Raw genomic sequence first — 121,896 nt, forward strand, 5'->3', positions numbered from 1 at the left:
CTATCACCACAACCAACTGTAGAACATCTTAATCACCCCAAAAGGAAACCCTGTGCCCATCAGTAGTCCCTTCTCATTTTCCCCCAAGTCCTCCAGCCCCTGGAAACCTTTAATCTACTGTTGTCTCTATATTTGCCTATTCTGGACATCATATAACTCATTTTAATCTTCACAACCACCTTATGAAGTGGGTACTGTGATTGTCCCCCTTTTAGGCATCAGGAAAGAGAGGCATGGCTCACACAGGCAGACAGTGGTAGAGCTGGGGTTTGAACCCAAACAGTTTCTCTCCGTGGCCCACAGGACATCGCCCAGGTCTCATCAGCGGCATCCGCCCTTTTGAGCTATGTTTGAGCAAACCACTCCCTGCATCCCAAGGAGCTTGATTGGAAGCATTTGGGGAAGAGAAGGGCTAGCAGCCAGAACACCAGGTAGCTGTGTGCAGGCTGGGCTGAGAAGTCTATGGGTGAGGCTACCTCTCAGGTTGAAGGGGAAGAACCACACTCTTACCTAAAAACAAAGCCTTAGTCACACAAGTCAATCATCCCTAGGACTGCAAACTACCTTGCCTTCAAATGTGCCCCTGGCCCGATCTCAAGACCCACGCCTGTATCCTAGGGAAGAGAATTATTCATCTGGTTGATTTATTTTTTTTTTAAATTTTATTTATTTATTCGAGAGAGAGAGAAAGCCAGAGACAGAACAAAAGCAGAGGGGAAGGGGAAGGGCAGAGGGGGAGGGAGAAGCAGACTCCCCGCTGAGCAGGGGTCCTGGGATCATGACCTGACCTGAAGGCAGACACTTAACCGACTGAGCCACCCAGGCGCCCCATCTGGTTGATTTAAGCAGGACTATGTGCAACAGTGTGCTACCAGCCTTGCTTGAGGCTCTCTCGGAAAGCAGGAAGAGAGAAAGTGAGCACTCACACCTCTACGTTGCCTCAGGCCAGGAGTATCTCTAGAATTCAGGTGCATTACTAGGACTCTGCAGGGAGCTGGTGAGAACAGTATTAGGACCCCTCCTTTTCCCAAGCACAGCTGTTAAGTGGAGGACTGGGGGACTGATGAATGGAAATGAGGTTGCCTGAGCCCAACTCCAGAGCCCACCAAGCAGATACCTTGCCGGGGGCAACGAGACTGCCTGCAATGTGTGTGCGCCTGCACACAGGGATGAGCTGCCCCTGGAAGCCCTTAGCAATGCTTAGCGCCAAGAACCAGTGGATTTGGGTTTATTACTGCCAATATGACCCCTTGGAACACAGTGTCCAGCCTCTGATTAGGTTTCAAGAAGCACAAAACTGATCCTAAACAGCCTTCCTACTTTCATTTCCTCTTCCTCTGGAAAATGTTTAGACTTCCCTTTACATTTTATTTGTTCAGCCAACATCTGTTAAAGCGCTTACCACATGCCTGGGGTTATGCCAGGCCTGAAGATGTGCAGGTGGATAAAAGTGGTCCTTATCCTGGGGGATCTTACAGTCTAGAGGGAGAAGCAGAAGCAAAATGGGCGGGACCAAGCTGGGAGGCGGGAGGGCACAGGGAGCACTGAGCGGGAGGCACCTCGCCTGGGGGGAGGAGGGAGGGGCCACATCCCCCAGCGTGTCTCCTCTTTTGACTTCGGAATGACAGTTTTCCCCCTAGAAACTCTTAAGAGCTCAAAAAACCCCCTCCATGGTCCAATTCTATTGCTACATTCTTACAGTCACCACCTGTAACCTTCTGCATTCTATTAGAATAAAAATGGAAAGACTATACATTATCTTCCTTAGGTTACTCATGAAAACCACATCTGACCACCTTTGCCCATTTCACCCACCTCCCAAAAGTTTGTACATTTTGAAGGTGAGTAAAAGGTACAAACTTCCAGGTATAAAGGTACGTAATGTACGGCCCGGTGACTATAGTTAACAATGCTGTATTGTATATTTGAAAGTTGCTAGAAGACTAGATCTTAAAAGTTTTCATCATAAGAAAAAAATATAAGTGTGTGGGTGATGGGTGTTCATTGAACTCATTGTGGTGATCATTTCACAATATATACATATGTCAAATCATTTTGTGTGCACCTGAAACAAACAGTGTCATTTGTCAGTTATATCTCAATTTTAAAAACTGAAAAAAGGGGAAAATACATTATTAGTATTTACTTCTCCATTAAACAAGATTGAGCATTGCTTACAAAACTTGGTAGTAGAGTCATGCGATGAGTATAAAGCAAACAAATATTTACCCTTTAGAATAAATCAGAGAAAAGGAGAGACATAGATAAGGACCAGTTTCCTACTAATAACAATGTTTATTCTATTAATAATGCCATATTAATAATTAACTTGTTAATTACCTACTATTAGTCATTACACTACTATCAATAACTATGTTGTTAGTTATCAACAATAAATAATAGATGGACCCTCCTAGAACCCAGATATTCATTAGCTGCTCGAAGACCAACCAACCTTCATTTCATGGGATCTTTAGGACTTGAGCAGTTCAAGAGAAGAAGACATTATTCTACACTCTTTTTCTAATTACTCTTTTTGAAAAGCATTTCTAGCTAGAACTAGTAGTCTAACAAATCGGTGACCCATGTTACCTCTTACAGGTGCTGTTTGGAGAATAGTCCAGGATTTGTCCTTAATTGCCTTTGGTTATCAAGATACCATTTGTTTTATGGCTTCTCGTAGTAGATTGATTTATTATTATTAATTTCTTGTTTTTCATAGATTTATTTAAACCTTCTTGTGTTTAGGTCAAGTATTGACTTAAAAAGCTCTGGAGGGCACCATCAAGGGTGAGAGAGAATCACTGAGAACTTACTCTACTCTCAGGAAAGTAAATCTTGAGTAATAGTGTAGTCATTTTCCAAGGTGGCAAGAATCACTTTCACCTTATCAATACCAAGTGCATATCTGCATGGTGAGCGACCCTGGCACAGTTGTAGCTTTTGAAAGTTTTTCTAGGGGTGCCTGGGTGGCTCAGTTGGTTAAGCATCTGCCTTTGGCTCAGGTTATGGTCCTAGGATCGAGTCCTGCATCGGGCTCTGCTCAGCAGGGAGTCTGCTTCTCCCTCTTCCTCTGCCTCTCCTCCCCGCTCATGCTCTCTCTCTCTCTCTCTCTCAAAATAAATAAATAAATAAAATCTTGGGGGGGGGAGAAATTTTTCTATGTCTCACACGTCCTTGGTCATTAATTTCTCTAAGAGCTGGCCAAGCTGCCGTCAAACAAAACATTCACCTTGTGGGGCTCAGGACTCTTGCTCTCTTCTCTCTGGTTTAATGACCTCGTCCTGTATTTTCTGGCCAAGGGAAGAACCGACAACAGTGCTTTTTATTTGTTTGTTTGTTTATTTTTGTTTGTTTTGCTTAACGCTATATAAATGTATTATCTTATAGTTCTGTAGGTCGAAAGTCCCACAGAGGTCTTTGGGGCTAAAAATTATTGTTTTGGCAGTGCTTTATTTATTCTGGAGACTCTAGGGGAGAATCTGTGTCCTTGCCTTTTCTGGAGGCCAGCCACATTTCTTGGCTGTGACCCCTCCTTCCATTTTCAAAGCACACCACTCTAACATCTGACTGCAACCTCATGTCTTTTCTCTGCCTCTGACCCTCCTGCCTCCCTCCTATGAGGACTGTTGTGATCACATTAGGCCCACCTGGTAAATCTAGGCTACTCTCCCCATTTCAAGATGCTTCAGGCTAATTTAATAACACCTGCAAAGTCTCTTTTACCATGTGCTAGAGGCTGAACATATGTGTCCCCCAAAACTCATATGTTGAAACCTAATTCCCAGGTGATGGTATTAGGAGGTGGGGGCCTTTGGGAGGTGATTAGGTCACGAGGGTAGAGCCACCATGAATGGGTTTCGTGCCTTTATAGAAGAGGTCCCTGAGAGCCCCCTCGATCCTTCCACCATAGGAGGACACAGCCAGAAGACAGTCGTCTGTGAACCAGGAAGCAAACTCTCACCAGACCCTGAATCTGCCAGCACCTTGATCTTGGACTTCCCAGCCTCCAGAACTGTGAGATACACATTTCTGTTGTTTATAGGCCCCCCAGTCTATGGAATTTGTTACAGCAGCCCAAACAGACTAAGATGCCATGGAAGAGAACACATTCACGGGTTCTGGAATTAGGATGGGCACGTATTTGGGGACCATTATTCAGCCTGCCACAGTGAGATTTTTAAGCTGTGAGCTGCCTATAATCCTGCTTTTACAAATGAACCGAAAATGGAATTTGGGGCGCCTGGGTGGCTCAGTCATTAAGCGTCTGCCTTTGGCTCAGGTCGTGATCCCAGGGTCCTGGTCCCGGGATCGAGTCCCGCATTGGGCTCCCTGCTCAGCGGGGACCCTGCTTCTCCCTCTGCCTGCCCCTCCTCCTGCTTGTGCTCTCTCTCTCTTTCTCTCTCTGACAAACAAATAAAATCTTAAAAAAAAAAAAAAAGATTGGAAATGTGTTGCTTAGCAGTAAAGGGAATAATACAGGTTACTTTAAATAATACCTTTACCTGAAAGCCCCAAGGTCCATTTCATCAAATCAGTGGATGCCATTATTTTATACGACTGAGTGAACAATGACATTAAAGATATTTCTGTGTTCAAGCACAATTTGTTGCACCATTTTATTTTTTCCCTGTGAGCTCATTCTTTTTCAATGATCTCTCACCCAGAGGTATGAGGAAATGGAAGAGCAGAAGGTAAGAAACTCAAGGGTACAGGGCACCCATCTGAGGTAACAAGAATACCCAAGAACAGAATCCAGGTCACGTCCTGCCTACTCCTGACCTACTAATCATGGGAAATGATTGAGCAATAGCCCTGGCTTTTCAACTGAAAACTTGTCATGAGAGACACTTGCTTCATTTCTCAGCGGCTATGTCTTTACCTGAAAAATATCAGTAAGAATGAGAAACAAGCAGGGGACAATCTTCACGTTTTATTTGGAGTTCTAAGTTCAACTGGTCTACAAAGAGCTGTGGAATGGGGTTGACGAGGTAGATGCAGAAACAGAGCACAAAGTACAGAATCCAGTGAGTTCCTAACAGGCAGAAGATTAGCTGCAGCCCAGGTTGGGGCTGGGGAAGGGTCGCCAGATTCCATCTATTTAGAAAGCAAAGACTGATACGGATGAAATGTCAAAGATGAGCAGAATGTCTGATGCCCTGGGTGGAGACATTGTGTAATTAACTCCAGTTCAAAGATGTGGGCTTGAGAGCCAGGTGGAAAAAAGCCTGAATGGGTGCTTGTGTGACCTGGTGGACCCAGCTCCCCAGTTCTGGCTGCCCTTCTTGGCCAGTTGCCCTGAACCAGTCTCAGGGGGCCCTAGCAAGCTTGAGAAGCTTCCAAAGCTCTCCGTAAGTGGACAAGTGAGTTTGCAATCCTAGAAAGGCATAAATAATAAACCCACACATGATGAGGAAATGAAGTTTTGATTTAAATTGTCCATCCTGGGGTGCCTGGGTGGCTCAGTTGTTAAGCGGCTGCCTTCGGCTCGGGTCATGATCCCAGGGTCCTGGGATCGAGCCCTGCATCAGGCTCCCTGCTCCGCGAGAAGCCTGCTTCTCCCTCTCCCACTCCCCCTGCTTGTGTTCCTGCTCTTGCTATGTCTCTCTCTGTCAAATAAATAAAATCTTTAAAATAAATAAATAAATAAATAGTCCATCCTTGTGTGAAAAGTTGTATACATTGTACTTCTTTTTATAGGCTTTATTCAGTTTTTAATGGTTTGAAACTTTTTTTTTAGATTCTATTTATTTATTTGAGAGAGAGAATGAGAGAGAGAGAGAGCACACAAGAGGGGGGAGCGGGAGAGGGAGAAGCAGACTCCCCACTGAGCAGGGAGCCCGATGTGGGGCTTGATCCCAGGACTCCAGGATCGTGACCTGAGCCGAAGGCAGTCACTTAACCGACTGAGCCACCCAGGCGTCCGGCTTGAAACATTTCAAACAATCTGATATACTAGAGAATTTAACATGTAACTTTAATTATAATCCCAAGGAAGATTTAATTACGTGTGCAGTCAACATTTAAAATGCTGACGAGTTTTCTAAATGTTTTCTAAACGTGTAAGTTTGATTTTTAAAATACAGAAGTGTTTTAAGATTTTTGTCTTGGGGCACCTGGGTGGCTCAGTCAGTTAAGCATCTGAGTCTCGAATTTGGCTCAGGTCACGATCTCAGGGTCCTGGGATCAAGCCCCATGTCGGGCCTCCTTGCTCAGTGGGGAGTCTGCTTGTCTCCCTTTCCCTCTGCCCCTCCCCCCTCAAATAAATAAATCTTTAAAAAATATTTTTATCTTACTAAATGTATTTTTTTATTTATTGGATAAAAGTTATCCAAATCCTTATCAAAACTGTATTATTAGATTTGTAAGGCTTTTTTCTTAGGTGCCTACAAAATTCAGATTTAAGGAAAGACCTTAACCTTCCTACATAAACCATACAGGAGAATAAGATTTTTTACAAAGAATACCAGCTAATGAATTCAGAAAGAATGACAGGCTTGGAAAGGTGTCTTTCTGCAAACTTTAATAAAGCAATGATTCTGGGCAATGACCATCACCTGCCAAAATCACCAGTGTAAAGCTGAGGAGTTATGTTAACAATAGATACATCTGGCAAAACCTGAATCCATGGATCCTTCTTCACATCACAAAAAGAGAAACAACCAGTTATTATGTATCTCCTGATGGAAGAACACAACACGGTATTGAATGCATTCTTGCCCAAAAAACCAAACCTGAATGTGATCAAATCTCTAGATTATGGTTGCCAAATTTAGCAAATAAAAATACAAGATGACCAAATATAGCATGGAGCATTCTTAAACTAAAAAAAAAAATTATTCACTGTTAAGTTGAAATTCAAATTTCACTGAGAGTCCTGTATTTTCTCCGGAAACCCTACTCTAAATCTACCTACCAGTTCGCAGGAAATACATAGGCATGCAATCAGCAAAATGTAGAATGTAGAAAATTCTACTAGACAAACGTCCTTCAACAAATAAATTGCAAAGAAACAACAGGGTTTTTTTGCTAATTGGAAGAGAAAAATGATTTGTTCCTTGACAGGTAAATTGCAAGAATGGAAAAGAGTGGAAACCTATAGATCCTTTAGATTCAAAGAGACTAAAAGGTATAGCAATGAATTTAATACATGGATTCTGGATACTGACTTGAATAAACATTTGTGGCACAACTTAGGGAACTTGAATGCTAACTGAATACTTAGGAATTATTGCTACAGGTTTTAAGTGTCACAGTGTCTGGCTGGCTCAGTCAGTAGAGCATGTGACTCTTGATCTCGGTGGGGGAGAGGGGGTAGTCGTGAGTTTGAGCCCCATGTTGGGCATAGTTGACTTAAAAAAAAAAGTTTTAAGTGTCATGGCTGCACTTCACAGAATATTGGCCTCCTGATGATACATACTGAAATGTCATGCATGAAATGATATGCTGTCCCAGATTTGCTTCAAAACAATCCTGAGACAACATGGGATGGGAAAGGGGCTGGGCTAGAGATGAAATGAGATGAGCAGGTGCTGACAGGTGTTGAAGCTGGGTGGGAAATGTGTGAGGGTTCTTTATACCGTATGGTCTTTGTATATATTTGCAATTTTTTAAAAACTTTTTTTTTAAAGGGGTGTTTAAGGAAAACTAAAGCTTAAACGTATAACTTAAGCAGAATATTAAGATGCAATCAAGTATAAATGTGCATGCCTTCATAATAATTGAAAGGAATGACACAGGGGCGCCTGGGTGGCCCAGTCGTTAAGCGTCTGCCTCTGGCTCAGGTCATGATCCCAGGGTCCTGGGATCGAGCCCTGCATCGGGCTCTCTGCTCAGTGAGAAGCCTGCTTCTCCCTCTCCCAACCCCCCTGCTTGTGTTCCCTCTCTCGCTGTCTCTCTCTCTGTCAGATAAATAAATAAAATCTTTAAAAATAAAAAAATAAAAAAATAAAAAAAAAGAAAAGAAATATGCTGTTTCCCCATCTGTTTACAGACTCCTTGAACCCACCCAGAGACTCCTCTGGAACCCTGAGGGTCCATCCGTCTCAGATTAGGAACTCTGAAGTTAGCATAACAAACAAACGGAAAACACCAAAAAAACAGTTTTGGAGGTTCCCAGGAGTGGAACTGAAATGTAGGCAGGGATGGTCGGCGTAAAGATGGGGGACTACATGGAAAAAACATTATGGAAACAGAAAAATGTACGCCTCCCATTCTTTAATTCCACAATGGCTCGAAAATATACCTGAAGGGAGAAACCTCAATATGCAATTACCACTTAGAAAACCTGAAAGTAGTTAGAGAACTGTTGGTGCAGTATCACACCTGGTTAGAACAATTTAGCAACTCTTCACCATTTCCCACAGTATTTAAGTTATGATACCGTAACTTCTGTACGATACCATAATGATACATGTCATTATACATTTGTCCAAACACATGGAGTGCAGGACGCAAGAGTGGCCCTAAGGTAAAGCACGGGCTTTGGGTGATGACAATGTCTCGGTGTAGGTCCATCAGTTGTAACCAATGAGCCACTGTGGTGGGGGAGGTTGATAATGGGGAGGCTGTGCATATGTAGGTGCAGGAAGTATGTGGGAACCCTCGGTACTTGCCATTCAACTCTGCTGTGAACCTAAAAACTAAAAATAAAGCCCCCCCCCACTTTTTTTAAAGTCTGGTATCGGGACGCCTGGGTGGCTCAGTCAGTGGAGCATCCAACCTGTGGGTTTTGGCTCAGGTCATGATGTCAGGGTCATGAGATCGAGCCCTACATCGGGCTCTTCGCTCTGCGTGGCATCTGCTTGGGATTCTCCCTCTCCCTCTGCCGCTCCCCCTGCTCTCACTCAAGCGCTTTCTCTCTCTCTCTCTGTCTCTCTCTCAAAAGAAAAAAAAAAAGTGAGGTATCACTGCCTATCTTGGTCTGCCTGCCATTCCGGGTACCCATACTGATCTATTTAACATGTGTATTTCCAGAATGTTTTAGGTTTTTTGGGGTTTTTTTAAGATTTATTCATTTGAGATAGCACAAGCAGGGGGAGGGACAGAGGGAGAAGGAGAAGCAGGCTCCCTGCTGAGCAGGGAGCCCGATGCGGGGCTCGATCCCAGGACTCCAGGATCACGACCTGAGCCGAAGGCAGTCGCTTAACCAAATGAGCCACCCAGGCGCCCCCAGAATGCTTTCTACATAGACACATACACGCCCCACAGAAAATGCACAACACCATATTGTGTTGTTCACTTGCGCTGAGCAACTTTCTTGCCGTCATCTGACAGTCATAGAACCCCTGATTAAGGTGAGGAAATCAAGATACTGACTGATAAACACTGTGAAAACTCTTGTATCATTTGTTAAAAACAAACATAACGACTCCTTGAGGCTAAGAAAAAAACCACCAAGAAGCTGAGGATTTGGGTTAGTAGGTAAGACAGTGGTATGAGCCTGAGGCAGGAAAGCAGCACCCCCGCCCTCCCGTCCCCCTCCCCATCCCCGGCTGGCCACCCTCTCAGCTAGGTTCTGCTGTCCTCCGGCTGAGCATCCACAGCAGACAGGGCCACTCTGGGACCAGGACGGAGCCAGACAGAACCCGGCCCGCTGGGGCCTCATGCCCGATAACAGGTCCAACCTGAGCACCATCAAGCCACGAAGCACCAACCACCCCACCCCAGCCAAGGAGAGTGGCCCCTGCTGCGGCTTTACCAATATCAGGGACAACCCCTGTCTGCTCTCCCCTTCCTGTAACCTTTATTTAACGTACCCAGTCATAGAACGAGCCTTGCTTCCCACGGGAACGTAACACCCAACTCAGAGCAAAGCTTCGCTTCCATGGCCCCACATGGAATCACCTCCGACAGGTGCAGATCATGGAATAAGGTCCCACCCTCTCATGGAGTGAGCCAGGGGGCCCTGGGGAGTGTCAGGCCTCTCTCCGTGGAGGAAGCCAGCCAGCTTGGTTACCGACAGGGGTGTTCCTGGTGATCCTAGCCTCGCAAGCTTTTTTTTTTCTTGAAAACTTTAAAAACAGTGGACCCTGCCCTCAAATACTCATAGATCACCCCTCATTAACCATCTCTTCCCACAGTGGCTTTAGTGATCTGATCCCCTTCCCGATATCCATCTCCCGTGTCTCTGGGTAACCACCACTACTTTCCTTCTTTTGGGAGACTGCCCCCACTCAGCCTACCTGTTCAACTCCTTGGCTTCCAAGGGCCCCAGAGACTCAGGTCCTCAAAGAGGCTGGTGTAGACCTCCTCTCCTGCGGGTCCCAGGGAGCCACCCGGACCACCCTGCAGGGCTCTCCCAGCTGACTGCCAAGCACCTTCCCCGGGGCTGGGCGGGCCCAGGGCCTCACCTAACCCAGCCCCAAGACCCACAGCTGCTCTGTGGTGGACGGACAGATGACCTGGGGTTGGAAGTGATTCTTATTCCATGTTTATTTTTTTCCCCTTAATCCACATTTAAGTGTGTCTGTGTGCAGGTTTTTGTTTGTTTGATAAAGCTGGAATTCTAACATAAATAAAAGTTCTTCGCCGTATCTTTTTTTCTTAATATATCATCCTTGGCTCCAAATTGCTCCCAATTTCTTGAATTCAAATGTCTTGGAACAGACATCAGCTTGTCTATTTGAGGTAAAATCTCTCTCTCTTTTTTAACTCTTTCTATTCAACTTTTGAGACTATTTTAGAAGAGTCCCTGGGGTGCTTAGGTGGCTCAGGCGGTTAAGCACTGGACTCTTGATCCTGGCTCAGGCCTTCATCTCAGGGTTGTGAGTTCAAGCCCTGCGTTGGGCTCTGTGCTGGGTGCGGAGCCTACTTATATTTGTTTTTTTTTTTTTTTTTTGCAAGAGAGAGAGTGAGCAGGAGCTGGCGGGGAGGTGCAGAGGGAGAAGCGGGCTTCCCGCAGAGCAGGGAGCCCAATGCAGGCTCGATCCCAGGACCCCGGGATCATGACCTGAGCCGAAAGCAGACGTTTAACTGACTGAGCCACCCAGGCCCCCCAGAGCCTACTTATAAATAAATAAAGAGGAGTCACATTTTCTTGGCGCCATTGTTATTCCGAGGACTATGTAATATACACAATGACAGCACTTTTTAGGGAAGGACTTTTAAAACATGCTTTTGTCACTACCTATTAATAACTAAGCTATTAACCTTAAGGTAATGATGACAGTCTGCTTCCTTGAGACCAGAGTGATACTGTGTTTGAAATGGGAAACACACCCGTAAACTTTATTTAGTGATAAATCTGTTCACTAGAACCCTTAAAGCACAAGCACGTATTCTTTGGCTGTGGGCTTTTTTGGCTCGTCTGTCCCATTTAAACCAAAACTGAGGGACTCAGGTGCTTCGCGCCTAGCTGTCTCCAGCGCACAAAATTCCTCTCAGTCAGGCACTGAGCAGCCAGCAAAAACTTCTCTTTTTCTATTTAAAAAAAAGTTGTTTGTTTGTTGGTTTTGGGCAAGGAAGACTTAATAATATTTAACTAGTTTTTTTTTTCTTTTTTACATTAAAGAATCAAAGCAACATAGTAAAAAAAAATCACAGTTCTAAAAATTAAAAATAAAACATAAACATCTTTTTTCACCCCAAGCCCTTCCAGACCTCTTCTCCAGAAAACATTCCTATGACTAGCGTATGCTTCCATTTATAGGTGTATACGTATATATTATTCTTTTAAAAAGCAGAAATAGGACCACACCTTATGCACAATTTGGGTATCCTTTGACTTAATATATACAGCAGCACATATAACCCATGTCCATGTTTTTCCCATGGTGCATAATATTCCATCGTATGGACATACCACAGTTTATTCAGGCCCCCATCGTATGGACATACCACAGTTTATTCAGGCCCCTCTTGATGAACATTTAGGTTGTTTCATTTTTTTCTGCTAGACTAAACAATGTGAAGGTCAACATTTTCATACTAACATATTTTTTAAAGATTTTATTTGACAGAGAGAGAGAGAGCACAAGCAGGGGGAGTGGGAGAGGGAGAAGCAGACTCCCCACTGAGAAGGGAGCCCAACATGGGGCTCGGTCCCAGGACCCCGAGATCATGACCTGAGCCAAAGGTAGACGCTTCACCGACTGAGCCACCCGGGTGCCCCCTAATCCATTTTATTTTAGAGGAGTTTTAGATTTATAGGAAGATTGCAAAGATGGTATACACAGTCCCCATATGTCCCACACTCAGTTTCCCTCTTCGTCAACACTTGACATTAGTTGTCCCTTCCTGTCATTTTTCTGTTCCAGGCTCCTATTCAGGATCCCACATTACATTTAGCTGGTAATGCCTCCTTTAGTTCTGCTTGGCCGTGATCATTCTTCAGACTTTCCTTGTTTTTGATGACCTTGACAGTTTTGAGTACTGGCCAGGTGTTTCGTAGAATGTCCCTCAGTTGGGATTTGTCTGATGTTTTTCTCATGATTAGGCTGGGCTTATGGATTAGAGGGGGGAAGACCCCAAAGGTAAAGTGCCCTGTTCATCACACCATATCAACTATTATATCATACTGTCAACATGACTAATCACTATTGCTTTTGACCTTGACCACCTGGCTGAGTGAAATACATTTATAAACTTCCTGTGTTGACATAAGCAAGGTTATGGTGATGAGTTCGGTCTTGAGGGTTTCCAAAGTAAATTGTGGTGGCAAGGCTGAGTATTAGGGGACAGGAGACCTCTAATTCTCTAGGAGACCCTGCCAGGGGAGTGGAGAGAACTCTATGCCAGAGTACAATGAACTTTGAGGCAGTACTGGAAATGTATAAATACATTGTTCAGAATAACCCCAGTGGGGTAATTCAGTAGTCTTCCCTTAGTGGCAGGGGATATGTTCTAAGACCCCCAGCAGATGCCTGAAACCACAGATAGAAACAAACCCTATATACTGTATTATGTCCCCATGCACACATACCTATGATAAAGTGTAATTTATAAATAAGACACAGTAACAGATTAACAACAATAACTAAAAAAGAACACTTATAACAATACACTATAATAAAAGTTACATGAATATGGTCTCTCTCAAAATACCTTCACTGTACCGAACTCCGCCCCCGGCCCCTGTGAGGATGTGAGATGATAAAGTGCCTACGTGATGACTTGAAGTGAGGTGATTGGAGTGGGTGTTGACCTTCAGGCTACTGTTGACCTTGTGACCATATGTCCGAGGGAGGATCATCTGCTCCTGGATCAGGGCTCACTGTGGGTAGTTTCACGGAAGTGAATTGCAGATAAGGGGGAGTAGTGTACTGTTACGTACACTTTGCAGAGGAGGAAACTGAGGCACCGTGCCAAGGACACCAGCGAGCTGAGATGCAGTCCACGAGGTCTAGGCACAGGATCCAGGCTCCTACCACTGTGTACACCGCCTCACCAATGGTATCATTAGTCTTAAGTTGCATTTCCCAGACTATTAGTGAGACCAGATATCTTGCCTTTGGTTTATTAGCTAAGGGAAGTCTTTTCAAGACCTCCGTGAGGTGCGTTCCTGGTGCCAGCAGCTGGGATCATCCCAGGGTATAATTTCGGCATGACCTTGGGCTAGGGTTGCCAGATTTAGCAAATAAAAATACAAGATACCCGCTTAAATATGAACTTCAGATGAACCACAAATAAGCATGTTCCAACTGAAATTCAAACTTGCCTGGGCATCCTATACCTTATCTGGAAGCCTACCCTCTGGCTACAAAGGCCCCCAGGCCTGATTTCTCTGAAGTTGAATGAGAAGTATCACTACTCTGAGAAACTTTTCAGCCATTCCCCCACCTCAGCAAATTTCTCACTCAGTGTGTCCCTCCCTGGGGTTAGACCTTCCGCCAGGTGTCTCTCTCCTCTGCACAGCTCCCCAGGGAGCATGCAATTCCTCTCACCTTATTAGACGGGAAAATTAAGCTTTATTTTTTTGTATCTTTTCTTTAATGGCGCCAGAGGCAGCCCACCTCTCATACCCAAAGAGGCTCATCAGTGTTATTTCCTTATACGCGAGTACTCTGATTAGTTATGTTATACCCCTAATATGTGAAAGCCATTACAACCAATTGTTTTCATTTGGTCCTGCTATATTTCTACGGAGTTGAATTCTATTTCCTTGTAACCTGTTTCCATTAATCCTCCTGTTGATTTCTGGAACTACAAGAAAAATCCGTCAGCCACTGGACGTCAGTGTCTCATGCCTTCTCTTCATCTTCTCTTTACAGGTCAAAATTTTCCAACTTTTATAACAATTCTTCATTTTATATAGTTTCCAAACTCTTCCCCGCCTTGCTTATTCTTTGAACTCTGTTCCTCTAAAAATGCCCAGGAATTGAACAGAATGATCCACAAGCGGGCATAAAGAGAACTGTTACCTCTCTCTGTCCATCCAAACAATAAAGGCTGAGATTTTTGTTGACTTTTGGCCTTAAATGCACGTTTGTTGGCACATACTGAACATGTAGTTAGCTAAAATCTCTAGGCCTTTTTTTTTTTAGATTTTATTTTTTTTATTTGAGAGAGAGAGAGATAACAAGTGGTGGGAGGGACAGAGGGAGAGAGAGAGAGGCAGAGAAGCAGACCCCTGCTGAGCAGGAAGCCAATGCGGGGCTTGATCCCAGGATCAAGAGATCATGGACCCAGAGATCATGACCTGAGCCAAAGGTAGACACTTAACCGACTGAGCCACCCAGGCGCCCCACTAGGCCTTTTTTGTAAGAACTCTCTCATCCTGTACTTCTACATCTAATTATTTCTAACTGCAGAGTTTGCATTTATCCTTCATAAAATGTATCCATAACCATAGTTTGATGATGTTTTTCTTTGAAATCTTGATTTTTTAGAAGTTTATTATTATTTTCATCATCATTATTATTTTAGTAATCTCTATACCCAGTGTGGTGCTTGAACTCACAACCCTGAGATCAAGAGTCCCAAGCTCTACCAACTGAGCCAGCCAGGCGCCCCTTAGATCTTGATCTGATGCAATTATCCAACATCTGAATTATGCATCTCAACTCTGTGTCATAGGCCAGTCTTAAACAAATACATTTCCCCATAAGCCATCCCTCAGGGATTGCTGCTCATTCTTCCTGTTAAAGCAGTGACACCTGACTTCAACTTTACATGATTATTTTATTTTCTCCTTACTTCAGCTTCTGCCTTTCTCACTCACTTCCAGAATTGATACTGGTAGAATCCTCCAAACCACCTCGCCCACCACCTGTATTTTAACTAGGTTTCTCATTTTAAAATGCGATTTAAAATCAGTCTTAAAAGATCAGATTTTAGGGACACCTGGGTGGCTCAGTCAGTTAAACATCTGCCTTCAGCTCAGGTCATGATCCCAGGGTCCTGGGATTGAGCCCCACTTCTGGCACCCTGCTCAGCAGGGAGCCTGCTTCTCCCTCTGCCCACTGCTCCCCCTGCTTGTGCTCTCTCTCTCTCTGACAAATAAATAAATAAAATCTTAAAAAAAAAAGCTCAGATTTTAGCAGTATGTGAGAAACGTTCATACTCAAGAAGGTGTGGGACAGGATTTCAAATGGCTTTTCTTTTCTGATGGTATACATTTGTTCAATCACTGGATCAATGAAACTAGGGTGAATTACAGGTGAGGCAGATCTTCCATTTTGCCAAGTAGAGAAACAGGTTCAGACAAGTCTGGATTAACCTTTATCCTCAACCTCATTTCAGACTGAGGAATTGATGAGGGATTCTCCAAACGAGGTCTCTGCTGCCACCTGGTGGTAATAATTTCTCAGCTTCAAAGATGTAAATGTTCCGGAAGTTCTGGGCTCTAAAAATTACACCTTGAGCTCCTTTCCGCCATCTCTACTTCAGATTTTCCAACTCTATCAGAGCCTTTTGTGGAGAAAACAAGAAACAGTATGTCTTCTATTTCTACTGCACAAACGTTTACACTCTGCTGTATCATATGTGTCTAAAATGTTCACAGAAGGAAAAAAAAAGTTTTGATTCCTTTAAGGTTACAGATTGACCCAAGCCTTTTAAAGCCAACAAAAACACTAGTTACTGGGATGCTTTCCAAATGGGAAAGAAAAATCACTTATGTTGGGTTTTCTTTCTTTCTATTTTAATGTCTTTTTTTCCATTTCTGATTTCCAGTAGGAAAAGAACATAGTATTGCCAGGTGCTCTAAATTAAGAAAGTAACAGGAGAAAGTAATGTCTGGCCTGGCCCCGGCCTTTAAGCCAGAGTCCCTCCCAGCTTGGGCCAGGGTGTGCATGCTAGCAAACTTTCAACCTTCTGAAAGCAGGGGTGGATGGGGCGCCTGGGTGGCTCAGTTGGTAAAGCGACTGCCTTCGGCTCAGGTCATGATCCTGGAGTCCCGGGATCCAGTCCCACATCGGACTCCCTGCTCAAGAGGGAGTCTGCTTCTCCCTCTGACCCTCCCCCTCTCATGCTCTCTCTCTCTCTATCTCATTCTCTCAAATAAATAAATAAAATTTTTAAAAAAAAAAAAAAGAAAGGGGGGGGGGGGGGGGGGGGGGGGGGGGCAGGGGGGGTACGGGGGCGGGGAGAGGGTGAGAGAGAATGCCTTCCTGAATGGCAATCCAGAGCCCTGAAAGCCAAGAGCTGAGTTCAATGACAAAACAAAGGTCATTTTTAACCTAATCATTTTCTCTTCCTTTTTATGACATCTGGACTTAACGTAGCAAAATAAAGGTAGGAAGGTAAGATTGTTTTCAGATCTAGGCTACTGTACGAAGTATTTTTTATGATAGAAGAAATGTACTTTTCTCACTGTTTTTCTGTTAGTCCAATCTGAAAGAGTTTATCCCTGGGCCTTACCCATACACGGACAGGTAGTCTTCCTGGTGGCGGCGCTGGGGATTTCTGAAGTCTGGTTTGGGAGGGAATAACCAGTCTCCCAGGATGAGTTGTATATTTTCAAAGTGATGGCAGATGCTACATGTGTCATCTACTTCTGGGAGGTTTGTTTTTTTTTTTTTAAAGATTTTATTTATTTATCTGACATTTAGAGAGGGAGCACAAGTAGGCAGAGTGGCAGGCAGAGGGAGAGGGAGAAGCAGGCTCTCCACTGAGCAGGGAGCCCAATGCGGGGCTCGATCCCAGGACCCTGGGATCATGACCTGAGCTGAAGGCAGCCGCTTAATGGACTGAGCCACCCAGGCGCCCCTACATCTGGGAGTTTTAACTACCTTTCGGACCACAGGTGTGGCTGGAAAATAATTATAACCACCATAAAGGAACAGAGTTGAAGGACTAAAATTGGAATGAGACACTAGAACCTAAGATGGGGGAAGGAATTGATTTTTCCTCCCCTACGTCAGGGAGGACAGAACAAGTCCACAAGCCCCTGTGCGATTGGTTACAAGATCCACTGATCGTGGAGCACCTGGGTGGCTCAGTCGTTAAGCGTCTGCCTTGGGCTCAGGTCATGATTCCAGCGTCCTGGGATCGAGCCTCGCTTCAGGCTCCCTGCTCGGCGGGAGACCTGCTTCTCCCTTTCCCACTCCCCCTGCCTGTATTCCCTCTCCCGCTGTCTTTCTCTGTCAAATAAATAAATAAAATCTAAAAAAAAAAAATCCACTGATCATTACTCAAGAGTCTCAGTTAGGTCCAGAGCAGGTCTAGCATGTCCCAGTTGATGCCCAAAATTCATACTTGTTTCTCAGAACCAATTGTGGTGAATCACAGTGTTTTGCTTTCTTTCTTTTTTTTAACAAACTTTGAGATTATAGATTCACATGCAGTTTTAAGAAATAATACAAAGACACTCTGTACCTTTTGTCCAGTTTCCTCCAAAGGCAACATCCTGCAAGACTGCAGTAGAGTATCATACCCAGGATGTTTTCCCCCCTTTTTTATAGCTTTACTGAGCTGTAATTAATATTTTAAAAATTGCACACATTTAATGTATACAGTATTTGATGAGTTTGGACATATGTATAAACTTGTGATACCATCACCCAATCAAGGTAATAAACACATCCACATCTCCAAAAGTCTTGTCACACCCAGGATATTGATTATTCACATTTCTCCAGTTTCACCTACACTTATTTGTGTGTAACTCTGTGCAGTTTTATCACACGTGTAGGGGTGTATGTGTCACAATCAAGATGCACAACTGTTCCATCATCACAAGGATCTCTTGTGCTGCCCCTGGACAACCATACTCCCACCTGCCCCTCCCCCATCACCTGACAACCAGTAATCTTTTCTCCAGCCTGATAATGTTGTCATTTCAAGAGTGGTATGTAATGAGAATCATACTACTTTGACCTTTTGGGATTGGCTTTTTTTACTCAGCATAATTCCCATGAGAGTCATCCAGGTGGTTATGTGTATCTCTGGCTCATTCCTTGTTAGTGCTAAGTAGTATTCATGGTACAGATGGGCTATCATTAACCACTCACTTGCGGCGGGACATCTGGGCTATCTCCATTTGGGGGCTGTCACAAATCCTAGCCATTTTAGTATGATTTTCTCTGGGTTTTTGTTTTTTAAGATTTTATTTTTAGGTAAGCTCTACCACCCAAATGGGGCTTGAACTCACAACCGCGAGATCAAGAGTCACATGCTCCACCGACTGAGCCAGCCAGGCGCCCCAGTTTCCTGTTTCTCATGTCTCGCCTTCCTGTGTTTACTTGAACATTTTTAGAAGCTCATCTTGATTTATGTATATATTTTTTCTCCCTTCAAATTTTTCCATTGTGACCAAATACACAAAATATAAAATTTATTATTTTAGCCATTTTTAAGTGTTAGAGTTCAGTGGCATTAAGTATATTTACACTGTTGAGCAGCCATCACCCCCGTCCATCTCTATAAATTTTTTCATCTTAGAAATTGGAAACTCTATATTCATTAAGTAATAATTCCCAATACCCTCCTGCCCCTAGCCGCAGGCAACCACCATTCCACTCTCTGTCGATGATTTTGACCACTCTAAATACCTTATGTAAGTGGAATCATACGGTCTTACGACTGGCTCATTTCACTCAGCATAACGTCTTTCAGGTTCATGCATTTCGTAGCACGTTGCAGAATTCCTTCCTTTTTTAAGGCTAAATAATATTCCATTGTATAAATATACCACATTTCACTTACCCATCCACCTGATGATGAACACTTGGGTTCTTGCTTCTAGCTATTTTGACTAACGCTGCTATAAACGTGGGTGTACAAACACTTCTTTGGGACTCTGCTTTCAATCCTCTTAGGTACATACCCAGAAGTGGAATTGCCATTAGTTCCATATAGAACTGTGTGGTAATTCTATTTTTAACTTCTTGAGGAACCGCCATATGTTTTCCACAGCGACTGTACCATTTTACATCTACAGTGTTTTTGAGTGTATCGCACTATGTAGTTTTCTTAGTGGTGGTTCTGGGTATTACAACATACATGGGACATCACAGCCTACTGGTATCAACATTTTACCCCTTTGGGGGAAGTGTGGAAACCTTCCTTCCATTTAGGTACCTTTACTTCCCCACTTTTAAATATCACTGTCTTGAGTACCAAATGATGTTATAATTTTTGTTGTGATCGTCAAACATGATTTATATAACTCATGAGGATAATTATTGCATGGACCCATATTTCTGCTCTTGCCACGGTTCCTTCCTCCTTTCTGATGCTCCAACATCCCTTCTTCTAACATTCATTTCTGGTTGAAAACTTCCTTTGGCTATTCTTTTAAAGTATGCCTGCAATCGCAAATTCTTTTCATTTCCCCTTCATCCTGCAGGATAATTTTTTTTCTTTTCTTTTTTAAAAATTTTTATTAACATATAATGTATTATTTGTTTCAGGGGTACAGGTCTGTGATTCATCAGTCTTACACAATTCACAGCGCTCACCATAGCACGTACCCTCCCCAATGTCCATCACCCAGCCACCCCATCCCTCCCACCCCCTCCACTCCAGCAACCCTCAGTTTGTTTCCTGAGATTAAGAGTCTCTTACGGTTTGTCTCCCTCTCTGGTTTCATCTTGTTTCTTTTTTTCCTCTCTTTCCCTACGATCCTCTGCCTTGTTTCTTAAATTCCATGTATCAGTGAGATCATATGATAATTGTCTTTCTCTGATTGACTTATTTTGCTTAGCATAATACCCTCTAGTTCCATCCACGTTGTTGCAAGATTTCATTTTTTGATGGTTGCATAATATTCCATTGTATATATGCCACATCTTTTTTTTTTTAAGATTTTATTTATTTATTTGACAGAGACAGAGATAGCGAGAGCAGGAACACAAGCAGCGGGAGTGGGAGAGGGAGAAGCAGGCTTCCCCTCGAGGAGGGAGCCCGATATGGGACTCGATCCCAGGACCCTGGGATCATGACCTGAGCCGAAGGCAGACGCTTAACGACTGAGGCACCCAGGCGCCCTATATGCCACATCTTCTTTATCCATTCATCTGTTGATGGACATCTGGGCTCTTTCCATAGTTTGGCTATTGTGGACATTGCTGCTATAAACATTGGGGTGCACGTGCCCCTTCGGATCAGTTTATTGTATCTTTGGGGTAAATACCCAGTAGTGCAATTGCTGGGTTGTAGGGTAGCTCAATTTTCAACTTTTTGAGGAAACTCCATACTGTTTTCCAGAATGGCTGCACCAGCTTGCATTCCCACCAACAGTATAGGAGGGTTCCCCTTTCTCTGCATCCTCGTTAACATCTGTCGTTTCCTGACTTGTTAATTTTAGCCATTTCTGCAGGATAGTTTTGCCGGATATGTAATTCTGGGTCAATACTTCTTCTCTTGCAGCTCTTGGAAAATGTCCACTTCTTTCAAGCCTCCAGAGTATCAGATGAGAACTTTGTTGTCACTTGAATTGGTGTTCTCTTGGAGGTAACGTGTGGTTTCTCTCTGGTGCTTTCAAGATTTTTTTCTTTGTTCTTTGTTTTCAGAAGTTTAATTATGATGTGCCTTGACATGGATTTCTTTGGGCTTATCCTGTTTTGATAAATTAATAAATTAAAAATTTTGAGACAAATAAATAAACCCCAAGTAGTTGAACAGTAGGTTTATGTTTTTCACTAAATTTGGGAAGTTTCTGGCCATTATTTCTTTGAATGCTCTTTCTTGAAAACTTCCAGTCCCCTTCTGGGGTTCTGATGGTCCAAATGTATCTTTTGTTATTGTCCCTAAGACTCTGATCTTTTTTTTTTTTCCAGTCAACTTTTCTCTGTTCAGGTTGGGTAAATTCTATCCTCAAATTCATTAATTCTGTTCTCTGTCATCTCCATTCTACTCTTGACTTCATCCAGCAAGTTTTAAAAGTTTGCTATTGTATTTTCAGTTCTATAATTTCCATTTAGTTATTTTTTATAACTTCTATTTCTTTGCTGAGACTTTTCCATATTTTTGTTTCAAGAGAATTTGTAATTGGTTGTGGAAGCTTTTTTATGATGGCTGCTTTAAAATCCTTGTCAACAGGACACCTGGGCGGCTCAGTAGATTAAGTGTCTGCTCAGGTCATGATCCCAGGGCCCTGGGATCGAGTCCCGTATCAGGCTCCCTGCTCAGCGGGGAGCCAGCTTCTCCCTCTCTCCCTTTGCTGCTCCCCCTGCTTGTGCTCTCTGACAAATAAGTAAAATCTTAAAAAAAAAATCCTTGCCAAGAGATTCTAACATCTATTCATTGCAGTGTTGCATCAGTCAATTATCTTTCCTATTCAAGTTTGTCAGCCTGGTTCTTGGTGTGACAGGTGATTTTCTATTGTATCCTGAACATTTTGGCTATTATGTTAGGAGGTGCTGGGTCCTATTTAAATCTTATATTTTAGCAAGCAGTCACCTTGTTCAGGTTTAATGTTTATAAGTGGGCCTGGCCTACTTTTCTGGACTGCAGTTCCAATGACAATTTAATTTTCAGAGCCTTTGTGATGTTATTTTGGGATGTTTAATTTATCTGGAGCCACTGGGGCTCCTCTGTTCCCTCTGGTGCTGTATGAGGGGGCTAAAGGAGTTTTCCAGGCCGGCTGCCTGATCCCCTCCGGGCATGTGGGAATAAAGAGGCTTCCTGAGCCAGGTGCTATGGTGAGATTCCCCTTGCCAGTGTCTCTAGCCACTTGGTGTCTCAGTGTAAGTTTGCTCACTGGTCACCAGATGTCTTTCAGTGGGGAAGAGGGTCTCAGACCCAGATGGGAGGGAGAGCATCTCCCCAGTTGCTAGACATAAACGGGACTGCCCCGCTGCTTGATGTCAGCGAGTTCCCAACCAATCTTTCGCTGGGGCTGCCTGGCTTACCTGGCCTTGGTGGGGCTCTTGTTTCACCTGGGCTGCCTTCTACTGCTAGGCTGGGCGTTGGAAAATGCTGGGTGCAGGCTGCTTTCTTCAGCTGGGCAGGGGGAGGGTTGTAAAATGTCCTCCTTCTATGTTGTTCCCCCAGCCCTGGCTTCCCTACCAATTCACCTTTCTTTTTCCACCTTGCAGGGTTCTCTGGTTGTCGCCTGTATTGTTTCCAGAGTTAACAGTTGAACTTTGCAGGGAGAGGCAAGTCTACCCTGTCCTGTCCAGACCAGAAGTCCTGGTGTACTACTGTACCCAAAACTGCTGCAAATGGAAAGTTCTTCTTTTACATCTATTACTGGAGGGATGTCATAAAATATTGTCAAGTGAGAAAGGCTAATTGCAGTGTAAAGCATATAATACAACCACATTATTCTTTTTTTTTTTTAAGATTTTATTTATTTATTTGACAGAGAGAGACACAGCGAGAGAGGGAACACAAGCAGGGGGAGTGGGGGAGGGAGAAGCAGGCTTCCCGCTGAGCAGGGAGCCTGATGCAGGGCTCGATCCCAGGACCCTGGGATCATGACCTGAGCCGAAGGCAGTCGCTTAACCAACTGAGCCACCCAGGCGCCCACAACCACATTATTCTACAAACAAAAAATGCCTTCTAGTATTTGTTTGCACATTTGAATGTGAGAAAAGTGTGTACGTATAAGCATAGGGCTGTTAACACTGGTTGCTGGGGAGGCAGGAGGAAGATTATTAACTTTGTTTCCATGTATTCTTTCACCGATTGCAGTGAAAACTTTGTTTTTGAAGAAGAAATTAAAATAATTTTCAAAAATCAATTCTGAAGACTGGAAACAACACAAATGTCCTTCAGTAGGTGAACAGTTAAACACACTGTGGTCCATCCATACCATGGAATATAAACTTAGCAATAAAAAGGGACAAGCAGGGCGCCTGGGTGGCTCAGATGGTTAAACGTCTGCCTTCGGCTCAGGTCATGATCTCAGGGTCCTGGGATCGAGTCCCGCTTCGGGTTCCCTGCTCAGTGCAGAGCCTGCTTCTCCCTCTCCCTCTGCCACTCCCTCTGCTTGTGCTCTTCTATCTCTCTGTCAAATAAATAAATAAAAATCTTTAAAAAATAAAAAAAAGGGACAAGCAACTTGGCTGGATCTCAAGGGAATTACAATGAATGAAAAAAGCCAGTCTCAAAAGATTATACACTGTATGATTCCATTTATAGAACATTCTTGAAACTACACAATCCCAGATGTGGGAAACAAATTGGTGGTTGCCAGGAGCTTAGGAGGTGGTGTGTGTGGTGGTGGGGGGGGGTGATGGTGACTATCACGGGGCACCATGAGGGACCACTACTCTATATGTTGACTGTGGTGGTGCCAGATACATGAATCTACATGTGATAAAACTGCAGAGAACTAAACACACACACATACACACACACGAGTGCATCTAAAACTTGTGAATAAGGTTGATGGATAGTACCAAAGTCAACTTCCTGGTTGTGATATTTATTACAATGACACAACATGTTGCCATAAGGAGAAACTGGGTGAAGAATATACCAGCTCACTTTGTATTATTTTTTACAACTGTTTGTGAATCTACAATGACCTAAAAATAAAAAGATTAAAAGAATAAATTCTGAAAAACCTCATGGTTACCAGAGGGGAAGTGGGTGAGGAGATGGGTGAAACACAGGAAGGGGATTACGAGGTACAAACTTCCAGTTATAAAATGATTAAGTCACAAAGGTGAAAAGTATAGCACAGGGAATACAGTCTATGATATAGTAATAACATTGTATGGTGACAGATGGTAACTACACTTAACCACGCAAGTACTGAATAATGTATAGAATTGTCAGATCACTATGTTGTATATCTGAAACTAATACAACATTGCATGTCAACTATACTTCAATAATAAATAAAAATAAATAAAATTTAAAAACGAAAAACTAAAAAAAACCCAAAGTCATGAAATGTAAAAAAAAAAAGAAGAAGAAGAAATTCTGGCACAATAAGATAGTGGTACAGAGGGGCATCTGGGTGGCTCAGTCGGTTAAGCATCTGACTTCAGCTCAGGTCATGATCCCAGGGTCCTGGGATCGAGCCCCGCATCGGGCTCCCTGCTCCGCGGGGAGCCTGCTTCTCCCTCTCCCACTCCCTCTGCTTGTGTTCCCTCTGTCGCTGTCTGTCTCTCTGTCAAATAAATAAATAAACAATCTTAAAAAAAAAAAAAAAAAGATAGTGGTACAGAGAAGTATCAGCCCCCTGTGCTTGTTCTTAGTGAAGCTGCTCTCTCTGGGAAGCAGTACCGAGGCTGACCATACATATTTCCCAAAGAGAAGGTTTTTCATATCTTTTTGCCTTAGTGTCAGTATTCCCATTGTCGCCGTCCTAATTAAGGCACAGAAATAGACTTCTAACCAGTGTCCCTTTCCACCATCTCTTCACCTCTAATTTGCACAAGGTCAAATTAAAACCTGACCTGTCACTCTCCCACTTAACTCTCCTCGATGGCTCCCCATCGTCTACAGCAGTTATTTCTCAAGTAAGATCCTCAAATCATGGGTGTTCCCAGTTGGTCTGCATGTCAAGCCCTCGAAGGGAAAAAGATAATTTGGTGTGTATATATGTTTCCTCAAATTTGACATATAATGTTAACTACAATTTTAATAAACATCTCATTTCTTAATTAGTATGTTCTTGATATCCTCAAAGACTGCACATATGTGCATATAAAGACTGTTGGCCATTTCATCTTGTCTATCAAATGAGTATGCTGTCTATTAAATTTGCATTCTCACTATTACTAGTATGTAGCATATCTCCAATTTGCAAAAATGGATCAACGGCTTAAAAAGATTAACTGAAAAATAAAAATAGTGATAAAAGTGGACTGATTAACTTTTTTACACCACACACAAAAAGTAAACTAATAATGGTTTACAGACCTAAATGTAGGACATGAAACTATAAAACTCCTAGAAGAAAACATAGGCAATAATTTATTTGATATTGGCTGTCACAACATTTTTCTAGATATGTCTCCTGAGGCAAGGGAAACAAAGACAAAAATAAACTACTGGGACTACATCAGATGAAAAGCTTTTGCACAGCAAAGGAAATTCTCAACAAAATGAAAAGGTAACCTATGAAATGGGAGAAGAAATCTGCAAATGATGTATCTGATAAGGGGTTAATATCCCAAATATATAAAGACATTTACAACTCAACACCAAAAAAACACAAATAATCGAAATTAAAATGGGCAGAATACCTGAATAGACATTTTTCTAAAGGAGACATACAGATGGCCAGCAGACACATGAAAAGATGCTCAACATTACTAATCATCAGAGAAATACAAATCAAAACTACAATGAGATATCCCCTTACACCTGTTAGAATGACTAGAATCAAAAAGACAAGAAATACGTTGGTGAGAGTGTGGAGGAAAAGGAATCCTCATGCACTGTTGGTGGGAATGTAAATTGGTGCAGCCACTGTGGAAAACAGTACGGAGGTTCCCCCAAAATATTAAAAATAGAAATACCGTATGATTCAGTAATTCCACTACTCAGTATTTACCCAAAGAAAACAAAAACGTTAACTTGAAAAGATACATGTTTATGCAGCATTATTTACAATAGCCAAGACATGGAAGATTTATTATATACAATACCAAGGGTCCACCCATAGATGAATGGATAAAGAAGATGTGATAAATACCATATGATATAAGGAATTTTGAAAACAAAACATAAGAATAAAAAAAAAAAAGCAGAAAGAGACCCATAAATACAGAGAACATGTTGATTGTTATTAGAAGTGGAGGGGTGGAGGGCGCCTGGGTGGCTCAGTTGGTTAAGCGACTGCCTTTGGCTCAGGTCATGATCCTGGAGTCCTGGGATCGAGTCCCGCATCGGGCTCCCTGCTCTGCAGGGAGTCTGCTCCTCCCTCTGACCCTCCCCCCTCTCATGTGCTCTCTCTCTCATTCTCTCTCAAATAAATAAATAAAATCTTAAAAAAAAAAAAAAAAAACAAAAGAAGTGGAGGGGTGGAGACTTGGGCAAAATGGGTGAAGGGGAGTGGGAGGTACAGGGTTTTCAGTTACGGCATGAGTAAGCCATTGAGATAAAAGGCACAGGCTCGGGAATATAGTCACTGGTATTGTAATAGCCTGTAGGATGACAGATGGCAGCTACATTGGTGCTGAGCATAGCATAACATATAGAGTTGTCGAATCACTATGTTGTACACTTGAAACTAATGTAATGGGGGCACCTGGGTGGCTCAGTCGTTAAGCGTCTGCCTTCGGCTCAGGTCATGGTCCCAGGGTCCTGGCATCGAGCCACATTGGGCTGCCCCCTCAGCGGGAGCCTGCTTCTCCCTCTCCCACTCCCTCTGCTTGTGGTCCCTCTCTCACTGTGTCTCTGTCAAATTAATAAAGAAAATCTTTAAAAAAAAAAAAAGAAACTAATGTAATGTTTATCAACTATACTTCAATTTTTATTTTTTTCTAGGAGTTCAAGTCTACTCCACTTTTTTTTTATTCAACACTTCCATACATCACCTGGTGCTCATCATGACAAGTGCACTCCTTAATCCCCATCACCTGTTTAACTCATCCCCAGCCCACCTCCCCTCTGGTAACCATCAGCTTGTTCTCTATAGTTAAGGGTCTATTTCTTGATGTGCCTCTATCTCTCTCTCGTTTTTTTTCCCCCTTTGCTTGTTGGTTTTGTTTCTTAAATTCCACGTATGAATGAGATCATATGGCATTTGTCTTTCTCTCACTGATTTATTTTGCTTATCATAATACTCTCTAGCTCTACCCATGTCATTGCAGATGGCAAGATTTCATTCTTTTCTTTGGCTGAGTAATATTCCATTAAATATATATACCAGATCTTTATCCATTCATCAATCAATGGATACTTGGGCTATTTCCATAATTTGGCTATTGTAGATAATGCTGCTATAAACATTGGGGTGCATGTATCCCTCTGAATAAGTATTTTTGTATTCTTTGGGTAAATACCTAGTAGTACAATTGCTGTATTATAGGGTAGTTCTATATTTAATGTTTTGAGGAACCTCCATACTGTTTTCACGTGGCTGCACCAGTTTGCATTCCCACCAACAGTGCAAGAGGGTTCCTCTTTCTCCACATTCTTGACAACACCTGTTGATTCTTCTGTGGTCAATTTCAGCCATTCTGACAGATGTAAGGTGATATCTCATTGTAGTTTTGATTTGCATTTCCCTGATGTTAAGAGGTGTTGAGCATCTTTTCATGTGTCTGTTGGCCAACTGTATGTCTTCTTTGGAAAAATGTCTATTCATGCCTTCTGTCCATTTTTAATTGGATTATTCACTTTTGGGGTGTTGAGTTTTGTTTTGTTTTCTTAGTAGACCCTCCATGCTGGGCACAATGAGGGGCTTGAACTCACAACCATGAAAGTAAGACCTGAGCGGAGATCAAGATTTGGACGCTTAACCGACTGAGCCACCCAGGTGCCCCTGGGGAGTGAGTTTTATAAGCTCTTTATATATTTTGGATACTAACCCTTTATCAGATAAGTCATTTGCAAATATCTTCTCCCATTCCATAGGTTGTCTTCTAGTTTTGTTAGATGGTTTTGTTCACTGTACAGAAGCTTTTAATTTTGATGTAATCTCAATAGTTTATTTTTGCTTTTGTTTCCCTGGCCTCAGGGGACATATCTAGAAAGAAGTTGCGATGGCCGATGTCAAAGAAGTTACTGCCTGTGTTTTCTTCTAGTTTCAGGTCAGGTCTCACATTTAAGTCTTTAATCCATTTTGAATTTATATTTGTGTATGGCGTGAGAAAGTGGTCCAGGGGCGCCTAGGTGGCTCAGTCTGTTAAGCATCTGCCTTCAGCTCAGATCATGATCTCAGGGTCCTGCAATAGAGCCCTGCGTTGGGCTCCCTGTTCAGCGGTGAGTCTGTTTCTCCTTCTCCCTCTACTCCTACCCCCCCCCCACTTGTGCTTCTTTCTCTCTGTCTGTCTCAAATAAATAAATACAATCTCAAAAAAAAAAAAAAAAAAAAGAGGGCGTCTGCGTGGCTCAGTCAGTTAAATGTGTGCTTTCGGCTCAGGTCATGATCTCAGGGTACTGGGATTGAGCCCCACAGGGGGCTCCCTGCTCAGTGGAGAGTCTGCTTCTTCCCCTGCCTCCCACTCCCCCTGCTTGTGTTCTCTCTCGGTCTCTCTCTCTCCCAAATAAATAAAATCTTTAAAAAAGGAAAAAAGAAAGTGGTCCAGTTTTCCCCCACCCTTTGTTGAAGAGACTATCTTTCTCCCATTGCATATTCTTTCCTGCTTTGTAGAAGATTAATTGCCTCTATAACTGTGGGCTCATTTCCGGATTTTCTATTCTGTTCCATTGATCTATGTGTCTATTTTTGTGCCTGTACCATACTGTCTTGATTACTACAGATTTGTGATATAACTTGAAGGAACTGTGATGCCTCCAGCTTCGCTTTTCTTTTTCAAGACTGCTTTGGCTATTTAGGGTCCCATACAAGTTTTAGGATTGTTTGTTCTAGCTCTGGGAAGAATGCTATTGGTATTTTGATAGGGATTGCATTAAATGTGTAGATGGCTTTGAGTAGTATAGACATTTTAACAATATTCTAATCCATACCTGTCCATTTCTTTGCATCATCTTGAATTTTTTTCTTTTCTTTTTTTTTTTTTTTGATGTCCCATTTATTTGTTACTCTTAAAAAATCTCATTTTTGACTGGACTCAGACTTAGAGGTAGAAGCTCTCAGAGAGGACAGCCTCTGTCTCTTGGCAGTCTATTCCTAGGATTTTTCTTTGGCCTCCTTCATTCGCTTGGCCAAACGGTTAGCATATTCTGCAGCCTCTTCCTTATTTTTCTTAGTATGCTGTTTCTTCAAAGCAATATGCTGATGTTTGTGTGGGAGGACATGTGGAGTAACAAGATGCTGAATCTTGTGCTCTTTGGTTCTAGGTTTCTTACCTTCTTTGTTCAGGGGCTTTCTCATAACATACTTGTGGACATCATCTTCTTTAGAGAGACTGAAAGTTTGCGGATTCTGCGGGCTCTCCTGGGTCCCAGGCAACAAGGCACAGTAGTTATCAGCGAGTCCAGGAGTACCCTTCTCCCCTTTTTTCTACAATGACCAAGTTGAGAACACTGAGATTGGCATCCACAATGCAACCCCAAACAGATTTGCCCCTTCTTTCTCCAGTCCTCCTTGGTCTGTAGCAGGAATGCTCCTTAATCAGCAGCAGGCAGACGTGGCCATGGGTCAGGACACCCTGTTTCATGGGGAAGACTTGTTTGTCACTGCCACCATTGATTTGGACCACGTAACCCTTCCATTCTTCACCCAGAGCATCAGCAGCAACTTCTGTGGCCATACACTTCTCATAAAATGTATGAAGTTTACGTTCATCATCCACTTCAATGAGTTTCTCGCAGCCAGAAGCTGGGAAAGAGATGTTCAGCTTCATCCTGAAGCAGCCTACCACCTCTGAGGTGCCACGAGAAAGAGTGTCTTGAATTTCTTTCATCAGTATTTTATTGTCTTCAGAGTACAGGTATTTCACCTCATTGATTAGGTATATTCCCAGGTATCTTTTTGTTTTTGGTGTAATTGTAAATGGGATTGATTCCTTAATTTTGCTTTCTGCTGCTTCATTGCTGGTGTATAGAAATGCAACAGATTTCTATATGTTGATTTTGTATCCTGAGACTACTGAATTCATTTATCAGTTCTAGCAGTTTTTTTGGTGGGGTCTTTAGGGTTATCTATATATAGTATCATGGCATCTGCGAATAGTGAAAATTTTACTTCTTTCTTGTTGATTTGGATGCCTTTTATTTTTGTTGTCTGATTGCTGTCACTAGGACTTCTAGTACTATGTTGAATAAAAGTGGTGAGAGTGGACATCCCTGTCTTTTCCTGACCATAGAGGAGAAGCTCTCGGTTCCCCCCCATTTAGGATATTAATTGTGGGTTTTTCATATATGGCCTTTACCTGTTTATAATTTTGAGGTATGATCCCTCAAAATTAACTTTATTGAGGGTTTTTATCATGAATGGATGTTGTACTTTGTCAAATGCTTTTTCTGCATCTACTGAAATGATCACATGGTTCTTATACTTTATTAGTGTGGTATATCACATTGATATGCAAATACTGAACCACTCTCGCAAGCCATGAATAAATCTCACTTGATCGTGGTGAATGATTTTTTAAATGTATTGTTGGATTTGGTTTGTTAGTATTTTATTGAGAATTTTTGCATCTATATTCATCAGGAATATTGGCCTGTAGTTCTCTTTTTTAGTGGTGTCTTTATCTAGTTTTGGGATCAGGATAATGCTGTCCTCATTGAATGAATTTGGAAATTTTTCTTCCTTTTCTGTTTTTTGGAATACTTTGAGGAGTAGGTATTAACTCTTCTTTAAATGTTTGGTAGAATTTGCCTGTGAAGCCACTTGGTCCAGGACTTTTGTTTGCTGGAGTTTTTTGATTACCGATTCAATTTCTTTGCTAGTTATCAGTCTGTTTTCTTTTTCTTCCTGTTACAGTTTTGGTAATTTATATGTTTCTAGGAATTTACCCATTTCTTCTTGGTTGTCCAATTTGTTGGCATACAGCTTTTCATAATATTCTCTTCTAATTGTACTTCTGTGGTATTCGTTGTTCTTTCTCCTTTCTAATTTTGATTTTATTTATTTGGGTCCTTTCTTTTTTCTTTTTGGTAAGTCTGGCTAGAGGTTTATCAATTTTATTAACTTTTTCTTTTTTTTAAGATTTTATTTATTTATTTGACAGAGAGAGACACAGCGAGAGAGGGAACACAAGCAGGGGGAGTGGGAAAGGGAGAAGCAGGCTTCCTGCAGAGCAGGGAGCCGGATGCAGGGCTCGATCCCAGGACCCTGAAATCATGACCTGAGCCAAAGGCAGACACTTAACGACTGAACCACCCAGGCGCCCCTTTTTTATTAATTTTTTCAAAGAACTAGGCTCCTGGTTTCATCAATCCGTTTTTTTGTTGTTGTTTTTTTTTTTTTTAGTTTCTATATCATTCCTGCTCTAATCTGTTTCCTTCCTTCTGCTGGCTTTAGGCCTTGTTTTACGTTGTTTTCTACCTTGTTTAGTTGTAAGGTTAGGTTGTTTATTTAAGATTTTTCTTGGTCCTTGAGATAGGCCTGTATTGCTATATATTTCCCTCTTAGGACCACTTTTGCTGCATCCCAAAAGTTTTGGGCAAGTGTGTTTTCATTTTCATGTGTTTTCATGTATTTTTTTAATTTCTTCTTTAATTTCCTGGTGGACCCATCCATTGTTTAGTAGCATCTTATTTAACCTCCATGTATTTTTGGTCTTTGCAGGTATTTTTCTTGTGGTTGACTTCTCGTTTCATAGTTCTGTGGTCAGAAAAGATGCATGATATGATTTCAATCTTCTTGTATTTGTTGAGGCCTGTTTTGTGGCCTCATATGTGATCTATTCTGGAGAATGTTCCATGCGCACTTGAAAAGAATGTGCATTCTGTTGTTTCAGGATGAAATGTTCTGAATATATCTGTTAAGTCCATCTGGTCCAGTGTGTTACTAAGCCATTGTTTCCTTGTTGATTTTCTGTTTAGGTCACCTGTCCTCATTGATATAGCAGGGGTGTTAAAGTCCCCTACTATTATTGTATTATCATCATAGATTAGTTCCTTTATGTTTGTTATTACTGTTTTATGTAGCTGAGTGCTCCCATGTTAGGTGTATACATATTTACAATTGTTATACCTTCCTGTTGGATTGTCCCCTTTGTTATTATGTAGTGCCTCTTTTTTAAGATTTTATTTATTTATTTGACAGAGAGATAGAGAGCACAGATAGAGTGGCAGGCAGAGGGAGAAGCAGGCTCCCCGCTGAGCAGGGAGCCCGATGCGGGGCTCGATCTCAGGGCCCTGGGATCATGACCTGAGCTGAAAGCAGACGCTTAACCAATTGAGCCACCCAGGCGCCCCATGCCCTTCTTTTTTTTTTTTTTTTTTTTTAGGTTTTTTTTTTTGAGAGAAGGGGGGAGGGGGAGGGGGAGAGGGAGATGGAAAGAGAGAATCCCAAGTGGACTCCATGCTCAGCATGGAGCCCGATGCAGGGCTCAACCCTGAGATCATGATGTGAGCCGAAATCAAGAGTCAGTCGCTCAACCAACTGAGCCACCCAGGCGTCCCATATAGTGCCCTTCTTTGTCTCTTGTTACAATCTTTGTTTTAAAGTCTAGTTTGTCCAATATAAGTATTGCTACCTCTTTCTTTTGACATTCATTTGCATGACAAATGTTTCTCCATTCCCTTTCAGTCTGCAGGTGTCTTTAGGTCTAAAATGAGTCACTCGTAAGTAATGGATGGGTCTTGACCCCACAATCCTCAGTAAGAAATGAATTTACATTGTGATCCATTATACATGTATGCAAGTGTGTGCATATACACTCATAAACAGGTTACACAAAATGATATTCACCACTCTATTTCATTTCTGTAATGCTGGTTTTTATATACTAAATCGATTTCACAATCCATTACTGGGTCCTGACCTGTAGTTTAAAACAGTGATATATAACACATTTTGAGACATGTACTTATATTTCTTAAGTTAATCAATTTGGAATTATGAAATTCTAAGGAACAAAAACATATTCCAGTAGAAATATCAAAAAGATTTCTCGTTCCTGGCACATATAATATTGAAGAGTTGAAAATCATTCTGAAGAATAAAACAGGTGGGCATCTGAATCACAGCCACTTGGAATGCAGATAAACAAAAAATGGAAAGTCTGTTAGGGAGCCCAAATGAAGGAACTTACCAGAACTCAACCAACCTGCGCAGTAGCATGGGAGACTCAAATATCATGCTGTGAAGCCATCTCATTTTCCTTTTGCTAAATGAAATGATTAAAAGACTCTTAGTGTTGGGGCGCCTGGGGGGTGCAGCCAGTTGAACATCCAACTCTTGGTTTTGGCTCAGGTCATGATCTCAGGGTCATGGGATTGAGCCCCACATCAGGCTCTGCACTCAGCTCAGAGTCTGCTTAAGATTCTCTCTCCCCCTGGGTGCCTGGGTGGCTCAGATGGTTAAGCGTCTGCCTTCAGCTCAGGTCGTGATCCCAGGGTCCTGGGATCGAGTCCCGCGTCGGGCTCCCTGCTCAGCGGGGAGCCTGCTTCTCCCTCTGCCTCTCTCTCTCTCTCTGTCTCTTATGAATAAATAAAATCTTTAAAAAAAAAAAAAAAGATTCTCTCTCCCTCTTCCTCCTCCCCCCCCACCCTGCCCCACGCTCTAAGATAAATAAATCTTAAAAAAAAAAAAAGACTCCTGGAGTTGGAAAGAAACTTAAAATACCAAATTCTATTTTCTCCCATCAGATGACAAGAGTAAATCAGCATTTCCTATGAAAATCTGAGCAGTGACTCTGGTCCTATCCCAAAGAGTTAACTTCAATTAGAAAGAGAATAAAAACAATTTCACTAGAACACTGTTCAACCTTCTCTTTCTTTTTTTTTTCCAAACAACTACCTGACTTTTATTAGCCAAGGGACAGCAGCTTGAAGAGAAATAAAAAACATAAGATACATCTTTAGAGTCCTTAAGTACATCATGTATTTATACTTTAAATATCATTTTTAAAAGGCCACTATCCATCAGTTCATTTAAATGTACCAACTTATATCACAGACCTACTTATCAACTAAGTTAACGTCCACTGTCCTTCGGCTCAGGAGACTGTCCTTTGTATCCGACCTTGGTCTGAAATGGCATCAGAAAGGATGCTGTTCAGTGGTTTAAGGTTAACACCTTGAAGGTAAATACGGCTCTGGAGGCAGGTGCTTTTCTTCAAGAAGATTTCCACCTGGCTACGTGGCTCTGCACGTCTGCCCTCCTCCTTCCTGGTGACATCCATGCCATCAAGAGCCAAACAGAAGAGAAGCAAAAGCTCATCAACAGCTGGTGCGGTGGCAGTCTTTGAGGGGAACATGCTCCAGTCTATTCAAGAATGGCTTTCTGGAGCCTCCCTCCTGGTGGGAGACCTTGTCATCCAACACGTATGGAATCCTGTGGGATTTGCGACAACTCCCATGGTCTGTGAGTTCAGAATGTGCTTTCAAGCAGGCAGTGACATCCACACCCGGTGGGACACACCTCCTGGGTCCGAAACCACTCCATCATGTGGCTGGTGTGCCCACCATGCCCGCAGGTCAGGCAGAAATTGGACGACCCACGTACGGCCACGTGGCAGATGGCACACTGGAACGTGAAGCCTTTGCAGACGGCACACTGCGCGCCACGGACCTCGTTCCGGCAGTGGCTACAGTACACGCCAAACTCTGCAGGCGGTTGGAGAGGGCCAAACAAGACACACGGAGTGTTAGTTCTGCAAAAGGAACCTGGGCACGGTGAGAATGAGGTCTTCATCTTAGGAGTCTGCAGGGATTCTATTACAACATGATTCTCTCTTTTTAAACAGCAGAGGCCCTTCTTCCACAATCTCCCTAAGTCTTACAAAGACACACCGCTGTCACTGCAGGCTGTGTGCAGGGGGACAGGGCAGGCGGTGCCCGGCTGTTGGGAGGCCTGGGGTGAAAAGCCCAGGTGACGGCTCCGCCTCATCCTCGCCTAGGCCAATGGCTGCAGGGGCCTGGCTCATAGAGGTGGCCACCAGCTGTTTGTTGACAGAACCGAAGGACTCAGTGACACCCAGCAAAGCTGATCAGTGTCACAGTGTCTTCCCTACCTGTACACCAGTGACCAAGTGGCACAAGATGCACCAGGTCAGGACCCTGTGGTCAGGACCGCCTGGTCCCCAGCTCCCCGGAAGAGATGCCGAGGGCTAACCCCACACCCGCACGCACATCCTGGCGCACCTCAGGCACGATCCTGAGTCCGGGCGGCCTGCGTCGCTCCCCCGTGTCCCCTGCCCAGCTTCCAGCATGCCGCCGCAGGAACACATCTTGCCATGGCCGCACGCTCTCCTCCGACAGTGCCGTCAGCACCTGGCCCTGCCTGCAGCCTGCCGCCTCTGCTGGCCTCTGGGGCAAAGGCTGCTTGGGTCTGGAGCCCCGACGAGCAGTGGGGCAGGAGGGGCTGACCTGCGCCCCATTACTGCCTGAAGACCGCCACCTCACCCCCTGAGGAAATGCCACCTGGCTTCACCATCCCTGCCTCTTCTCTGCCCTCAGCTGGGGCACTCTGGAAACATCCCCCAACCCCCGTCCCCTCAGGACTTCTGTTCTTGGTTCTCACTCTTCTCTTGACCCCAGTTCTTGGCACCATCCCTGGTGCCTTCAGACCCCACCCCCAACCCTCTGCACACCTGGCCTCCCAGGGCCTCGCCCGTCACGTACTGCCTTCACCCTTTCTGGTGACAGTCTCCCGAGGCCAGCCTGAGTGACATGGACCAACATTATCATTACTTTTTTGCAAGTCTCCCCAACTCTCCCTCCATGGCACTAAGGAGCAGAACCTCCAGGCCGGATGAACGCTATCAGGTGCCTACTCCACATCTGCCCCCGGCACTCCTGGGGGAAGGCGCCCCGGCAAGAGGCGCTTCTCACTAAATACACGACAACCAGCTCCCAGGGCTGCAGAGTGGCTGCTCCGCCATTTTCCCGATGGTGCTTCTTGCCTCCACCACAGCCCACGCACTCCTGCACACCCCGCTCCCCTCTCTCACCTGCTGGCCTCCCCTCTTCCCTGAGACAAGAGAAGCCTCCATCTCCAGCCACCAAACCTTTAGATTTCCCTACTTGCTCCTCTTCTCCTTCCACCTCCTACAACAGAGGAAGGCTACTTTCCTGTACCTGAGCCAGTTCCTCTGCCTCAGGACAAATGGCAGTCACAAAAATGTAACAATAAAAACTTTTAAAATACATGGTAAGTAAGGAAAAATTTTATGACAGTCCTAGTTTAGGTAAATCCTGAGACAAATGAAATTGGTTTGATAAGTTTGGTGGAAAATAGCCATGTCTTGTCCCTTTATGCACAACTTTTTATGTTAGGTAATGTTTATGGTTTATATTCTCGTGAAAAGCCTAATTAGTTTAAATTTCTTAAATTTCCTTTACTGGTTTTATTGGTTGGACAAGCTTCAACCTTTAAAATGATGACACTGTAAAAACTGTACATTCAATAAATTGAATTATGTCTTCATAATTGTTCTTTGACATTTGAGATAACTGTAAATGTAAACCTAATTATTCTCCAGATCTATCTGGGTAAAATTATTAAAACGTCCTCTCCCTGAAAAACTCAATATGCCATTAGGAACTGTGTTTCTCCATACTATGTCAGCTTAAATGTAATCCCTAAAATCGTTATTAACTTTAAGATGTTGAACTAATATTTCATTTAGTTAATTAATGAATCATTTGAGGGGATGTGGCCAATTTCTAGGTGGATATAAATTCACAAAGATAGGGAATACAAAACACTAAGTCACTAAGTGTAATTTTAATATTTCTCTCTTGCCTCTTATTGTTCTATATAATGGAATGGCCATTAGCTGAGAAGGACAGGCACACATTTGGGCCACGCTGGTGTACAGAATAACTTTCGCCACATGTGGAGATACAAAAGGATGTAGAGTTTGTGTGAAATCGCAAGCTGTCAAGGTGTCTTTTATAGGAACACTGACAAACTTGGGGAATCTCAGGGAAGGAAGCGTATGCCCACAGGTATAGGCTTTGCAGGTGAAACCTGGCAGAGGCGAAATGAATCATTCCTGGTTCCCAATGGACAAACCAATAACGACAATAAAAAATACGTCTGGCATATAAATGATCAAATTATGACTCCTAAGGCTTTATGAAACCCCCAGGCAGAAACCAGCTCCAAAGGCTTAGTGCCATATGGTCCTACATACAAAAGAGCTGTGTGTATTAATTACCATCAGTTACACAAATGTAAATAAAACCAGCCAAATAAATAAGACATTAAATAAACGGAAGCAGAAAATTGCTTGACTACCTCCTCAAAATAAATGAAGCCTCGAGCCCTTTCTATAAATCTAACCCCTTAAATGAACACAACTTTATCCCTAAAATTTGCTGCTGATATGGGATGACCCTTGCAGATGTGATGAGTCCGAGAGGAAACTGCTGGTTTTCCAGCATTTTGGAGACTAACTGTAGCTGTGGTAACCCTGGAGTAGTTTTCTCTCAATATCTGCTGTTTGCTAGATTTGAGAAGTCCACTTCTTCCAAAGTAATAAATAATGAAGATGAAAATACGTAATGTGGGTGCCTGGGTGGCTCAGTTGGTTAAGAGACTGCCTTCGGCTCAGGTCATGATCCTGGAGTCCCCGGGATCGAGTCCCGCATCGGGCTCTCTGCTCGGCAGGGAGTCTGCTTCTCCCTCTGACCCTCCTCCCTCTCGTGCTCTCTGTCTCTCATTCTCTCTGTCTCAAATAAATAAATAAAATCTTAAAAAAAAAAAAAAAGAAAAGAAAATACGTAATGCTTTTGTCTGAGTCTATCTTTCATAATCCCTCCCCTTTGAAATCCTACAATACTGTTTGTGACGATATTAGGACTCACTATTCATTCTTCAGGACCATTTAAGTCTCCATGAGTTCCTGTTTTACTTCTCTGATTGGATTATAGACTTTTTGACACCACCCCCCCCAAACCACACCTTGTGTTTCCTTGTATGGCCAACAGAACTTGGCAGGATGCTTATAATAACAGATGTCAGTAAGAGCGCAATGTATCAGTTACCTACCTCTGTGATTCATGTATTTTCCTGAAAACTAATTCTAAATCACAAGTTGCTCCAGGCCTTCATTACACTTTCATACACTTTCATGCACTTAGATGCTCTGAAAAATACATTGCCCAAATAACATTTTGCACCTTTGCATTTCCTGAAGTACATACATGAAAATAATCCATATTAAAACAATCCTTGTTATTTGATATCTAAATCTCTGTATTACTCTGGTTTGTTTGTTTAAGATTTTAAGTAATCTCTACACCTAACATGAGGCTCGAACTCACAACCCTAAGATCCAGAGTCACATGCCCCACCGACTGAGCCAGCCAGGCGCCTTGTTTGGGTTTTTTAATTGAACCTACATACATACAACTTAAAAGAGTCAAATAATGTTATATGTCTGATTAACAAAATCAGCATTCCCTTCCACTCCCTTCGCCCACCACTCCCAGGAGGAAATCCTTCCAACTCACTTAACTTTTTGTTTCTACCTTCTATCTCCAAACACCCCTGTACAAAGCTAATTCTTAATTTCCACATTTAAGCATTATCTCAACTTTCCTGTGGAAGCTTCTTTCACTCCCCAATCCCCCTAGCCACACACATACCCCATCCCTCATCTTCCCCACACAGTTCCACTATTAACTTGGTTAGATCAGCGTTCTGTTTTCACATCATCTATCCAGGTGAACATTATTCAAGCCAAGCCATGTACCATGACCACTTTTCCTTCTTGCACGCTTAGATTTTCTTAGTAACCGTCTTGTTTTTGTTTGCTTAGTTTATCATAATTCACTTGCAAACCCTCTCTCAAATACCTGAATCTCTATAAATATACTGGACACTGAAATCAACTAGCTATTTTTCTAACTTTCTCTTCTTGGAGACAGCACTCTTGAAGCTCCAACCTGGATGGGTCTGTCTCTCAGTCTGCCATGTGGATCTCCCTTTACCATCATCCCGACTCCCTGCCTTCCTGGATAGGCTGAAGGTTTACTTTTACACGTGACTGATCATTTGGGGGAGGATTCTAGGTTAGAAATCATTTTCTGGAGACTTCCAAAGGCACTGCTGCATTGTCCTCTCCTTTCCAGTATCTGGTTCACCGTTCCTGAGAAGTGTGGTGCTGCCCATATTCCTTATCCTCTGTATGAGGCCTGTTCTCTCTCTCTGGAAACCCCCAGGGTACTCTCTTTATCCCGGGTCTTTCTTCACTCACTACACTAGGTGCTTCATGGGCCCTTTCAAGCTAGAAAGCTGTTTGCCTTCTCTGGAGAACGAAAATTCCAGATTTTCTGTTGTGATATAGGCAGGCTCATAACCTGCTCTGCAAACTAGGAGCAGGGGCCTGGGGACCCTAAAAAAGCCATCAAACAATACTCCTGTGTTTAGTCTCACCTTTGTGCCACTTCCAGAGGTGCCAAGCATCACTAAATCCTGAGCCATCAAGGGCGGCCAGGGGAGGGGTGGGGGCTGGAGCAGGGTGGGGGTTCTGTCACATGTGGTACTGGTGTGGTACTGTTTTTCTGCCTGTCAGTTTAGGCCCCATAAAATCAGCTACTACTAAGCTATCTGCCTCCCTGGTCCCAAATGCTATCAACAACATGATTCTCTTTGCACGATTATGCCTTTTCAGGAAAGCTCTGGATAGACGCTTTGGGGAGGGGGGGCTCTGGGTGAGAGAGGAAATCAGTGTGTGTTCAGACTACCCTCTCTGGTGGTCTTCCACGTCACCCTTTAAAACTCTTCTCTTAGCTCCTTTCAGATCACACTCTCACTTTTCCTCAGAACTCACTGGTGTCTCCTTCTGAGTCTGCAGATACAAGCTTCTCTCAAGACCCAGAATGGGTGAGCTCTTGCTCTCCCTGTACTCTTCCTTCCCACCCCAGGTCCCAGGTCAATGTACCCATTCTCACAGCTCCAGTACCACCTACATGCTAAAGATTCTCAAAATTGCTAGTTCTCGCCCCAGGCCACCCTTTGAGCTCCAGATTCCATTTGGCCGCCTACATGACTTTACAGTCTGGCAGCTCATACACATCTCCAGCTATCCCAAACAGACCTCTTAATTTTCTTTCAGCCTCTTCTATCTTAAAATATGGTGCCACCACCTACCCAGGTGCCCAAGCTAGAAACCCAGGAATCATCTAAGCTTTGTCCCTTCCCCTCAATCCCACAACCAATTTGTTATCATTATATGTGGAGTCTACCTCTAAAAAGTATTTTGAATCTACCCCCTCTCTCTACCTCCACTGACATCACCTGAGACTAGGCCATCGATCTCCCTCTGACTACCCTAACAGTCTTCAAACTTCTACCCCACCCTCCCCCAAACCTTCTTTCCTATAACAGCCAGTGATTCTCTTAAAATAGAAACCAGAGCATGTCACTTACCTCTTAATACCCTTTGAAGCTTACCACTGGACTCAGAATACAATCCCAATTCTGAACCATGACTGGCAAGTTCCTAATTACCCTACAGTCTAATCTGGTACCCTTTTCGCTCACTGTGTTCTACCCACTAGCCTTCCTTCACTAGTTTAATGGGTGCTGCTCTCTGTAGATGGCTTCTCATCCCTCCACCTCAGCCCCTCAGAAAGGCCTTCCCCGTACACAGCCAGACATCACCTGGAATGCTCCCTTCCTGCTCTCCCTGCGCCAACATCGTTGATCACAACCTACGGTTATTTAATTTTCCTCCCCCACTAGTCTGTGAGTTCCATGAGGGGAAGGAATGTGCTACTACTCTGCCTCAGAGGAGCTCGGTACATCTTAGCTGAATATATGAATGAGCACCCCTCCTTCAAATCAGTATCTGAGTACCGTATATCAAACGACTTCCACTTAGAAGAGAAATGTACTCTTGTCATGAAATACAAGGATTTTCGGAAGGTGAGAACAGACTCAAAATGCTTCAGAAATTTCTGCCTCTAAGTGAGAAGCTAAAAGACTTCACTCCAAGTCTTACATTCAGAGACAAAATAAATGATAGGACCTTTCAGATAGTGACAGGAAAAGAAAGAAATTCATATTCACCAATCCCTTTGTGAGGATCAGGAGGACAGGAGACAAACTTCAGCACCTCAGCTCGTTTCTCTCTCAGACCCCAGCGATAGAGGATTTCTCCATAGCATTTCTTAAAGTCATCAAATTGCTGGGTATTGGCGGGGTCCAGAAGCCTGGATAAAACTCAAAAGATTTCCTGTCAGTTCCTTTAAAAAAACCAAGCTCAATACCAAATGAACTTAACATAGCTTTCTTACAGCAAGAGTCTTGACTTTGGGGAATCTAAGCGTTATGAAAATTGCAGCTCTCACCGGGGAAGGTTGTTACCTTTTATTTTTATCATGCTGATCACGTTCTCGCTCACGGGGATCACTGTAGGTAAGACTCCCAAAGCGGATTTCTTCTGGAGAAGACTCTCCCCAAGGTGAGGAGACATGTTCTGCCTCTCTTCCCGCTGAAGCAAATCAAATGGGAAGGGAAGAGGGAAATTAGAGAAGGCTTGGAAAGTGTCTGAAAACTCTCATAATGCAGAGTGTGCTCAATTTAGTCACTGGAAGAAAAATAAGCTAAGCTGAAGATGCTGAGAAATATAACTAAGCAGAACTCTTTCCTAGCCTTACCTTTTTATTTAGATATTTACTGTTAAGGTAACCTGATAACTAAGTACACACATAATGATTAAGCAGCAAATTATGGTACAGTGATATAAAATATTAGATAAAGCAGTCATTATTGATAAAGACTTTTTAAATGACGTGAGAAAATGTTCATGATAAAATTAAAAACAGAACACAAAATCATATATATAGAATGACCCTTCACACACACACACACACACACACATACACAGATTGGGGAAAATGTTTTGGAATGTTAATAGACATTACTTCTAGGTGGAGGTTCAGTGATGATTATTTTCTTCTATAATGCTTTTTGTAATACTGGGCATGTATTACTTTTTTTTAAGATTTATTTATTTGAGAGAGAGAGAGAGAATATACATGTACACACACACACACGTACAGGGCAGAGAGGCAGAGAGAGGGAGAGAATCGCTAACAGACTCCCTGCTAAGTGTGGAACCCGATGCAGGGCTCAATCTCACAACCCTGAGATCATGACCTGAGCTAAAACAAAGAGTTGGACACTTAACCAATGGGGGCCACCCAGGTGCCCCCATGTAATTACTCTTATAACCTTTAAATTAAAGGAACAAGATTTCTGTCTTTCCCACCCCATTCCCCTAAATGGGTTTTCCAGGAAAGAGAAACTTCATTTTGTTGAAACATTATAAAATTTCAAAACATTTTAAAGTTACATAGTTTTAAAATTATTTTGAATATAATAAAATGAATTTTCCTGACTTCTTGTGCAAATGGTACTGTTAAAATGTTTTTCTGCATGACACAGAATCATTGTTGGCAAGACAGTGATATTCTCTCAGAAAATTATTTGACACTGTACTTACTGGCCACAAACTTCTGTTTTTTTGTTTGGGTCTTCTTTTTTTTCTTAATACTTTGTAACTCTTCCTATCAAACTACTGTAACTACGACTTCTTTGCCTGCCCCTCTAACAGGCATCACCTCCTACCTCAAAGTCTCTACATGTGTAGCTTCTATTCTATAGACTGGAAAACTAAATCACCAAGCTCACTCAAGTTCTATATAAAATAAGAATAAATTCTAAGAAAAAAAAAAGAAAATTAAGATGATTTTTAAAAAGAAATTTCAAAAATCCGGAAACCACAAGTACACTTATTCGTTAAATAGACCTTTATGGCCAGCTGGAATCAGGCTGATCTTTATTTCTCCACACTGAAACGAAGCATGGGGGAAGCAACAGCTAACAAGAAGTAGCAGATGACTGGGGTGGGGCGGGGGAGAAAGAATGAGGGTTGGGTTTAACGGGTAAACACTGAATGTGAGGGAGAAAGAATGAGGGTTGGGTTTACCGGGTAAACACTGAAGTCCCACTGTCAGTCTCTCAAGGTTACGAGTTGAAAAGCAACCCAGCCAGGCACAAAGACATACCAGAAACTGGCCTGTTCAAGTCCAGGCCTTGCTAACTACAGCATCCCCATCATATTAAATTTGGAGAGAAATGAGAAGCAAGGTAAGTATAGAGTGCATCTATTAACTGGAGCTGACACAGTAACAATTCAGTTTTTAGAGTACCAGAAATCCAGTGTGGCCAAGTCAGCACCATACCAACCTATGTTCCAGCCGCCAGTGTTGAACCCTGGGTCTGACATGCTTGAGCAGGAGCCCGAGGAAGTAAAGCTGGGCTGCAGGACGAACAGGAGCAGAGTCAGAACATGCTTCCCTTTAGGAGAAGTCAAACACAACACGCAAGGCCGCAGGCTTACATATCGGCTGTGGGACACCACAAGGTTAGAGGACCGGCCAGGAAAGGGTCCGAAGGGGTTTGGTATTCCCTGAGGCCGAGACTGGGCTTCAAACACACTGCACAGCATGGCCAACGTCTGGACGTCCCGGAGTCGGCAGTAGTGAGCCAACCTGGAGGAAAAGATGGGAGAAAAAAAGTCAAGAGAAGAGAAGGAAGAAGGATAACTGTCACAGTTGTGGTGGGTTGCTGACAAAGGGATAGAAGGGAGGTTTCTTAATTCTGCTTCACAAAATTGTCAGGAAACAGGGCTTTCTACATATCTAGCAGACTGTACTTTGAGTATGGCTAAATTTGTTTTGGAAAAGAATGTACCCAAGTATTACAAATGAGCTGGATAACCCATCTGAAAGCTTCTAGTTGGCAGCCAGGCATGGCTCAGACTTGAGTGTGGCTTCTCCAAGAACTAAGTGGACTAAACTAACATCTGAATGAGGCCATGCATGTGCTCTTGGTCTCCCCAACTCCAAGAAGGATCACTCTTCACTCGTAACCTAACGCTACGTGAGGGTGCTCAGAACACTGTACCACCACCATGGTATGGAGAACTGGCAAAAGACACGAAGGTGGAATTATGAATATGAGCTATTAAATAAGAATAACAAGGAATATTTTTAGCTTTTAGGTACTCACATCCTCTTGCTCCTTTTAGGACCACTATGCTCGGATGTGAGGTAGGGATCAGAACGATTTGGACTTTGTGATGGAATGATACTGATAATTTCCTACCAAGCCATGTATGGTATTTCTTAAAGTGTTTTCATACCATCATACTTGAGCCTTATGTGATGTGGGTAGAACCACCATTATCATCCCTGCGTCACCATGAGGCGACTGAAGCTTCAGCACAGGTCCCACATCCTCGACCTGAAGGAATTAGAGCTTTTCTGTCTCTCTGTCAGGCTCTGAGCCTCATGATTATGAAGATTCAAGTGGTAAGCCATTTTCACATTGTATTTCCAGCTCGCCACATTAAAGTGCAATAAATCCAACACAAATTCAGTGTTTCCATAAACTGCCAAACAGGGTAAAAACATCATTGCCCTTGGAAAGCATGTAAGTCAACACGGAATTAGAGAATCTGCTCTTGGGAGCAAAACTCTACAGCACCCAAGAAATTTAGCATTTCAAGAGTTCAAACTTCTGTGTTCAGACTGGTGTAACATGGGCTAAAGCATAAATCTCTAAAGGACACAAGAGTCTCGAATCCTTGTTGTAAATGACTAATATTGTCTACTTCCTTCTGCTATAAGAAGTTAGTTCTGGGGCGCCTGGGTGGCTCAGTTGGTTGGGCGACTGCCTTCGGCTCAGGTCATGATCCTGGAGTCCCTGGATCGAGTCCCGCATCAGGATCCCTGCTCGGCAGGGAGTCTGCTTCTCCCTCTGACCCTCCCCCCTCTCATGTGCTTGCTCTCTCTCATTCTCTCTCTCTCAAATAAATAAATAAAATCTTTAAAAAAAATAAAAAAGAAGTTAGTTCTGCACAGAAATTATCGTAGCACTAACGGGAAAGATCTCACTTTTTCCCGTTCCTCATATCCCTTCAATGAAAATACTGCAAGTGTTTACAGACCTAAAATTCACATCACTCATTTTCCTCACTTTTAGCTCTCAAAACCTACAGGGACTCCAGCAGCTGTCGCCCAAATGGATGTCGAGCCCAGGGTGTTTCCAAATCCGGGTCAGACTTGGGACCAAGGCAAAGATCTGTAGCGACTGTAGCCAGCGACCAAACCTGGAACAGATCGAAGAGAAACACTTGAAGTCAGACTGGTGAGAAAAGGACCAGGAAGCACGAAAGAACCCCACCTTCCTCCACACACAGCCTAAAGCCTTGCTGCTCTGAGGACAACAAAAACTGGGAACATTAGGTCCCCTTCCAGACATACTGAATCAAAATTTGCATTTTAACAAGATTCTCTGGGGACTGTAATGCTCAAGAAACACTAGTCTTAAAAAACTTTTATTAAGCAAATTTCAAAGAAATGACACCACGCATTAACCCCAACGGGTTGTCTCAAGTGACTTCTGTTGCTTCATTAGTGAACAGGCAGGGAGAGGGGAAAAAAAGCATCCCGTATCACATTTCAGATCTGTCCTTTGCCCAAGTAAAGGGAAACTTTGTTGCTTTCATTACAAAAGTTTCAGTATACTCTCAAAGCTAAAGAAAAATAGGCCAGGACAAAACAGACTTGACTTTCTTTTTGTTGACATCAAGTCTGAGGAATATCTCCAAACTTGAAATCATACAGGGCTTGGGGTCATCAAGCAGAAACTAATATCCATTAGGTGTCTATTAACTCCAAGATTCAGCACATGCTAATATTAAATATATCATGCCGTCAACAGAGCCTCCTTCCCTCCACACTTTTTTTAAAAATGGAATACTATTGGGAAATCTTTCTTAGTAGCAATATATCATTGTATGCCCACTAACTGGAAAACACTATCCTAGACTCTGTGAGAAACTTGAAAAGAAGAAAATACAGACTTTAATCGAGGAGTCTATAATCTAAGAAAAAAAAGAATAAACAAAAATACTGAAAAATGGGTAGAGAAACACGTCAGATATGTAAAAAATCAATTAAATTAGGTGGCACCAATATACTCAGGCACCCAAGTATTGATTAAGACAAGATACATGAGGTTTACTTTTATCTCTATAACCAAGGACCTACTTGAACAGTTGATGAGAGAAGTTATGTCTCTCTGGGATAGGACAGGATGTTTATTATTCTGGCTCACAATTTAGGTATGCTCCTTCCTCACTTTTTAAAAAAATATTTATTTATTTTAGAGAGAGAGAGGGAGAGAACGTGGGAGAGGCAAAAGGAGAAGGGGAGAGAATCTCAAGCAGACCCCTCTGTTGAGTGTGGAGCCTGGTGTGGGGCTCAATCTCACGACCCTCAGATCATGACCTGAGCCAAAACCAAGAGTCCGAAGCTTAAAGGATTGAGCCACCAAGCACCCTGTTACTTCCTCACTTTTAATATACACTTCCTAAACGGCTTTGACAGGAATAGTTGACACTTGGGTTTATTTCTGCAACTCTTTGCAAAACAACAGACACATCATCATCAACATGTGCATAAAAAAGAACAAAAAAAACATTCTTCAAGCATTTGCACCGATGCCATTTCCGTCCCTTTACAAGTACCATGCCACAAATGATGACAATAATTACAGGAACAGAGTGGCGACTGTCCCATATATTGGATATTTGTCATCTAGCAGATATGGGTATGGGAGTTTTACATATATGACCTTATTCTTTCTCATCGGTACTAGAATCAGGACTATTTCATAGTTGAGGAAATTGAGGTTCAGAAAGATTAAGTGCTGGCCAGGATCACACAATATTTTTTTTTTTAAGTAGCATGGAGCCCAACGTGGGGCTTAAAAATCATGACCCTGAGATCAAGACCTGAGCTGCGATCAAAAGTTGGATGCTTAACCAACTGAGCCAGCCAGGCACCCCTTAAAGATTTTATTTTTAAATAATCTTTATACCCAACATGAGGTTTGAACTTACAACCCCAAGATCAAGAGTTGCATGTTCTACTGACTGAGCCAGCCAGGCAACTCCCCCGCAATTTTTTTTTTTTTTAATTTTAAGTAAACTCTACACCACACATGGGACCTGAACTCACAACCCTGAGATCGAGAGTCACATGCTCTACTCACTGAGCTAGGCTCTTGAAACAAAGAATTTTTTTTAAGATTTATTTATTTGAGAAGTAGAGAGAGAGCACCGGCAGGAGAGGCAGAGGGAGAGGGAGAGGGAGAAGAGAATCCAAAGCAGACTCCGTGTTGAACTTGGAGCCTAACACAGGGCTTGATCTCATGACCCTGAGATCACAACCCGAGCTGAAACCAAGAGTCGGACGCCCAACTGACTGCGCCACCCAGGCCCCTGAAACAAAGCATTTTTTTTTTTTAAAGATTTTATTTCTTTATTTGACAGAGAGAGACACAGCGAGAGAAGGAACACAAGCAGAAGGAGTGGGAGAGGGAGAAGCAGGCTTCCCGCGGAGCAGGGAGCCCGATGTGGGGCTCGATCCCAGGACCCTGGGATCATGACCTGAGCCGAAGGCAGACGCTTAATGACTGAGCCACCCAGGCGCCCCAAAACAAAGCATTTTTAAAAGTATAAAAACCCCAGCAAAACAGAATTGAGAGTGCAAATGGCAAAGGCACAGATTCCCACACTTATGTGTGTAACAATCACCATGATACCAGAGTAGAAATGTAATAAAAAATTCTCACTACATGCTTAGGATCTTCTCAACTAAGCTCTAATAAGAAAAAGACCCAAAGCGGGGCGGGGGGGGGGGGTGTGCCTGGCTGGCTCAGTTGGAAGAGCATACAACTCTTGATATCGGGGTCATGAGTTCAAGCCCCACATTGGGGGTAGAGATTACTTAAATAAATAAATATTTTTTAAAAAAGAGAGAGAGAACCCAAAGGATTTAGAAAGCTGCTCTAGCCCTGCAGTTTGGCAAAGAAAATGGGATAGGAATTGCAAAATAGGAAGCACGCCTTGAAAGGTCACTAAACCAAAATTATGAAGTGAAAACAATCGGCTCAAAAAGAAAACTCCAGATGGCCATCAGGAGGGATGCACGATACCTGGACAAGGTCCTTCCTTCCAACAAGCAAGGCAGAAGTGGCATTCTTCTGGCATGTTTCTTGAATATCATTCACATTCAATCTGAAATGTAAAAAAAATTAATAAGAAGTTTCTTTCTAGTCTAACCTCCTAAATCAGTGACCCCTGGTTTAACAGACAAACTAAAAACTGCCTCTTTAGTTGTCATCCAAAATGTTTTATCCATGTTGGCCTTAAGCTTTACTCTTGCTACGTAATATGGAGAAAAAGCTTACCCGCAGCTCAGGCTGGGGTCCGTGCCTGGGGAAGGTGAAATTGTTCACCTCTCTGAAGTCAGGACAGGAGGCCAACCCCAAATGTCAATTTGGCAACCAGCTTTTCTGTGGATTTCCCCAGGCTTAACGGTTGAATAAAAAGGAATTTAAATATGTGCAACACTGTGGTTTCTAACACAGAGTGGTGTGCTGTGTATGTATTACACAATAAACACTTTTTGTTATGTGTTCCAGTTCAAGAAGAAGGCCAGCCTCTGTATGCCTGTCACTAGTCTCCCAACTCCCTACAACCAAAGTGGCTCTGCTTTTAACTGTTTTACAAATAGGTATCGAAAGCAGAATTCTGAGGCCCCCTCCCACCACACATCTATTATAATCTCCTCCCTTTAATTATGGGTGATACCAGTGAATATTGATGGGCTATCACACCCAAGATTAGGTTATTAATCAGTCCACTGTGCATGTGTCAAAAGGGAGATTATCTTAGGTGGGCCTGACCTAATCAGGTGAGACCTTAGAAAGAAAGTGAAGCATCAGAGAGAAACTCCTGCTGGTCTTGAAGATGAAAATCACCGAGTTCTATGTCTTTAAGGAATTAAATTCTGCTAACAACCTGAATGAGCTTGGAAGAGGACTCTGAACATTGGATAAGACCACTACCTGGCCACCTCTATGATTTCAGCCTGGTGAGCCCTGAGCAAGGACCCAGCTAAGCCATGCCCGGCCCCTGACCCATGGAAACCGAGATAATAAATGTATGTTATTTTAAGCTGCTAAGTTTGTGGTACCTTGTTATGCAGCAATAGAAAGCTCACATACTGGTCTCCTCCTAAAACTTCTTCTGAATAAAGGGTTCCAATACTTATTTATTTATTTTTTTTTTTTAAAGATTTTTATTTATTTATTTGACAGAGAGAGAGATAGCGAGAGCAGGAACACAAGCAGGGGGAGTGGGAGAGGGAGAAGCAGGCTTCCTGCCGAGCAGGGAGCCCGACGTGGGGCTCGATCCCAGGACCCTGGGATCATGACCTGAGCCGAAGGCAGACGCTTAACGACTGGGCCACCCAGGCGCCCCTTATTTATTTTTTTTAGGGAGAGAGAGAAAGAGACACACAGAGAGTGAGTGTGCATGGGGGGGAGGGGACGGGGGTGCAGGGAGAGGGAGACAAAATCTCAAGGAGGCTCCACACCCAGCATGGAGCCCGAAACAGGGCTTGAACTCACAACCTTGAGATCATGACCTGAGCCGAGATCATGACCTGAGCCATAATCGAGAGCCAATCGCTTAACGACGGAGCCACCCAGGCTCCCCGAAAGGGTTCCAATACTTTAATATTTTTAAAATACTTTTAAAAAAAAGAAACAAAACCACGTGGATTATGATGACTGTGTGATAAGCATGGCAGACTTACATGTACAGTTCTCCCAGTGATTTGTGAACAGGAAGAAGGCATGCAGTGTCCTGGATGATAACTTTCCCAGCAGCCTTGATCGGTCGATTGCCGGAGTCCGATCCCTCACGCTTGCTTTTCCATCTCCTGGATTTCTGGGGGAGATGACGAGATATAACTAATGGGGACTTTGATGAATGGAAACCTACAGTCGCAGAGCACGTCAGAGTTGGGTCATTGGTTATTTGCAGAGACTCTGCATTACATCATGCCCACAATTATATGAATCAGCATCTGTAGAAAATAAAAGGATGGCAAAGGGCATTGAGCTCTTGGTTCCAAAATCCTAACAGGAACATATGCACCTACTGCAGTGCTACATACATGGTACAGATGCCCAAAAATAGATACCTTGAATCTAGAATTAAAAAAAAAAAAGAAAAGAAAAGAAAAGAAAGAAAGAACAGCAGGTAAATAAGTTAGTAAAGACCCCAAAAATGTGGGAGAAGAGCAACTTTTAAGGTTGGGATCAGCCTTAGGTTCAAAGTTCTTGCCTGAAGCTAATCAAAGGTTTTTTTCTTCTCAGACAGCTTTAATAGGATTTGTTGAAAATTTAATTCAGACACAGCAGTGTGGGCTCTGCAAACCTTAATCTGTGGCAGGCAGACCGAGAAACTTAGCAGCTCAAGGAGAATTACCTGGTTTTTCCTAGCAGGCTTGAATTACTTCTAAAAGTGATCATTTTAGAATGCCAAAAATACTTGAGCAGAGGGACCTGGGTAATGGACACGGAAGATCATGAGCAACTGTCCTATTTCCCCACAGCCTCCCCTACAAAGGAGCCTGTGTGTGGGAAATGAGAGATGTCCTGGAAAGGGAGAATTATCAGCGTAGCCCGATCTGGTATCTTCAAAGTGACAACCAGCCGAGGGAACAATATTCTATTTTATTTTATTGCTGGAAGTTGAAAAGGGGGCCACCAAAGTGATTCAACTCAGGGGGGAGGTGACATACTTATTAACAAAGTTGCTAGGGAAGGGGCCTGCAATCTGGAGTCAGAAAACCAAGGTGTGCTGGTCTTATTACCATCTGTGCTGGTTCAGTATGACCCTGGGTGAGCTCCTTATTTGCTATGAACTTAGTCTCATGTCATCCTCTTTGCTCACTGATAACTATGCCTCAGGATGAGCTCCTTTCCGATCTTGCAAGTCTAATAAGGCCACAGTGAAAAGGTAAGAGTGCAGACTGAAAACATACAATTAAATCAAATCTGTAATGATTATAAATGTATTACAAGCCCTCACGAATTTAGATTAGATCATTACTTATATTACTCACAAATAATTCATTTTCCGCTAGTGATTTTTCTACACTCTTCTATTCATTAGTCATGGTCTATAGTTAGTCGCTTCTGACCAGTGATGTCCCATCTAATCCCCAAAGGTGCCCACAGCATGGAACTTCCTATGGGCTCAGTAAGGGTTATGGAACCTACTAGATCCAGGACACCTGGACTCGGTTCGTGGCAGATGAAGTTTAGCTGAGGTCTCTGAACTTTTTATCATAATTTGTAAATACATGTGCTACATTATCAATTTGGAACTTTGACCCAGTTGATCTTAAGCAGCAATTGAGTTACTTTGTGCTCTTTATTCATACACATCATTACTATCAATACAAGAGAAGCCCTGTCTACTATTGTCCGGCAGCCCTTCGATTCTCGATTTGTGCTGCCTAGTTTCTAAAGAATTACGTACACACTCACAAAAATACTAGCTTTTTAGCCACAAATAGCCTGATGAGGATGCAACTAAGGGGAGAACGGGCTAAAGAGCAAACAGCCTGTCAGAATGGACTGGAGCCAGGTGGTATTAACCAACACAGGACAGATGTTGTCCATGTGCATGAAATAATTTGACGTGACTGGTTGTGGGTAGGGTAATTCTGTGGGCATCTACCAGGCAGTGACTGGAACAGCACAGTGTGGTGAACTGGAACAGGGAGGGTGTTAAGTACACAAACTTTTTCATCCAGGTTTCCAAGAGTTTAAAAATTCCAGGAAACAACACCCATAGGTCCTACATAATTGAATATCTCAAATGAGATTTGGGGTACTGGATTTAAAAAGTTAAGAAAGAAACAAAAGGAAAAGATCTGACACTAAAAAAATTCCACCTGGAATGGAATATGATCCATCTCATTGGTTTTCTGTGTTGGGTGGAAGGCTTCTAAAACACTGTTCCAGGCAGACACTCTGGCTCATTGTTACGAGAGAAAATGAGGAGTGTTTGAACAACTGGGCACTTCACTATAGCTCTATGTGACTAAAAGGTGGAAATAAATGGAGGCCTCATGAGGGATGGGGTCTACTAGCTTTCAGACCACACTGAAAACCACCACAATGTCCATCTTTTTAAGCAAACTTAATGAAAGCAAAATATTAAGGCCCGTGTGCCAAAAGTGGTCCCTTTGCATACAGACTAGCTCATTTAAAAATGTTTTTCCTAGCAGACGTGAATTATTTCTGAAAGTGATCATTTTAGAATGCCAAAAATACTTGAGCAGAAGGACCTGGGTAATGGACATGGAAGATCATGAGCAACTGTCCTATTTCCCCACAGCCTCACCTTCAAATGGCACAGATGGTCTTATATGTGGGAAATGAAAGATGTCCCGGACACGAGTCCAAGCGTATAAATGTATGACTCAGGATTTACAGATTTGTCTGTTATTATGAACAACAGGAGCTCCCACTCGGGGCTGTTTCCTCTCTGCGAGCGTGGGCATTACCTCGGCTCTCTGAAAGAGGGGCTGCTCCTTCCATTCCACAAATGAGAATGTGAGTCTTACTTGAGGCCACACTCCTAAGAGCTGAGATTTGAACACAGGCTGTCAGGCTGCTAAGCCCATCCTTATTAACCTGCTTTCGAGTGCATGATTTTGGATTAAAAAGAAAAGAAAAAAAAAAAGCCCTAAGACTAAGCTATCTGTTACTATGTAAACAGTTTGGTCCATTTTTAAATGGATCCATTTCTGCATATAAGGAGATCAACATCTGATGGTATCGAGTCCTGACACCCGTCTCTACCACTGCTCTCATTTCACTTCTCTGCCAAGTATCCCAAGCACATCCAGAGCAGCACGCTGAATACCAGCAGAGACAAGAGGCGGCCGTGGCTACAGGCTTCATGTGGGGCTCACCGGGCTCAGACCCAGATGCTGTATTTCAAGCCAGGCTCAAGAGCCTGACCCTCACACTCTGTTTCATCCCCTTTCTGGGTGTGGGAGGGGTAGGCACGTTCAGAGGGAAGAGAACGGAGTCCAAAGAGATGCCTTAGGGCTCTTCCCTCTGCCCATCTGTGGTCCTTGGTTACAGAGATGGGGAGAAACAAACCCGTGTGAGTCATCAATAGGTACTTAATGAAAATGTAAAGACAGTGGTCTTGGACAACTCTCTGTAATCATCCTTCACTGAATTATGCAAATCACAGTCTGGATTTCCTGGGACTTGCTTGGCAACTTCTTGAGACAGCAGGCTTCCAGGTGGTTTCACCGATCCGTTCTGAAGTACAGGCGATGTGTGGTAGAAACTCACTAAGCTGCCTCTGAGCTTTTAACAGGAGGTTCGCCACCACTGGGTCACCCTAACCACAGCTGCCACCAAGCCTCAAACTATAAAAGCAATTCTGGGACAGCGCTGTGCATTCATATAATCCAGCAAGGAATAACTGCAAAACATTATCAAAAATCTGTAAGGGGTCATAAAAGGGTTTTGTTTTTTCTCTTTAGTGGTTGGTGGTTTTTAAATACGAAGTACCTCCCCTTCAGGCTCGAGGGGTCTCCCAGTACTCCAGTCTAGTGACTAATTATTCTGGGGATGCAAATATAACAAGGCCACCTAAATAAACACATGCTCAATCTCCAATCAGATGTCAGGGCCTTAGGTCCTCGCTGCTCCCGAATGAGCACAGATAACTTTTCTGCAGCAAAAAGGGTTCATATTCCAACCACACTTCCCCAAGACTTCTTTTTCCCTTACAGCTTGCTGGTGATTTGAGGAATCTCTCATCTGTGCAACTGTCAGGTGACAACAGGCAGAGAACAGCGACACACCAGGCTGAGGTGTGGCTGAACGTCCCAGGTGAGGGAGGGCACTCTGGCCTAAAAGCCCCCGAAACCTCCCGCATTGCTCCAGTCCCACTCTGACGGGCTTCAATGTGGGTGCTTTTCTGTGCAGTAGGATCAGTCCCTCTGGGAGGCAAAGGGCCCTGCGTTTCTCTTGGGTCTTCTCAATGCCCCATCACAGGAAATGCCCCTTCCCCACAGATTTCATAAGCAGGGATTGAGGGAAGAGAGACAAAACGAGACAGACAATTATCACATGATGAGCACCGGGATGCTCCTCTGAACATACCAAGAAGGCGTTCATGGAATCAGAGGAAGGAGGACAGGGAGGAAAGGACTGGGGGGAGGGGAGGCACTGGTGCGAAGAGCACTGAATGACAACCAAGATAGCCAGCTTGCGACCGCACCATCAGTATTACTGCTACAATCGGAGGCGACATCAATGCCAATAAATGGGTTAAATGTAAAAACAGCCCAAGAATAAGCCACCAACTGCTTCGCAGCAACCCCACCAACAATGCAAAATCAGCAGAGTGGGCGGTGAGTCAACGTGAGTTCCTAGTTCAATAGCAGCAGGAGCAGAGACTTCTGGAAATCAGTGGAAATCCAGCAGTCAGGTTGGCTGGGACAGGCTTTTTGAGGAAAGGCGGCCACGTTGGCTCTGCCCGCAAGTTGTCAGCAGCAGCGGTACGTGCTAATCAGGGCTCCTGATTTCAACTGGGTTCGATATGAAAAGGCTATAGGACGATTCCCCGAAAAATTTTTTACACCGAATAAAATTTACAAAAAAGCCATGAGGCCACCTTGGCACTACTGAAACATGAAGGGGGTGGGAGAGGAAGACAGAAGAGGGGGGGGTGGCCAACAGGAACGAGGAAGAGGGAAAGAAAAGAGAGAGGATGTCCACAGCAGAGGTTTCATTGCAATGCAAAATACTGATGGCAAGGAAAAAATTGTTCCAGAAAGTTCCTGAACGATTAAAAACTAGCTTATGCATCATGCCAATGAAGCAGGTGAGCACTTCCCTCTTTGAACTAGACCAAGACGATAAAAACAGAGAGACAAAATGGTGGAAGCCTCTTATATCTTCCTCTGCCTCACCCCATGCCAAAGGTAGGCTTTTGAAAGCTCCAGGAAATTATACAAATACTCCAAATGAAATCAGGTGAGCTAAAGGCTTACAGTTGGGGTTCTTTCCAAGAAACCCAGTGTTTGGCTTCATTTTTAAAGAAGCCCATTCACGATCCTTAACGGTCTCAGTATTCACCCATTTGAAAGTGGATGAAACAAGGAGGAAGTCCTCGGTGCCTGACTCCCAAGAGTGAAAAATTTATTGTGCTGGTCCTGAAAACCAGCCAGCCTGTCACTCAGGTTCCTCAAAGCCAGGCAGGTGGCATTTTATTCTTGGGCCTTTGGGCAGACAGGATTAGTCAAGGAGAGCATTTGCACAGCGCACAGTACCGGGAAGTCGTTAATTGCTTGTATGGACCAACGTCGCCGGGCAGAGCGAGGAGACATCTGTGCGTGAAAACGTTACACCCAGGAGGAGGGAAGAAAAACACCAAGAAAATTAAAAGGGAAAAATATAGAATAAAATGAAAGCTTCCCACACATCTGATGGATTAAAAGGTACCACAATTTACTGCAAAATCGGGTTTGAACGACTAAAAATCTAAACCTCAGCAGAGCAATATTTGGATTCCCTCACCTCCCTCCCGACCCACTGCTCTCCCAACCCAGCTTCAGTGTCATTGTTCTTCAGTTCGAAACACATCTCAAGATATAAGGAGGCTGAGGTCAATGTTGGTGTACTCTAGGGATGATCGCAGGGCAAGTCGAGAAATGGGTGGAGGGTCTCCCCTCCCCATCAAGAGCACATGTATGTGCGAGAAGATTCTCATTCCTAAAAAGGAAGAAGTTCTTTGGTAGACTTGACACCCAACTGTTTCTGGTGTGTGGTTTGGTGGGCACTGGGGAAAGTGGAAGCCTTGACCTCAGGGCTGCAGGGCTATTTTCAGAGTGATGAGTAAGCAAGTGTGCATGAGAAATGGAGGGAAAGAGGGAGCAAGGCTGAAGAGCTGCCCTCCTGAGGGCACTGGCTAACAACATGAGCATCAGTGTGAAACTGGGGCCAAAAAGCACTGTTTATGGAAATCAGAAATTATTCTATTAACTTCAAGACCGCCTCAGTTATTTACATTAGAGCTATTTTAGTGACATAAACTGAAGCACGGGTGCAAAATTTTAGAAATGTTTATAGGCCAAAGCCTAATGTTTATCACAAGTTCTGGGTCTTCTGATTTGTCCTAGGAATAAACAATATTTCATCAACTATTAATAGTTGGTCCAGTTACCAAATGAATGCTAGCATCTCTCCAGCTTTCTAACTTCCTGTAAAATTTGATAGTTGGTTTTTATTGTTGTTGTTTTTTTAGGTCTCTCACATTTTTAAGTATTTAGCAACGAACCTTGGAATTCCATCTGGAGAACATTTGGGTGAATATAATAATAAGACCTAAGTAGGGCAGGTTAAAAATACATAAAAACAAGACAAACAAACGGTAAAATCCCCAATGGTTCCATAAAGCATCTTATAATCTCCAAAACACTCTATAATTCCTTCACTGCTATACTTTAATGCAGTTATATTCTCTTCCTTGACTCTTACTCATTTAACGATCTCAAGGGTAGAGATCTGAAAGAGAATAAAAATATGTAGGGGAAAAACTGGGGCTGAAAATAAAGACTTAGGCACAGAGAAATGTGGCAATCTGGAATCATTTTGAGAACAAAAGTAATAAAAGTGGTATTATCTGACATGTCAAACTAGATACCTAAGGATAAGAAAATACTCCTTGAGGGATAAAACTATATCAACCTCTAAGAGGAAGGAAGATGGCCTCTATAAGGTCATGGCTGTGTTTCATTTCCCTGTGCCTCAAGTAATGGGATGGACATGAACAGGTTCAAGGAGAGATGAATTTATTTCAGATTCGTCACAAAATGACTCACTTGTTTAACCTCTTATGAGGTTGAACCACATGAAACTTTTTGAGATTAAAAATGGTCAAGTATTGGGCGCCTGGGTGGCTCAGTCGTTAAGCATCTGCCTTCGTCTCAGGTCATGATCCCAGGGTCCTGGGATCGAGCCCCGCATCGGGCTCCCTGAGCGGTGGGAAGCCTGCTTCTCCCTCTTTCACTCCCCCTGCCTGTGTTCCCTCTCTCGCTATGTCTCTCCCTGTCAAATAAATAAATAAAATCTTTAAAAAAAAAAAAAAAGGTCAAGTATCGGGGCACCTGGGTAGCTCAGATTGTTAGGCAACTGCCTTCGGGTCAGGTCATGATCCCAGGGTCCTGGGATCGAGCCCCATATCGGACTCCCTGCTTGGTGGGGAGCCTGCCTCTCCCTCTCCCTCTACTGTTCCCCTGCCTGTGGTATCTGTCAAATAAATAAATAAAATCTTAAAATAAATAAATAAATAAGGTATCAGTTATTTCATAGGATTTCACCTAATAACTACTATATGTCACCCACTGAGATGTGCTTTCCTCCCAAGAGCTTCTACGGTTCTTAGAATGTTCTATTTCTTGGCCTGTGTGACTGTTAATTGACTGAATTATATACTTACGATTTGTGAACTTTTCTGTACGTATATTACACAGAAATACAAACGTTTCATATAAAATTACAAGTGTCTGCCCCCATTTTATACGGCCAGTCTCTGAAATAAAACTTAAAGATCACTTACTATATGAGGTCATCTTAGGGACTATAATAGCCTGTTTTCTGTGGAGAAGCTGTATATTGGGAGCCATCCGAAACTGAAGTATCACATCCTTCCCCTCCTCCCAGCAGATCCTGTCTGATAAAAGGTCATTATCTATGTGCCTTTGGTCCCTCTTTATGATTATGGCATTTATGGTAAAAGAAGCCAGACTGTGAAAAACATGTACGTAAGTAAGGCTTTACAAATGCTTTTGCATTAGGAGAGGTCCCATCGTGGAACTGGAGTTACTGTGACTAGGCACGGACTTTCTGCACTGTCAGAGTCAAAATGCTAGCCCACCTATTTTCCCAATCCAAACCCAAGCAGGAGTAACACATGACATGACTCAGAGGGGGATTCAGAACTGTCTCTTTGACTAAAAGATCTCCTCAGCCTGGCCCTGATGCTAAAGAAAATTCCCCCATCTACCCAACCATGAGTTTGTTTGACTGTTACGTCAATAAAATGCCTACTAGCTTGCTTAGAGGGGAAGAAAACCTAAAAATTTTTAATGTAAAGGACTTGGGAAGATAACAGGGGCCAGAGGGGCACAGTTCTGTCAGAGAGGTGAAGAAGAGGACTACAGAAAGGCAACAATCACTGTCCCCATCCAGCAGAGTGGTCTTGTCCAAGGCTGGTCCTGTCTCAAGCGTCAGTCCCTGCTGCTCATTTCAGTCACACACCAACCCTAAGACTAGACAAAGGCAGAGGTGTCCAACCACCAGTGTGAACCAAGGCTAGACACCACACTGCAATCGAAGTGTAGACACCTCTAACACCTGCTGGAAACTGGGTTTTTATTTAAAATAATTCAGTTTTTTAAAAAACACATTTCAGTGATAGTCAATCCATCATTTCTCAATTAGTTCGGGACAGCAACAAAGAATTCCTAAGGACTGAGCTGGTTAATAGCTTGGTGGTAGCTGTGTTTAAAACATCATGTCAGTTAAAAGGCAGTTTAAACCAGCCTCTCAATCTGACAACACAGAAAGAGTTCTTAGAAGCACTCCTACGCTCTGCCAACATTCTCTACAGTGTCGTCACCAAAGGCTTCTGACAGCTTAATATAGCTACGTTAGGGACGAGGAGTTCCTGGAGAACCCAGGAACATAAGGACAGGCTCAGGTGATTTTCACATAAACTTTCCCATTCAGATGGGCACTTCGGTGTAGACTTAGTAGAAGCATAAGACCCCTCAGAGGTCAACTTGAAAACTTCTCACCGCTATGACGTTCTAAATATATTGAGAGCCCAAGCCTTCAGAAGCATCCCTTAATTTGTTGACAAACATCAGAACACCAAGGAAGATCTGCAGCTAAATTATCCTACCTGAAACAGTGGGAATTACCTTAACAAGTGGAGGTAACAAGGATAGGGTTAAATGGGGAGTGACGAATATGGATTATAAGAACCACCCCATGCCTCCACACACACAATTCACAGTAGTTAAAACCAACTGGAAGGAACAAAGCAAAGGTCCTTCTTGAACAAACTAATTTTGAAAGTTAAAGACTACAGGAGGATTATTAACCTGGCTGCTTTGCACAGCAGGCAGGGAGACAAAGGACAAGAACCCAGAAGGAATAAGAATCGAAGGCCATGGCTCTGCTGCTTACCCGCTCCTTATAGTAGAAGGAGCTGATGGAGACTTGCTCCTTCTCACTGCGAGTGGGGCTCCCGCTGTACAAACGAAGGTTCCCAGGGGCCTCCGTGCGGATCTTCATGGGAGCAATCAAGCCAGTATGATAAGCAGACAAAGCTGACAGAGACCTGTGGTTGAAAACGCAGAATTATCCATACTGGCTACAGTCCTTCCATATTTCCAAGTAGTGTTACTCTTAAGCACGTGATGAAACCAAGAGAAAAAAAAGATAGGTAAAATGGGAAGAAAAGGAAACAGAAAAAGAACAAAATGAACTTATGAAACAGAAAAACGCTTTGTCTGCAGAAGCAGAGAATACTTCTGACTGTATACATAGAAAACTCAAAGGAATCTGCAAACTAGTAGAGCTAATAAGTGAATTTAAATAGGAGGCCAGTCTATAAAAATCTACTTATTTCTATATATTAGAAACAAACATTTGGAAATAAACATTTAAAAAATTTCATTTACAATAGCATCAAATACCTAGAAACAAATTTAATTTTAAAATGTGCATTGAAAATACAAAATATTGCTGAGAAATTAAAGAAGACTCAAAACAATAGATATATACCATGTTAGTGTATTGGAAGATTCCATATTATTGTCAAGGTGTCCATTTTCTCCAAACTAGTCTACAGAGTCAACACATTTCCAATCAAAATATGAATAGGCTTTTTTTTCTTTGTAGAAACCAATAGGCCATTTCATATTTTTACAAGAATGCAAAAGACCTAGAGTAGCCAACATAAGCCTGAAGAATAATAAAGTTGGAGGACACACCCTAGCAGATTTGAAGACCTACTATATAAAAGCTACATTAAGAGTATAGTGTTGGCATACAGAGAAACCAATAGATGAAAGAGAAACAAAACAAAACAAAAAAAACCAGACTCCAGAAATAGACCCACAAACATAGGGTCAATTGATTTTCAACAATGTATCAATGCCATTTTTTTTAAAGATTTTATTTACTTGAGAGAAAGAGAGCATAAGTGAGGGGAGGGACAGAGGAAGAGGGAGAAGCAGACTCCCCACTAAGCAGGGAGCCCAACGCAGGGCTTTTGGGATCATGACCTGAGCCGAAGGCAGACGCTTAACAGACTGAGCCACCGGCGTCCCAATGCAATTTTTTTAAATCAATGCAGATTCAATGAGAAAAGTCAAATTTTTTCCAAAAATGGTGCTGGAACAATTATGTATCTCTACTGAAAAAAGTGAACTTTGGCCCCTATTTCACATCATACACAAAAATTAATTTGAGATTGACTATAGGCCTTAAATAAGGAATCTAAAACTATAAATTTTTTAAAGAAAACAGAAGAATATTTTTGTGACCTTAGGTAGGCTAAGATTTTTTTCCTAGAACACAAAGACACTAACCATTAAATTTTTAGAGTGACAGGTTGGACTTTATCAAAATTAAAAACTTCTGTTTATCAAAAATCATTAGGGAAGGAGAAAGACAAGCAACAGATTAAGAGAAAATCGATACATACTTCAAGCAAAGGATTTACAACCAGAACAAAAAACAACCACAAATAAATGATAAGGAACACAGTCCTAAAGAAATGGGCAAAATACTTGAACAGGCATATCACAAAAGAAGATACCCAAATGGTCAATGAGCACACAAAAGCTGCCCAACTCACTAGTCATCACCAGGATGAGATACCACATACCCACCACAATGGCTAAAGTTGAAAAGACTGAAAACACCAAATTTTGGAGAGAATGTGGAGCAACCAGAACTCTGAAACATTGCTGGTGAGATGGCACAACCACTGGGGACAGACTTTTTGGCAATACTAAAAACAAAAATCATACATACACCTATCCTAGGACCCAAGGATTCTAGTCCTTGGGTAGAGAAATTAATATACATGAAAAAAAAAAAAAGACCTGAATGTGTAGATCTACTCATAATAGCCCCAAACTGCCCAAATATCCCTGAAGAGGAGAATGATAAACAAACTGTATTATTTCATATAGTGGAACCACTGACATATACAACTATATGGATCCATTTCAAAAACATTAAGTTGGGGGCGCCTGGGTGGCTCAGTCGGTTAAGCATCTGCCTTTGGCTCAGATCATGATCTCAGGGTCCTGGGATCCAGCCCCACGCCAGGCTCCTTGTTCTGCGGGAAGCCTGCTTCTCCCTCTCCCTCTCCATCTGCCCTGCCCCCCACTCATTCTCTCTTTCTCAAATAAAATCCAAAAACCAAAACATTAAGTTGAACAAAATAAGTAAGACATAAAATAGCACACGCTGCATGATGTTCTATTTAGATGAAGCTCAAGCACAGGCAAAACTAAAACTACAATGATGGAAGTCACAAGACTGGTTTCCTCTGGGTGAAAGGACAGGGAACCTTTGCTCTGTATCTTGGTCTGGGTGCTGGTCATCAAGGTATACACTTCATATTCGTGTACTGTAAATTATACCTCAATAGAATGCTGTTCTGATCCAAAGCCCAGATACACATATTCTTGTTTCCCTTTGAGAGTAGGTGATTGTTTTTTAGTACAATCTTTCAAATAAAGAACCCAAAGTAGCATATGGGGTCTCTGACACTTAACTCCCCAGTCCTGTTGGCCAAGGTCTCATCTGCCTAGGTTACTGCAGAGATTGGCAGACTCTCAGGACAGCAGTAGCTTTGATCTCCTTTCTTTCCTCTAAATATGCTGATTATATTACATCCAGCACACCCAGGTGTTTGCAGTGGGAGGGCTTCTGTGTTATCCTGGTTGCCCCATTGCAGAACCAGAAGTCTATCCTATATAACTGATAACATTTAAGCTTAAAAAACCAGTGGTATGGGGGAGGTTGTGCATGTGTGGGCTCAGGGATGTATGCTAGAACTCTCTGGACTTCCCACTCAATTTTGCTATACACTTAAAACTGTTGTAAAACATAAAGTTGATTAATGAAGAAAAAAACCTTTACTATATGACCCAGCAATTCCTCTCCTACATATATATACCTGAGAAAAATGAAAATCTAGGCCCTCACAAAAACTTACAAATGCTCATAGCAGCATCATTCATAATAGCCAAAAAGTGGAAATAACCCAAACATCTACTGACTGATGAATAAATAAAGAAAATGTGGCATATACATATGATAGAATATTATCTGGCAATTAAAAGAAAGGAAGTTCTGACACATGCTACGTGTATGAGCACTGAAAACATTACACTAAGCGAAAGAAGCCAGTCACAAAGGACCACATAACTATATGATTCTATTTATATAAAATGCCCAGAATAGGCGAATTTATGCGCAGCCATCACTATCGTCAATTCTAGAACATTTTTAATGACCCCCCCAAAGAAACTGCATCCCCCAGCTGTCAACACTCCCAAGTCCCCCATTCCTCCAGGGCTGGGTAAACACTATCTACTTTTTGTCTCTATCTGTGAATATACAACAAGCCATTGAATTCTTTTAAATGGGTCAACTATATACTATGTGACTTATATCTCAATAAAACAGTAAAAACAGGGGCGCCTGGGTGGCTCAGTCGTTAAGCGTCTGCCTTCGGCTCAGGTCATGATCCCAGGGTCCTGGGATCGAGCCCCGCATCGGGCTCCCTGCTCCGCGGGAAGCCTGCCTCTCCCTCTCCCGCTCCACCTGCTTGTGTTCCCTCGCTCGCTGTGTCTCTCTCTGTCAAATAAATAAAGTCTTCAAAAAAATAAAAAATAAAAATAAAAAAAATAAAAATAAAGCAGTAAAAACATAAAAAACAAAAACAAGAACAAAAAATACAACCAGGAGTAATAATAGGAAACACAGAGCAATGTGCCGGGCATGGTTCTAAATGCTTCTTAGGGATTAACACATTTAATCTTCCCGGCAACTGAAGGAGGTAGGTGCCGCTATCATCCCCAAGTTATTGCTGAGGAAACTCAAGCACAGTTTAGTAACTTGCCTAAGGTCACAGAACAGCAGGGCCAAGATGGGGACCCCATGGCTTGGCTCCAAAGTCCACATTCCCATTTGTTACTTTAGATTGCCTCTTAAAAACAGAACAAAACAAATAAACCAAAAAACCCACACAAAGAAAAATAATGGAGACCAGACAGAAAGCGTATTAAATTGCTAACAATGACTCGCCAAGGAAAAGGAAAGCTTTCAAATTTTAATTTAAAACTTCCATATTGTGAGTTTTTCCAACCACTTAAGGTCATTTTTAAAAATTTAACATGTTTCGGTAATGTTAGAAGTGGTGTATTAGTGTTGTGGACCTGCAGATGATACTTTTTAATTTTTTTTTTAAAGATTTTATTTATTTATTTGACAGAGAGAGACACAGCGAGAGAGGGAACACAAGCAGGGGGAGTGGGAGAGGGAGAAGCAGGCTTCCCGCCGAGCAGGGAGCCCGATGCAGGGCTCGATCCCAGGACCCTGGGTTCATGACCTGAGCCGAAGGCAGACGCTTAATGACTGAGCCACCCAGGCGCCCCATTACTTTTTTATTTTTATTTAATGTTCAAATAATACTTTAGCAATAGGGGAAAAGCACACTAAAAAAGAATTTGCCTTGTTTTGACAACAGCTTTTATCAAAGTACTTCTTCTGGTGGTTTGGTAGTAACCAGATCTCCCAAATCTCAGCTTAGTGGCAATTTCGTGAACCTAATCTTTCATGAATAAATCTTAAGAGTGGGGGGCGCCTGGGTGGCTGAGTTGTTAAGCGTCTGCCTTCGGCTCAGGTCATGATCCCGGGGTTCTGGGATCGAGCCCCACGTTGGGCTCCCTGCTCAGAAGGAAGCCTGCTTCTCCCTCTCCCACTCCCCCTGCTTGTGTTCCTGCTCTTGCTATCTCTCTCTCTGTCAAATAAATAAAACCTTAAAAAAAAAAAAATCTTAGAGTGGGTATTTACTGAAGAACTAAAACCACTTGTCCAAAGACAAACTCAGTGCTCATTTCCAGATGTCTGCCCACTTATGGCCCCATGAATGCAGCTAACATCTGCATCTCCCAGGCTCACCTTGGAGTAGGTTCTGTCGGAGACACTGCTCGATGCATCGTCATCGGCCTTGTGAAATACACCAGATACCCTGACAAAGGAGACACACATGTGCACATCAGGGTCAATGAGCTACACGTGGGAAATCCTAAGGAAGCCCTGGTCAGTCCTGGCTGTGGCCATATGTAACAAGGACAAAGGTCAGAATCTCTAGGATCCAGGAGAGATGGGATGTGTGTGGTGCGGAAAAAATCTTTTCAGGCACTTTTATATTTCTTTGCTAGGGGACCCATCCTGTGTTGAGAATCAGGGATCTGAATTAGACTCAAATTCATGCTCACCAGAATGAAAAGAATTAAAACTGTAATTTTGTTGAACATTCCCAGGATATGTCCACAGAAGCCAATTCAGCATCAGACCACTTAACACTACAGCAGTCTTTTGAGTTCCCAGGAAACAAGAACAAATGAAAATTTCCTGATTTTTCTGAGATTTCTTTACAGACTACAGGACATTCTGGGCTTCTTGCTCTCAAAATCTAGAATCAGAGAACCAAAAAAGAGACCAACCTGCTCCGCAGAACCTGGCCCCCGAGGTTCTAGGGAAGGGAATATTGGCATCCTGGTATGACCCATAGGCAGTGGTCACTCGGGCAAACGTTGGTAAGGGCGGAGTGACAGAGTTTGGGAGTGCAAAGGGGTTGCTGGAAGTGCTGTCTTCTTGGTTCTGAAATTTAAAAGTTAACAGACTAAAAACCACAAGCTGTCTTAAAGCTGACTTACAAAATAAGGACACATTAGTTTGGGGAGGAAGAAACGAAACAAAACATCAAAGCATAGGTTGGTACAAGAATCCCACCACGAAAGACTCAAGGCAGGAGACGAGCTGGCGCAGGCAGGGCTCCAAACAACTCTGGTTTCGTTTCACTTTTTGCAGGGAAGTGTCTTTCAGGATCTAGAAAAGGCACGAAACACAGTCAAGAATAGCAACATTCCTTCTCCTGATTCACTTTTCTTCTTCAAAGCAGTGGGAAGTCGTGAAGATGCAGGGAGGCTGGAGCTGTGTCTGAGGCTTCGGCATCCTACTTTCCACCTGACTCTAGAGGCTCACAGAGCATATTCGAGAAGCCCTCTCCTTAGCCAGGGCAGACACACAAAGCTTAAGAGAACACATTTCTTTCTGGTGAATTCTACTCCTTTCCTCGCCTTCTAGCTGAACCCCCAACCCCTCATGAAAATTTCAGTATCCTAGAAGTAATACCCAATACAGGCCAGGGGGAACAGATTTCACTTTGGTGGAAATTACAATGTATCTTTTTTTTTTTTTTTTTGCTTCTTTAAAAATATAAATCCTAACATTTTAAGGCACATGCTATAGACATAAACTGACATACACATACTGAAGACAGGTGTGTAACTGGGCCTGCGTGGTCCAACATGGAAGTCATTACCCACATGCGGCTACACAGCATGTGAAATGAGGTAGTCTGAATAGAGATGTGCTGGGGCGCCTGGGTGGCTCAGTGGGTTAAGCGTCTGCCTTCAGCTGGAGTCATGATCTCGGGGGTCCTGGGACTAAGCCCAGCTTCAGGCTACCTGCTCAACAGGGAGTCTGCTTCTTCCTCTCCCTCTGCCCCACCCCCCTGTTTGTTTTCTCTCTCTCTCAAATAAATAAAATCTTAAAAAAAAATAAAAAAAGGAAAGGGCCAGCCTCAGTTGTTAGGCGTGCTGAATTGAAATGTGCTTGTAAGTGTAAAATTCATACCAAGTGTTGAAGACTTAGTACAAAAAAGAGAATGCAAACTTTTTTTTTTTTTTTAAAGATTTTATCTATTTATTTGACAGAGACAGAGATAGTGAGAGCAGGAACACAAGCAGCGGGAGGGGGAGAGGGAGAAGCAGGCCTCCCCCCGAGGAGGGAGCCCGATGTGGGACTCGATCCCAGGACCTGGGATCATGACCTGAGCCGAAGGCAGACGCTCAACGACTGAGCCACCCAGGCGCCCGAGAATGCAAACTCTTGCAATAATTTTTATATGGACTACATGCTGAGATGAAAATGCTTTGCATATACTGGGGTACGTAAAAATATTACTGACATTAATTTACCTGCTACTTTCAATTTTTTTTTTTTTAGTGTGGCTACTAGAAAATTTTAAATTACGTGTAGCCTGCATTATATTTTTATCAGGCAGCACCGAATTAGACCTTTAAAGATACTCCCTAATCCTATCATTTTAATAACAATAGGAACATCTATCTTTTCTGCATGTGCAAATAAGACAATGAAATATTCAAATTCCAAGTACAGACAAACAAAAAAACAGACTCCCAACTATAGAGAACAGATGGTTACCAGAGGGCAGGTGGGTGGGAGGATGGGTGAAACAGGTGATGGGGATTAAGGAGTGCGCTTGTGATGAGCACTGAGTAATGCATAGAATTGCTGAATCACTATATTGTACACCTGAAACTAATTTAATATAACACTACATATTATACTTGGATGAAAAATAAAAATTTCCAAGCACAAAATGCACTTATACTACAAAATCAGAGTAGCATTTGAGAGATCCTTACACCACTTGAAAATTTTCTTGGTTACGTATCTTCCCCCAGGAAGATGGGTCAAGTGTATATGATACAAACTAGGCAAAGGGTGTGTAGTAGTTGGGTCATCTTGGTTTGTCAGGACATTTCAGTTACTTCACTCATGACGCTGCTCAAACTGAGAAAGGTGTATCATACCCAGCTCGTGGGGCTTTTTTAATGGAGATTCTGCCTGATTAGCTCTGATTAGAAATGCCAAAGCAAGTTTCTGAGGCTGCAGGAGCAAGGACTAGATGCCAGGCTACCCCACCTCCATTCAGGCACCACCATCCCTTCAGATACCTCACCTGGGCAGCCAGCCAGCCTCACCTGAGGATGATACCACCTCTTTTCTTGGAATGGATTTTTTTTTTTTTTATTGCCTTACATTTTGTTTTTGTTTTTAAGTAGGCTCCATGCCCAGCATGGGGCCCAATGCAGGGCTTGAACTCACGACCCTGAGATCAAGACCTGAGCTGAGATCAAGAGTCGGATGCTTAACTGAGCCACTCAGGCGCCCCTTGTTTTCCGATGATAAAGTATCTTTTAGCTTCAGAATACATCTTGCCGGGTGCCTGGGTGGCTCAGTTGGTTAAGCGACTGCCTTCGGCTCAGGTCATGGTCCTGGAGTCCCAGGATCAAGTCCCGCATCAGGCTCCCTGCTCGGCAGGGAGTCTGCTTCTTCCTCTGACCCTCCCCCCTCTCATGTGCTCTTTCTCTCTCATTCTCTCTCTCAAATAAATAAAATCTTTAAAAAAAAAAAAGAATGGGGCGCTTGGGTGGCTCAGTCGTTAAGCGTCTGCCTTCGGCTCAGGTCATGATCCCAGCGTCCTGGGATCAAGTCCCACATTGGGCTCCCTGCTCAGCAGGAAGCCTGCTTCTCCCTTGCCCATTCCCCCTGCTTGTGTTCTTGCTCTCGCTATCTCTGTCTCTGTCAAATAAATAAATAAAATCTTTAAAAAAAAAAAAATACACCTTGCCTACTGTTTCCAGATAAATGAAAATGTACTGCAGGGTTCTTAACCAGGGATTAATGCATAGCTTTAATGACATCCAAAAGCAGATTATATACAATTATAGAGCTACAACTATATTTCTAAATTATATACAACATTTGTGCAAATTTCTCTGGGGAAGGGTCCATTGTTTTCGTTGGATGTTCAAAGGGGGTCCATGATCCAAAAAGGTTAAGAACCACTGCTCTGATGTTTTCTATACACAGTGAAGTTATCACCGAAGCACACACACACATATGACTTTCAAATCTTATCTACTGGAGTTTTCATTCAACTTTACCACTCAACTTAGCTGCTGATGCCTGTGAACAGACGTCTCCTCTTACAACACTAAGGGGAATGTGTGGACACAGACCCTTACCTTTAGCAGCTTCGCTTTCATTGTGGATGTGATGGTTGTGGGGTTGACAAACTGGAAGGAAGGGGCAGCGTTGTTGGGATACTGCGCAGGGAACTTCACCAGCATCTTGACACGGTGACCACTGCAGTGCACGGATACTGTGCAGCTCCTGTCCGCCGCGTCCATCTGCAGACGACAGAGGGACAACTGCTCGCGAGATGAGCCATTGGGCATCTCCGGATGCAAATGAATGTATTTATTTATATATTTTTATTTTTTTAAAGATTCTATTTATTTGAGAGAGAGAGAATGAGAGACAGAGAGCATGAGAGGGAGGAGGGTCAGAGGGAGAAGCAGACTCCCTGCTGAGCAGGGAGCCCGATGCGGGACTCGATCCCGGAACTCCAGGATCATGACCTGAGCCGAAGGCAGTCGCTTAACCAACTGAGCCACCCAGGCGCCCCCGGACGCAAATGAATTTAAACAAGCTAACTGCAAGCTCTAGGCTCCCGGGACCTGGGCAAAGGGAGACTCTCCAGAGACAAATGAATTTGGAAGATTTAGACAACTCGTGTTCAAGACAGATTTTTAATTTTAGCACTGATTTAATAAGTTCAAAGTATTTTGACTTAAAAAAGCTTCAGCCTGAAGCTGTGAGGTAGAACTGAAACTTGCTATATTTATTTTGAGATGAGAAAATAAAGCAGGAAGAAATTGAAATACCGGACTCGAGTTAAAAAGCACTCCTGGGAAAATCCATGGAGACAGAAAGCGGATTAGTGGGTGCCAGGGGCGGGGGCTCGGGCAATGGGACGTGACTGCTAATAGGATTTTTTAGGAATGATGAAATGATGAACATGCTCTGGAATTAGGGGTGATGGTAGCACAGCTCCGTGACTATACTATGAACCACCGAATTGTACACTTTAGAAGGGTAAATTTTATGGTAAATGAATTTTATCTCAATACTTCTAAAAAAGCACTCCTGGAAAAGGAATCAAGATCTCCTTCTGAAACTAGAATCACTTGGCTGTCCACACTGTTCTCAACAAAGGATTATGATCTGAATTGATACAGGTAACCAATTAATCAAAGAATCCTTTCTCTCTCGATTTCTCGCGCTGCCAACCAGAGAAGGCAGCTGGAGTAGAGCGAAAAAAGGCACACACGTGGGAAATCTGGAGACAGATTCAAATTGTATCTCTTCTACCAAATAGCTGCTGACTTCAGACAAGTCATTACATCTCTTAGTGTCAGTTTCCTCTTGTAAAGTAGGGAGAAAAGCATGTATTGCAGAGTTGTTTTAAATGCCAAAGGAAGGGCGCCTGGGTGGCTCAGTCGTTAAGCGTCTGCCTTCGGCTCAGGTCGTGGTCCCAGGGTCCTGGGATCGAGCCGCTCATCGGGCTCCCTGCTCCGCGGGAGGCCTGCTTCTCCCTCTCCTGCTCCCCTGCTTGTGTTCCCTCTCTCGCTCTCTGTCAAATAAATAAATAAAATCTTTAAAAAAATAAAAAATAAAAATAAAACAAACGCCAAAGGAGGGGCACCTGGATGGCTCAATTGGTTTAAGCATCTGATTCTTGATTTCAGCTGAGGTCATGAGCTCCGGGTTGTGAGATGGGAGCCCTGCATTGGGTTACATGCTGGGCGTGGAGCCTGCTTGGGATTCTCTCTGTCCCTCTGCCCCACTCCTCCCAAAAAGGCCAAAGGAGATAATTATGCACATATCCATACCTACTGTTAGTTGAATCTGGGCAAAAAAGAAATCAAGCTTCAAAACTCCTTCACAGACTCAATTCTCTGAAGGAAAGCATTTCAATACCTCCCCAAAAGGAAGAGAGTAAACCTTTCCATGTGTTAAATGAACAAAGAGGTTTGGTGACCTTCTTACTATGAATCTAAGTCATTAAGGAAATGACCAGCTTTAAAGGGAGACAGTACAGCAGAGTCCAAAGAACCTGGTATGTGTGTGGGGAGGGGGGGGGGTGGTCAGGAGGTTTGGCTTCTAAATTCAGCTCTGCCACTAACCACACCAGTAACCTCTGCCAAATCACTAAGCCTTCCTGGCTCTAAGTAACTTCACACATGGTAAAATGAGGTGTTGGAGCAGCTTAAGAGGATTTCAAGACACATGAGCATCAGTTTATTCCTTGGTTCATCTTACGAGAAAATACTATGGTGAGACTATAATTTGCATTTGTAAAACATCTATTTCTCTAGAAAACCTAGAAAATAAAAAAGCAAGCAGACAGATTCACTTGTTGGTGCAGCAAAGCTCTTTGCTAGCCGAGATCAGAGCTGAAAGAGTCCCCTCGCCCACCGACTGCCATCCGCAAGCAGGGGAACGAGGCCGTAAACTAGCGAGCACCTCCACGTTGACGTTCCGGATCTGCACGTTGATCAGCGAGAACTCTTGCTGCAGAGTCTGAGGCAGCCCTGGCTGCTCCGATTTATTCTCTTCCAGGATACTGCTCGGGGGGTCTTCCTTTAAGACTAGCAGGAGAGAGAGGTTCTTCAGTTGTTGGAAAACCCTTTTGAAAATGGGTCCGAGAGCCATTCTAGGGTATTTGCCATAACTCTGAGATGCACAGAGGGGCACTTCCCCTGAAACACCCGTTTGACCGATTGATTACCTTCTTCCTCCCCGTGGCTCAAGTTGTGCTGGTGATCTGTATCTTGAGTGTGAAGGGTCTTCTCTGGTTCCGGCAGAAGAGAAATGCTCTCAATGAACTCATCGACACCATCTAATATGTCGTTTGCACAAAGCTGCAACAAAGGGTAGAAGATCTAGGTCTACAGATGTCAGTGGAAATGATCATCATGTCTGGTTAGGGTTCTGACTTAAAAATGGGAATCACAAAGGCTAAAGATGTCGGCCAAAAACCGATACAATCAGAATAGGTTTTACCCTCCACCAAATCTCCCTGATTAAATACACAGGAGAACAGACTTTTAGCTACCCTGGAAATTTTTCATCCTGTTCATAGTTTGTGCAAGCCTCAGAAAACATTAAATTCCAAGCCTTTATGGAGTTGCTCAGCTAACCCAAGACCAAAAATGAACAAATGGTACTTTCTGGAAAAAATATATTTGAAAGGCAGTAAGGTGATGATACTTAACCAAAATGCTAAGCGTGACTTCGTACTGAGCAGTGTTGCAAAATTTTTTTTAAGACTGATTGATTGATTGATTGATTTTTAAGTTATCTCTACACCCAACGTGGGGCTCATGAATCTCAGGATCATGGGACTGAGGCCCACACTGGGCTCGCTACTCAGCCATGAGTTTGCTTGTCCCTCTCCTTCGCCCTCTGCTCTTCCCCACCCCACCGATCTCTCTAATTAATTAATTAATTTAAAAAATCTTAAAAAGAGAGAGAGAGTTGCATGCTCTCATCCCCAGGTTTTGGCACAAAAAAAAAAAAAGGAGCTGCATGCTCTACCAACTGAGCCATCCAGGCACCCTGCAGGGTTGAAAATTTTACGCAGCATTTTCTATCTACCCTCTACAGAGCACAGGCCACAGCAGTTCATACCAGGCACCAACCACTGTGGTTCACGTAAGAAACAGGTATCATTATGGGGCAAAAATTGAAAAGAGCTTCATAGGACAGGTGCTGCTGATGGATGTAAAGGGCTCTGAACACTGCAGACCCTAAGGTTAGACGTCCTAGTTCATTTAGAAGAAGAGAAGAAATGAAGCCCACAGGCCATTTGCTCAGTCGGCTACCCACACTCTCATACCGGGACATGAGAAAAGGCAGTCAGAGGCTTTTCACGCTTAAAAGTACCCAACACGGGAATTGGCTCTTGAAGATCTCAAAGCCTCCGTGTGTCCTACACAAGCCACTCGGCCAACCAGCAAGTATTAGTAAATGTCTCTCACGTATCCTCTAACTCCCACAAGTACTAAACTTTGTATTTTTTTTTAAGTTTCTAGCGTACCCAGTTACACTCCTCCACAACAGCACTGAATACATACCCTCTGCATCTGGGAATCCACTCGCCACATTCTCAAGGTCTGATCCCGTGACCACGTAACCAGTTGGTAGTCCTTGGACCCTAGAAATCACCAAATAATAATCCTGGAATTTTTTTTTTTTAAGATTTTATTTATTTGACAGAGAGAGACACAGCGAGAGAGGGAACACAAGCAGGGGGTGTGGGAGAGGGAGAAGCAGGCTCCCCACTGAGCAGGGAGCCTGACGCAGGGCTCGATCCCAGGACTCTGGGATCATGACCTGAGCCGAAGGCAGACGCTTAACGACTGAGCCACCCAGGCGCCCCTGGAGTTTTTTTTTTAATTCAACAACAGTTTTGCTACAGGTTGCAATGGGGTGAGATTCCTTCATCCATCCATTCAACAAATACTTGTTGACCATCTCCTAGACGTCAGGCACTGCTCTAGGTACTAGAACAAGCATGAATACTACAGTCTCTGTCTTTATAGATCTCACAATCCAGTGGTGGCAACAGACAAATAGATAAATACATAATAAAATGTCTGGTAGTGACAGTGTTATTAAACAAACAAAAAAACAACAACAACAACAACAACAACACCCAGGATTAGAGAACTGATGGTGGAGCTATCTTTAGACAGGCCTCCCTGAGGAAGTCAGATCTGAGCAGAAACTTAAATGAAATGAAATAATATCTGGCAGCTCAGCAGGTGAAGAGGGATGCTGGGATTTAACGTCACATTGAACTTTCGCCTGCACAAATGTTCCTCCTTTTATATGCTCCAGAGGAGCTGAGCATGAATATGATTTTTGTGAAACGAACTGCTTTAAATGCATAACGGCACCTTGCCGTTTAAAAGAATTTTTTGGTAAAGAGATGCATCTCTTTATAAAATGGATAATCAATCGGGGCGCCTGGGTGGCTCAGTCGTTAAGCGTCTGCCTTCGGCTCAGGTCATGATCCCAGGGTCCTGGGATCGATCCCCGCATCGGGCTCCCTGCTCGGCAGGGGGCCTGCTTCTCCCTCTCCCACTCCCCCTGCTTGTGTTCCTGCTCTTGCTATCTCTCTTTCTGTCGAATAAATAAATAAAAGCTTTAAAAAAAAAGGATAATCAATCTTGATTGAGTGTTCTTAATTGACTGAGTTATATTTCCATATATCAGGTCTGGCCAGAGGGAAACTATTCTAAAATCATTGAGGGAGCTTTATGAAAGGATCAGGGCATTTCTGAGTAATTAGGTCATATCAAGAATCTCCTTTATGGCCATCCTTAGAGAGCAAAGAATTTAAAAGAGTTTAGAATTGAATTTCATCCAATTCCTTCATTTTACAGATGGGAAAATGGAGGCAGCAGAGCACATGATGTGTCCAAGCTAAAAGGGTGGGTGAGGGGCAGAAGTTCCTTCTCTGTGTCCCTGCCCCCAGTTGGGCCTTCGCTCCTCAGGGTGTTGCTGTATCCTTGCGCATGCCCGGCAGGACACAAGTCTTCTGAACGGCTGCCTGCCAGCAGTCCCCTGGACCCTGTACAGACTCATGTTCACATCAGCAATCGTCTGCATTCACATCTGGCTTCTTTTCACGTCCCTGACTGTGGAGAAAAGTTACCCCTAATTCCATTCGAATCCCAACCCCTCCACCAGTGCCTTCACCCCCATTCCAAGGGCCCTTGCTTTCCCACATACTGCCTCTCTTGCACCCTCTCCTTGCCCTCAGACAGAGAGGGCAGCAGCTCTAAGACCTACTTAGTCTGCTCCTTGCCTGTGAAGGCGACTTCATCCACAAAACCAGTTCCTGCTGCCTCTGTTCATGTTGCCTTACGATCCGGCTTCTATCCGCAATCTGCTTCTGGAACTCGTCTCTTAATGATCACATAGCTTCCTATTTGTACCACTAAGTGCTTTCCTCTTACTCTGCACCTTGATCCTTCAGCAACATCTGAAACCAGTGACTGGAGCTTCCTTCATGAAGAATCCCCTTCCCTTGGCCACGACATCCCAGTTCTCTTGCTAGCACTCTAAGAGCTCCGGCACCGCAGTGAGAACCCAAGTCAAAGCTTGAGGTGATCCAGTAAAAACTGACTAAGAAGCCATGGAAGTAAAATAAAATGGAGCAGCAGTGGTTGAAAAAGAAGTAAAATACAAGAATACGTGCAGGAGGATTACATTTACAAAAGGTCCAACAAGCGAGCTGAAACTATTTCGAGGGATGCATAAACGGTGGCAAAACTATAAAAATAACAACAGAAATCACTCTCATAATTATTAGGACAGCGTTTCCTTCTAGGGAAGGAAAAGGACTGTGATCTGGGGCTCAAGCAATGTTCCCTTTCTAGCCCGTGGTGGTAGTTACATAGATTTTCACTTCAAAATTTGTCAGATTGTACAGGTTTTATGCAATTTTCTAGACAGACGATACACTTTACAATAAAAAGAATTTGAAGAAATACCTGTAACTTGCACTCAAAATCTCACTACTGACTAGATGGCCCCCATGTACACCATTCAGCCTGTCAGCTCACGGATGACACAGATAACTGAAAACGGGTTGCCAAAAACTTTGTTTCAAGCCAGAACTACAGGCCAACCTCTCCCTGCTAGACTATGAGGAAACAACTTCATCTGTTTACTATGGCAAAATGCAAGAAAGGAAGTTGAAAGTCAAAGTCATGCATGCAAGTTGATGGGATAAGGACCAAGCAGCCTCACGTTCCTAGAAGCAGGGATATTCGGGAAATAAAGATGAGAAAATTAAGAGGATGATCAAGAGTCCCTTCAAAAACTATCCTGGAAGAAAGGCTTGCGAAGGTCACAAATAAGCCGGAATAAGATGAGTGCTATAATCCCAGGTCTACCCGAGACCTTTCCTGGGACCCTGGACAGGTCACACCACTCCACTGCCTGGCTTTCCTTCCATAATATGGAAAGACCAAGAAATATACTTCTGTTCTGTAAAACCTTTAGAGATCGTGACAATAAGATCTCAGGAAAAGAGAGGCTGCAACTAAGTTTGCATGGTGAGCTGGTGGAGCAGCCGGGGCCGAGGGCTTCTGACTCCATTACACTTGACCCTGCATTAGTGAGGGCTGGCTAGCTGAAGCTGCAACAACAAACAATCCCCAAATCTCAGAGGATTAAGCAAGGACATCTTGCTCACGGGCACAGCTCCAGCTGGAGTTTTGCCAGTTGCGGTGGCAGAACCAAAGAGAGCGTGTAATTGTACAATGGCCGCTAATGCTTCAACCCAGAAGAGATCGTATCACTCTGTTCATGTCTCATGACCAAAGCAAGACATGCGGTCAAACCCATCTTCAAGGAAGTGGGAGGTAAAAGACCACTGTGCATTGTGAAGGGAACTAGGCATACGTGGTGGGGGGCGGTGCTAATGATGACCTCAGGTCTCCTTCCTCCCCAGAGTGGCAAGGAGCAAACGCCAGGCTTCTGAGGACTGTGACCCCAGAGTTTTTCAGCCCTAGAGATGATCCAACAGCAAGTCTCCATCTCTTACAGATCTCTTCCATGCAGGTGAGAGATGATACTGAACCTAAGAGAAGAGGCGGGAGCTTGGGAGACAAGCCACAGACACACACCCCTTACCCGTCTACAGTGGGTAGGTGGTGGTCTCCCTGACTCTCCCATTCCTCAAGCCCAGAGCTGAGGGGTCTGCGTCCTCTGCACTGGACCACATGGCCAACCTTACTGGAGCTTCTGTGGAACATGGCTCAGAAGGAAATCAGGCTCCCACTCACTCACCCTCCTTCTGTTTCCTCCACTGGAACTCCAGCACCACATCATCGTGGCCCACAAACGTGTGGACTGGGGTGTTCAAGTCAAAGACGTTCCACAAGAGGAGACTATTTTCCCTCCGCAGCTGGGGGACCATCACAGTCACCAGTCCATTGCTGAAAGGCTACGGCAGGAAAGGGAAAAGCAGGTGGTTATTCCAGGGAGAGTCAGCTGAATCTTGAATTACCAAAGTTGGAATGCTTTCCTAACTAACATAAATGAGATGATGGAAGGCCCCAACCCATCTGGGGAAATGTTTTCCAAATACCATAAGTTAACCATCACATCTACTTTTCTTTTGCATTTATTCCCTTTTTCTGTGCATGGAAGGGACCAAAGCGAGTAAAAAATAAAGCTAAGCCAAATACTTGGAGAACTTTAAATTCTAAAATAAGCAAATGGCTCTGAACAGAACACACTGTTTCACATCCAGAACGAGTATGCAAGACACACTGGGGAAAACCCCAGAGCAGCGAGCAGAGTTCTTGCCATGTGGAAATGCACCAGAAGCACAGCATCTACACGAAGCATCGCCTTCCCACGGCCCCCAAAACTACAGCTATTCAGAGGGAAACCCTCCAGTTTCAGGACTGACACGTTTTACTTATCGACACCTAATCTGCTAGGTAGCTAAGGGGGCCCATTTGGTAGATAATCAGACTCTGTTCTGGAAGGAATAAACCACAGTCACCTAAGAGCACATTTATCTTCACTTTCCCTCCTGGCAGCACTCCTGGACTTCGCTGTTTATTTTTTAAAGTAAACATATTAATCCAGAGAAGTATTCTAATTCATAAGAACAATGTCTGATTTCTTGACAAGCGCTCCCAGATGCAAAAGCCATTTAATACCTAAATTATCTTCTATGTTCCACAGCGCCTATACTTAGAGCCATAATGCATAAAGGCAGCTTTATTCATCCCTGTACTCCCTTTCAAGCTGACACTGAAGAAAATATATTATCTCTGATCAGAAGCTATCAATGTGACAATGGGAAAATTGCTGAAAGACTAATAGCCTACCCCTCTATCTGTAGCATTTTATGGTTTCTAAAGCACTTTCACATACCATTTTTCAAAAGGAAAGACATATTGTGCGTGTGCTAAATGCCACCAAACAGCATACTTTAAAACGGTAAATTTTATCACAATAATAAAAAGGAAGGCCTGGTAAAAATTATATTCACATGCTACAGAGGAGGAAAGTATTGTTCAAGAGCATCCAGCAGCTTGCCCGAGGCCACACAAATATTAAATGGCTCACTGCAAATATGGAAACAATCAAGTGCCCATCAATGGATGAACAGATAAAGATGTATCTTACACCACACACACACACACCACACACACACACACACACACACAATGGAATATTATTCAGCCACAAGAAAGAAGGAAATCCCGTCATGTGCCACAACATGGGTGGGGTTGAAGGCATTATGCTAAGTGAAATAAGTGTACATCTTGAACTTATACAATGTTACACGTCAATTACTTCTCAGTAAATCTTGGGAAAAAATTCAAAGGCACGGACGGACCCAAAACCCAGGTCTTCTGAATCTAAAGCCAGATTTCTTTCCACCACGATCTACTGACCGCAAGCTCCACAACCCTCTGGCGCCACCTCTCCCCCTTCCCCTGCCATTAGTGACCACCTGCATGCGCCCCGGCCTCCCAGTCTATGGTCAGCAACTCTCCCACAGATTCTTCCCCAACATTCCAAGAGCAAGTTTTTAAATACATACCAGCTTTTATGCCGTCATGACCGCCTTTGCCCCACCCCTCAGCCAAGACAGAAAGAGAAAACTGCCTCACAAAGAAAATAAGAGAAGAGGGCCCTTGGCCCCCATGTCTGGAACACTAAGGTGAAGCTCCCCAGCAGGAGGTGGGGTGTCCCACTCACAGTGTATCTGGCCTTCCAGACAGGCACCTGGCAAGGGAGAATACTGAGGTATTTCCGAGGCTGGCGGTAATCCCAGAACTGGAAGAAAGAAAACAGGATAATATGTGAAATAAATGCCATTAAAAAACTCCGCAATTGAAATAAGCGCAGCCTGCGGTCCCTTCACTCTCTGTCCTCAGTGTGTTCCCGGCAGCCCTCCTAGCCAGGGGAGAGGGGCAGACACACAAAACCTTTCCCATATATCAACATTATAGGAGAATTTCCCAACCTCACCAGGACCAGCCCTCAGGGCAGATCAGGGTCAGCCCATTAAACGGGCCTGCAGGTGAAAGGTCAGAGTGACAAGCTTTCACCCTGTGTCACTTACATCATGCAGGGCAAAGTAACGACTAAAGACAGCCGATGTGCTGACTACTTACGGCATTCCAGACAGAGTTGAGAGCTTTAGGTTTTTTTATCCCATTTAATCTTTGCGACAACCAAATAATGGGTGTCATTCAGTTCTTTCTCAAAAGTAGAAGCTAAATTACTAAACAATCTAACTTGCCCAAGGTCACACAGGAAAGAGGTGGCTGTTTGGCCACCAATGCACTCACGTACACACTCACCCGCTCCGCCACTGACCGTGCGGAACGTGAGGCTCCAGAATGCAGAGTGAGCCCAACACACTCTGCCTTAGAGATGCCTGTGCTTTCAAGGAAGAGACACGACTATACTTAGAGCCTGAGCATTTGTCATGAAGCAGAAAATGGTAGAACACCAAAGGCAGGAGGCCCAAGACTGAAACTCTGAACTATTCCAGTATTAAGAAATTATTTTCAAAAATAGATGACAGTTTGGCAGTTTCTTAAGAAGTTAAACATGCATATACCATTGACCCAGTGATCCCAACTCCTATTTGTCCTGGAAAACTGGAAAGTTCCGTTCACAGGAAAATCTATACGTGAATGTTTATAGCAGCTCTATTCACAATCATCAAAAAGTGCTGACAGCCCAATCAATGTTCTTCAACAGGTCAACAGATAATAAACTGTAGCATATTCATACAGTGGATTACTATTCGCCAACTAAAAGTATATCATCTATCAATTCTTAAAACACCTTGGGTGAATCTTGAAGGTGCTATCCTGAGTGAAAGAAGCCCAACTCAGAAAGTTACATCCTGAATCATTCCATTTAAATGACCTTCTCGGGCGCCTGGGTGGCTCAGACGGTTAAGCGTCTGCCTTCAGCTCAGGTCACGATCCCAGAGTCCTGGGATTGAGCCCCACATTGGGCTCCTTGCTTGGCGGGGAGCCTGCTTCTCCCTCTCCCTCTGCCTCTGCCTGCCGTTCCCCCTGCTTGTACTCTCTAATAAAAAAAATTTAAAAATCTCAAAAAAAAAAAAATAAATGACCTCAAACTACAGTGATGGAGAACCTATTAGTGGCTGCTAAAAGTTGGGGGCTGGAGGAGGGTGTGACTATAAAGGGATCACATGAGGTAATTCTTGTTTCTTCTGACAACTCTCTTTTTGCCAAATTCAGACTCTATATTCAAAATAATAAAATTGTTAAGATGTGTTTTCTTTTTTTTTTTTAAGATTTTATTTATTTGACAGAGAGAGAGACAGCAAGAGAGGGAACACAAGCAGAAGGAGTGGGAGAGGGAGAAGCAGCCTTCCCGCTGAGCAGGGAGCCCGATGAGGGGCTCGATCCCAGGACCCTGGGATCATGACCTGAGCCGAAGGCAGACGTTTAACCGACTGAGCCACCCAGGCGCCCCTAAGATGTGTTTTCCATCTAAACTTCTTCTGGGTTTCCCTCGATGGCTACAGGGAAAACTATAACTTGCTCCCTCAACTTACAAAAGAAGGGAAACTAGAAACCACGAGGTCGGCTTGGCACTCTCCAGACTCTTAATTAGATCAACACTTTGTGAATGTCTTCCTGTTATCAAGTCTACCAATGTGAAAAACTAGCAAATAAAAAGTTCAACCTCCCTAAGTTAATTACATACAGGTAAACTTTAGTACTATGAATATATTCCAGCAATTGGGTCCTTTTCATGCTTATTTACAGACTGTCACAATAACTGTTAACAAAATCGATCCTTTAAAAAAAAAAAGATTTGTTTCCAGATTTAAATATGCTCGATTGGTGAGCATTATACCATATAATTATAACATATAATTATGGGACAAGTTAGAGGACCCTGGGGATTTGAGCAAGGCCTCACTCACTTCATAACATGGTCTTATGCTCAAGGCAACAACTGCCAGTCTTATGAAATGATTATATGCTGCATGTGAATGACTTCAGTCTGTTTCAACCTGACACACTGGTCACCGTAAGAACCAGAACAGCCATGCCGTCCTCTCGTCCATAGGTAATTTCTGCTTTTCTTTTCCCTGCCAAAAGGCCTTTGCTACAAGCTACAGACCAGAAAGGAAGGCTTCTGAAGAAATACCAGAGGAGCCTCAGGCAAGAAAGAACCAGGTTCTTGAACAGCCTCGTGGGTACAGGACTCGGGAAGGCTGACCTTGACCCACGGGCAGACACAGATGTCGGGATGGACCAAGGAACTGTGTCTGGATTTCCAGGTCTCTTTGTCTAGAAGAAGGCAGTGTTGTAAAATTGACTGCTTAACCCAAGATCAGGGGAAAAAAAAAATCATTAAACTGGTATGAATTCATCTCATTGTGGTTAATGGTCTATTTTTAATAGCCATATAAGAAAAATCCTTTTCTTTCTTCTCGATCTAGCTCTAACCCTCAATTCAACAGTTTCACAGTTTAATAATTTATAAACTCAGGTGAAACATTCATTCAATGGTATCTTGTTCCAGCATACCCCTTCAATTCAGAAAATAAAAATATAACAAAAATGTATTACTACAAATTATAAGCTAACCTATCATCAGGTAAACTTAAGAAAATGATTATGCAGGAAAAAATGACATACTGACCCTGATCTACAAATAACTAAAAATGATGGGTGAATATTATGCAAAGTGCCTCTAAAACTGCTTCACTTTTTACAATTATGCTATTTATATACATTCAATAAAAACTGTCTTCCTTCCACCAGGATACAGTGAAATAAATTAAATAACCATGTCAAAAGTCTCGGGGCGCCTGGGTGGCTCAGTCGTTAAGCGTCTGCCTTCGGCTCAGGTCATGATCCCAGGGTCCTAGGATCAAGCCCTACATCGGGCTCCCTGCTCAGCAGGAAGCCTGCTTCTCCCTCTCCCACTCCTCCTGCTTGTGCTCCCTCTCTCGCTGTTTCTATCAAATAAATCAAAAAAATCTTTAAAAAAAAATTTTTCTTAAAGTCTCATTTAATTCATAAGCTCAGCCTACAAGTAAGGAACAAGGACTGAGTCTCACATGTGGAAACTGGTCTATTGCTTCAATACCCATGGAATCCAGCCTCACAGGTGGTAAAGATGTCACTGAACAGTGACAAACTTGAGGAAAGAGGAGGAGGGGAATTGGATGGTTTCTGGGTTCTGAACTTGGATGACAAGGTGACAAAAACCCAAACCTAAACAGACCAAAAAAACCCACTCTGGCACATAAAAGTAAACGACAACCCTAAGGGATTTACAAAGCTCAAGACAGAAGTTAACTTTTCAGGCCTTAGTGTTATGATTCTAGTTTTGCTCACCATACCAAAAAATGACATTGTCCATGTGCCCATGTAAACAAAGCATTACGTTAATGATGCTGAATCACAAAATTGCTAAGCAAACTTCTGTGGTCAAATCTCTGTCCTTTCAGACAGGGACCCGACCACAAGGAGGGCCTGTGGAATGAGGCTGGCCCTGTGCCCTGCATCCTTCTAAAGGCACCACATCCCAGAATCAGGACAGGAAAAACAAACAACAAGAAATGCTGTGCTCTGAGATAAACCAAAAATAATAGGGTCACGGAAACAACAGAAACCCTGGAGCATTTCCTGTAAGTTAGAGAGAATCTCTAGTAAAACAACTCTATCCCTGACTTTAGCAATGCTGACTGACGATGTCCTAACTTTTGCAGATATGATAATGATGTGAGAAAATTGCTAGTTTTCCACCCCAGGGAGACTAATCATAAACTTGGTAACCTTAACAATTTTGTGGGCTTTTTTCCTTTACTGATATATCTGGTTTGGTTTGGCGTTTTTTTTTTTTTTTTCCTGAAATCTCACTTCCTGGCAACTTCTTGGCAAATAAACTTCTCCTTTCTAAATGGTTTAGTTTCTGACTTCCCTTCACGAAGGGAAAGAAGAAAACACGCTGAGCAAATCCCAGGAGCCCCATCAGAGATATGCTACTCCATTGTTCCTACTGGCCCATGCAACCCCACTTACTTGCCCAGCACCCCTACCGCACACACACACTGTGCTTAGTGCAGCTTTCCTTCCCAGCAAAGTGCTGCTACAAAATCTGATGCCTCCCACACGCAGCTCCCCCAACTGTCCCCGGGGGTCACTCACCTTGACAGAGTTGTCCTGACTGGAGGTAGCAAGAACGTGCTCAATGTCTGGGTGCCAGTCCAGGCCGTGGATTTTGGAGAGGTGGGCTGCGAGATACTCCACTGCCGTGCTGGGTTTCTACAACAGGATGGGCACTGAGTGTTGTTAAGTTAGAAAGAACTCCCTGAGTGTCTACCACGGAACAGTCTGCTGGGGACTGGATGGGGACACAAACACACTACCAGATCCTGTCTCTATCCTTAAGAAACTCCACTTTGTTTTGTTTAAAAAAACAAAACAGAGAAAGACTTCGCCAACCCTCCTTCACACATGCTCTGTATTCGGGCCTGTGAACCTGATTTCGTCCCGCTCCAGCCCCAGGCATGGCTTTAATGAAGGATACAGGGTAGTGGGTGCTCCTTCCCTGAGCAGTGCAGTCTGCAATCCCTGCTCCCCTTCCTCCCTATCACCCAAGAAGAGGGGCTGTGACGTTCAAACAGACCTCACCTCGAGACTGGATGTAAAACCACCAATCTTAAAGTAATCGAGCACTAAGACCCCCAAAGAGGATGAACACACATCACAGATCACAGAAGATAACTAGACATGACTAATAAGCTTATATAAAACAAGCAAACTCGGGAGGAAACCGCAGAAATATACATTAAAGTCAGATTTTACTAAGCTATCAAATTAGAAGATACTTGTAAATAATACTCAATGCTGGCAAGGCTACATTTGTCACTGCTGGTGTTTATACAAAATAGTACAACCTTTTGGCAAAAAACTTAGACAATTTTTATCAAGCAACTTAAAATTTTCCCTTCTTAAGAGAATACTAAAATTTCACAAAAAGCTTTAGATAACAAAAGAGGTTCATCTTGATGTTATTTGGAACACCAGAAAACTAGAAACAACAGTAAATGGGGAATAATTAAATTTTAGAGTCAATTATAGTACAGCTATCTGACATAATATGATATAGCCACTAAATGTTGGACTTAGGGATTATAGCACAGGGAAAATGCTATTAAATGGAAAAAGTATGCAAGACCATGTATGTGATAGGATAAACCATGTTTTTTAAAAACCACAAGAAAAGAAAACACCAAAATGTTAGCATTTGTCTCTGGGTAATGGGCCTATAAATGTTTTTTATTTTCCCTTCTACATTTTCTACAAAGAGCATCTATTACTTCTATAATCAGCGTTGGTCTATGAGGTTAAGACCAGTCTTCAGAACCAGCCTCTCTGAGTTCAAATCCCAACAACAAACAAAGCCTCAGTTTACTCATCTGTAGAATGGGGATAAAGATAGCACTTACTTTAAAGACTAGTTATAAAGAGAGTTCTTAGAACAATGTCTGTGCATAATAAACGTGTAGTAAATGTTACTACGATTTGTCACTGGGGTGTTTGAATGAAATCCAACCTCGCCACCAATACTGTACTTTTTTAAGCCTCTGATGCTTGGTGTCATCAGTGCTACTTGACACTAGAAAGTGCCAGAGAAGTAAAAATATTACCTACAAGTTTTATAATCCATCTGAGCAAAAGCTGTAAGTATTAAGAGCAAAAAAAAAAAAAAGTTAAAACCCTTTAAACAAAACAGATAGAATTGCTGAGGGAAGTCAGGATTCTCAGTGGACCAACTGGAAGACTAGGGAGGAATAGTTTGACGTCTGTTTCTGCAAGATAAGGAACACTACTGGTTTTCCAATACTAGTTTGGAAGACAAGTCCTGATAGGATTTATGGCTAGATACCAAATGGTTTATTTTTGCCTATGGCCTGAAAACAGTCTAAAGCAAGTCTGTATGCACGACAAACTAACCAAGTATTTTATTTAAACCATTTACTATATTTAAATGCTATGCTAGTGAGGAAAGGAACAAAACCAATTGCCACTTTAAGAAATCAAGAGAGGGGAGAATGGCTATTACGAGACAGGACTAAGCGACAGAGACAAATACTAACACATAGAAGACGTACCTGTCTAACCCCTACTTACAAAATCACCTTCTCACCCAAGAGCCACGTAAGGCAGAGGGCTTCAGCCAGCATATGCTTCCCTAGCAGAATGTGGCACCCAATCCAGCAGACTCCCCATCCCTGCTTCATTTCCTTCCCTGCCACAGGGAAGGGACGGGGCTGCCAGAAGCCGTGCTAAGAGGTGACAGCACCCGGGCTGATAGTTTCAGGAAGACTGAAAGTGCGTACGTCCCACAGAAGCTGAGGAGCTCTAGCCTCCAGTTTCAGAAAGCAGGAAGCAGTAGACACCCCAGATCTTACAAAGTCGACTGCCAGTCGGGTATGGGGCATGGGGGTATGGGGGAGCCTTTGCCCGCATCACTGTTCTCACTGATGCCAACCAACCAAACTCTCAAAAGACTCTCCGTGGCGGTGGCAGCCCAGGACCCTGCACCTCTTCTGTGCCCATCAGTTACACGGGCTGTGAAGGAAGAATATATGCTCTGCAGGCTCTTGTGAGGCTGACGGGACAGCTGGATGTCTAAGGGAGGATTTGAGGACCCTAAGTACCTTGCCTCGGTGATTTATACCAGAAATACCCAGGACAGAATATGTCCTAGAACAACGAGTTTGCGCTCTGCAATCTGGGGCAGGGATAAGAAGCCTGCTGACCATTCTAGAATAGTGTCTGGTCCCCGGGCTTGACCTCCTCAATGACATACTCACTATCATTATCTTCGTTTTGAAGATAAGGTAACTGAGGCTCGGAGAAGTGTAGTGGCTCAGCTGATATCATAATTAGGAGATAGCGAAGTGGGGCTCTAACTTAGGTCAGGCCCAGTTCATTTTCTTAACCACTGATCATAATATTCTCTATCTTCCTTCAACATCAATTTGATCAGGAAGCAAATGTCTTCCGGTACTGTGATCTTAAGATGGCAATTTGCCGCAGTGCACAGGGCACCCTGGCCTCTCAAGATGAGTCCTGCTACTCACAGCATCCTCCTCACACTCCCTGGGAGCAACTAAAGACCCACTGGGGTGGGAGGGAAGAGATTACTCACCCGTTTGTCCCATATCCGCACATCCCCATCATGACTGGTGGCAAGGCAATTAGCATTCTTTTTATTCCATTTGACCTGTGAGGCACCGGCTGCAAAGAAAAATCAGGGGAAGAAAGTGACTGCCCTCAACCCCCCTGGCACCAGAGTAGAGAACATCCAGGGCGGCTGGCTAATGAGTTCCAGCTGAAGGCAAACAGAACCCTTCAGGTTTCTACGACTACACCAGCTCCACCGTTAAAGAGAAAATGAGGCCAAAAAATAAATGAATTAACACATCGGAACAGGATCAGAGTCAGCTAATTGAGGAAACAGTCTCACTTAGGAAAAAACTCTACAGGTTACCTCCACACAGAATCAGCAGGGAAACATGGTTTCTCACGAGCAGCAGCTCAACATGGCTCTGTAGTTGGTAACTGACTACCCATCACACAGCCTGGCTCTTCATCATCCTCAGCGATCAGCCTGGCGCTCCCACTCAGAAGAGCCTCAGCTCAATGCCTGCTCCTTCCCACTGACTCACTCACTTTCTTACCTATTTAGGAGGGCAACCTTGGAGAAAGAAAGGTTCCTGAACCTCAGCTGAAGAATAAGCCCCCGTGTTGCCCAATTCTGCCCTCAGAAGGATCTGTGCACCATTTCCCTCCTGCACTCTCTCCTCCCAACAGTGGCTGCACGTGGCCATCGGCCCTGTATTAAGTCAGGAAACAGGAACGTGCCCCGCACTGTGAACTGAGTCCTTTCCCCACTCTGCCAACACAAAGAGGTAACAACAGTAACGAGGGAGCTATGTGAGAGGAGACATAGCACAAGATGCCAGAGGGGCTGAGACCTGTGGAAATCTAGGACATATCAGCACTTCTAGCTCTTAAAAATAACCAAGTTAATTAAGTTAAACCAGAACAACACAATGGCTCTCCTTCCCATCTCTTCTTGTCCTTGCTCAGGCCACACATATTTCTCCCTTTGGGTGGGTGTTTATTACTGGGGACATCGTCGTGGACCCAGGGCTATGGAAGGCAACCTGATCCAAGAAGTGTAGAGTGGGACTGACCAAGGACTCAGAATCTAACAGGAAATGGAGTTAAGACCCAGAAGTTACCATTGCTTGGTTTTGGTGAGGGTATTTGTTTGTTTGTTGTGTTTTTTTGCTTGAGACACAGGGCATCTTAAGTCACCTAGGAATGAACGGTGGAGACCCCTAAAGGAGGAAGCTAGTATAGGAGACCCAGTTTGTTTGCAAGAAAGGGTATCAGCTAGAGGAGAAAGTGAGTAGGAAGAGCCTGCCCCAGTTCCTCAAGACAGATTACTCAAAGACTTCCAAAAGAAACATACTTTCCCCAGTGTGGGGTCCATCAGACCATGAAGCCTTCCAAAGGGAAGGAAACCCCCTAATTCAATCTACTAGGATCGTGACAACAGAGTCAAACAGAGTTCCCAGACCTTTGGTGTTCTCAGAGAATACTCTGAAGTACACACAGGCTCTTACTTCTTCCTACCCCAAAGGCAGAAACAACGCCATAAACAACTGGCCAAGGTTGCACCTTCAGGGAATGGTAGATCAAGCAGCTTACCAAATCCACAGCTTCTCACTTGCCTCTTTTCTCCCAGGGCAGCTGTGCTACCACTGAGAAATCTCACTGAGGTGCAAAAAAGAAGTCTCCCACCTCTCTTCTTTAGAGGACTTACAACAGAAGAGAAAGTAATCAGAGCAAGTGGGCTGAAAAAAAGAACTGTCTTTCTTTTTATAGCTCCTCTACGACCAGCCTAACTTAGAAACCTCTAAGTAGAAGCAACAGAACCCCAGGGAGGTAACTGAGGCATTTACAGACCATTTGTATTTCATTCAGTTGGATGTCCTCTGCAACCATGTCTGTGGGCCATCATGTGTCTCAGGTCATAAGTGCCTAAAAGCCAAGGTGGCGGGAGTAAGGCAGGAGGTGAGGGGCAGAGCAACAGATTTATTTAAGCACTTAGCCCTCCAGAGGCACAGATGCTTGATCCCCACCGCCATTTAACAAACATTTACAGAGCATCTCCCCGGGTCAGACAGGTGGTCTGACCTTGGTCTACAGCACTGAACAAAACAGACATGGTCCCTAACTGCCCAGAACAGATAATCCACCTGCTTAATACAGTCATGATGCTCAATGTCTTTAAATGATGAGGCATGGAGATGTGAGAGAAAAAAGAAGAATCATGTAATCATTTTGGAGCAAACACCAAATGTGAATTCAAATGTACCGAAAACATACAAAGGAGCAGGATTTAAGAGACAGACAATGTACATTTTTAACAAGGATGCCAAAATACAATACAGATGGGCACCTGTGTGGCTCAGTCGGTTAAGCCACCAACTCTTGGTTTCGGCTCAGGTCATGATCTCGGGATCGTGAGATCGAACCCAGAGTTGGGTGTGCTCAGTGCAGTCTGCTTGGATTCTCTCCCTCTTCCCCTGCTTCCCCCCACTCTTTCTCTCTCTCTCTCTTTCCAAAAATAAATAAATAAATCTTCAAAACACAATACTGATGACTGGGCTTCATCACTGTAAGATATACCAGTTCTATGTCCAAATTTTACTCTCCATAAATATCCCATAACAGCCCCAAAGCAGAATTCTAAAAACAGTCAATTCCAACTGAGCAATGAAAACAGGGGGACCAGGAAGTAATTTCAAAGTTTCAGTACATCCACATTAAATGACAACATGGGGACACAATCGGCATAATCTAGATTATGGAGAAACCACAAGACAAACAACCTGGTTTCTTCAATAAATAAACCTCAGGAAAAGAAAAATAAACCAAAAAAGGAGAGGGAGAAGAAACCTACCAATTGTAAAAGATGAGAAATATATCAACCACTTATAAGTATGTTTTTTATTTGGATTTTGACTTAAATAATTTGTAAAACAACAACAACTGAGATTAGGGAAATTTGAATATCGCTTAAATATTTGATATTAAAGAGCCACTGTTAACATTTTTAGGTCCGTTTATGGTATCGTGATCATATTTTCTTACAGGATTCTTCTCTTGTGTAAGTATCACTTACTGAAATATTTGTTGAGGAAATGATATGACACCCAGGACATGCTTCAAAATAATTCCTTTTTGTTTTTTTAAGTAGGCTTCATGCCCAACGTGAGGCTTGAACTCACGACCCTGAGATCAAGACCTGAGCTGATATCAAAAGTCAGACGCTTAACCGACTGAGCCACCCAGGCACCCCTTCAAAATCATTCCAAAAGAGATGGGAGTTGGGGGTGGGAAAGTGGGAAGAGGTAAAGATGAAATAAATAAAACTGGCTGGACGGTGACAGTTCCTGAAGCTCGATCGTGAACATAAAGCAATTTCATCTTCTTCTACTTTCATACACGTTTGAAATTTTCCACAATAAAAAGTTTAAAAACAAACCATTTTGGCTCCTGTCCTTGAATCCTAAAATAAGTTCCTGACCATGCTTAGCACTCCTGACTCTAACTTCTGAGACCTAAAATCCCACCCAGCTGAGCCAGGGACTGGGGCAGGGGCAGTCCCCGTGAGAGAAGGGATGGAAGGAAGGAACTGAGCCGAGGCGGGGAACAAATACTCACCTACAGCGGACAGCGCAACTGTGGGCTTCCTTGTGTCTCTGGAATAGAAAAGTCAGAGATCAAATGCCCGATCCGTAGGCCACCATCCACCTGGGACTTTCTACCCTCTGCACACAGTTCTCCACTCCCCTTTCAGTGGGTGCTTAGAGTTCAGAGGGAACGTGAGGGCCTTAAAAACAAGGGTAAAGAAAGGCCTATCTCCCTTCAGGGACAAACCTTCTCAGCTCCTTCAAAGGAGACTGAGGCTGAATTTCAAATCACACAGTTGGAGCCACAGAAAGCAAACTACATGATTCGGCATGGCCTGCATGACCCTGATGCAGGGGTGGAGGAAGCCAAAAGAATCCCTTCCTGGTGCCATTTCTCCTGGTGGCAACGAAGTGACCGTCATGGAGGCTTAACTCTGCAAGGACCTTCCCAGCAGCACTTCAGAGCTGAAGTAAAAAGCTACCCTCACATTCGCAGTCGCTAGGAGGTGGAAGCAGCCCAAGGGTCCATCGACAGATGAATGGATAAACAGAATGTGGTCTATACATACAAGGGAATATTATTCAGCCTGGAGATGGAAGGAAATCCTGTCGCATATGGTACAACATGGATGGACCTTGAGGACATTACGTTAAGTGACATAAGTCGGTCACAAAAAGACAATTATTGCATGATTTCCCTTCCACTTGTATGAAGTATCTCAAGTAGTCAAATCCACAGAAACAGAAAGTGGGAAGGTGCATAATGAGTAGTTTTAGCTTTGTAAGATGAGAAAGTTCTGGGGATCTGTCGGGCAACAAGGTGAATATATTTTACTGAACTGTACACTTAAAGATGGTGAAGATGGGGGCGCTGAGGGGCTCCATCGGTTGAGCGACCGACTCTTGATTTCGGCTCAGGTCACGATCTCAGGGTCATGATACAGAACCCTGCGTTGGGCTCTGAGCTGGGTGTGGAGCCTGCTTGAGATTTTCTCTCTCTCTCCCTTTTCCCTCTCCCCCTGCTCTCTAAATAAGTAAATAAATAAAATCTTTTTAAAAAAATGGTGAAGATGGTAAATTTTATGTTTGGGGTTTTTTTGACCACAATTAAAAACAAAAACAAAACCCTACTGCTGGATAGAATGGAAGACTCTCAGAGAGAGAGACTCCTGGGATCACTACAAGGCCGGAGGGCAACTTCTCCACGAAATGGTAACGTGACAGAACTGGGGATCCACGCAGAGCTAGGAGGACCGGATGGCCAATCTGCGGCTCACGCTTACTATCCAGAAAACCTGAAAAGGAATCATCCGTTCAGTGTCCCTTAATCCTTAAATTATGAAAACAATTATTTCACATCAATGAGGAATACTCTAACCTAGCCTTGTAGCTCCCTGAAGTTTTGTGGGTTTTTTTTTTGTTGTTGTTTGTTTGTTTTAAAGATTTTATTTATTTATTTGTCAGAGAGAGAGAGAGAACACAAGCAGGCGGAGCGGCAGGCAGAGGGGGAAGCGGCAGACTCTTAACCAACTGAGCCACCCAGTCGTCCCCCTGGGGTTTTGCTTATTTAAGGGCAGCCCCGTTCCATTTCCCCTGGATTTTGTGCCCCTTCCCCGCTCGGTGCTGCCATGAGACGAATCACCAACGAAGCATTAACGCGAGCGGGATGCAGGTGAAGTCAGCTGCGCACACCCTGACTCGCGGTCTCCCTTTCCCCGGTCTGCCCACCTCTGAATAAAGCATCCCAGAGCCACTGCCATTTGGGAGCAGAGCAGTCTGCTGAGGGGAGGGGGTCCCATCTGGGGGACTCTACGGACTATACCCCCTGGTTAGTCCCCTCAAATTGTTACGGCAAAGGGAACTTTGCTCTACAAAGGGAGAAGGGAACAGATGTTCATTAAGAACTTACGACAGGCCAGGCCCTGGGCCGGGTGCTCCTTCGCTCGTCACTTCCAGGAGGAGTAACCCTGAGAGGTGGCTCTCAGTGGCGCTTACAGGCGGGGGATGGAAGCCTCACCAAGAGCAAAGCAGATGGGCCTTAGAGCACTCACTGCCTGCTGTAGCAATGTGTGTCTGTACCCATCAACCCCCCCCCACTGTCACCTGTCACTTCAGTTAAACTTCCGCCTGACTTCCAAACGCCAGCACCTCTGTTTCTCTGCCAGAGGGATTCCCCTGCTTGCTGAGGCCTCCTTTGCACACCTCTGTGACGGGCCTAAGGTGCCAGGGAAGGGAGGCCCCAGGGGGCAGGCTTCAACCAATGACTGACAGAGGATGGCACCCCCACTTCCTTAGCCCTCGAGGGTGGGACACCTCTGAGGAGGGAGTTCTGCACTAGCACCTAGCAGTCCCCAGTAGGAATAAGCGCCACTTGTTCACAGTGGTACCTACAGTGGATAACACGCCCACTACCTGTAGCCTTCCCAGTCCTGTCTCTCTTCTCCATCCCCCACCAGCATTTCTGTCACCTCCTAAACAATGTGCTGGCCATGTATCCTCAACTCAGAGTCTGCATCGAGGGGAAACCACACTAAGACCCCTGATCTCTAAAACAAAGGTCCTAGATCATCCCACAACCTGGTGGTTTGGCCTTTTGATTGTTCTTACTTGATATCCCAAATGTAGATGTAGGTGTCCACGGAGCTGGTAACCAGGAGATCTGGCTCAAACACGGCCCAGTCCAAGTCGCTGGGAACAGGAGAAATAAACAGAACAACAACGAAGAGAAAAAATTCAGAGTTCAGAGTCCAGTTCCAAAGCACCAGCAGATTTAGTTTCTTGTGGCTTCAGAGAAGTCACCATTCATGGGACTCCTTAACATGACTTAGGGCGGCAATCTCCAAACTTCTTTGGGAATGAACAAGACTTAACTGAGCTTCAAAGGAAACTTTCAGGTCCTTCCCCCTGTCATCACCAGCTATACTGTCACCTGCTCCCAAAAAAGAAATGGAAGATTTAACTTCAAACACACACACACACACACACACACACACAGAGCAAAAACACGAAGTAATTTTTGACTTATTATTCTCTAAATCAGATTCAACCACAGGTACCTTGAGTAAAACCAACATCTCTTAAAGCAGTGGCAACCTGCCACATTGCCATGTAGCTTTCAAGACAGGCAAGTCCTCCCTACCCAGGTCCTCCCTCCTAGAAAGGCAGTTCCTACGCAATTAACACAGGCAGGGGGTCTAGCCTTTCCCAGCACTTCCTGGGTCAGCGTCCCCACTCCTGCATTCCCTGCTTGCTACTTCCCAGGAGGAGTATTCCCCAGCCAGAAATAGTGACCTAAGGACAGGATGGATCAAGGGACACTCCAGAGGCCAAGGCCACAGGCAGGAGGCGACCGTGCAGCTGGATAACGGACTCTGCTGCAGGAGCTCTGTGTGGTGCCCCACAGCGGCTGGAGAAAGAGCAAAGGGCTGCATCCCACCGTCGGTACTCCTGGGCACTGCCGACTGTGAGCGAAGCGATTCTGCTGGCAGAACTGTGTCTCCCTCCTACAGCAAAGATCGGCTCTAATCCTTCACTCCAGACTGGGCTGTACCTGTCTGAGTGTCTCCTGGGATCAGGGTTAGCGGTTACACGAATGCTGGTTCCTAAATCCTGGTTGCTCTTCGCTGTGAGGGCCATCACTACCATGAACGTGAAGGACCCGCAGCCACCCGCGGCCAACGCAACACAGAGGGTCAAGCCATGGAAGGAGGATGGTGTCTTCATTTCATTTCCCACGGGACGCTGACAAAGTGAGACAGGCCAGGAGCTGGGGAGGGCTGGTGCCTACCTGATGACCCGAGTGTGGCCTTGTAAGGTTGTGCCAACTTCCCCGCTGCCATCTTTCCACTTATAAAGGTCGACCCGCTGGTTACTCTGAAAAGAAACAAGGGAAAGAAGGCAGCCAGGAGCACATGAGAACACATGCTCTCACTGCAATCTGCCTAGGGCTGAGAAGAGGAAGCCATGGAGAAACCAACGTGCATGGCAGAGATCCTACACACTGACTTCCTTACCAAGCCATCAGACGTGAGTACGCTTAGCATCTGAGCCAACCTCAGCTCAGTACCCAGGTCCTTAAAAGTTAGTGCTGTCTTCAAAGTGAACCCACCCTGGGGTGCCTGCGGGGCTCAGTCGTTAATCGTCTGCCTTTGGCTCAGGTCATGATCCCAGGGTCCTGGGATCGAGCCCCGCATCGGGCTCCCTGCTCCGTGGGAGGCCTGCTTCTCCCTCTCCCACTCCCCCTGCTTGTGTTCCCTCTCTCGCTGTGTCTCTCTCTATCAAATAAATAAATAAAATCTTTAAAAAAAACACAAAAAACCAAAGTGAACCCATCCTGAACAGGTACAGACAGCTACACTGAAGCTACAGACCCACTACTGAGCACGTGAGTGATGGGTTATAGAGATGTCCCCTGGCCGACAGAAGGACCACATCCTAACGCGGAAGGTCACACACCCATCTCTCCAGCTGCTGTCACACTAGATGTTTTTAGCGCAAATTTCCCACCTATCAAATGCCTGGAGTCCTTCTACCACACTTTAAAAACACATATGCACAAGAAAGAAAACAGAACTAACACCAAACGGGTGTCCCTAGGAGGCAAAATTATACAAGATTCCTTGAAATATGCCTATACTAAGTTTCTTAAAGGCTTAAGTAAAAAGACACAAGAAAAACCAGCCAGAAGAAACCACACTACAATAGGGAAAGGAGGAAAGGAAAAAGCTGCATTTCACTAAAAGAAACAACAAGCCAGCAAAATATTTAAATATCATGAGCTTATGAAAAACACCAAAAGTGAATAAAAACAATAACCGTCTAATTACTAAAAGGTATCGAATAATTTCTGAACTGACACATAAGATGCAAGTACATTAATATCTATATATTACCAGAAATGCCAGTTTCCAATTCTAAACCTGCATTGGGCTCTGTGCTCAGCAGGGAGTTTGCTTGTCCCTCTCCCTCTGCTCCTCTCCCTGTCTAAAATAAATAAATAAAACCTTTAAAAAAAATCGTATCTCTGACAAAAGTCTAGTATCAAGAATATATAAAGAACTCTGACAACTCGGCAGCAAAAAGACATACAACCCAATTCCAAAATGAGCAACGGACTTGAATAGACATTTCTCTAAAAAAGGTCTACAAGTGGCCAATGGGCACATGAAAAGATGCTCAACATCATTAGTCACTAGGGAAATGCGAATCAAAACCATAGTGAGATACCATTTTATACTCACTAGGATGGCTGTAATTTAAAAATTAAAGAAAAAAGGGGTGCCTGGGTGGCTCAGTTGAGCGTCTGCCTTGGGTTCGGGCTGTGATCTCGGAGTCCTGGGATCGGCCCCTGTGTCGGGCTCCCTGCTCAGCAGGGAGTCTGTTTCTCCCTCTCCCTCTGCTCCTCCCCCTTGCTTGTGCTCTCTTGCACGCCCTCTCTCTCTCAAATAAATAAGTAAAATATTTTTTAAAATAAAAATTAAAGAAAAAAAAAAACAGAAAACAACAATTCTGATGAGGATGTAGAGAAACCGGAACCTTCGTCCATTGCTGGAAGGACTATAAAACTGCTCAGCTACTGTAGAAAACAGTCTGGTCATTCCTCAAAAAGAGAAACACAGACTTAGCATATGACCCTGCAATTTCACTCCTAAGTATTTACCCAAAAGAAGTGAAAACAAGTACTCAAAGAAGTACATGTACACACATGTTCATTTATGCCTTATTCACAACAGCCAGCCCAAAATGTCCACCAGTGAATGAACCGTTAAACAAAATGTGTTACGGCCGTACAATGGAAGAGTATTCGGCCATAAAAAGGAGTAAAGCACTGATTCATGCTACAACGGAGATAAAGAAGGCAGAGACAAAAGGCATGTATTGTATGGTTCCAATTATAGGAAATATCCAGAACAGATAAATCCACAGAGACAGAGCACAGACTGGTGGTTGCCAGGGGCTGTGGGGAGGGAGAATTCGGAGAAACTGCTGAATGATAAGGGGTTTTAATTTGGAGTGATGGAAATGTTTGGGAACTAGAGAGGGGCATGGTTGTATAACATCGTGAATGTAGTAAGTGACATTAAATTGTCCATTTTAAAATGAATGTCAAAAAAATAAAAAGAAAAAAGAAAAGAAAAGAAAACAATTGCCCCCCCCCAAAAAGGGTTATCTCACCACTTATAAACGAATGTAGTGTTAATCCACTCGGGCCAAGTACTGACTGGTCAGCCTAAAGCAGTGGTTTCTAATCAGGGGCGATTTTGCTTCCCAGGGACATTTAACAATGTCTAGAGGCATCTTTGGTTGTCATGAATACGGGGAGGGCAAGGAGGAGACGGGGACTTGGAGACAGAGGCCAGGGATGCTGCGTGATCTCTCACAATGCACAGGACAGCCCCTGCCACAAAGAATTATCTGGCCTGAGATGTCACTAGTGCCAAGGCTGAGGACCCCGGGACCAAATGTCAAATGATCAGGGGCTGAGGGTGAGAGGGAGAGAAAGTCCTAGAGGTATAAGCCAACAAAAAGAGCATTGTTCCTAACATACAGGAAAAGGGTTGGGAATAGAAAAGCAGGAGACTGGCCCTCCCTTCTCCTTCAGAACAGTCCCCTAAACCAGCTCCACCTCAGACGTCTATGGTGAGAGTCAGACAGTCAGATTCTATTTTGGAAATGACAGGGAAGAGCAGCTTTTTGTTCCTTCTGAAGCTGACAGCGTTGCTCTTCTTTCTTTTTCCTCAGACGCTTTCCTCTCTCAGACTGTCATTTCTGGTAAGAACAGACCCAGACAGCGCCGTGAATGGTAGCATCTCCGGGATGATAAGACGGGTTCTTTTAAATACCGTCCTCCCGGCCCAGTGCAAAAGGAGCCAAAGGCTTAGATTTCTAATTGTTCTAGGAGAATAGGATGCTAATAGAGAATCTGGCGAAAGATCCCAGAGATGATCTAGCCCAGATCCTTTTTCAGTATGAATCCCTTCGAAAACCTAATAAAACGTATGCATCCTTTCCCTGAAAAAAATTCACATATAAACAGGAACATAAAATCTCAGGGGGTTAGCTGATCTAATGAATCCCAATCAAGACAGAATCCCTTCCTTTGAGTGGAAGGGTGTGTGGAGTCCTCTGATCCCTCTGAAAGCAATGAACATCACAGTCACTGGCCAGTTACCTTCCTGCCAGTGAAAACAGGTTCTTATCACACACAGAAATGGAGGCATCTACTCATTTCCCTTTCAAAATCTGGAGCCACAGAAACACAAGATCCGACACCACGAGTGCCAGCAAATCTGCTCATCACATCTAGAAACACACACATGCACGCATGTGTATATATATGTCAGTAATTTGCCTCAATCTTCCTTCTAGAACCATCCATACTTCTTCTCTGCCTGAGAAGTGATGGTTACATTCTCTTTTCTACATAGAACATAGACCTACTAGCCCCAGCTCACACTTTTAAAAGCCTTTTCCTGCACTGCTTAAATGAGCTCACCGAAGCTGCAAAATAGTGTGCGAAGCTGTCATGAGGGTTCCACTGCACAGCTCCAATGTCCCATTTGCTCTGGCGAGAGATCTTTCGGTGACCTTCGAAAGGGGCATCTAGATTAACGATGTATAAGAATCGGCGGCTAGGAAAACAACATCAACATTATAACGATGTAACAGCATTAGCATTAAGACATTTGGAAAAGTACATTTGGAATTACATATGGTTTGCAAACAGCGCTCAAAAAAACCCCAGATGTGTATGACGTTCATCTACTCGGAAAGGCATACGACAGATGAGAGGGAGCCACATCCCTGTGCGAGCCTGTCTTCAGACATGGCCTTCCCCCTGGATCCTTGGAAGTCTGACATCTGCCCACCGGACTCAGCACCAAGCCTCTCTGGTGTTTCCCAATCACCCCACTAGGGTTGGTCCCTGCGTCCACACTACTCCCACTATGCAGTTTGCTTTGTGAGGGTAGCATTTATCTCTGTAGTACAACTACTGATGGTAAGGCTTCGGTCCCGAGCCAACTGGCTGGAGTAGGGACCGTGTCTCCAATCTCTGCAGGTCTCTCCTCACCAGGCACAGTGCTCTGCATTCAGTAAACGTGCCCTACACACATCACTCATCTCTTGGTCAACTATCCAGGAGAAAATCTCAAATTCCCTTGCAAGTTGCCGACCTGGTGAAAGCAACTAAATTAAGTCTGTTGGGAAGGAAATAGTAACCAATAAAGTAATAGTGAATATAACATATTAGGCGCTGATAATGTTCAAGGTGCCAATCAATATAAAGGCTCTGAAAACAGGAGTGTCCTGTGTTCACCTATCTTCCCTTTGCTTTAAGTGAAAAATCCTTGGTGTGTGAATCGACATCTCAGCAGCCATTAGTTGTCATTAGAGAACACGCCAAGCTCCTGGGTATCACTGAGGATAGGTGGGCTCGATGAAGAAAAAGATTAATCATCCCTGCTCAGAGGAGATAGGAAATGCAAGTTAAAATGGCACATCAAACTCTAGCAGAAACCCGACAAGAGAGGCTTGGGGGGAAGCAGGAAAACACAGGCAAGACCCAAATTCACAGAACTTCCGGAACTTCTGGTGCAGAACAAAGATCTAGAATCTCTGACCCCCTCTGAAGGAATCACCTGATCCTGTAGCAGGGAGGATGGCATCTTTCCATTAGCACCAACAACAGGAAAAAAGGCCGAGAGCTATCCATGTGGGGCGCGAGTCAAGAGGGAAGGTCAGAGGCATGACAGAGCAAAGGGAGACCCACAGAAAGCAAGCACTTCAGGATAAACACATCTGATCGAACATACATGTGTATCTTCATTCCTCCATGAAGACCCACGAAAGTAAGAGTAAAAACATAAAACACAGAAACCCACAAAGACAAAGAGAGAGGAAGTGAAGAGCACAAGGACAAATGGTAACTGATGGAAAGAAAGCAAACACCCACGTGCCTGCAAAGGGGACGTGAATGAGAGGGAAGCTGATTCACACTGCAGAACCCAAGCAAGCCCAGGAGCTGGAGGCTTCGGCCTACGGGCAAGGGGAACAGAGAGGCTGCAGAACCAAACGCAGAACAGAACAAGCATGGTTTGAAAGAGCACTAAGGAGAGTGGTTTATGCACACCCCAGAGAGCCAGGTGACCACCTCTCCTTCACCCGGCTGGAGGGGGGGACGTGCTTTAGAGAAACTACTTGACGGGAGCCCCAGGCCTGGGACAAAAGGCACAGCAGCGTGTGAGGATAAGGAGCTGTACTTAAATTTTTTTTTTTTTTTAAAGATTTTATTTATTTATCTGAGAGAGAGAATGAGATAGAGAGAGAGAGCATGAGAGGGGGGAGGGTCAGAGGGAGAAGCAGACTCCCCGGTGAGCAGGGAGCCCGATGCGGGACTCGATCCCGGGACTCCAGGATCATGACCTGAGCCGAAGGCAGTCGCTTAACCAACTGAGCCACCCAGGCGCCCAAGGAGCTGTACTTAAAACAGGGCACTGAGGTGGGGTGTGAGGCCTCCCGGCCTCTGCTCTACTCAGTACTCACAACACTGAGCTTTCATCTTGAGACAACGACAAGTGACAAGAGGATTCTTCTCATGGGAAAATGACCAGCCCAAGAAAAAAACAAAAGCAAACAAGTTAACAACACAGAACCCAGGAAATAACAACATCTGGGTGCCCGCCAAAAAAAAAGGGGTCTGGTTCCCACCTGATCTCCCTCCAATGAACCCCACCGTCACACATGTAAACTGATCACTCTTGGACAGTAACAGAGAGCCAGTGAGTATCAGTCACCAGAGGAAACATGAAAGACAGGCACCAACATGATCGAAAGAAAAAAAGGAAATAAGTAGTGCAGAGGAAAGAAGAAACCTAGAATGAACATTGTCAGAGAGGTAAAAGAAGACAAGGTAAAGAACAGAGAACAAGAGAGAGCTCCTGGAAATGAAAAGCATAACCAAAATAAAGAAATCTGATCGAAGAGTGGGAAGTTAAAGCTGAAGGAAACTCCCAGAATGCGAAACAAAAAGGACCAAAAGAAAATTCACACAGGATATCCAAATAGGACTAGGAGCAGCTCCAGAAAGAATGAGAGCAGGAAGTAGAGGGGTGGAAATTACCAAAGACGCAGTGCAGGAAAACTTCTCCAAACTGGAAGACACAGACTTCCAGAATGAAAGGGCCTTCCAACAGTGCTAAAAATTACTCTGGATCTTAATCTCAGTGGGGATCGCATGGGCGAATATATTTGTAAATTTACTTGAGCAGTTCACTTAAGTACATACTTTATATATTTTCAAGTTCAATGTAAGAATACGAAATGGTGAACCTTTAAGATTATGTTGAAAAATAAGATGGATATATATGTATCTAAGAGCACACCAAAACAGGAAAGCTTGCCTGACTTCCAGTGAAGTGATCCCATTCCCTCCTAGGATGCTACAAATAACAATAGCCACATCAGTGAATGCAGAAAAGTCTAACATTTGAGACACAGTTATCCCTTAGCACCTCTGTATTTTATGGTTGTTAATATGACCACATGATGCCAAGTATATATTACGTTTCTGTTTAGATAAAACAAGGAATGATGCATAAAAAAGAGGGGCTCTCCAAGTGCCCAGCACAATGAATGAAAAAAAGACATACACCAAGGCAATCACAGTAAAAATTTCACATACCTGGAGGTACAAGTAACACTAGAGACAAAGATAGCATTTGAAAGCTTCCAAAGACAAAAAATAGGTCACATACAAAGTCCAGAATCAGAATGGTATAGGACCTTTCAAAATTACTCTGAGAAAAGAACCCCAAATACTGATTCAGCCCAAAAACGGTTATATAACTAAACTGGAAGGAGGGGGGAGGTCATGTAAGGGACACACAGAGGAAAATAAAAGTGCTAAATCCTCATCTATTTTAAGAAGTCAATTTGTTTTGGGGCACCTGGATGGCTCAGTTGTTAAGCGTCTGCCTTCAGCTCAGGTCATGATCCCAGGGTCCTGGGATCGAGCCCCACATCAGGCTCCCTGCTCAGCGGGAAGCCTGCTTCTCCCTTTCCCACTCCCCCTGCTTATGTTCCCTCTCTCGCTGTGTCTCTCTCTGTCAAATAAAGAAATAAAATCTTAAAAAAAAAAAGAAGTCAATTTGTTATATCTATGATGGATAAATCAAGATACCGAGTATATGTGTACTATTTGGAACAATGGAGGCAACCCCAAAGAAAAAGCTAAAAGAGTCTCAATTAGTTGTTTCTAATGAGTGGGATCAGAGGTAAGGAAAAGGTGAGATAGGATTCTGCTGTCTGACAATATAATCCTTGTAATGCTATACTGACTTTTTCAATTATATATATGTATTTCCTTGATTTTAAAAAACCAGGTTTAAAAACTGAGTAGTTAATGAATAATATATCCCCAAAACCACCGACTTGCACACTTTAAATGGATAAACTGCATGATCTATCAATTTTATCTCAATAAAGCTGTTTTTTTTTCCCTAACTGAGTGCAGAGGCGGCAGTAAAGAGACATACCAATTGCTCCTTATCTGTGCATCCAGTATGACGTAAGAAAATGGTAATGGTAACTGTCTCTGGGGAGGGGGTCAAAAAGAAGAAGGAAAACTTACTTCTCACTGCATAGCCTTTTTAATTATTTAAATGTCTGCTACATTTAAGGTAAATTAAAATATTATTTCAAAATAAAACAATGAAATAGAAGATAATTCATTAATCTATAAGTGGGTTCGGGGGCGCCTGGCTGGCTCAGTTAGTAGAGCATGTGACTCTTGAACTCCGGGTTGTGAGTTTGAGCCCCATGTTGGGTGGAGAGATTAGTTAAAAAAAAAAACTGATAAATGGGTTCATAAACAACTAAGTTAATGAAAATACAGCAAACTCAGAGAGGTCGTGAATATGAAAGGCGAGGGGAGATTCTGGCCATTAAGTGGCAGCACACTGGTACCATGGCGGAGTGATGAGCAAATGTTGGGATGGCGCTTAGTTGCCAGAATCTTAAAAATGCTGGGCCAGAAGACACCACAGAAATTATGTAGCTTGATTTCTTCATAACAAAATCAAATTCCTTCACAAGAAAACCGAAGTCCAGGGAGGCCGAGTGGATAAGTGTCCCGGGACTCACAGTAAATGGCAACGCCAAACTAGGACCCAGATGCCCTCAATCCTGGTAACTACCTGTGAGACCACAGCAGACCTACAGAGTCCAGGCAATACACAGAAAACTGTAATTCTAAGACCAAAGTACCAGTCACTAAAATTTAAAAGGAATTTTACTGCTTACATGTTAGGGCAGAGACAAAAATAAATGGCAAACAATCCCTCTAAGTACCCCCCCGCCCCTGAGGTCACTAGGAGAGCAGAACAAAGCCCTATGACCACAATCCTTAAAGAGAAAGAGTATTTTCCAACTTCCAGAAACCTCCTTATTTGCAGTTTCTTCCCAGAAATCGCAGCAGGGGAATGCTGCAAGCTCACTTACCCGGAAAGCACAGCATGCTGCCCAAGACGGTCCACAGACATTGCAGTTGCCTGAGAGAGAGAACACACGTTCAGTTTTGCCCGCGAAGCCAGCTTAGGTTGGAGAAGACACACAGGTAGTCACCTCAGGGTCTTCCTCTTCCTATGGCCCAGCTAAGTCCCCAACTGGCAGGAAGGATCCATTGCTTACAGGGGACGCTTTTACCCCCTTCTAATCCTCACCCAATCTCACACTCACCTGCCACAATAGGGTGGTTGCTATCTGTTCCCCGATACCAGGATTACCCACAAGCAAGCTGGCATATTCTAAATTGAGAAGACATAATCTAAGACCCTTAGGGAATCTAACTACCTCAGAGCTAATAGAGCCCCTTCCAAGCAAAACTTAACCTAGGACATCACACATGCACACACACACCACCCCACACCACCCCACCCCCATGCCCTTCCAAAGGCCATGGCTCCTCCTCCAAGCCAAATGGCAAGTGGTAATATTCAAACACCACCCGTGCTGAATCTGTGGTCATAGTCTTGTTATTGAGATGCTCAGCTCCCATTTAATCTGAGATTTCTAGCACATTCTAATGATTTCCATTTCCTAGGTCTCCCAGTTCCTAGGGAGCACCATCTTTTCAGGATCCATTGTCCAATTCCCAAAAGACCAGACTGAATCAAAAGAATTTGCATTCAGCTGAAGCATGAGGCTGACTTTAATCATGGCAGTTATAGCCCTAAATTCTCTTATTTGGACAAGTCCAAATCCTGCTGCATTCTCAGGACATTACTGCACACTCTCATACATCCTCAGAAATATGTCACAGGTAATATCGGGGACGAGAAGCCAGAGCGCTCTCACTGGAGGCTAAAAAGTGATTGTTATGCATCCTCATCCCACTAGAGTCGTGAGCAGAGAAAAACCCAGCTGGAAAGGCAGGCAGTGAATGAGATGCAATTTCCACACTCTTCTGAACAATTTAGAGACAAAGGTATGAAAGAAGGCAAGATGGTTCCTCCAACTAGAGGTAGTACAATCTTTCTAGAGGGTGTGTGGTAGACAGCAACAGAAGACGGCTCCAATATTCTGGGATTTAGCAGACGTGATTAAGGACCCAAATCAGTTGACCTTAAGATATAGAGTCCTGAAACAACCCAAATGGCCACGAGCAGGTGAATGGCTAAACAAAACATGGTATACACATACAATGGCCTACATACTATGGTATGGATGAACCTTGAAAATATTATGCTAAGTGAAACAAGCCAGGCACAAAAGAACAAATATTGCATGATTCCACTTACATGAGGTATCTCAGATAGGTAAATTCATAAAACCAGAAAAAATAGAGGAGGCAGGGAGTGGGGAATGGGGAGTTACCGTTTAATGAGTACAGAGCTTCTGTTTGAATTTTTTTTTTAAAGATTTTATTTATTTGACAGAAAGAGAGAGAGCACAAGCAGGGAGGGCAGCAGGGGGGAGAGGGAGAAGCAGCAGGGAGCCAGATGCAGGACTCAATCCCAGGACCCCAGGATCATGACCTGAGCCAAAGGCAGACGCTTAACAACTGAGCCACCTAGGCGCCCCCAGAGTTTCTGTTTGAGACGATGAAAAGTTCTTGAGGGTTGTGGGGAAACAGAGAAACCCAATCCCATCAGCCCTTTAAATCTAGGTCTAGAGGTCAGAGACAGAGGCAGTCAGAGATTCTAAGGGTGAGGCATTTAACATGAGGAAGATTTGCTAGCTGTGGAGAAGGTGGGACCGTACAGGAAGGCCCTGAAAATGACCCCTAAATTACAACCAGCAAGAAAACAGGGACCTAGGGGCACCTGAGTGGCTCAGTCAGTCAGGTGTCTGACTCTTGATTTCAGCTCAAGTCAAGATCTCACAGTTGTGGGATCCATGCTGAGTGTGCCTCTGCTCTCCCCCCAACCCCCCAACCCCGCTCTTGGGTGCTCTCTTTCCCTCCCTCAAATAAACAAATAAAATAAATCTTAAAAAAAAAAAAAAAAAAGGAGGGGCGCCTGGGTGGCTCAGTCATTAAGTGTCTGCCTTCAGCTCAGGTCATGATCCCAGGGTCCTGGGATCCAGCCCCGCATCAGGCTCCCTGCTCAGAGGGAAGCCTGCTTCTCCCTCTCCCACTCTTCTGCTTGTGTTCCTTCTCTTGCTATCTCTGTCAAATAAATTAAAAAAGAAAGAAAGAAAAGAAAGAAAGAAAGAGAAAGAAAGAAAGAAAAAGAAAAAAAGAAAGAAAGAAAAGAAAGAAAGAGAAAAGGGATGGGGCACTCATCTGGCTCAGTGGAAAGAGCATGCAACTCTTGATCTCGGGGTCATGAGTTTGAACCCCATGTTGAGTGTAGAGATTACTAAAAAAATAAATAAATAAATTCAAAAATAATAAAATAAAAGACATCAATCCTATTTTAAATAAATAATTTTTTTAAAAAGGGGCGCCTAGCTCTGACTCAGTTAGTTGGTAGAGCATGTGACTCTTGATCTTGGGAGTCATGAGTTCAAGCCCCATGCTGGGAGTACAGCTTACTTAAAAAAATGAAAGAGGGGCGCCTGGGTGGCTCAGTCATTAAGTGTCTGCCTTCGGCTCAGGTCATGATCCCAGGGTCCTGGGATCGAGTCCTGCATCGGGCTCCCTGCTCTGCGGGAAGCCTACTTCTCCCTCTCCCTCTCCCCCTGCTTGTATTCCCTCTCTCGCTGTGTCTCTCTCCGTCAAATAAATAAATAAAATCTTTAAAAAAAAAAAAAAAGAAAGAAAGGAGGGGAGGGAGGGAAAGGAAGGAAGAAAGAAAAAGAAAACAGGGACGGGCCTAAGTCCTATAACCCCCAGGAACTGAATTCTGCCAACAACCTGAATGAGCCTCAGTAGATTCTTCCTTAGGCAACTGAGCCTCCAGATGACAACCCAGACAACTGACACCCGGATTTCAGCTTAGAAGACTCTAAACACAGAAATGAGCCAAGCAATGCCTGGACTTCTGACCCAGAGAACTGTGAGCTAATAAATGGGTATTGTTTAAAGCCGCTAAGTTTGTGGTACCATGTTAACAGAGAGTGGCCTGGTAATAACAATGATGATAATAAAAGTCAAGGCTTTGACTCAAAAATTGCACCTCCAGAATCCATCCAAAACACAGAAAAACTTTTATACAGAGAGTTGCTTATTTCATTTTATCTATAAGTAAATGATGTGTATTTACATAACAATATTCTCAGTGTTTAAAAACCACACAGAAAAAACCCAGGAGCCAAAACTGCAAATAGAGTATCATAACTCACCATATCACCTTATCAGAGGAAGTTCTTTTTAAAAAGTAAGACACAAAAGCCCACCTAACAGATGTGTCCCTACTCCTATCCCAGAAAAAAGGGCCAACATCATGTTCATAGCACATTAAGGAGGGTCATGCTCGGCTGTCCCAAAGGGAAAATGGAGAGGAAGAGAAGGGCACCTAACCAGAGTAAAGCTGGTGCTCCAGGGCGGGGGGACAGGAGTCCCCCCTGGAGGCTTCCCCACCTTAGGGCACCAGGCAGGGAGCAGCTGAGAGATGCTAAGTCTGGGAGTCAGGGGGTTAAGAACCACGGGAGCCACATGATCCCACTGCAGGAGAGGGAGCAGAGCCCCAGTGATGGCTGAGAGAGAGAATTCCCTTGCTTGCTTGCTCATGCTACTTCAGTGGCTCCCACAGTCCACAGGTGAAGGACAACACCCTTAGCATGAGCGTAAAGATCACTTAGACCTCTCTTCGTCTCACTTCCACAGCCCGACTCACGTCTCTCACCTTCCAACCCCATCCCAACACCCCCGCCATGATAAATTCTTTATTATGAATTCCCTCTAGACCTCCAAATTCAAGCAAGCACCACCCTCTCACCTCTGGACCCCCACACCCGCTGCTTCCTCTGCCTGGATAACACTTCTCTCCCTTCTTCACCTGGCCAATTCCCTCTTGTCCTTCAGGATTCAGTGCAGGCTCATCCCAGGAAGTTATTCTGACCCATCCCTCTTGTACACACCCAGTGGGTCACCTGTGCTTCCCTTGTGCTTCCATAGTACTCAAAGCTTATCTTTACACAGTACTTGGGATACTTTATAATAATCCTCTATTTACTGATACATCTCCTCCATTTGACCTCAATTGCTTACAAGTAAAAATCAACTCACTAGGGGCGCCTGGGTGGCTCAGTCGGTTAAGCGGCTGCCTTCGGCTCGGGTCATGAGCCCAGGGTCCTGGGATCGAGCCCCGCATCGGGCTCCCTGCTCGGCGGGGAGCCTGCTTCTCCCTCTCCCACTGCCTGCCTCTCTGCCTGCTTGTTCTCTCTCTCTATCTCTCTGTCAAATAAATAAATAAAATCTTAAAAAAAAAAATCAACTCACTAGTACAATGCCTGGCACAGCCCATGGTATGTACTGAATAAATGCGAGCTACCAGACACAATATAGGTCTTAAAAGTTTATGCTGCACAAAAACTTGTACAGAAACGTTCATGGCAGCATGAGTCCTAACAGCCAAAAAGCAGAAACCACCCAAATGTCCAACAGTTGATGAATGGATAAACAAAATGTGATATATCCCTACAATGAAATATTAGTCGACCACAACAAAGACTGAACTTCCGCTACATACTACAATGTGGATGAACCTTAAGAAGAACTAAGTGAGGGGCACCTGGGTGGCTCAATCGGTTGAGTGCCAGACTCTTGATTTCGGCTCAGGGCGTGATCTCAGGGTCATGAGATGGAGCCCTTCTTCGGGCTCCATGCTCAGCAGGGAGTCTGCTTGAGATTCTCTCTCCCTCTCTCTTTGGCCCTCCCCCAACTCCCTCGTGCACGTGCTCTCTCTAAAAAAAAAAAAAAAACTAAGTTAAAGAAGTTAATCACGAAGACCACATACTATGTGATTCCATTTCTATGAAACGTCCTAATAGGCACATCTATAGAGAAGAAAGCGGAACAGTGATTGCTTAAGGCTGGGGTAGTTGGAAGCCTGGGTGCTGACGGTTAAAGGGTACAAGGTTTCTTCTTGGGGTGAGGAAAATGCTCTAAAAATGATGGTGGTACTGGTTTCACTCTGTGAGTACACTGAAACCCACTGAATCGTGTACACTTCAAGCAAGTTAATTATACGATGTGTCAACTATATCTCAATAAAACTGCTACCGATAAAAGGCTTATGCTATAACATTTTCATCTTTTAGACAACGACAGGTATGATACTTTACAATGGTCAGGTGACAATGAATTTGGAGATGGATTGCATTACCAATCCATTTCGGATTTACAGTTCAATTTTCGTACAAACACAATGATTCTCTCAAAAAGTTTATCTCTCTGGGAAAAATCTGTAATATACAGCTTCATAAGACTATCTTTCTACCCTGATTCAATGCAGAAGAAAGCCCCTCTATAGAGACCACTGCTATCTGCAGAACAAAATCTCGATTTGAAGGGACTAGGAAAGAAATCAACTCTTCCTCTTTCAACCCCAGCTGAATTAGAAAGAGCTGTTCAAAAACATGAAAACACTTTGCCTGTTCATCCTTCCACATGATGCAAAATGGGAAACGTCCAATCAACACAAGTCAGAGCTAGGTCAGGTCCCCAAAATCAGTTTGTCACATGCCTGAGCAACGACTGTAATGTAACTATCAGATCACAAATTAAAACCAATGGACATAAAAAGGATCAGAGCATTTCAAATGACAAGATCCAGTCTCTTTAAATCAGAGACAGACACTGCTGCCGAGGCTGTTTTTAAAACCATCCTCATATAATACCTTCTAGGTTTGTATCAGAGGTTGTGTTCACACACTCAGCACAATGGGCGCTTTCTGGGAAGTCTCACTCTTTATTTTTTTTTAAAGATTTTATTTATTTATTTGACAGAGAGAGAGAGAGCACAATAGGGGGAGTGGCAGAGGGAGAAGGAAAAGCAGGCTCCCTGCTGAGGACCCTGGGATCATGACCTGAGCCAAAGGCAGATGCTTAACCAACTGAGCCATCCACGCGCCCCGGGAAGTCTCCCTCTTTAAAATGAGAACATCCTCGCATTCTCGCAAGCTGAAATGGCACACACTGGGTATGACTAGGAAAATCACCTAACCTTTCTGAGTCCCAGGTTCCTCATCTGTAAAATAAGAAAGTGGATGAGCTATCTTCCAAAGGTCCTTTCAGCTCCATAAGACTATTTTGTCAGGCTATGCGTTGCTTCCTTACACAAGTTGTCTAATATAATCATAATCATTAACACGTATCAAGTACTTAACATATGCTGGTCACTGTGCTAAGTGCTCTGTGTTGACTACCTCATATAATTGTCACAGTAACTGTCAGGTGATGTGCAGAAAACAGTAGAGCAGGCATGAGACTGCTCACCTCAGAAAGGCCTGCTTGCAAGGCTGGTTCTTGGCTGGTGTTTGGGAACTCGGGATTTGGAGTGTTCCCACCATTCCCTAACTGATAAGAATGGCTCACTGTACCTACACTGTGTGTACAACGTGGTTTATGCTGAGCTCCTGCTGCCCTTCTGGGGTGTGGAGTTGTGGTTCACGCTAGCCACAGGGTGCTTACGTGACCAACCCCAAATAAAAACCTTGGGCACTGAGACTAATGAGCTTCCCTGGTCACATTTCCTACGTATTGCTATAATTCGATGCTGGAGGAATTAAGCATGTCCTGAGTGACTCCATGGTAAAAGGTCTCTTGCACCTAGTTTCCTCCAGACTTTACTCCATGTGCTTTCGCACTCTGAATTTGCTTTGTGTCCTTTCACTGCAATAAATCATAACTGCAAATACAACTGTGAGTCCTCCTAGTGAAACTAGACATAGCGTGGGGAATCCTGGACACAGGTAGATACTATTATTCTTGTTTTATGGATAAAGGAACTGAGGCTTAAAAGGAACTAACTTGCCCAAGATCACATGGCAGAGAGATGACATAACCTGGATCCTAACACTGGCACTCCAGTACCATACCCCTGAACACTTGGCTGTACCCTACTCCTCCCCCATTCTTCACTGCATTTTCATATCAAAATTTCTAGAAACCAAATAATTTGCAGGATTCACAACATAACAGTCACTTCCACCAAAAATAGCCCTACTGTGCCCTTCCGTTCCCACAGTTTCCAAAATGAACTTTAAGTGAAACTAGAAAAGCAGGGACCAAAGCTGAATGGCTCCAGGAAAACGTCTGGACTATTAACTATTCATAACATTCCACTTAGCTAAAAAATTCACCAAGTTGTGTTTTGTTTGTTATTTTGTTTACTTAGAGCAGGAAAAAAAAAAGGCCTCAATTTTTATCTATCTGGAAAAGTCGCAATAATGCTGAGACTAATAAGTCACCCACCATTAGGGTAGCAGGGAACACACTTTCTGCTGAGATGCCCCATTTTTCATTTCAAGAAGCAAGAAATTGAGTAGCAAGAAAAAAATTACTAGAGAATGTCTCTATGAACCCAGGATATAGATTTTTCTTAAGAAGACTGGAAAAGCACAATCCATAAATTCAACTGCATCAAAAATACACTTCTGTTCATCAGAAGATAATACAAAGACAATGAAAAGGGAGACTATATTTGTAACACAGGTAACCAACAGAAGATTAGAAACCAGAAAAAAAGGTTTAATTCTTCCAAATCGATAAAAAAGAGACAATTCAATAAAAAAGGACATAAGACATACACAGGCATTTCATGGAAGAAATACAAAGCCAATTAAATATATGAAAAGATATTTATCTTAATCAGTAATCAGGGAAATACAAATTAAACCCAACAAAGGTAGACCAGGGGCGCCTGGGTGGCTCAGTCGTTAAGTATCTGCCTTCAGCACAGGTCATGATCCCAGGGTCGGGAAAGCCTGCTTCTCCCTCTCCCACTCCCCCTGCTTGTGTTCCCTCTCTCGCTGTGTCTCTGTCAAATAAATAAATAAAATCTTAAAAAAAAAAAAAAAGGGTAGACCATTTCATAGGCACCCGGTAGGTGGAAATCAGAAGGACAAGAGCTTGACGTGGGCAGGGAATTTTGTCAATTTTGTGCACTGCTTATCTTGGTCCATTCAGGTTGTTCTAACAAATTACCATAGACTGGGTGGCTTATAAACTGCAGAAATTTATTTCTCACTGTTGTAGAGTTTGGGAAGTCCGAGATCAAGATGCTGGCATCCTGTTTGTCTGGTTTGGATTCATTTCCTAGACCACCCAGGTGTAACCTCATGTGGCAGAGGGGGAAAGGGAGAGGAGCCCAGGAAAGGGCACTAATCCCACTCAGGAGTGCTCCACACTTCTGGCCCAATCATTTCCTAAAGGCCCCACCTCCTACTACCATAACCTGGGGTTAGACTTCAACATATGAATTGTGGGCGGGGCCACAAATATTCAGACCATCATCCTGCCATCCCTAGTGCCTGGCATACAGTAGACTCTCAATAAGTAATTGCTGAAAGGATGGGAAATTTAAATGTCTGATAACCCCAAGTGTTGACGAGGATATGACTCCAAAGGAATTTTTTAAGCTCACTGCTAGGAATATAAAATCTGAACCACTTTGGAAAACAATCTGATATTTGCTGATGAGGCTGAAGTACATGCACAATCTGTGGCCCAGCAATTCACTCCAAATAAATACCGTATTTATATATGATCATCTACAGTAAAAACTGGAAACAACCCAAATGTTTAATGACAGAGGGATAAATCGACTGTGGCACATTCATACAATGGAATACTACTTCACAGCAAAATTAGTAAACCACAGGCATGGTAGTCAACATGGATGAGCTTCAAAAACAATATAGTAGGACCAAAAAAAAAAAAAGCAAGATTCACAAAATTCATACCATATGATTTCATCTATAGAATAGTCAAAAACAATCGAAATAGAACAAAATATTGTTTACAATTACATATATGTGTGCTAAAACTACAGACAAAAGCAAATAAATGATTAATCCCTGCCTCTAAAGGGTCTGAAGAGAGGGATATGTTCTGGAAAAGGTATCCAGAGGGTAAATTTAACTAGAATGGTCTATTACATAAGCTGTGGAGGGTACATTTTATTAATGTTCTTCACATGGTACCCATAGCACTCACATGTGTGATAAATTCCTAATAAAATAATTTTTAAGCCAAAAAATTTTAAAATGTCATTAGAAAAATGCCTCATAGGTGCGGCTGGGTGGCTCAGTCAGTTAAGCATCGGACTCTTAATCTCAGCTCAGGTCTTGATCTCAGGGTCATGAGTTCAAGCCCCGAGTTGGGTTCCACGCTGGGCATGGAGCCTACTTAAAAAAAAAGAAAAGTGCCTGACTCTTGGTTTCAGCTCAGGTCATGATCTCAGGGTCCTAAAATCGATCCCCACTTTGGGCTCCCCGCTCAGTGCAGAATCGGCTTAAGACTCTCTCTCCCTTCCCCTCTGCCCCTCCCCCCGACTCTCTCTCTAAAATAAATAAATATTAAAAAAAAAAAGAATGCCTGATAAAGACTATACCACAGAGGCACCTGGCTGGCTCAGTTGGTGGAGCATGGGACTCTTGATCTCGGGGTTGTGACTTCAAGCCCCACATTTGGTGTAGAGATTACTTAAAAATAAAATCTTAAGGGGCGCCTGGGTGGCTCAGTCAGTTGAGCTTCCAACTCTCGATTTCGGCTCAAGTCACGATCTTGGGGTTGTGAGATCCAAACCAGTGTCAGGCTCTGTGCTCAGTGCAAAGTCTGCTTAAGATTCTCTCTGCCTCTCCCCGCTCCCCACTTGAGGACACACACGTGCACGCTCTCTAAATAAATAAAATCTTTAATAAATAAATAAATAAAATCTTAGGAGGAAAAAAAAAAACGCCAGGGGCTCCTGGATGGCTCAGTCGGTGGAGCGTCTGCCCTCGGCTCTGGTTGTAACCTGGGATCGAGCCCCGCATCGGGCTCCCTGCTCAGCGGGAAGCCTGCTTCTCCCTCTCCCTCTGCCGCTCCCCCTGCTTGTGCTCTCTCCCTCTCTCAAATAAATAAATAAAATCTTAAAAAAAAAAAAAAAACCCTAACTTATCCCTCCTTTGATGAAAATGCTTCAGTGATTTCCTGTTGCCTGTAGAATATAAATTCCTTATTTTGGACTGTTTTATGTGCTGGTCTCGGCCTACTTCTCAGATCACATCTTACACCTACTGTTCCCTCCGTGACTGTTTATTTTCATCTTTCTCCAGCTGCTCCACTTTGAGCTCCCTGAGGGTAGACATTTTGCCTTGTTGACCCCTGCTGTCTCCCTGGTGCCTAGAATAGTGCTTGGTATGTGGTAGCACTCAACAAATATTTGTTGAATGAAAAAATATTTAAAAAATCAATTATGTTGATTAACAGTATTAACAGGAATTAGGAAGAAGTGTTTAGGTTTTCAAAAAAAATTTTAGAATAATTTTAGACTTACAGAAACACAGGGAAGACAGTACAGAGGGTTACCATATACCCTGCACCCAGTCGCCCCTATTAAAAACATCTTACACTAGTATGGTACATTTTCTACAATTAACGAAACAAAATTGATATTATTAACCCAAATCCGTACTTTACTCAGATTTCCTTTGTTTTTACCTAATGTCCTTGTTCTGTTCTGGGATTCCATTCAAGATACCACGTTACATGTAGTCATCATGTCTCCTCAGGCTCCTTGGCTATGACAGTTTCTCAGACTGTCTTTGATGACTTTGACAACCTCAAAGAGTACTAGTCAAGTATTTTGCAGAATGTCCCTCAGTTGGGATTTGTCTGATGTCTTTCTCATGAATAGACTGGGATTATGGGTTTTGGGGAGGAAGATCCCAGAGATAAGGTGTCATTCTCATCCCATCATATCAAGGCTGCTTACTGTGAACATGACATATCACTGTTGATGTTGACCCAGCTGAGGTAGTGCTCATCAGGTTTCTCTACTGTAAGCTTCACTCTTTTTGCCTTCTGTCTATACTGTACTCTTTGGAAAATAGTCAGTATATGCAGCCCAGACTTAAAGAGTGGAGACTGCTTCCTTCCTTCACTTCTTTCTTTCTTTTTCTTCAATTAATTGCTTATATCAGTGTGAATTCTTAGATATTTATTTTATATTTTGGATTATAATCCAGTAGTACTTTATTTTATTATTTTCACTTTGTTTCTCAAATTGTCCCAGCCTTCACCACTGGGGGCTCTTCAGGGGGTTCATGTGTTCTTGTGACATACTCCCATCACTGTTTTCATTTGTTTGTATGTCTTTTATTTTTTAATTATTTTTTATTATTTTAAAAAAGATGGGGCGCCTGGGTGGCTCAGTCGTTAAGCGTCTGCCTTGGGCTCAGGTCATGATCCCAGGGTCCTGGGATCGAGCCCCGCATCGGGCTCCCTGCTCAGCGGGAAGCCTGCTTCTCCCTCTCCCACTCCCCCTGCCTGTGTTCCCTCTCTCGCTGTGTCTCTCTCTGTCAAATAAATAAATAAAATCTTTAAAAAATAAAAATAAAAAAAATAAAAATAAAAAAGATTTTACTTATTTGAGAGAGAGAGAGCGAGATAACAAGAGAGAGCACAAGCAGGGAGGAGAAGGAGAAGCAGGCTCCCTGTTGAGCAGGAAGTCCTATGTGGGGCTCGATCCCAGGACCCTGAGATGATGACCTGAGCAGAAGTCAGCTGCTTAACCAACTGAACCACCGAGGCACCCCTATATATCTTTTAAATATACAGTACTTCCGGGGCGCCTGGGTGGCTCAGTCGTTGGGCGTCTGCCTTCAGCTCGGGTCATGATCCCAGGGTCCTGGGATCAAGCTCCACATCGGGCTCTCTGCTCTGCGGGAAGCCTGCTTCTCCCTCTCCCACTCCCCCTGCTTGTGTTCCTTCTCTCGCTGTGTCTGTCAAATAAATAAAATCTTTAAAAAAAAAAAAAAACACACACACACAAAAGGTCAATTTGATGTTTTGTGTGTTTTAAATACACAGTACTTCCTTATTTTCCGGCACTACAAGATGCTTAGCTCTTATCATGTATATTTCCTGCTGTAGTCCCCAAATTAGCCATTTCTCTAAGGATCTCTGGTTTCTTTTATTGGAGAATGACATTAGAAACCAAGATCTGGTGTTAGATGTGCTCACTGCTCTTGGGGTGTTATTGCCTCTAGGTGCTCGCATCTGACAAAACAGGAAATGTATGTGTGTACTAATCCATGTGTATACATATATCTGTAAATATTTCCATATGTAATCATCTGCATCTATATTAAGCTGAATATGAGTTCATACTTAACATCTTCTACTCTAATCCATTATCACAAGTGACATTGGATCCACCCTTTGCTTATCAGTAACCTCCCACTCTGTGACAAACTGGGTCCCCCTGCCATCCTCCATCCATTTACTTACTTGTTCATTCCAAAAGACACGTACAGTGGTTTCAGAATTGTTAACCTGAGCACAGTGCTTATGTGCAGTTCTTTTCCCCTTTAGTGTTACAGACTCCACTAAGGCTTTCATCATTTTTTTAAAAAAGATTTTAAGATCCCAGGACCCTGGGATCATGACCCAAACTGAAGTCAGATGCTTAACTGACTGAGCCACCCAGACACCTCAGTCTTAAAGTTAGGTTTTAAAAAAATCAACTTGATATTTTATCACAGCTTTAATCATAATCGCCAAAAAGTGGTAGCAACCTGAATATCCACAAACAGGTGAATGGATACAGGCTGTGGTCTCTCCATACACTGGAATACTACTGGTGGGCAATAAAAAAGACCAGACTAACTGATGCTCAACAACATGGGTGAATCTCAAAGGCACTGGGTTAAGTGTGAGAGGCCAGGCTCAAAGGGTTCTATACCGTACATTCCTTGTCTTACAGAAATCACCTCAGCAGCTGCCAAAGGAAGTGCTATACGTTAACTGTGGTGCTGGTTACAGGACTATATACATTGGCAAAACTCAACAAATTGTCCACATAAAAGGGGGAATTTTATTGTACATTAATTATACTTCAATAAACCTGGTTTAAAAAAAAAACTGCTCTGGCTCTGTGGAGGATGAATTGGAAGGCAGCATAAAGCTAGGGTGCAGGGAGAGTGGTCCCTGAGTAGGGCCAGCTACTTTGGAATACTGAGTTTGAGACATCCCACAGATGCCAAAGCGGAGACATTAAGCAAACTTTTTTTTTTTTTTTAAAGATTTTATTTATTGACAGAGAGAGACAGCGAGAGCAGGAATACAAGCAGGGGGAGTGGGAGAGGGAGAAGCAGGCTTCCTGCTGAGCAGGGAGCCTGATGTGGGACTCGATCCCAGGACCCTGGGATCATGACCTGAGCCGAAGGCAGACGCTTAACGACTGAGCCACCCAGGCGCCCAAGCAAACTTTTGCTATGAGTTCAAATTCCTGTCTTCACAATCTCTTTCTGAACTGTTTCTGCTCTTCCCATTGGTTTAGAGATTTGTGAACTGCACATTCCGCCATCTTACCTCTTTGCCAGGGGAAACGATTTCAACTCCAATGCCCTTTCTAATAGCACAGCCACTTGATAAAGTGGCTATTTAAATGGCAATTAATTCAATTTTAATTAAGTTAAAAACGCAATTTCTCAGTTGCACTAGCCCCATTTCAAGTGTCCAATGGCCACATTTCCATCATCACAGAAAATTCTATTGGAGACTGTTGCTCTAGAAAGTTATCTCTAGGGGTGCCTGGGTGGCTCAGTCGTTAAGCGTCTGCCTTTGGCTCGGGTCGTGGTCCTGGGTTCCTGGGATCAAGCCCAGCATCAGGCTCCCTGCTCTGCGGGGAGCCTGCTTCTCCCTCTCCCACTCCCCCTGCTTGTGTTCCGTCTCTAGCTGTGTTTCTCTCTGTCAAATAAATGGATAAAATCTTGGGGCGTCTGGGTGGCTCAGTTGGTTAAGCGACTGCCTTCGGCTCAGGTCATGATCCTGGAGTCCCGCATTGGGCTCCCTGCTCGGCAGGGAGTCTGCTTCTCCCTCTGACCCTCCTCCCTCTCGTGCTCTCTGTCTCTCATTCTCTCTCTCAAATAAATAAGTAAAATCTTTAAAAAATAAAAAAATAAAAAATAAATGGATAAAATCTTTAAAAAAAAAAAAGAAAGTTATCTCTAAGTTTTCTTAACATTCATCGATTCCAGGGATCAGTTCAGAGTAGTTGGCAAGTACCACAGGTTCTTTGCTATTAATGAGTGATAGTAACATCTCAAGGCATGGCTTTATAAAAGTGAATGACACTTGTAGAAACTGTAGAAAAAAATTTCACCTTTCAGCCTGGGCTTTTTCTCTGAAAAACCAAAATGCTTTAATTTTTTAAAAAATTATTTTTAGAAGAGGCAGGGGATTTTGAAAAGCATATTGTTCTGTCCTCCCTTTTCAGAAAGACAATATGAAGAGTTTTGATTTTTTTCTTTCTACATGAATAAAGTTAATAAAGGGGGTCTGGATCCCTTCCAGCTGCCACCAGAAACAACCACAAAACCATGCTAATTCAAACTAAGTCGTACCCTTCCAACTGAATAGAAAAATCAGAAAGAAAAATAGAGGCCCCCGCAAGGCAGTTAAATTACCCAATTTACTTTGTTCTCTTACTATGACCACTGCTGTTCAGGCTTAATTATTTGATATTGCTTCATACATCCTAATATATGTGTCAGCACCCTCTCTGCAGGTCTCTTCAATTACAGCTCTATACAGAGACTACCTGGGTTTCTCTGAGAATTAAAGCATTTGCAGATTAGTAGCTTCCAAATTAATAGGCTCAGAGGTAACTATACATGACTCTGTTACCAGTCCCCAGTGAAAGCAATTAACAAGAAGGGTAACAGGAATGTGGTGCTTTTTCCCTAGGAGTCTGGCGCCTCCCATGGGGCAGCAGGCCTCCCAGAGACACCATGCTGACAGTGCAAAGTGCCCTAGAATCCTTTAATTCGAATGGTGCTGCTCAAATTCTCCATGGGGGCTATGTATCAGAGGGAACCACAGAGCAAACCGGTGGGTGGCTCCTCCACTCATTAATCTTTATGGCAAAAAAAGGGATGGAGTTTTAGAAAGAAGAAACCACATCACCCCTTGTTGTAATCCAGATTTGCCTTCAGTACAAATCACCTGAGTACTGATACAGTGTGCAGTGTTCTTCCAGCAAGGGCTCAGTAAATTCTTGTTGCATAAATCCGTGGATGGAAGCCTGGTACACAGAAGGTAGTCAATAAATATTTGTTGAATAAATGGAGAGAATCACCCAAGACACTGTCCCAGGTGATGGGGAAAGGGAAATGGGGTATTTATTATGAAATTACTGTATGACAGATTGCTATAATATGAAGCAAAGTACTGCAAAGAACTAACAAGAGCCCTGGGGCCAGATGCCTGCATTCAAATCCCAATTCGGCCACATAATGGGAGGCCTTGGCCAAGTCACTTGAGACCAGCCAAACAGGGATCATCTCCCCCGTTTGGAAAAAAGGGATAACATCGACTTATCTTGGTTCTTTCATGAATTAGAAAAGGTAAATGTAGATAAATCACTTAGCATAAGGGCTAGCATTAGGAAGGCACGAAATACAAAAATGGTTAAAAAAAAAAAATCCCTAGTAAATGCTAAAGTAACTTGGGGCTAACCACGTGCCTGTCACTGTGCCACATATCCTCAATATATCATAAAATTCGGGGTGCCTGGATGGCACAATTGTTAAGCGTCTGCCTTCCGCTCGGGTCATGATCCCTCCCTGCTCCACAGGAAGCCTGTTCCTCCCTCTCCTACTCCCCCTGCTTGTGTTCCCTCTCTCGCTGTGTCTCCGTCAAATAAATAAATAAAGTCTTAAAAAAAAAAAAAATATATATATATATATATCATAAAATTCTCACGGCAGCCCTATGAGGCAGGCACGACCCTCACCTTCAGACAGGTGAGAAAGCTGATGCGCTCAGAGGAGATGGCAGGCTAGGGCTGAGCCCGGATTTCGAACCAGGGATTCGAACCTGGGCAATACGTGCCCCGCACACTCCTATTCCCTATCTGGTATTTTCCACTATTCTAGCATCAGCAGCCACCTAAAGCTGCCGAAACAGGCACTTTATAGTTTTGTGTTTCTTTTAATCGAATCCACTCCAAAGTCCTGTGAGGGAAGGTTACCTCCACGCAGCTGAGGCTCAGAGAAGTTCTGCGACTTACCCAAAGTCACTAAGCCTCGAGCACCCAGCCTCGCAGAGCAAACCCTCTCGCTCACCACCCAGGTGTTGGGAAGCCTCTCCTCAACACTAACTCGCGCGCAGTCTCTGCGCTCTGGTGTCCCAAGGCAGACCCTACTCCCCGGACCCCCGCGGGGAACCCCCATATCCCGTCCGTGCCCGCCCCAACCGCCCCCAAAGGTCATCAAGGCTCCCCTCGCCCGCTCGGGTCTGACAGCTCCGGGTCACCCCCTTATCCCTCTTCCCCAGCCCCGGCTGGACGGTCGCTCCGCCACCCCCGAGACGGACCCGGCAGCGTGGGGGAGGGGAACGGATGAGGGCGCATGCCCAGAGGGCTCCATTTGGCCCCCGGCTCACCTGGGAGTCGCGGAACTCCACCACCACGTTCTCGCTGCTCCATCGCGCCGCCATCTCCTGCACCCGACCGCCCCCGCCCTAAGACTGCGCGTTTCCACTCCCCTAAACCCGCATTCCCGGGGTCGGTGAGCCCCACGCAGCCCGCGAGTAAGCCCTGCCACGCCCCGTCCCCCTCTTCCGCCAGACCTCAAACCATTGGCTGACCCAAACACAGGCTCCGCCCCCTCTCCCGGCTCCTCCAATTGCCGCACCGCACCTACCCAAAAAACAGGCGCGCCCCCTCCACTTCCGTCACTCGCTCTGAGTGACCCACGCTCCCCGCAGCTTTGCAGGCACACGCCCCGTGCCGCAAGCTCTACCGGGAGTCGTAGTCCGAGGGTGAGCAGCGCGTGGGTAACTCGCGGAGAGCTCGCGAGTGCGGGTTTGGCGAAGGGAGGCAGTAGTGTATAGTAACAAGCTGAACGTCAGAAGCAGATGTGAGAATCCAGCGGTTTTCTATGAAGCCAGACATTGAAGAGATTTGCCATTCTTCCCACTAAAATTTTTTCATTTTAGGAAACAGGGATTTTTTTTACTTACAAAATGTATTATTAATATTAATGTGCATTAATATTCAAGTGAAATCATGAAAAAAATATTTTTTAAATTCTCAGTTTTAATTTCTAATAGTTATGTGGTGCCTGGGTGGCTCAGTGGGTTAAGCATGGGACTCTTGATCTTAGCTCAGGTCTTGATCTCAGGGTCCTTAGTTCAAGCCTCGAGTTGGGCTCCATGCTGGGCATGGAGCCTACTTAAAAAAAAAAAAAATAGGGGCGCCTAGGTGGCTCACTCAGTTAAGTGTCTGCCTTAGGCTCAGGTCATGATCCCAGGGTCCTGGGATGGAGCCCGGAATGGGACTGCCTGCTCAGTGGGGAGCCTGCTTCTCCCTCTCCTGCTCCCCCTGCTTGTGCTCTCTCTCTCTGTCAAATAAATAAAATATTTAAAAGATAATAAAAAATAATAATAATAAATAATAATCCCTAATAGTTACTTACTATCAGTAGATACAGCCCACATAAAAGTTTGGTGGGGAGGGTCCTTAACAATATTTAAGAGCGTAAAGAGATCCTGAGATCAAGAAGTTTGAGAACCACTGTGCTAACAATGTGGTGAGTGCTGAGTTCTTTTCTTCTGTCCCACCCTTTCAAATCTTAGCTTACCTAGCTTAGCTTCAATTTCTTTATGAAAAGGAGAAATGACCTACTTTGTTAGTTTGGTTCTTATAAGGAGTTAAGCACAGGGCCATGAATGTAGTCAATACTCTTGCTCTTGTTAATATTACCACTATTTCTATGTACAAGTCCCTGAGTGAATAGAGATGAGAAAGATTACCTTCCCTCCCGGAGTCTTGCATGGAATGGGGAAAGAAAGACATATCAACAAATTAGGGTGACCAACTTGCCCAGGAAACCCTTCCGTCCAGACAAAGTGGGACAGTTGGTCACAGTACAACAAGTGTACACAACAAGGGAGAATGAATTGGGTTTTATAAAAGACTGGCAAGCAATGTGCGGAGAAAGGACAGCCTAAATAAGAAACCCGATGTGGCATCCTGAACAAGGTGACATTTAAGATTTTCAGTATAACATTAGCATTTTCATAGAATACACTATCAGAAAAAGCATTTCAGCACTGAAAGTGAACAAAGACCCTTAAGGGTGAAGAGGGGGGATAAGTTCCAAAGATAAAGCAGTTCCCCCAGAAACAGTCACAAACCTGTGCTGCTTTCTTTTCCTTCAGAATACACATCACAATTTGTAATTCAATATCTGTTTATTTAAATATTTTCAAGCTTCAGGAGGAGAGGGACCAGATCTGTTTTGTTCAGCCTTGCATGCTGACTACACATCAAGGCACTCCCTATTTGTCCAATTAATGAACGGGGAAAGCATATAGATTCAGGCCCACAGAGTACGGTCTAGGGAAAAAGGATGCCTTCTGTGAAACCAAAAGTAATTTCTAAAACCATGCAAGGTCTTCACTTGTAACCTCTTTACACCCACAAGGGGATACAGAACCACAACATGTTCTCCTCAAAACCCTTCACCTATTAGTTATTCTCACACACTGCAGCCCTTTAAAAACTCCTCTAGCCCTGGCCTTCACCCTCCTGTAGTGGCCTTTCTTCTTGCCTCCTAGTTTCGTCCCAGTTCTCTATCACAAAAGGCCAAAGGCTGCTCTGGAAAGAAGGGCTTCAGCTCTTCCCCAGGAAGGGGAAAAACTGCAAACCAGGTGCAAGACCAGAGAGAAGGAAAGATAAAGAATACTTTCTATGCACGTTCATGCTGTCACATGGGAATAAATGAATCCATTTGTTTAACATGCCATATTCTTATTTGTTTATTTGCCTACAGCCTTGGATGTAGTAGGTGCTCGATAAATACCTGCTAAGTGACCAGCAAATAATCAGGTATGGCTATAACTTAAGGGTATATGACAGCATGTAGCAAGAAGTACGCTAGAAAAGCTGGAAAGGGCTAGTGAGGAAGGCCCCTGCTTAGGCATTTGAGTTTTATTTTGGAGATAGAGAGAGAAACAGGTATTTCAAAGCTCTCTGTCTATATATAGCTTGGTAATCTGTTTCCCACTGGAACTGGTAGGATTGCCCTCGCCTGAGCATTTCTGCAACCCTCCCCCACTCCCACCTCTTTACTTCGTATTTGTCTAGTTCTCCAAATCTGCTTGTCATGGTTCGTAGGCACAGAAAGTACTTCGGGTTTCAAGTCCTTGGTGCTCTCTGTTCTTTCAGTGTTTTCCCTCTTAGATGTGAAAAGGGCCCCGGTAGAATTTTTGAGAGAAGGAGCATGAGCACCTTTCATACTGCCCCCGGGGTCCCTTCCTTTTCTATCTCCCACCCATACTGTCACCACAAAAGAGTGGGGACTCTGGAGCTAAATCTAGAGCTCTCTGGCTCCTCAATTGCTGTGTGCCTCCGAGACCCACAGATGAATGAATGTCCTGTCTCAATCAGAGACTGGGGACTGTTGGGGGTCCCCTGTCAAGTAGATGTCAACTTGGTGACCAGGTTACAGGGCTCTGATCACCAAAGCAAGCTCTTTCCAGAAGGTCATTTGCCAGCCACGCCACAGGAAGGCAGGGGACGTGCATGGGCAACCCAGAAATCCAGGGCTTTGGCTGGCTGTTACCAGCAGCTACCCTTGCAAGTTTAAACTCAGATCCTTTATCTTTCTAGGCCTTCGCTTCCTCTTCTGCAGAATGTGGAGTTAGCCGACCCCTCAGTCTCTTTACATCTGGGAATCTTGGAATCCTGCCCTGAGCCCCACTAGTAATTTTCCTCTCCATCAATCAACAAATATTTGTGGACGTGCACACATGCTCGTGCTCCTCGCTTTGTGCATTTGGTTGCCCATTGCCCTGGTTTCTCTAAGTTTTCTCTTTTCCAGCAAAATAACACAAATGTAAAGAGCTCTGAGAAATCTGGGGGGAATTTTCTTACTGGGAGACATTTATCCACCCCCAGAGGCGGTGTTGGGGCCTCCCTCCAAAGCCGTGGCTTGAGGAAGGAGGGCACAGGTTTCCCAAGGCTTCTCAGTAGCAGGCCCCAGCTAGCTGTTTCCCTCATTTTCTGAACCTTTCAGGAACCTCCCAGACTCTACATTCTCCCAGAGATGTAGCATTATTATGCACTGGCATTTGTATGCTTTGGCAACACCCAACTTATCAGCCCTTTCTCCTGTCAGTTCTGGTAGGTTGGATCAGTGGTTTATTAACCCTGTTTCACAGCTGAAGAACAGCCAGGAAGCAACTCTTCCCAGGGTCAGTGAGAGCAGGAAGATAAAAAATAATAAAACAGAGTCCTAAATCTATCGGGGGCCCTTTCTGCATCTGATCGTCTTGCATCGAGAGCATCCAAAATGACTTGACACCTCCCCAGACCCATTAACTTTGAACCAAGAATCCACAGGAGAAACTTGCAGCAAAGCCCACACTGGACTCTCAACGCAACAAATGACAAAA

The 121,896-nt window shown here is 43.7% G+C and overlaps 1 protein-coding gene, 1 non-coding gene and 1 pseudogene across 2 annotated transcripts; all 3 read right to left on the bottom strand.

Annotated features, from left to right (window-relative positions):
• Positions 1–29,011: 29,011 nt before the first annotated feature.
• Positions 29,012–29,762, bottom strand: LOC110591997 (annotated as a pseudogene).
• Positions 29,763–33,847: 4,085 nt separating this feature from the next.
• On the bottom strand, positions 33,848–118,031 carry WDR59 (WD repeat domain 59). Its single transcript, XM_044911453.1, has 27 exons — positions 117,880–118,031; positions 101,340–101,389; positions 96,337–96,472; positions 92,629–92,714; positions 91,449–91,529; positions 88,873–88,910; positions 85,280–85,368; positions 82,267–82,383; positions 77,807–77,884; positions 75,872–76,028; positions 72,142–72,221; positions 70,794–70,926; positions 70,529–70,653; positions 68,185–68,349; positions 65,078–65,173; positions 64,789–64,945; positions 64,241–64,310; positions 59,219–59,372; positions 55,297–55,353; positions 49,732–49,865; positions 48,065–48,146; positions 45,058–45,170; positions 43,398–43,548; positions 43,244–43,316; positions 41,357–41,483; positions 41,060–41,202; positions 33,848–34,641 (listed from the first exon to the last, which is right to left on the bottom strand). The coding sequence occupies exons 1-27, from the start codon at positions 117,931–117,933 to the stop codon at positions 34,406–34,408; spliced, it is 2,982 nt and encodes a 993-aa protein (XP_044767388.1). The 5' UTR covers positions 117,934–118,031; the 3' UTR covers positions 33,848–34,405.
• TRNAK-UUU lies at positions 88,412–88,502 on the bottom strand. Its single transcript is given in 2 exon segments — positions 88,412–88,458; positions 88,466–88,502. It is a non-coding gene; the product is annotated as a tRNA-Lys (tRNA).
• Positions 118,032–121,896: the final 3,865 nt, after the last annotated feature.

Source organism: Neomonachus schauinslandi, chromosome 16 (genome assembly GCF_002201575.2).
Source record: "Neomonachus schauinslandi chromosome 16, ASM220157v2, whole genome shotgun sequence".
Lineage (NCBI taxonomy): Eukaryota > Metazoa > Chordata > Mammalia > Carnivora > Phocidae > Neomonachus > Neomonachus schauinslandi.

Excerpts from the sequence above, each read along its gene's own strand:
- WDR59 (XM_044911453.1), bottom strand. The coding sequence starts at position 117,933 with ATGGCGGCGCGATGGAGCAGCGAGAACGTGGTGGTGGAGTTCCGCGAC. Across the intron at positions 64,311-64,788 it reads GGCCAGGTTCTGCGGAGCAG|GGTATCTGGTGTATTTCACA; the intron begins GTTGGTCTCTTT and ends CTCCTTTGTCAG. Across the intron at positions 59,373-64,240 it reads CCGACAGAACCTACTCCAAG|GTCTCTGTCAGCTTTGTCTG; the intron begins GTGAGCCTGGGA and ends TTTCAACCACAG.